Source organism: Mobula birostris, chromosome 10, assembly GCF_030028105.1.
Source record: "Mobula birostris isolate sMobBir1 chromosome 10, sMobBir1.hap1, whole genome shotgun sequence".
NCBI lineage: Eukaryota > Metazoa > Chordata > Chondrichthyes > Myliobatiformes > Myliobatidae > Mobula > Mobula birostris.
Window position 1 is genome coordinate 95,104,609 of NC_092379.1, and position 144,179 is coordinate 95,248,787.

The following is a 144,179-nucleotide window of genomic DNA, read 5'->3' on the forward strand; positions in this document are numbered from 1 at the left end:
TGGATAACATGATTAAGATTGTTAAAGGTTATTTCTTGTACTAGCAGGGATGGATTTCAAACAGTATTTATGGTGGAGCTTCCACTGTTAAGGAATTGCACTTGCTGCATGCAGAGTATTGTTTATTTTTGATACTAACTGAAGTTAGCAGCTGCCTTGTTATTTTAGTGACCTGTTTCAAATTCAATAAACTTTTTGTAAATTACTAATTTCATTTCTTTTACAAGTATTAACCTTTGGACCAAGAAGAATGAACCAGGAGCCATTTAAAATTCTGTAATATTAATAATTAATAAAGATACATTGGTGGTACAGCAGATAAGATTTCCGGCCTAGTGATCCAGAGACCTCAGTTCACATCCTACTGTGGCGGCAGTGGAATTTAAATTCAGTTAGTAATCTGGAGTTTAGAAAGAAAAGTAACAACCAGTCTGTGTAATAATAATCACTAAACTGTTGTAAAATCCCATCTTGTCCAATAATATCCTATAGGGGCTGAAACCTGTCATCTTTTCCCAATCTGGCCTCTATGTGACTTCAAAACCAGCCTGTACAGTTAACACTTACGTGCCCGATGAAATGGTCCAATAAACCACTCAGTTTTATCATTGCATCTCCACTGGAATAAAAAAAATAAAATCAGAAAAAACACCTAATGTGGATCCAGGCACCAATTCAGATGTCGTAAGGTTACTCTCAGCAGAATTGATCTTGCACAGCCTTCCTCGTAGCCATCTGGGGTCTTGAGCTTAGATTGGGAGAACTGTCCAATAGAATAATCAAACACAGTCTGACCTAATGCCACTCACAGAATGATACCTAACACACAGTATGTTAGATTCTTCTGTCATGATTTCTGGGTATATCTTGTCTCACCACAGATGGCAACACAGGGGTCTAGAGGCGGGGAAAGAATATTCTTGTGAATCCGCAATGCTGTCTCCAGACCACTTAAAATCTCAACGCATCAATTCAAACATGCGCTTCCTTCTGATTACCAGCTTACATCCCTCAACTGCTGATTCAGTATTTCTCCCGATGATATCTAGAAATGGCCAAGAGCATTGGATACAACGAAGACAATAGGACCAAACATCATCCTGCCTGGAATTTTGCAGATCTGTGCTCTAGAACTAGCTGCACCTCTAACTGAGATGTTCCAATACTGACAATCTGATCAGTCTGATCTCAATGATCAACAAAATGGGTCGAAGAATCAAATTGTAGAGGAGAGAAGAGAGTGATTGCCTTGACAACAAGGCCTCTAGTAAAACTGAACCTAATGGGCATGAAAGGGAAAATGATCCAATGTTTGGAGGCAGCCCACACAGAAAGAAAGATGATTGTCATGTGGAAGTCTCAGATCTTCACTGCAGGAGATCTTCAGGGCACTGACAGCATCAGTTGCTTCCACTATAAGTTTCTTCCTAATGAATTTCGATTGCTTCAAAGACTTTGGATGCCTTTTGACACTGGTTATATCAAGGTATGCCGAGTATGTTGGTCAGATAATGCTAATGCAGTTGATTAGGTTTTTTTGTGGTATATCTCGTGCCCTTGAGAATGTTGTGGATGATGTGATATGTTTCAACATCAGTCTCTGCTGATTGTTGTATATTGACTTTCTTCAATAAAGGATGCTTATTTGTAGAACTATTCTTTTTTAAACTGTGTTATTCAATGGATCATTCATTTCTTCTCTTTAGAGTCATAGAGTCTAAAGAGATTTCTTCTCATATACTCTTGTCTTTATTCGCTACATGGCACATGTTTATTTTCCAGACTAGATTGTTATTTTACGCTAGGGAGATGTGCACAAAATGGTTTCAAGAGTAGCTGGGGAAGGAGTGTGATTTTGGGTGACTGTTAATTGCACCTGGATTGGGGATTTAGTGCAGGTCCTAAGGGTCTTTCAGAAAGAAAAGCATCTTAATTAATTTGTTATGTCCCTAGCAACATGCCAGAAAAGCAACCATTCAGATCTAGCTAGTTCATTTGTTATTAACTTGTAACACACCCACAGTATGAATCCAACAGGTGTTTCCAATTCATAAACTGTGGGCTGGACTTTAACATTAAAATACAAGAAGCAGGAGGAGGCTGGGATTTAACCTATTGCTGTGATGGTAATCCAAATGTAATTAACCCCTGTACATTGAGCCACCAGGGAGCAGATTCTTCGAAGAGGCATGTTCCTAATTTCAAATACCAGTTGTTTAATTTGAATAATAGTAATGTGAGTTTGGTGCTGTTCCCTACGTGTTATGGGTTTCTTGAAACTTGCTAGTAAAAGTAATCCAAGAACAAATTGGCTTTGTGGTTGAAAATTGATTTTTAAAAATCCATCAGTGAGTACTCCAACTCACAGCTTCTTTCTTGAATGACTTTGAGAAAGGTTTTGTTTACAGAATTTGAGATGAGAGTCGGTTTTGTAAATGTTAGAGCTAAGCCGTGAACTTTGCATTTCAAGTTCCAAACTTTGGAGGAGACTTAAACTGCACTTTTCAGCTCCCAGAGCTCATGTCAGCACATGCAAAACCTACCCAGACTTAGTTTGGACATCCCTATCTGAACATTTAGGGTGGGATCCATACAGCAAGGAAGATAGCACCTTGCTGGCTGTAGTATCAGAGGATAAGATTCCTCAACCTGCACGAGTGGCCACGTACAGTAAGTTCGGCATCTCTCATCACCTGGCGGCAACTATTTACTGACTTCTGGATGAGGACAGTGGGACACAGCAGGCAAAAATGATCATTCATGCTGCCTTCAACTTCCTTGCTGGTGACATTTGCAGGATCTCAGCATCATGAATACATGGCATATATGATTTAGGCAGTGGACTGATGGCTTGCTTACCAGAGCTGTGAATTATATCAGGATTCCCTGTGCCATTCTTGGTGGGGATAGATGGACACCTGGGCCCAGAGCTCTAACAGGTGTCTGGAAAAATGGCAAACAAGGTGCCTGCCAGATCTCCCAGGAATGTCCACCAGCTGTGCGCAAATGCAAATAAAGGTCTTCAGGACAGTGTGTGCAATTTTCCAGGGATATACACCCAAATGACAGTAGATCACTCTTTCTGATCTCTCTGTACCTTTCAAAAGTCTTACTCAATGGTTGGCTGAAAGCAAGGAATATGTCTTTAATTGATTGAAAGAAATGTTTCACCAATGTCTCCTTGAAACTGGTCTTCACTGTGCTTGGTTCTCTTGTAGACTATGGGTTAATGACAGCTTGTGTGCTGTTATGCAGCAAAAATAGAACAGAAATGAATTTCTGTGGGCAGTCAAACTTGAGGAGGGAGTTGCACAGTCCCTCCTGATCAATGGAGTTAATGAAGTATGATCAGGAGAGTCCACGTAGTTGTGTGTGTGTGTGAAGGTAGCATTTGTTGTGGTTCTGGATTGATGGAATCCACATTGGGATTCAAAGACAGGAGGTAATTGGCAATGACTTTCTCTTTGGCAGACAACTGGGAAATCCCTCGATACTTACCACAATCAGACTTGTCTCCCTTCTGGAAGAAGGCCCTGATCTTTGATATTTGCCTCTTTCCAGTGAGGCTGTGGATTTTCCATTGAACTACTTCACTGGCAGATTTTAGGATTTCATTGGGAATAATCACTGCTCCAGGGACTTTGATGTTTCAAGATGACGTCAACTTCTCAGCATTTTGCCAGTCAAGAGTGGCAGCACATCTGGCATGAACAGGCTGGTGTGGGAAGTACTCAAAGGAATTGTTCCTTTCTAAAGGATGTAATCATGTTGAAGGTAGTACTCCTTCTAGTGTGCCTTTCTGTCACTGATGAGATCCCCCCCAATTTCTGGCTTTCATTCGGGAGGGGCCTTGTGTACTTGGGCTGTAAATGGGTTTAAGAACATAAGAAATAGGAGCAGGAGTAGGCCATCTGGCCCATTGAGCCTGCCCCGCCATTCAACACAATCATGGCTGATCTGTCCGTAAACTCAGCTCCATCCTCCTGCCTTTTCCCAAAGCCCTTAATTCCCCTACTACATAAAAATCTATCTGACTGTACCTTAAATATATTTAGTGAAGAAGCCTTAACTGCTTCCCTGGGCAGAGAATTCCACAGATTCACCAATCTCTGGGAAAAACAGTTTCTCCTCATCTCCATCCTAAATCTTCTCCCCTGAATCTTGAGGCAATGTCCCCTAGTTCTAGTCTCACCTACCAATGGAAACAACTTTCCTACTTCTACCTTATCTATCCCTTTCAAAATTTTGTATGTTTCTATAAGATCCCCTCTCATTCTTCTGAACTCCAGAGAGTATAGTCCCAGGCAACTCAATCTCTCCTCATAGGTTAACCCCTTTATCTCTGGAATCAACCTGGTGAACTTCTTCTGCACTGCCTCCAAAGCCAGTATATTCTTCCTCAAGTATGGAGACCAGAAATGCACACAGTACTCCAGGTGCGGCCTCACCAGTACCCTGTACAGTTGCAGCATAACCTCCCTGCTCTTGAATTCAATCCCTCTGGCAATGAAGGCCAACATTCCATTTGCCTTCTTAATAACCTGTCGTACCTGCAAGCCAACTTTTTGCGATTCATGCACAAGCACTCCCAAGTCCCTCTGCACAACAACATGCTGCAATCTTTCACCATTTAAATAATAACCTGCTCTTCTATTATTCCTTCCAAAGTGGATGATCTCACATTTACCAACATTGTATTCCATCTGCCAGACCTTGGCCCACTCACTTAACCTACCTATATCCCTCTGCAGACTCTCCACATCCTCTGTACAATTTGCTTTTCCACTCAGTTTAGTGTCATCAGCAAATTTTGCTGTGCTACACTCAGTCCCCTCTTCCAAATCATCGATGTAAATTGCAAACAGCTGCGGGCCCAGCACCGACCCCTGCGGCGCCCCACTCACCACAGACTGCCAACTGGAGGAACACCCATTTATACCAACTCTCTGCCTTCTATCGGTTAACCAATCCACTGTCCATGCCAATACACTTCCTCCGACTCCATGCATCTGTATCTTATTTATAAGTCTCTTGTGCGGCACCTTATCGAAAGCCTTCTGGAAATCCAAGTATACGACATCCACCTGTTCCCCTCTATCCACTGCACTCATTATGTCCTCAAAGAACTCCAGTAAGTTTGTCAAACAGGACCTGCCCTTTCTGAATCCATGCTGCGTCTGTCTAATGGAACCACTCCTTTCTGAATGTTTCTCTATTTCTTCCTCAATGACAACTTCAAGCTTTACAGTATGAGAACCTGCTTTAAGTAATGGCTGCCAGCAAATTGCTGAGGCTGCTTGCTTTGTAGTGTACTGATTCCTTAAAAAGAATGACAGGAAATGTTTCCGAGCAATAACTTTCTGGCAGCAAGTAATGCTAACATCACTTTTAGCCATGAAATGAGTTTCAGCCGATCCTGCCTAGTAGAAGAGACAGATTTTATTTAAGCTACTGACGTGGACAGTAATTAATTTTCCATTATGTTTAGAAGGGGGCTGGACTTCACCACTTGAATGGCTCCTCAAAGTCGTTGCAGAGAGAAATGTTTTGTCTATTTTATGTCAGCAGGACACCTTTCACGTTTAATCTGATATAATGGTGCTTTTAGTGCTATAACTGAAACACTAAGAAGTTAATGTGCACAAAGTCCACACCATAATCTTTACAACCTGGCTATTTGTTAGACATTCCTGCATCATGTAATTATGTGAAATCTGATGAAACTAAAGAGCACGTTACACTGGTAGTGTAGATTTATGAAACTTATTTCAAAATAGTGTGACTAAACATAATTTGAAGGCTGCGAAGGCGCTAGACTGAGTTGTGTGTATGAGGCAGGTTTGAATAACAAAAGAAATTCATTCCTTTGATTAGGTTCTTTATTTAAGCCCTAAGTTCTACATAGTTAAGGCTCTGCCTGTAAGGTACCAGCTAAGCCTTTACAATGAAATGATACAATAGCAATGCATTCTGGGTTTTTCTCTCTGAATGTGTGAAGGCGATATAGGTCGAAAGTAACATAAACACTTTGAGATACCTACAAACCTGACTAACTGGACTTTCTTATCTTGTACATGGTAGAGTTATTGAAAGAGAATAGGAAGTGGAGTACATGAATTACTTTTAGTTTATGCAGTTATGGAGCAAATGATAAATTGATAAATTGTTTTATTATTATCACATGTACTAAAGTACAGTGAACAACTTTGTTTTGCATGCTATCCGTACTATCATTTCATCACATCACTGATTTGAGGTTAATATAAGGGAAAAGAATAACAGAATACAGTATAAGGTTTTACTGTCACGGAGAAAGGGTAGGCAGATTGAGAGTCCATTTTAGCATACTGAGGGACAATTCAATAGTTTTACAACAGCGGGATAAAAGCTGTCCTTGAGCCTGAAGGTATGTGCTTTCAGGCTTTTGTATCTTCAAAGTTCAAAGTAAATTTATTATCAAAGTGCATATATGTCACCACATACTACCCCAGGATCCAATTTCTGTCCAGTGGGAAGGGGAAGAAGAGAAAATGTCCTGGGTGGGAGGTCTTGATTATGTTGTACGCTTTACCAGGGCAACAAGAAGTGTAGACAGAGTCAATGCAGGTGAGGCTGTTTTCTGTGACATACTGACCTGTGTCTACAACTTTCTGTACTTTCTTGCAGTGTCAGCCAGATGCTGCCATACCAAATCGTGATGCGAATGGATAGGATGTTCTCTGTGGGACATCAATAAAAATTGGTGAGGGCATCATTCTGTGCCAAGTCCTTCTGTGATTCTGTGATATTTCATCAGATTGCACCTCGCAGTTTCGGTTCTGTGTGGATGCAGCTTAAAAATTGTGCTCCAAGTTAACTGAATTATTTATTTATCCAGATGAAGATGATTCCCAACTTTAAATTAAATGAAGTGGTGCATTGCTTTTGAAAATTTAAACCAGCAGTTTATCTCACAGCATATATCTTGGTTTGCAAATTGTTGCAATTACTTACATCAAGAGGACTCCTGTTACTCAATATTAGAGTCATTGAGTCACTTAGGTTTTGGAACTGAGAAATAAGAATGTAGATTGGAGGGAACATGATTAATTATGGTTGGCAGAGGACCCTTGAGGAGCCATCTACTTTATTCCTGCTTACATTTCTTATTATTTTTCTAGGATGAATGATAATCATACTGAGTTTCTGGATGAGCTGAAATGAATGGACCAATCTAATTCCATGTAACCTTCCACAATGAAAACTATTAGCTTGACCTAGATTTGTCCTTATTTTCTCTCTGGAGCATTATTGACTTTCATGTCTCTTGGAAGTAATCTGATATCACCATGTGACACTTAAATGAAAAGTTTAGTTTGATAATCTTTGAAAATTGATGTAAAATTGTATTACTATACAACTAGTTTTGGAATACATTCCCAACTAAGGCTTTCCCTCTCCCCCCCTCTGCTTTCCGCAGGGATCGCTCCCTACGCGACTCTCTTGTCCATTCGTCCCCCCCATCCCTCCCCACTGATCTCCCTCCTGGCACTTATCCTTGTAAGCGGAACAAGTGCTACACATGCCCTTACACTTCCTCCCTTACCACCATTCAGGGCCCCAAACAGTCCTTCCAGGTGAGGCAACACTTCACCTGTGAGTCGACTGGGGTGATATACTGCGTCCGGTGCTCCCGATGTGGCCTTTTATATATTGGCGAGACCCGACGCAGACTGGGAGACCGCTTTGCTGAACACCTACGCTCTGTCCGCCAGAGAAAGCAGGATCTCCCAGTGGCCACACATTTTAATTCCACATCCCATTCCCATTCTGACATGTCTATCCACGGCCTCCTCTACTGTAAAGATGAAGCCACACTCAGGTTGGAGGAACAACACCTTATATTCCGTCTGGGTAGCCTCCAACCTGATGGCATGAACATCGACTTCTCTAACTTCCGCTAATGCCCCACCTCCCCCTCGTACCCTATCCATTATTTATTTTTATGCACACATTCTTTCTCTCTCTCTCCTTTTTCTCCCTCTGTCCCTCTGACTATACCCTTTGCCCATCCTCTGGGTCCCCCCCCCTTGTCTTTCTCCCCGGACCTCCTGTCCCATGATCCTCTCATGTCCCCTTTGCCAATCACCTGTCCAGCTCTTGGCTCCATCCCTCCCCCTCCTGTCTTCTCCTATCATTTTGGATCTCCCCCTCCCCCTCCCACTTCCAAATCTCTTACTAACTCTTCCTTCAGTTAGTCCTGACGAAGGGTCTCGGCCTGAAATGCGGACTATACCTCCTCCTAGAGATGCTGCCTGGCCTGCTGCGTTCACCAGCAACTTTGATGTATAAGGCTACAATGTATTTCATGTTCTGCCTACAGAGTTTGGAATCCTCTTTGCATTGGTATGATTATTTTACTTTTCACACTTTGTGAATTTGACGTATGGTCAGTGCTACTGGGAATACGTGACGTTGAGGGCACAGTGAAACTTCATGATCACTTCCTTGATGGAGAAAGAAATCTCCTTTCAGTAGTTATATTTGCTTCTGCCTAGAACTAAGATGTCTATTTATAAATTTGTTTGGGCATTTACAGAATGCTGACATTAATTATGATTTAGATAATTTAAATATTAGAAGACAAAAGTAACTTTTTTCATTTTGAAGTGGAAGTCTGTCACATGTATGTGCTACATTTTTCTACAACTTGGACTTAGTGATCATTTCCTCTTTGCAATTTTTTCCATCAGTGTACAGTATTTATATGGTGATTGATGAGGTTAATGCGCAAAAAGCTGTTCCAGTATTGTTAGGTTCATGTTAACTGCATTGCACATTAATTTCTTAGAAACTGAGTCAGCCAAGTAAGTGGAGTAGCAAGGGTTCTGTTTAATACTTGTAAAGCAAATACTATTCCTCCCACGCACACTTCTATCTTATCAGAATTTAGCCCTCAGGATATTGTGAAATTGCCTTGTAGAAACTAATTAAGCAAGGAAAAAGATCAATTTCAGGGACTTTACTCATAACTAACAAGTAAAATGTACAACTGAGAAGTGAAACTTCACATCAGAGAATGAGATGTTAATATGTTTATATCCCTGCTTGTTTTCAGTGCATTTTTTTCATCAGGTTCTGGAGATTGCAAGGTGGGGGGAGACCCAGGTAAGGCCTAGAAAAGTCTGTGATAGCTGTAAAGAGGGAGATAAGACAATGAAGGTAGCCATCTTGGGATAGGCTATGAGGTCACAGCGATGAAGCGAAATCAAAATGGGATTTTGGTGAGCATTAGGCTTCGATGAGTAATGATGAGGCAGTAACAGAAAGAAGTGACAGGACTGGAGAGAATGTAAAGGAGATTCATCAGAGTTTTAACTGGGATGGTGCATTTATGAGGGGAGACAGGAGAGACCATGTGTGTTTTCCTTGGAGTGGAGGAGGTTAAGAGTAGACATGAATGAGGTATATAAAATTAAGTAGAGTATGGCTAGGGTAGTCTGCAGGAATTAGACCACATAGATTGAGGGTAAAGGGCTGAGAGAACTAGACTGGGTATGAGGAGACTTTCTTCACTCAGAGAGTAGCGAGTACCTGGAATGCATAGCCTGAAAAGGTGGTGGAAACAGATCCACTGACAGCATTTATGAAGTGTGCAGATGAGGTCTTGAATTGCCTAGGCATAGAAGGTTATGGACCAAGTGCTAGGAGCTGGGGTTAATAACAGACAGGTTCTCACTGGCTGGTGTGGACATGGTGGAGCAAATGGCTTGTTTCCATGGTGTCTCACACTCTATGGCTCCAAAGAGAGGGATGCTTATAAAACCATAGAACCATAGAACCATAGAATGTTACAGCACAGAACAGGCCTTTTGGCCCTTCCTGGCTGTGCCGAACCATTTTTCTGCCTCGTCCCACTGACCTGCACCTGGACCATATCCTTCCATACACCTCCCATCCATGTACCTGTCCAAGTTTTTCTTAAATGTTAAAAGTGAGCCTGCATTTATGTTGGGATTTGAAGACATTTTATAGTTCGGAGCCTGATTAAAATTTAAAATTTGTCAATTATGATTTTCCAAAGGCAACAATAGACAAAAACTATAAGGGATATTTACTGGATAAGTGGAAGGTAGTTAGCTCACTACACCCACATACCTACTCTTTCAGTAAATTTTCATCCAATGTGCCCTTTCTTGCAACCTCTTCTCCAACCATGGGCATCAATTGGTAAACGCAAACACAAGGAATTCTGCCGATGCTGGAAATTCAAGCAACTTTGATGTGTGTGGCATCAATTGGTGTTGAGGTCTGTTCTGTGGGATCCTCAGGGAGGTCAGCCTCATATCTGAGGCTGGTTCCAGATGCATTGATTAGAATACACTGCAGATCTAATTAATTAATACATAAGTCTGACTATCAGCAGACCAGGTTTACATCGGGGCTTCTGTTTATGCTTCTGGGCATTAATTTATTGCTGTCTTGAAATTTAATAAATAAATTAATTAATTACTGTCTGTCAAAATTGATGTTGAATTCTTGAGAGTACAAAATAATGCTCTGGTACACCAGTGTGAAATGTAACCATGTGAAAAAGGGGTGAAATGGGAACGGAGAAAGGGAAGAGGTTTTTATTTATTGACCGCATCTTTTAAAACTACAGAACCTTATTAAGATAGTAACAGCTGATAAAGTATTTTAAAATAGAATAAAATATAGGAAACACAGCTGACAATTTGCCTTCAGCAAACTCCTATAAGTACCACTGTGGTAATGGCTAAGTAATATTGATATGAATGCATACTGAGGGAAAACCAGCAAATTACGAGAATATTCCTAGTAACTACAAACCAGTCCACTTTCTATTATTAGTAAGGAAAGTTTTAGAAATGATAAGATGTTAACAAGCATTTGGAGAGATCTGGATTAATCAAGAAGTGTCAGTACATCGTGTCTGACAGATTTAGTTGCCTTTCTGATGAAGTGACAGAATGGGAGCTGATGAAGGGAATGGAGTGGATGTTATCTAAATGAACTTTACAGAAGTGTATACCAAAGTACATAAAATACAAAGTAACAATAGTGAGACTTTTGGAGTAGAAAGATCAACATCAGCATGGATAAAAAACTGACTTAATGAAAGAAGACTGCAAATTCACGTTAAATAGTTGTTTATCCTAGCAGAGGATGGTGCTGTTCTAAGGGGTCTGTGCTAGGACCACTGCATATTTTGTGGTTACTCTGAATGAATTTCAGGGTAGAATATGGTGATATGCACGTACTTTGATAATGAATTTGAGCTTTGAACTTGAATCCATTTGTCAGGGACACATAAAAGGCTGCCATAAATGGTGAATGGAGTGCATCACCTACCAGACTTCTCACCTACCATCTCCATCAGCCCCCTTCTGCACTACTTGCGGCAGAGTCTCCTCGTCCCTCGTTGCCCTCATCAGCCACCTCAGTAGCCAGAGAAATAAGGTGGAAGCAGCTCATTCTGGAACCTGAGGGATGGTCTAAGAAGAGACCACAGTGACTCTGGGACAAGGGAAATGAGTGACCGCAAAATGAGCCATTCTCATGCCTAAAATGTTCGACTTATATGGCGGTGCTGAACATATTCCAGGCCCTACTGACTGCACTCAGTTTCTTTTTCAGGTTCTATATATTTAGTATACCACTGGTTACCGTGACCTCGGACGAGAGTAGGCACATAATGGGCACTGTGTCGTGTGCCCGGTACAATGAAAAATACTTTTTATAATGAATTATTGTTTGCTGCATACACGTACCACTACACAATGTTTTCCTGCACAACAGTCAGTTGTACATGATATTACTGACAGGCAGATTCAGTTTTAGTTGCAGTAACCAGTGTCTGGTTAACACCATCTGCTGAAATAAGCCAGCCATTTTATAGTAAGTGAGCTGGCTGTGTGATACTTCACAAAGTTTGCAACTTCAAGGCTGCTGAACTGGAATGAAGTTTCAGAGAATATAGTTATCATTTCGTTTATAGACAGTTGCAATGCATTGGTTTCAGTAAAATAGTGAATAGTGAAGTAAAATATGGCGGCGCGATGCAGCACGCGTGACCGTTCCGAATGAATATCGACATGTGTAACTAGGGGGCCATGCATCAATCCGGATTTGATGGGGACTGCCGTGAAAGCGCAGAGGAACATCTGGAGCAACTTCTGAAATGCCTGCTTCGCAGCCGCTGCTACTGTGCGATCGAGAATCTCCGGAGACGTAGGCCCCAAATCCTCGGCTTTGAGTATCGCCTGCTGCCGGGGCCGGGGTCGAAACGCTCGGCAGAGATGGTGCTCGGTGCTCGGTGTTGAATAGGTGGTCGGAGGCTCGGAGTTTTTCGGAAGGACTCGGAGTTGGACTGTGGTTGGATGCTTCCGGGATGCTGCATCGGCAAGTTGGCAGCGCTGGGGGTTTACCGTCTGCGTGAGATGATGGGACTTTGAGAGACTCTGAGACTTTTACTGTGCCATGGTCTCTTATCAAATTATGGTATTGCTTTGCACTGTTGTAACTATACGTTATAATTACGTGGTTTTTGTTAGTTTTTAAGATGGTTTGTCATGTGTTTTCGTGGTATCATTCTGGAAAAACATTTTTATCATTTCTTAATGCATGCATTACTAAATGACAATAAAAGGGGACTGCGTGTCCTCATCATCATCATCATCATAAGTGAATTACATTGCTCCTTCACGCTCAATGTGCCTAATGAATTTCCATCCTTTCACAAAAATTAATTTCTCCTGCTCACAGATAGCTGGGAAATGGTGTGGAGACTCTCATTCTAGTCACCCCACTCCACATGTACTAGGCTTTGTTATTATTTGCATAGTTTGTCTTCCTTTGCACACTGGCAGCTTGTCAGTCTTTGTTTATGTACAGTTTTTCATGAAGTTTTATTGTATTTCTTTACTTTCCTGTAAATGCATGATAGAAAATGAACCTCAAGGTAGCAGCTGGTGACATACTGTATACGTACTTTGCTAATAAATTGACTTTGACTTTGACATATAATCTCCAAGGGGTGTTAAATGCATGTGTATCACAATCCAGCAGAAGCCATTTGAGTGATTTATTTCTGTAATTAGTTCATTGATTTTACAGTGGCAAATTGGCAGTATTAACACTTGCTAAGTGTAAGATTTGATTGTCCTTTCCATCTAATGTGCTCTCCCCTTCCTAGGAAGGATAACAATAGAAACATTCTCACAACAGGTAGCATTTACCTTTCTATTTTATCTTTGACAGCGAAGGAGAGGGACCAAGTGGAAGGTTATCAAAGAGTTTCATTAACACAGAAGTATTTACTCACGTCCATTGTTTACAAACCAAAACCCAACTATTTGGATTCTTGGATAAGACCTTCCAAGGAAGACCACAATACCTGGATCTTTGCCACAGGGAGTCCACTAGCAAGCATGGTCACAGCTAGCTTCATCCTCTGCGCTTCTAGGTCATTCCAGACTACTTCAGACAATATGGGAAGCAGCAATAATCTAGAGGTGTGAAGTGCATCCAGTAGGTCTCAAATGTTTTGTTTGCTCATCAAATACCTTTTCACAGAACAGAGCAATGATGGAACGATAGGATACTGCAGCTTTGCACCTGTTCTTTCATAATATGGAAACGGGGTGGAGATTAGTCATGATCCCTTTGAATGCTGTGATGGTATAGCTGGATTGGTAGGGGGTGGGGAGGAGCAAGGAGGACTGGGAGAACGGAAGGGGTGAGGTTAGGGCATGTGGCTTGTAGCTTATATTATATTCTCATGTTAGATTCTAAGAGAAATACACTTAGTGGCCACTTTATTAGGTACACCTGTACACCTGTTCATTAATACAAATATCTCATCAGCCTAACATGTGTCTGCTGCTCAATGGATAAAAGCAAACAGACATGGTCAAGAAGTTCAGTTACAAACAAGGGGAAATCTACAGATGCTGGAAATCCAAGCAACACGCACAAAATGCTGGAAGAACTCAGCAGGCCAGGCAGGATCTATGAAGAGAGTACATTTGACAAAGACTCTTCGGCAGGCCAATCAACAGATCTCGGCCCGAAACGTCAACTGTATTCTTCTCCATAGATGCTGCCTGGCCTGCTGAGTTCCTCCAGCGTTTTGTGTGTGTTTCCGGAAGTTCAGTTGTTGTTCAAACCAAACATCAGAATGATGAAGAATTGTGATCGAAGTGACTTGAACTATGGAGTGATTGTTGGTGCCAGAAAGGGTGATCTGAGTATCTCAGAAACTGTTGATCTTCCGGGATTTTCATGCCTAACAGTCTCTAGAGCTTACAGAGAATGGTGCAAGAAACAAGACATATCCAGTGAGTGGGAGTTCTGTGGGTGTAACTATTTTGTTAATGAGGGAGGTCTGAAGAAAATGGCCAGACTGGTTCAAGCTGACAGGAAGGTGACAAAAACTCAAATACCATGCATTCGAACAGTGGAACGCAGAAGAACATTTCTAAATGCACAGCATGTTGAACATTGAAGTGGACGGGCTACAGCAGCAGAAGACCATGAACATACACTCAGTGGCCACTTTATTAGGTACAAGAGGTAGCTGATAAAGTATGCACTGAGTGTAGATCATAACCTTGAGGATGGCACAGCTGAAAGACCTGTGCAGTCCAGAGGAATGTAATAGTATGCTTTTGTACATCTAAGTGGGGATATATATCTCAGTAATTAGTTATATGCTTGAAAATAAAGTTTTTTTGTACAATTAACGTGAAATATTCCCAGAATAACTTGACTTCTGTCAAAAAAAGCCCTTGTAAACACTTTACTTCATAGTTCTGTAACAACCATTTTACTTGAAAAATAAAAGCAAGCTTATGCAGTGTTTGAATGGCTAAAGGTAATATTCTTCTTCCTTATTTGATTGCCAATCTAATGTGGCTTATTGTGGTCCTGCAATAAATTACAGGGAGATGACAAAACCTATTCAGTTTTGGCAATAGGTTGGTGAATGAGAAAAACACAGTCATCTTGGACGAATGGAAGTAAATATTATGTGTATAGTGGAGCCTATGTCACAGAATTAACCAACAGAAGGGTGGTATTCTCAGCATTTGTTTATATTTGTTCTGCTTGTGTGTATCCGCTCTTTTTTATTTATCAGTCTCTGGTTTATCGTAGACTTTGATTTGGAATTGCAGTGGACAAAATTCAGGTTAATGCCACTATTTAATAAAGAGGCTGACTGTAACTCCTACAACGTTCACCTTTTACCTCTTTAACAGCTGAGTCTGAGGATGAATGACACACCTGGGAGCATTTGCTGTTATCTAAAGCAGTCTATAGTACTCCAATGAGACACTGCCTCAGTGGCAGCACTTGTGACATCCACCATTTCAGGGTCAACTTTTCAGCCCATAATGACATAGTATTTGTTCTGAAGTTTCCATTGTCTTGAAGCTTTCATAAACTAATGGGGATTGCTGATTAAACCTTGGGTGTTGCAGGTACAATAGAAAATATGTGATATATTTGGGTCAAATCTCATGGAACATCACAGATGCAGGTGAAATTCCTGAAACTATTGACAACTTAAATATAGTTTACAGTTGAGCATAGTCCTAAGCATACTGAGTAACACACACAAAATGCTGGAGGATCTCAGTAGGGTCAGACACCATCTATAGAGAGGAATAAAGTAGAGAGCTGACATTTCAGACTGAGACCCTGCATCAGGACTGGAAATATACTACTTATGTCCAATGCTACTGTTTTAGTTTGAAGGATGTCAGATTGGATTTAAAGAGTATTCTGACTGGCTGCATCACTGTCTGGTATGGGGTGGGGGGATACTGCACAGGATCGAGGTAAACTGCAGAGAGTTAAAACATTTGTCTGCTCCATCATGGGACTAGCCTCAGTAGTATCCAAGACATCTTCAAGGAGTGGTGCCTCAGAAAAGTGGCTTTCATCATCAAGGACCCCCACCACCCAGGACATGCCGTCTTCTCAGTGTTACCATCAGGGAGAAGGTACAGAAGCCTGAAGGCACACACTCAGCGATTCAGGAAAGGCTCCTTCCCCTCTGCTGTTGGATTTCTAAATGGACATTGAACTAATGGACACTACATCATTACCTCTTTTAAAATTTCAGTTTTTGCGCCACACACACACACACACACACACACACACACACACACACACACACACACACACACACACAGTGATTGATAAGTTCGTGGCCTAAGGTAGAAGGAGATGAGTTATTAACTTCAAACTTTCTGCATTTTCAGTCAAAGAGTTGAACTGCACGTGCATGTAACAGGAGCTGTATAACATCTCCTTCTACCTAAGGCCACAAACTTATCAATCACCCCTGCTGTGGACCACCTAGAGGTCCAAGACACTCCCGTTACATGCACGTGCAGTTCAACTCTTTGAGTGATAATGTGGAAAATTTGAAGTTAATAACTCATCTCCTTCTACTTAGGCCACGAACTTATCAATCACCCCTGCAGCAGACCAATTCTACAAAGAAGGGATCTGTATGCTCCACGACTGCTGGACTAAGTGTGTAAATGTAGGAGGGGACTATGTTGAAAAATAAATACACTAGGTTTTCTAAAATTGACTCCTTCTACCTTAGGCCACGAGCTTATCAATCACCCCTCGTATTCATTGTAATTCAGATTTTTTAATATTTATCATGTATCGCATGATATTGCTGCTGCAAAGTTAACAAATTTTACGACATATGCCGATGATAGTAAACCTGATTCTGAAGGTAAGTATGGCTTTAGGATTGTACTCTGTACTGATTATACTGTAGATTTTCTGTTACCGATGGCTCCTAATGGTTTCACAAATGACCATGATTCTGTTCAACTTGATTTTCTGAACATAGTCACACTGTGTTAGTTACACAACCATAATCTAATAAGGCAGAATTTATTCAATTCATTGAAGTTAAATTCTTTACCTCAATTGCTAATCAGTAAGTTTATTTTTATCATATCCTAGTGTATTCACAGTTCCCAATTTTATCAGCAGCAGATGTGGAATATAAGGAAAAAAGAAACCATAAGCTCCCACAAAAAAAAATTAAATGACCAATTAAATTATTTACTATCTTACAATTTAAAAAGACAAGAGGGCAGGTACACGGTAAGAGGGATATAGGCCAAACACAAGCACATTGGAAAAGCTTAGAATGGCATCTTGTTTGACATGAACAAGCTGGGATGATGGGCATGCCCAGTGCTGTATTACTCTATGGTAATAGTTCCATGGAATAGTTTACATCCATCAGAAAAGGCCTCAGTTTAATCCCCACCTGAAAAATGACACTGACTGGGCACCCCTCCCTCATTGTTTCAGTAACTTGCTATATAAATTATATACTTAAATCCTGAAGTAAGACTTGGACCTTCAACTTTCTGACTTATATCCCTTTTTAGTCTTTAGCTATGGTTTCTATGATCCATAAAGCTGTTAATAGTAAGGCAAATTTATTGCAAATCATAGCAATTGATTGTCAAGTTTTTAGTTGTTCTTAATTTGCAGCATGTTTAATTATGTTAGAAAATATTGAAGTTGCATGAAGACTACAATTAGGAATCTGTATGTAGAAATGTGTTCTTGTAACCTAAACAATGGATTTTAAATATAACACTTAATGATAAAGCTAAATAAGTGCAGTCTTCTATGATGCCAACGTGTAACTTATTTGGATAATAGGGTAAATGACTCTTTGAGGGCGAACTATCTTCACAATTCTCCTCCAGGAGCAGAGGTTCAACCAGGTTGATACATATACCATCAAATGAAACAATATTTCTCCAGACAAAGGTGCACAACAGACAATCCATAGAATAATATTACACAAATGAATTAACAAATAATAAATAATAAAATATATTCCAGAAAATATATTCATGCATGATGCAGAAAACCCTGTTCAAAAATGAAGCTGATAGAGCCAAATGAAAGGAATAAACTTTAAGCAGATGAGAGACTTCTGTTCACAACAGAGTATCTGAATTATGTAACTGGACAAAAAAAAGTTTCTTTAAGGTAATGTTCCCATTCCCCTTTATTATTAGCTTGCTTTTGTGTTGGTACATTTTGTAAATATATACGTAGCTGCTGACCATCTTATATCCAGGTGAGGAATTCACTCCAAAGTTTCAACATTAGAATAACTTTCATTCAATAGTAGTAATTTAATAACCTCAACTTTGATCTTGTTTGATTTTAACTTCCACAGCTAGGCTAAGGGACACAAGTTCAGAAAGTCTCAACACCAGATGATGCAGCCAAATGGAAGAACAAGTGATGTCTCAAAGCAATCTCTTTTATAGGAAGCTACTTAATGAAAGGAGTTAGCAAAGGCAATGAGCCCATCCATAAGCACGTTTTCACAAGAACTCTATGTGACCTTGTCTGTGGCAATTTCTGCAAACTTTTTCTTTAAACCAACAGTCATTTGAATCATGGGAGGATTTGCCACATCGATAACTTTTTTGGATTTTTGCACCATTCAGGGACATTTTGTGCATTTCACATTCTAACCTTTTCTCCTGTAGTTCTGCTGAATCCTTTGCTGAATCTCTAATGATATTGCAATGGTCCATACCGTTTATAAGGTAAGGTCTCTTTCTTCCAGTAGCCTCATTTGAGTGCGTTGATTATGCATGCCACATACAAGCCTGTCTCTTAATGCATCAGAAGATCCATCTCTAAAGTTACAGTAATGGGAAAGTTTGTGCAGTTCTACAATGTATTCTGAAATGATTTCATCTTTTGGCTGGTTTCCTTTGTAAAATCTAAATCTCTCAGCTATTACCAGTGGTCTAGGGCTCAAGTGATTTTGTAAAATTGTAACGATTTTGTTGAACATCTTCCTTGCTGGCTTTTCAGGGGTTACTAGGTTGGATTAGAGCCTGTATGTTCTTGGGCCCATTAAGCTAAGAAGTGTAGGGGCTTTCATTTTCCCCTCCATGTTATTCACATTACAATGCAGTTCAACACTCTCAATATAGAACTCCAAGCCTTCACTAGCGCTATTAAATTTATAAACTTTGCTGACTGAAGCCATCGCCACTTCTGGTTTAAGATGGTGCTACCAAAGACATGTGACAGCTTACTGGTAATTCAAAAGCAAAGGAATTTGATTAAAAACATAACTAATAACACCTTTTTTAAAAATAAATTGTGGTAAAATATTATTGCAAACAATTAAGGATTCAGCGAAGACAAAGTGAAATTGTGAGATGTCCCTGCTGGTGTGCTGCAAGATTGACGTATTTGCAGTTGGAGTCATGCTGATTGGAGTGCACGATTCGGAGAGGAGAATATGAGACAAAGGAGTTCTGATGTCCGTCCAACTAAATCGGATGAGAGAGTGGATCGCTGTAAGCACCAAGCTGATTCGGAGAGGTTAAGAATGGCTTCTATGGCAACGAAAGCTAGGTCTGAAGTGAATCGTTGAGCAGCATGTTTTAGGCCCAGAGTGATTCACTGTGGCAGAGCCGAGGCCGCAATACGAGGTATAATCCCCTGTTTGACAATTTAAGCGCCAGCCCTGATAGACTGGAAAGACAGAGTGTCGAGAGTTGGGCGAGGTTGGATCACTCTGGGCGTAAAGCTGATTTGAAAAGGTTAAGAATGGCTTCTTCAGTAGTGAAATCTGGAATGATTCGCTGCGGTGGAGCCCTGGATCCTAATGTGGAGTACGATCTCTGTTTGGACAATTTAAACACTGACCTAGTCTGGGGCCTCCTCGCTCCACGACGCTAAGGCTGTGAGACTGCCCCTGTCTGCTCTGCTTTGTGTCTGCAAACTATGTGGCGATTTACCCCACTAATATGCTGAACAGAATACTGAGGATTTGGGCCTACTCCCGGCTGCTCCGGAGATTTGGATCTAAGGTCCTAGTTTGGTTCGGAACATCATCGTTGTTGCTTGTTTCTATTGTTTGCATGATTTTTTTCCCTCTTTTTTCTGTGCACATTTGGGGTTAGTCTTCTTTTTTACTTGGGTTCTTTTGGGTTTCTTGCTTTGTGACTGCCTGTAAGCCAATAAGTGTCAAGGTTGTATAATCTTTACATTCTTTGATAATAAATGTACATTGAATCTTTGAATTTTAGAGCTTCCAAATATTCCCGGAAGTATTGATTTTAGACTGTTTTGGAGTCAATAGCGTGCATTTGTAGTCATAAATAGGTCTGAAGGAAAATCTATTGTTTCATGGTCACTGTAACTGATACTAGTTTTTCATTTAACTTAGTACTTGTAGTTAAATTCCCCAGCTGCCATGTTGGGATTCATGCTGTCTTCTGGATTATAATCAAATAATTACACCAGTGCCCCATGTCAACAGTTTGGCTACCAAATCAATACAGGGATAGCTATGTTTGTTGATATTCTTAACCACTCTGTGCATATCAACTATCATAATTTAACAACTTAAATGTCACTTGCAAATTGTGATTTCATTCATCCAGGAAATACTCAGGAAAATGAAGGTCACCACAACAGAACAGACTGCAATTGCCATCTAAATCTGCACTTTCATCATTTACACAGGCCCAACCAGGAAGTGCAGGAGGATATTATGGTGTGCTATTATCCAGCATATGGTCACCTATTCTCAAGCACCAACCATTCAACCAGATCTCTGTGATAACTGTGATTTAGAAAGCCTTTCAGGTCTGACACTCTTCAAAGACTTTGAACAGAAAGCATAAAGAGTAAAACAGCTGATTTATCCCTCACACCTTTTCATCACTTAGTTCACTTCACAGAGTAGGGTGGAGAAATCTGAAAGTATTTAGTGAAGTTTCTGCGGCATTCCTAGTGGGGAATCGAAAACCTGTCTGATGAGTGCTGGTTTTCTCTTCACAGGTGGCACTTAGCCTGTGTGCTTTTTGGCTTTTTTTAGAATTAGTTTATGGAGCTGAGTAATACAATTAGTCACTTGATCATTAAGATATGGAGAATCAAGTAAACATAGCCTTTATTAGCATAGTTTGTCCAAACGAAACTCTAGGCATGGCACAAGACTATAATCTGTAACCACGTGACACAGTTTCTTAAGGTTGTAGTAATCCTATGAAAATGATGTGGACTGACTTGGTGAGCATTCTATGTGAACACATATAGCTCACTCAGCCCTTTGAACTTACTTCACTGCTTAATAAGATCATGGCTGATCTGATTGTAATATTATTATACATTCCTGACAAAATATCTTTCAAGTCCTTGCATATCAAGTGTCCATATACCTCTGGCTTAAAAATATTCAAAACCCTTCCACTGCCCTTTGAGGAAGAGAGCTTCAGAGTCATTACCCTCTGAGAGCAAATTTTCACCTCATTTCTGTGTTAAATAGGAAAACCCTTATTTTGTTTTTACAATTGGCCCCTGGTTCTAGATTCTTCCTCAGGAGGAAACATCTTCTCCATATTCACTTAGCACTGTGGCAAAGTAGTTTGCACTGTTGCCTCGGCGATGCAGTGATCTGGGTTTGATTCTGACTTTGGGTGTTATCTATGTGAAGTCTGCATGTTCTCCATATGAGTGTGAATGTGTGAGTGTGTGTGTGTGTTTACCCACAGTACTTCATTTTCCTCCTGGGTGCCAAAGGAACTGCTGATTGTAAGGTATTTGCTAGCTACAGTAAATTATCCTTGTGTAAGGAGCTGGAAAATTGGGTGGGAAATTATGATGTATTTGTTTGAGGTAAAACGGGATTAGTATGGATGTGTGCTTGATAGTTGACATGAGTGCAGTGCATCAAAGGGCTTATTTCATACTATTTGATCTAATTAAGAATGCTTCAGGACCTTAAATTTGTTTCCATCAAATTCATCATTCTAAACTCCAGCAGATACAACCCGAGGTTATCTAGTTTTCTCTTGGAAAACAACATGTCCATTTCAGATATAGATGTCACACCCAAGGATTCAGCTGTGGAATCTAGTTGTCCTTGCAGATGAGTATCAGAATGGGGTCGGTAATCACACTCATTAGTATGCATATTCCAGCCATTTAGAGTCAGAATCAGAATCAGAATCAGGTTTATTATCACCAGCATGTGTCGTGAAATTTGTTAACTTAGCAGCAGCCGTTCAATGCAATACATAATATTGAAGAAAAAATCAACCAATTGCAGTATACGTATATTGAATAGATTAAAAATCGTGCAAAAACAGAAATAATATATATTTAGAAAGTGAGGTAGTGTTCACAGGTTCAATGTCTATTTAAGAATCGGATGGCAGCGGGGAAGAAGCTGTTCCTGAATTGCTGAGTGTGTGCCTTCAGGCTTCTGTATCTCCTACCTGATGGTAACAGTGAGAAAAGGGCATGCCCTGGGTGCAGAGGGTCCTTAATTATGGACGCTGCCGTTCTAAGACACCATTCCTTGAATATGTCCTGGGTACTTTGTAGGTTCGTACTGTTTCATTGTGCTTGTATTTAACTCCCTTCCTTTCATTTCAGGATTGAAGCATAGTGATGGAAACACTCCCTGCTTTCTTAGTCCACGTTCTGGGAAAGAAGATGACTACTTAAATTGACGCTGCAAATAATTGGTATTAGTTTAGTATTAAGTTATTGTTTCTGAGCCTCAGTGACGCAGTTAACTTTTAATTTTAGCTAGTGGCCTTGCTGGCCTGGCGCTTATTATAATACCTTTTCTTCTGTACAGTTCTTACTGGAGGTCAGAGAACTGCTCACTCTGCCATTGTGTCTCTCTCTGCACTTGGGCCATCACAGAACACTGTATTGGCAAGACACGAACACTAACATGGACCCAGAGGAGAGAGAACAGCTGATTTCATTGGGCAGGTAGAAGAGAAGCTGAAGTCGGTCGAGGCTGGGTTGGCAGAAGTGGGTTGTGCAGTATGACAATTACTCTCAGAGGGGCAAGCCCACTCCAAGCCTAAGTTCCTTGGTTAGATGGAGGAAAAACTGGTCAGTAGAGTCTAGGTTGGCAAAAATAGCTCGCTCAGTGCACTAATCGCTATCAGAGAAGAATGTCCAGTCTGAACAGGAAGAACAGGGACAGTTCAGCCAGAATCAGGAGGCAGCCATTACCCCTCTCTCTGCCTCAATTCAGCAGCAGCAGCCTTCAGCCAGGACAGTCCCACTCCCAGCATCTCCCACATTTTCCTTTGCAACAGTCTCATCAGCCTCAGCTAATTCCTTGACTGCCTTAGCAGTTCCCAGGTCAGAACCAAGTACAAATGTACTTCTCCACTAGGCAGATACTCCGGTGATCTCAATTGCTGCAGGGGCTTTATTGCCCAGTGTGAGCTGACTTTCCAAGCCTGGGTAGGTCAGTAGAGTGAAGACGTGCATAAACTGGCTTACATGGTGAATCTCTTTGACAGAGCCCCATTCAGCCTGTTCAACACTCTGTGAGAACAAGGCTCCCCTGCAGCCCAGTCTTTCCAGCAGTTTGTAGTCGAATTCAAAAGAGTGATTGATCTTTCAGTACGGGGTCAGTAGGCTACCCACCGATTCCTCGACCTGCCAAGGGGAAGGGACAGTGAGGGACTATGGAGTAATGTTTTGGATACTTGTGATTGACGCGGGCTGGAACAAGAGATCCCTCGTGGGCTGAGCGCAGGGGTCCGGCATGAGATTGCAGTGTGTGATGAGCAGGGCAGCCTGGATGATCTAATAAAGCTGGCCATTTGAATAGACAATTGGGCAATGAATGGCGTAGAGGAAAAAAAGTCCTGAACTTCCATCAGACCTAGGAGCATGGGCCCAGCGAGTCTGTGCTGCCATTCCATAATGGCTGATTTATCATCCCTCTCAACCCTATTCTCTTGCCTTCTCCCCACAATCTTTGACATCCTGATTAATCAAGAACCTTAAATATATCCAATGACTCGGCCTGCACAGCCATCTGTGGCAAAGAATTCCACAGATTCACCACCCTCTGGCTAAAGAAATGTTTCCTTATCTCTGTTGAGGAAAAAATTTTTTAGTCAGAGGGTGGTGAATCTACGGAATAAATGGACATCCCTCAATATTGAGGCTTGCCCTCTGGTCCTAGACTCCCCCACTATAGGAAACATCCTCCTCACATCTACTCTGCACAGACCTTTCAATATTTGATAGGTTTCAATGAAATCCACCCCCGCCCCCACCCCCATTCTTCTAAACTCTAGTAAGTATAGGCCCAAAGCCATCAAACGCTTCTCATATCCTCTTTCAATTCTTGGGCTCATTCTCTCGAACCTCTTCTGGACTCTCTCCATTGCCAGCACATTCTTTCTTGGATAAGGGGCCCAAAACCACTCACAATACTCTAATTGTGGTCTGACCTATACCTTATAAAACTTTAGCATTACATCCTTGCTTTTGTACTCTAGTCCTCTCAAAATGAATGCTAACAGTACATTTGCCTTCCTTACCACTGACTCAAACTGTGTTAACCTGTAGAGAATCCTGCACAAGGCCTCCCAAGCCCTTCTGCACCTCTGATTTTTGAATTTTCTCCCCATTTACAAAATAGTCCTTGTCTTTATTCCTTCTGACTCGGTTGCAAAGATTCATGCCAAAACACATGACCATGCACTTGCCTGCATTATATTCCATCTGCCACTATGCAGACACCCTGCTTCCTCAATTCTATCTGCTCTTCCACTTATCTTCATATCATCAGTAAACCTGACCACAAATCTATCAATTCTTTCATCCCAAATCACTGACATACAACATGAAAAGAAGTGGTCTCAACATCGACCCTTGTGACACACCACTAGTCACTGGCAGCCAACCAAAAAGGACCCCTTTACTCCCTCTCTTAGCCTCCTGCCAGTCAGCCAATCTTCTATCCATTGTACTACCTTTCCCATAATACCATGGGCTCTTACCTTGTTAATCAGCCTTATGTGCAGCACCCTGTCAAAGGCCTTCTGAAAATTGAAGTGCACATGCACTGACTCTCCTTTGTCTATCCTGTCTGTTACTTCCTCAAATAATTCCCATAGCTTTGTCTGGCAAGACTTTCCCTTTAAGAAACCATGATGATTTTGGCAAATTTTATCATGTGCCTCCAAGTACCCTCAAACTGATTCTTAGTAATAGACTTCAGTATCCTCCCAACCACTGAAGTCAGGCGAACTGACCTATCACTTCCTTTCTTCTTAAAGAGTGGAGTGACATTTGCAATTTTTCACTGCTCAGGAACCATTCCAGAATTTAGTGATTCTTCGAAGATCATTAATAATTCCTCCACAATCTCTTCAGTTACAGTACATCCTTCAGAACCCTAGCATCTAGTTCATCTGGTCAAAATGACTTATCTACCTTCTGACTTTTCAGCTTTCCAAGCACCTTCTCTTTAGTAATACCAATGACACTCACTTCTGCCCCTTGATACTCTCTCATTTGGCATTTTGCAGTCACTCTTTCACAGTGAAGACTGACACACAACACTTGCTAAGTTTCTCCACTATTTCTTTGTTCCTCATTACTATCACTCCAGCATCATTTTCCAGCAGTCTGATATCCACTCTTGTCTCTCTTTTACTCCTTATATATCTGAAAAACTTGTATCCTCTTCTACATTATTGGCTATCTTACCAATGGCGATGGCCAGTGATGGCCCGTATTTCATCTTATCTCCCTTTAGGGCTTTTTTAATTGCCTTCTGTTGGTTTTTAAAAGCTTCCCAATCCTCTTCCTCCCCATTAATTTTTGCTATATTATATGCCCCCTCTTTTGCTTTTATGCTGCCTTTGACCTCTCTTGGCAGCAATGGTGGCCTCATCATCCCTTTAAAATACCTCCTTATCTTTCTTGTGCCTTCCAAATCTCCTCCAGAAACACCAGACATTGCCATTCTGCTGTCATCGCCATTGGTGTCCCCTTCCATCCAACTTTGGCCAGCTCCTCTATCGGGCCTCTATAACTTCTTTACTCCACTGTAATACTGATACATCCAATTTTAGCTTCTCCTTTTCAAACTGTATGGTGAATTCTATCATATTATGATCACTGTCTTCTAAGTGTTCATTACCATAAGCTTCCCAATCAAATCTGGTTCATTATATAACATCCAATCCAGAATTGCCATTCTCCAAGTGGGCTCAACCACAAACTGCTCTAAAAAGCCAAAAAAATTGTATCATTTCCTATTCTTTAGATCACTGTCTTCACCTTTTCCCTCATCACCCAGTTCACAATTCGTAGAGGAGCTTATGCAGGTGGGACATATGCACCTATCTAGATTGGCATAGGAGAACAGTTTCCTGCCTCTGCTGTTGTGATTGAAGACACTTCCTTTGTATCATACCCCAAGCATCCACTAAAGGAGGATATACACATCAGCAGGAAGGGAAATTCTGATGGGTTGATTCTTCCTGCTATATTCTTCCACCTCCCTGCCTCCTCACTGGCCATGAGAAGGCCATTGAACTCTTACCCAGTTTAAGTGCACCCCTGGGCTGGCTTTTTTCCCTCTCTCATCCTGAAATGGTGGCATGGAAAAATACATCAAAGAAGCATTGGCCTAGGATTTGTCAACCTTGCCAGCGGGGCGAGCTTCTTTTTTTTTGTGAACAATAATGATGGCAAGAACTGACCCTGCATTGATTATCAGCTGCTCAACAACATCACAGAAAGGAATTGCCACTCTCTTCCTCTGCTTGCCTCTGTGTTTGAACATCAAGGAGCAAACATATTCTTCAAGATAGAATATGGTTCATATCCGAGAAGGGGACAAGTGGAAGACAACATTCAACACCTCCGTGAGCCACTGTGAGTACCTCGTGATGCCATTTGGTTTGGCCAGTGCCCTGGCTGTTTTTCAGCCCCTGGTCAATGATGTGCTCTGGGACATACAGAAGTTGTTGTTTTTCTGTATTTGGATGACATTTTTATCTATTCCTGCTCTCGCCAGGAACATGTCCAGAACACCTGTAAGTTTTTCAGACTGCTCCAGAACAGCCTTTATGCCAAGCCAAAGAAGTGTGAGTTCCACAAAGGACTGGTGTTGATCTTGGGCTACATTTTCACTCCTTCTAGTGTTCAAATGAACCCATGTAAAGTTCAGGCAATCACAGACTGGCTCAAACCACCTACAGTCAAACAGATGAGCCGCTTCATAGAGATTGCAATCTTTTTTACGGTTTCATCGGAAACTTCAGTTCCATTGTGGTTCCCATAAATGAATGCACCAAGAAGACCTGTGCAGGATTGCAGTGGACAAGTGAAGCAGATGCAGCATTCCCAGAGCTAAAGCAACACCTCATCACTACCCCAATGCAGTAACATCCAGACCAATCCCATCCATTCGTCATCGAGTTTGATGCATCAGATGTTGGCATTGGAGTTGTATTCTGCCAGCACTCTTCAGTACATAATCAGCTGCACTGCTGTGCTTTTCTCTTCCATTGCTTGACTCCTGCACAGTGTAACTACTGTATATTGTTGGGAACCAAGACCATCCGGCTGTCAAGGAAGCCTTGAAGACATGGTGACACTGGCTGGAGGGGGTCACCCTTCCAATGGTGACGCGGCCTAGAAGATTAGCGTGCCTTCGGGGTTTGGGATTTTGTGGTTCTGGAGGTGGGCAGACTCCAGGTCGGTGCCTCTGCAGGATGTCAGTGTGTTGTGGGAGACAGAATATCGAAAGCAGCGAGCTGGCTGCTGGCAGTGTGCCCAGAGACCCGAGTTCTTTAGGCACAGAGCTTAGAAAAAGTGAGGCAACTGACTTTTAACATTGTAAGTCAGCGCGTTGTTTGTTATGTCTCCCCTCGCACTGTGAAATGGAGACACCCCTTTTCCCCTTATTCGGGACAGAAAGAGCTTGTGGTATGTCAAATACCGGGTCTTTGGGGTACTGCAGGTTTGTGTACTTATTGATGCTTTGCTGCTTGCTTTAGTGCTCGGTGGGGGGCACTGATGCTTTTTTTGCTGGTAGGGGAGGGGGGATCGTTGCTTTGCTGCTGCTTCCATGTGGGAGGGGGGAGCTGGGGAGGGGCTTTGGGGTTTTAACATTTAACTGTCATTCATTCTTTGGGGCACTCCTCTGTTTTTGTGGATGGTTGCGAAGAAAAAGAATTTCAGGACGTATATTGTATACATTTCTCTGACATTAACAGTACCTTTGAAAACTTTGAAACCATTTGGTTGGTCATCCAGGGATTCTATGGATCCTGGAATTTATAAAGAGACAGTTTTGGTGGCTGTCCATATCCCAAAATGCCAAAGACTTCACCTTTGCATGTCCCACTTGTGCCCAGAATAAGACATCATGTCAGTGCCGGGCTGGTCTGTTCTGCCTGCTGCAAAGGGCCTCACCACCCCTGGTCCCACATCTCAGAGGACTGCCTCCATCAGATGGAAAAACTACCAATCTGGTAGTTATGGACTGGTTCTCCAAAGCTGCCCTTCATTGCTCTCCTTATGCTCCTGTTGGCTTGTGAAGCTACTACCCTCATGGTTCAGCTTGCATGGCTTCCATTAGGACATAGTGTCTGATCAAGGACCACAGCCAATGTCCCATTTTTGGAAGGATTTCTCTTCTTTTCTGGGAGCCACAGCCAGCCTTTCATCAGGTCCCACCCCCAATCTAACAGCCAGACTGAGAGAGTGAATCAGCAGCTGGAGGTAGCCCTGTACTGCCTTGACTCATCCAACCCCACGAGCTGGAGCTCTCAGCTGGTGTGGGCAGAAATTGTTCACAATAACCTCTAGTCATTATCCACTGGCAGGTCCCCTTTGAATGCCAGGAGCGATTCCAGCCACCTCTCTCCCCTGATCAAGAGACTAAACACGGAAGATTCAGCTGCTCAACAGTTGGCCCAATGCTACAAGCACACATGGAGATGGGCCAGGGCTTCTCTGCTGTGTATGCAGAGGTGATGATTCCCAGGCCGATAGGCTCCACCGACAGATGAGGCCTCTCCAGCCAGGGGAGAAAGTCTGGTTGGCATATAGAGATCTTCCTTGAAAGTTGAGAGCTGCAAGGTGGCCCATGTTACGCAGGACAATTTGTAGTGGAGAAGGAGATCAACAGAGCCTCCTATACACTGAGCTTACCATCATGCATGAGGAGTCACCCACTATTCCTTGTTTCCTAGCTCAAGCCAGTAACTTCCTCCCCGCTTGCTCCATTCACCCCTCCCTCCCCCACCTTCCAGCTTGGTGGATGGGTCTCTGGACTATTCTATGCAGCGTCTTCTGGCATCTTGCCGAGTATGGGGCAGGTCCAGTATTCCATGGATTGGGAGGGGTGTGGCCCTTAGGAATGTTTTTGAGTTTTGGTTCAGTTCTGAAACCTGGATTGAGCTGGAATCCCAGACAAGTCTCTCATTCAGGACTTGCAGTAGGCACAGGTTTCTGGTGCCTTGGGACCTGTGCCAAGGGACAGGAGCCTGTCACAGCCATGGACTCTTCCACAGAGTCTAGGCATCCTCACAGTCGAACAGATGAAAGGAGTCAGCAAACACACTCGTGAGTGCACATTCCAGGCAACTAGTGATATTTAACTCCCTTCCTTTCATTTCAGTCTTGTCGATACTTCACCGAAGCACAGCGACAGCAACGCTCCCTGCTTTCTTAGTCCACGTTCCAGGAAAGTAGATTACAATTTAGATCGATGCTGGAAAGGAGCAGTATTAATTCAGTATTTAGTTACTGCTTCCGAGCTACAGTTACAGCATTAGATTTTAGTTTGAGAGTTTTAGTTAGTGGCCCTGTTGGCCTGGAATTTATTATATTTCATTTGGTTCTGCACAGTTCTAATTAAAACTCAATGAACTACTGTGTCTCTCACTCTATGCTGGGGTCATCACCAACACCATGTTAATAGCTCAATAAACATGCCCTGAACTGCTTCAAATGCATTAATGCCTTATGGTACATGGTATTCAAGATGTGGTTTCACTAATATCCTATAAAATGGAAGGATACCCACCCTATTTTTGCATTAAATTCCTTTAATAGTAAACAATTGCATTGAATTATCTTTTCAAATTCATCATGGAATTTGCAATTGTCCTATTGGATGATTCAAATAAAGCTTCTAAGAATGTTTTGCATCTCAGGCCTCTGCACTCTCTCACTATTTAGACAATATACCTCTCTTATCGTTTTGCAATAACCTTTGATTCAGCACATAAAATGCTTTCTGTAAAAAAATGTGCATCTACAACAAATGTTACTACTTCATAGAATGCCAGTAAATTGGTTAAGATTTCCCTTTTACTTTCACAAAGCCATGTTGATTTGTGAACTTGGAACCATCGCTCCAAGAGAAAAGCCCTAGATTGCTCAACCTATCCTCAAATGACATATTCTCTAATCCAAGCACTATCCTGGTAAATCTCTTCTGCATCCTCTCTAAAGCTTCAAAATCCTTCCTATAATGAAGCTACCAGAACTGAACATAATACTCCAAGTATGGTCCTACCAGACTTTTATAGAGCTGCAACAGTACCTTGTGGCTCCTGAACTCAATTCCCTGTCTAATGAAAGCCAACACATCCTATCAACATGCAATTTTGAGGGATCTATATATGTGGACTCCAATATCCCCCTGTTCCTCCAGACTGCTAAGAATCCTGCCACTAACCCTGTACTCTCTCTTCAAGTTTGACTTTCCAAGTACAGATTGAAATCCATTTGCCACTTCTTATCCCAGCTCTTCATCTTATCAGTGTCCCATTGTGATCCATAGCAAACTTCTATACTATCTACAACACCACCAAACTTTGTGCCATCTACAAACTTGTGAAACAACCCTTCCACTTTCTTATTCAAGTCATTGATAAAAATCACAAAGATCAGGGGTCCCAGAGCAGATCCCTGCCCAACACCACTTGGTCACTGATCAGAATATGTTCCATCTACTACCACCCTCTGCCTTTATTGGGCAAGCCAATTCTGAAGCCCCTCACAAAGCCATGCTGACCATCTCTTATCAGACTATACTTCTCCAAATGCATGTAAATTCCCTATCTTAAATCATTTGCCCAACACTGACATAAGACTTACTGAACTATAACTCCCAAGATTATCCCTATTACCTTTCTTGGACAAAGAGATAGTATTTACCACCGTCCAGTACTCTGGCCCTAGTCCCCTTGCCAGTGAGGATGCAAAGATCATTGCCAAAGGTGCATCATTCTCTTTCCTTCCTTCTTGTAGCTAACTGAGATGTTTCAAAACATTGTTTAATAAAATATTTTGATTAATATGTTGCTTTTGAGGTAGATAGTCTGAGGCAGAGACCTGGTGAAATGCAATTATGTGCTTTTTGTTCCCTATCAAACTGGATCTCTCTGAAACAATGCAACTGTGGGTCACTAAACTTTGTGTTCCGAACAAGAAAACCTTAAAATATTTATTAACATTTTAGGTGCCATGTTGTATGTCATTTTCCTTTAAAATTACTAATCAGCATACATGGAACGATGACTCAAAGACAATCAACAAATTAAGGTTTGAACTATAAACAGCTTTTATTTTGTTCCTTTTCTCTTATTATACAATATAGTTTTTAGAAAAATCCAAAATCACTATATCAGCAAATTTATTTCCAAACATTAATTATTTTTGATTTCTCTTCAAAATTGTGAAATGCTACATTATAAAAATAAGTGATAACAAAGTAAAACTACCACCATTTTCTTCCCCTTTGTTCTGAATATAAACATTACATTAACAACTTATAAAAATTATATACAAGGTGAGATATTCAAATATTTACATGCTTTTGTTTCTTTGGGTACTTGATTAAAAAAACATGCTGTTCCACAAGTGTTGTAAACTTTTCATCCACTAGTACACAACTTGACACAGTACTAATTATGCTGCATGCTCCTTGTGTAACATCAGAATGAATGTGGATTTAATTGGCTGATTGTATCCAATTAATTGTCCCCAAATTTCATCTTTTGCCATCTTTCAGGTGGGTTAGGAAATTGTTTGCTCTTTTCTTCCTCACAGATTAGTCTAGCTTCTTCAAGCTAATCACCTTAATAGACAGCTGTCCAACATGCTGACAATTAAATAAATGTTATCATTGTTATTACTAACATTGTGATCTGTTTCTCAACTGTGAGTTGATTCATCCAAGTTGGTAAAATTGTCTTTATAGAATTTGTAAACATCATTGTTGTTTGAAATTGACATTTGTTTCATCTCCTTAACTCTCTTATTTCTGTCTTGAAAATCTTATTATACGCTGGTATAGAGTCCCTAACCTGGCAGTAGCCCTTAGATACTTTGTCCACATGGTCATTTTTCATGTCCAAGCAAAAAGCAGATTAATTTGCTTATCCTGATTTCCTACATTATGAGTCCATTTGGGATTAGGAGGAGGGAAAATACTAGTGAAAACAGGTATTTTTGCTCTCACTTCCAAAGAAGTACAAAACACCTCTACTTTGTTTCTGATAAAGACTATCGTTTCAACTCAATACACTTTCAGAAAATTTGATTACTGCAATATGTTACACATTTACATTTACAAACATGATCTACAGCGTGGGTGCTTTAAAATACACACTAATAGAAACACATCACTATCTTCTTTTCAACTTACTTGTTGCATTAGATTTCAATTAGCATATAATTTCTAATATAATTTTGGTTCTGTAAATGAAGTGATGAAACGTATTAGATATATGATACAGACAGATTATTCGTACTTGCTTGAGTTTAGAAGAATGGGCAGGGGGAATCTCCTTGAAATGGATCGAATATTGAAAAGTCTGGATACTGTGGACGTGGAGAGGATGTTTCCTATAGTGAGGGAGTCTAAGACCAGAGGGCACAGCCTCAGAAATGAGGGATGTCTATTTAGACCAGGGATGAGGAAAAATTTCTTTAGCCAGAGGATGGTGAATCTGTGGAATTCTTTGCCGCAGATGGCAGTGCAAGCCAAGTCATTGGGTATATTTAAGGTGGAGGTTGATAGGCTCTTGATTAATCGTGGTGTTGAAGGTTAGGGGGAGAAGGCAGGTGAATGGGGTTGAGAGAGATAATAAATGAGCCATGATGGAATAGCAGAGAAGATTCGATGAGCCGAATGGCCCAATTCTGCTCCTAGTCTTCTGGTCTTATATATCTATGAGGACATTACTGATGTATGCATGAGTATCATTAAATCTGTCTAAAGTAATGCTGAGGTTACCTGAGGGGCATACGTATAATTTTGTTAGTGTTTAAGTTTATGAATCAAAATGATCATCAGTTCAGTCTCACGGCAAAACGTCAAGAGAATAATGTGGAAGCTGACTAACTGACATTTAAAACAGCAGCAAAATTTAAAAGGATCAAATTACCCTTAAAGTCATTAACAATATTAAAAAGTTGCTTTGTCAACAGTTAAATGCAAAGCCCACATGATGCTTCCGTTCATGAGGTTACAACAGCTTTATTAGCTAATGGCAATCAGTAGATACATAAAAAAAATTCTTCAATGCATTATATCCAATGCTTTCTAAAAATTGTCCACCCCACAGTGTTCAGTAGCTGACACATGTATTTAAGGCAAATTGTCTATATTCAAATACCCTCGTCAATGCAGTCAATATTCAGCAGTTCATATACACAAGCAAAATAATAGAGTAACACCGTACCTTAAGCCAGAGCTTGGCACAAAATATAGAGCTAATATTTAGTGTGAATTAATCCAGGAGTTGCATTGCAACCTGCAACATCTTTCTCAACTTTCACCATAATTGTTCACATAACCATTGCTGAAGAAACTCATTAACTTTCCGTCCTAAAATTAAGATACAAGTGTGCTGTAGAGCCTGTAATGTGCACTGCAGTTCGAGTACGCAGAGCTGAAAAGAGAACCTGCCCTGAATCAACCCGTTGTACAGTAGTTTCGGGCTACCATGTCTGCGTTTGTCAGTGTTGTCATCTAATGTTCTTTATTTTCATGTATTTTAGTGACATTTGATTCTATCTATCTTCCTACATGTCCTTAAAATACTCTTCTGCCAAAATAAGCAAAGAAATGTCTGTGAACGATGTCATTGCATCAAAGTCTATTGTATACATACTGAACTGATGAACTGTTAAAGGAAATTTCAGTAATTCTGAGCTCCCTCTGGTGACAATGTAAGCCATGGATGTGACTACAATTCCCTGGCACAGATCCTTTAAGCAGTACTCTCTTCAGTAAAGACCATTCACACAGGATGAGGCAAATATCTGTCCCGACTTCTTAAAATGAAATAAAAAGAGGCGAGCATTAGAGGATCAGAAACAGCTGCTGAAAGTTGCAAACTCAGCCAGCTCCACCATGGGCGCTAGCCTCTCCAGCAACGAGGACATCTTCAAAAAGTGATGTCTCAATAAATACAGCATTCGTCATTAAGAATCCTCATCAGCTAGGACATCCCTTCTTACAATTGCTACCATCAAGGAGAAGGTACAAGAGTCAGAATCCATGGTCTCAGTGTTTCAGGACCAGCTTTTTCCTTCCGCCAACAGATTTCTGAATGGATGATGCACCCCGAACACTACCTCAGTATTTTTTCCCTCTCTTTGCATTACTTAATTTCATTTTCTATTTTTATATACACTTCTATTGCAATTTATAGATTTTATTATTATGCATTGCAATCTACTGCTGCTGCAAAACAATGGATTTTACAATATATGTCAGTGACATTAAACCTGATTCTGAATCTCTCCCATTCCATAGGATTATAGCTGATCATCTAAAATCAGTACCCTATTCTATCTTCCTTCTCGTATCTCTTCCCCAAAGATCAATATCTAACTCCATGTTGAATATACCTGGTGTTTTGACATCAGTTGCTTTCTGTGACAGAGAATTTCACAGGGTCAGAATTCTCTGTGAGAAGAAATTCTTATCGCAGTCATAAAAGGCTTTCTTCTTACTCCAACTTACTTCAACCTCCCCCCCCCCCACTACAGGGAGCATCTAAATGCTAGAATTTTGAAGCTTTTTATAAGTTTCCCTAACACTCTTCTAAAATCTGTTAATTATAAGACTAATTAACCCAACCGCATCTGTCAGTCCTGCCATCCTAGGAATCATCTGGTATTTCTTTACTGATCCCCTTGCATGGCAAGAACATTCTTCCTCATATAAGGAAACCAGAAATGCACATGTCACTGCTTCTATGCTTGAATCCTCTTGCTGTGAAGGTCAGTGCACAAATTTTCTTCCTAATTGCCTGCTACATCATTATGCTTACTTCAAGAACTGGAGCACAAGGATAGTTCATCCACATTACTCTCCCACTTTCCCAGATTACAGTTATTCTGGTAACCTGCTTTTGTATTATTGCCTCCAAAGTGGAAGAGCTCACAGTTATCCACATTATATATATCTGCCCACTCCCTCAACCTGCCCAAATCAACCTGAAGCTTTCTGCATCATCCTCAAGAAATCCCTCTCTTTACTGGATGCCAGTTTGTTAAAGAAGAATACAAGTTATCTCTTCTGTTAATACAATGCGGAGGGAAGGCTAACATCAGATTGTGTTAGTTGTATGATAACACCACTTCCAGTCATTTCAAGATTATACTTACATTGGGTGCCTTTGCATCCATTTATTATCAGTCTATTTTAACTATGACTATCAGCAAATTAAGTTCCAAATTCACATTCCAAATTAATTCATATGTTGAATATAGAAATTTATTGCAGTTCCCCCAAAATTTCATGTTTTCTAAAACATTTCAGGTTTGCTTTCAGGAAATACAGAATAAATAATACATTTTTCTGTGAATTGAATGCATTGCATAATTGTTTTCCACTTAAACATCTTTCTACTACCAACAATATATTCTTTCATATATATGCAGCTATTTATCTCCTGTATATGTGTGTGGAAATGGCAGTATTTTGTTCATCTGTACATTTCAGATCAGTCAGTCACACTTGGTCTAATTCTGGTGTCTCTTCATGTGAAGAGCCAAGTGATCCGAACGTGAAAAGCAACGACCGCAGGCGATGCATTTGAAAGGTTTAGCTCCTGTGTGCTTTCTGTAGTGTCTGGTAAGTTCATCAGAACGGGCAAAACGCCAATCACAACCATCCCATGTACACTTGTATGGTTTTTCACCTGCAATTGAAACAGACAAACGTGAATATGTCACCTCCTTTAAAGGGCAGCATTATTTTTAAATGTTACTGATTACGATATTATCCGTGTCACATTCACACAAACCAGTGGCTGAGGACTACTTGTTAATAACTAACTGTGGACAAAAGGTGTAAATTCTGTCTGATCAGTATAAATATTATCATCATTCTGGCTCTTCAAGAAAAATCTATTCAGGTAGAAACCAATTTATAATTCTTTTTGGAACCCATTATGAACTATTTGAAGTGTTGAGCAATTTCTAATACCAACATTTATGGCTCAATGTCTCCAGGTCTTGAGTCCCAGGATGCTGATGATGATTGGAATCTAGGCATCTATATAACAAAAAAGCTGTTTGCCTGAGCCACCAATGAAATCAGCCATGGAAGAATGGCAAAGGACAGAAATGACAAATAATTATATTCCTGTTAAGTCCCGATGAAGGGTCTTGGCTCAAAATGTCAACTGTTTATTTCCCTCCATAGATTCTGCCTGACCTGCTGAGTTCCTCTAACATTTGTTTGTTTGTTACAAGTTATATTCTCTGCAGTTTTTGAGGGCTACCATCCTATTCTACTTGGTGAAGAGAATTAGAATTGTTGTTATACTGTAGTTACATTAGAATTACCATTCTTTTTCTATTTTAAGATAATGCACAAAGAAATTACAATTTGGGAAACTTTGGAACTTATTGATTGATACCGCTCCTTAAAGATCAATATTGCATCATGCTAATGGAGCTGTGATCAATAATTACTACTGATATTGGCTGTGCATTCTTTCTGCTCCAAAGGATTTCAGGTGTTAACTGGACGTCTTACTGCTGGCATTACTATGTCTTTACCGCTAATATTGTGAAGACATGGTAATTAAAACATTTCAATGACAGTATGAAAATGGAAAATGCTGCACTGGCAATCCATTATGTAGAACTCTGTGATTTTTACCAAGATTTAAAACGGACTGAACAAACAGAACAATTTTATTATTTCATTCCATAGTCTTGCCACAGTCCTTTTGAAAGAGGTGTGCCAGGAATAGAGATATGGTTGTTAGCAATGGATAATCACCTTGGCATGTTTCCTCTGATGCAATACCACTAAAAGCACAAGATATTGAGTTTGAAAATGTCCAATATTATGATTAATCAGATAGCAACTATTTCAGTGATCTATTCTTCCTGTTGCACTAGCTTCGTTTAGCAAAAGCACATAGTAGTCACCTGCTAACTTCTGGCTGTGGGTGTCGATGTGAAAATGTCGCATTTATAACAACTGTCATAAAGCTTGTTCTACCTCATATTTCTCTACTGATCTTCCTACTCTTCTCCATCAACCAAAGCAAAAAGAGTGTTCTGTGACACAGCCTATGGACTCACTTTCAAGGACTCTTCATCTCATGATGATATTTATTGCTCATTTATTATTTTTTTTTCTTTTTGTATTTGCACAGTTTGTTTTCTTTTGCGCAATGGTTCTTTGCCCGTCTTGTTGCATGCGATTTATCATTAATTCTATTGTGTTTTTTGTATGCCTGCAAGAAAATGAATCACAGGGTTGTATATGGTGACATTAATGAACTTTGATAATAAATTTACTTTGAACTCATCTTAGAACATGATAACTGGTCACTCATGGCTCTGAAATTTCAATTTTAACTGATTATAGTGGGAAATATACTACTTTAGTGTAGGAGTTTATCACAATTTGATTCAACAGGAGACACAAACCATTAACTATTAAAGCCTGAAAAAAAGAAAAATGTCCCTCTGTGTCTTTTGCCAGCAGGTGTTTACAAGTATCGAGATTGGATGAGTCTCATCCTCTCGTTCATCAAGATCTATGGGAAGGCAATTTTGGTTGGAGTTATGGTCCTATGATCAGACATCCTACCCAATATTTTGGTTCTAATAGTGTTAGGCTGAGATGAAAATCTAAGGTACAATGTCAGACATTCCTTCAAAACCACTGGAAATACATTAAAGAACTGACTTTTTAGATATAACATGGTGACAAGATTTAGAGTTCTGGTTGATTTATCCTATGCTATAAATAAGTTTGCCTAATCCAGAGGTGTATCTGGCACTTAGGTGAACATTTCAACCAATTTAACCCAGGCAAAGCCAACCAATGTGTGCTAGCCTAGTGCTAGTTCACTAAAGCCGTGAGACTGTATTTCATTGTATATGTTCAGAGTGATATTTCAGATAATACAACAATGCTTGCTCAATATTGTTAAGAACACTTCCTGACAGGAAAGTTATAATTGAATTATAATTCATTATGTAGATGGAAATAACATGTAGTGATAAGATAGGAATGCATACATAGCTGACAACAGCGTTGAAGCTAGCAATGGATTAACAAGTGAACTGCTGGTTGAATAATTTACACTCACTGGCCACTTTATTAGATTCACTTGTTCACCTGCATGTTAATGCAAACATCTAATCAGTTAATCAGGCAGCAACTCAATGCATAAAAGCATACAGACATGGTCAAGAAGTTCAATTGTTGCTCAGACCAAACATCATAGTGGGGAAGAAATGTAACCTAAGTGACTTTGACCAAGGAATGATTGTTGGTGTTAGGTGGAGTGGTTTGAGTACCTCAGAAACTGTTGATTTCCTGGGATTTTCATGCACAAGTCTCATGAATTTACAGAGGATATAAAAGCAACAAAAAAAAAATCCAGTGAGTGGCAGTTCCATGGGCAAAAATGCCTTGTTAATGAGAGTTATCATCATCATCATCATCATCAGGTGCCATGCCCAGTTTGAGCTTTGACTGCCATGGCCCACACAGTCCTGTTTTGGGTCAAGTGGATCAATTCACTGGTATTCATTTCCAGTTCTCTGGCTGCTGTTTCCATCATCATTTGTCTTTTTCTTCCTCTTGCTTTCTTCTCTTCAATCTTTCCCAGAATTACCGTGCATTCTAACTCCTCTTTCCTAATCACATGTCCAATGAAGTTACGTTGCCTTTTCATGATCTCATACATTATTTCTCTTTTTGTGTTTGCTCTGTTCACGACATCCTCATTAGATATTCGTTTCGTCCATGGTATTTTTTGCATCCTCCTCAAAAACCACATCTCTGCTGCTACAATTCGTTTCCTCATGTTACTAGATACTGTCCAACATTCTGAGCCATATAACATAACTAGATAAACATAACATTTCAGTACTCTGAGGCGGGTTGTAATGCCCAGTTTAGTATTGGTCAGTATACTCTTCGTAAAGGTGTCTTTTGCCATCCCTATTCTTCTTTTGTTGTCCAAGTCGCACCTGCCATCTGATGTCACCCAGCTTCCTAAATAGCAAAAGTTCTGTACTTGTTTTATGTCTTTCCCATTTATTCTCAGCCTGCAGATAGGATTCTCCTTCTTTTTGGATATCACTATACATTGTCTTTTTGTAATTGATAGATAGACCGATTTTTGCACTTTCTTCAACAATTATGTCAATTAAGTTTTGTAGTTCTTCCTCCGTACTTGCAACTAACACAGTGTCACATGCATATCTGAAATTATTGATGTTTTCACCGCCAACTTTGATTCCCAAGATGTCTCTTATTTTTTGTAACATTGTTTCACTGTGCACATTAAATAAATCAGGGGAGAAAACACACCCTTGTCTAACGCCTCTCTTGATTTTTGTAAACTGACTCACTTCTCCATCTATTCTTACAGTGGCAGTTTGTTCCCAGTACAGATTTCTGATTAGGCGGAGGTCTTTCGAATCTAGATCTAGAGTTTCCTGTAATATTTCAAATAACTTATTGTGCTTCACTTTATCAAATGCTTTTGTGTAGTCGATAAAACAAACAAATCTTTTTGCACTTGAATAGTTCATTCTGATAGTGTCCTTAACATCAATATTGCATTTCTTGTACCTTTGTCTTTCACAAGACCACACTGCTCTTTGCCTATTTCAGCTCATATCTTACTTTTAGCTCTTGTTATCAAAATTCTAAGAAGTATCTTGGTGATCTGACTCATTAAACTTATGGTCCTATGTAATTCACATTCTATTGCTCCAGCTTTCTTAGGAAGAGTGATAAATATTGATTTTTTCATCTCTTCTGGCATTATTCCAGTCTCATAAATGTCATTGATTAAATCAGTAAGTTTTTCAACTCCATAATCTTCAAGGGCGATAATTTGTTCTATTACTAATTAATGAGAGTAGTCAGAAGAAAGTGGCCAAACTGGTTCAAACTGATAGGAAGGAGACAGTCACTCAAATAGTCATGTATTACAACAGTGGTGTGCAGAAGAGCATCTCTGAACACACAACACGTCAAACTTTGAAGTGGATGGACTACAGCAGAAGATCACAAACGTACACTCAGTGGCCACTTTATTAGGTGCAGGGAGATACCTCGTAAAGTGGCCACTGAGTGTATTTCACTTACTGTGTTGAAGAATAAAATTCTACTGAAAATTATCAAATGAGAATACTAGAGGCTGTACACATCAGTGAAATAAAGGGAAATGCTGCTGTTATAAATCAGCAGCAACAGAGATGAATTTGAGTCGAGTTTTTATAAAATAAACAACGACATTTATTAACCTCTTCTCAAATAAACATGGAACAGTAAACGAACGATTAACTTAAACGGATGTTAACAGCAGTACGCTTCTATAGTTATCAAACAGTCGAACTTAAAGACAATCCTTAACAGATCTTATTTAAGCACAGTCTTAAGGTGGTAATTTAGTAAGTCCAAATGACTCCTGAAATATTCGAGAGCAGAGACTTCTCAAACCAGCTTTGGAACAGTCCCTGAAGTAAAGACGTCACTGCTGACGCAGCTCCCAGCCGAAATGCGTTGTCTGAAGTTATGACACAGAATATGATTTCTCAAAGTAAATGACCTTTCAACAAAGTGATCATCGCACAATCCAGAATGTGTCAGGGTTAACAAAACGTGTGTGCCACGTACGGACGGTTCGAAATGTCAGTCATACCCATAATGCACCGAATGCCATTGGTTAACCCCCAATCCCTTTGGGGTTCGTTCAGAGCTGGGGATTCTTCACTCTCACTCTTCCTTCTACTCCGATGGTGTAACTACCAATGGTGGACTCCCAACATAACGAACTACACTACAACTGCGGGTTGCCCTTATATACCAGTTGGAACATGCCATCACGTGACATCACATCACCCCACTATCACAAGACAATTATATTATTCCAATGGCACCAGACCATTACATCATTCTAGTAGCATAAGACAATTACATCATATTCACGAGATACTCACGTGACAGGTAACACTGCCATTGAGATTAGAATGCTTTTGGTTTAAATCTTAGTTTGTGTACAAGTTGATGAAACCAGTGCAACTATGTGGTACAATGTAGGCACTAATTTGGTGTCAGGTATGGCTCAGTAGTAACATGCAGAAGGTTGTAAATTCTTATCTCACTCCATCTGAAAAACCAGGTTAACCAGTGTATTGTTGAGTGACTGCTGCACTGTTAGGGGTGACATCTATTTGATTAAATATTAAACTGAAGCCACATCTGCATTCTGAGGCAGATGTGAAGAGCCCTATGGAAGAGAGCTGTGGGTATCCTCTCATTTTCTCGACTAATATATATATCTCTTTAACTATATTGTTGAACAAAGTTCTGATTATATTCTCATTGTTTTTCATGGAATTTTTGCTGAATTTACTTTTCTTTTTATGCTAGGCAATTGGAAACTTATGTTTTCTAGAGGTGATAATGACCATTTCTGTCACTTGAACCTCTGCTCTCCACATCAGTGATACATGGAAATGATACATATGCCATTCAATGCTTCTTCTGAATCAATGTGGGGAAACATATTCCTAAGTTGTCATTTTCACGACAACATTGAACTCTTCCAGGATGACTAGGTCTTCAAATGCAACACTGGACCAGAACTGTGGTTAGATAATTTGCATCCTTTTGAATCCTTCTGCCCAACTTTATTGCCATCACACTCAAACCCACATCATCACTGTACCTTTCAGAGTTAATGCTAATGGTCCTATCCCCCAACTCTCCAATCCTCACAAATATTTGCACTCCTGCCCAAAGGTCTAGGCCATCAATTCCTCTGATCCTTCAATGCTCCTAAGCCACCAAATGTTAGGCTCTAGCCACTGACCCACTGATTCTGGATTCTCTAAACTCATACTGCTCTGTCACAATCCCCTTCTGTTCTGATCATTCAATCCTTCCAAATCCCAAGGCCAAAGTTTAGCATGATTTCTATCTGACTTATGAATTCAGTCGTTATTCAACCCACCCCTATCCCACTAACTCTGAATTGGCTCAAGGCCAGCAGCCATCACAATACAATAATTATGGATTGTTCTTTAAACAGACAGTAATGATACTATTTCTTTAATAATATTCTTAACAAAGATTTGTTGGTAATGCTGTGAAAATGAACAGTACATTAATAAATAGTCCATCCTATGCACTGGATGGGAACAGATATAACCCCACTGTTCCAGGTAAGGAGGAAGAGATAAATCAGGGACTGTTGCTGGAATCTATAATGAAGGCTGTAACATTAGAACACTCCAAGGAATAATGAGAATGGAACAGAATCGGCATGATTTACAAAAGGAAAATCACGCTTGATTAATATTCTGAGGATATAACTTTGAAGGACTAATGAATGTGATAGTCTGAAAATCTAGATCCTTCTTTTGGTAAAGTCCCACACAGGATTTGGTCAGCAAGGCTACATGACACAGTACTGGGGAGAATGTACTGAAATCCTTAGCAGCCTGTGACTAATGAGATATTGATGAGCGAGGTGCTTGTGCCTCGACTATTCGCAATCTGCATTAACAGCTTGGCTGAGGGAAGTAGATGCCATATTTCCAAGTTTGCTGACAAAGCAAGATACTATGCAAGTAATTGGTGTGGTCCTTTTAGAAATACAAATTCTGTAAAAAATAAATGATTATTTCTGGGTTATATGGATCTGTTTTATATCAGTCACAAATTTATTAAGTGCACACAGATACGCACTTTTTCAGGCAAAACTTACATTTTTGTTTGAATGAAAGCAACAAGGAATTCTATTATTGCAAATTGTACCTTTGTATAACACTTGAAAGAAAAGGGAAAGAGAGTTAAGTTGATCCTTCTGTACACCCTAACTGGAGGACAATTCATCACCCTAATTTATTAAGGATATAATTTCTGTTGTAGGGATAAAGTCTTCAAACAAAGGATAACTATTTGTGTTACTAAATGAGATGACTTTATAATATACAGTGCAGATATTTATGCACTTACTGGAATTAATTATCAAATGCTACAAGGAGCAGGTTGTTGTTTTGATGTCACTCATCACTGCTCTGTATACATTTCTATGAATATACATAACAATATATTGCTTTTGTGGGCACGTGGCCAAGTGGTTAAGGCATTGGACTAGCGACCTGAAGGTCGTGAGTTCGAGCCCCAGCCGAGGCAATGTGTGTTGTGTCCTTGAGCAAGGCACTTAATCACACATTGCTCTGCAACGACACTAGTGCCCAGCTGCATGGGTCCTAATGCCCTTCCCTTGGACAACATTGGTATCGTGGAGGGGGGAGACTTGCAGCATGGGCAACTGCTAGTCTTCCACACAACCTTGCCCAGGCCTGCGCCCTGGAGAGTGAAGACTTTCCAGGCGCAGATCCATGGTCTCGCAAGACTAACAGATGCCTTAATTGTAATATTGCTTTCACTATCTATATTAAACAAAATGTCTGTATATATAAAAGAGGGGCATGGATATATTAAATCTACATTCTGCATTTTAAAATAGGTTAATTCTTAATTCATACACGGCCACTTTTCTCTCTCACTTTCTCAGATATCGCTTGTAGAAACCCTTGTGTTTGCATCTCGGACTGGCTATTAATCTCCTTTGACATAATTAAATTTTTCCCCATTCATCACATTTGTTTGTGCCACCTAGTAAGCACTGAGAGGTAAAAATTCCTGACAGCAGAACAATAGCAAGTAAAGCTATCTAGTTTCTCAGCCTCCTACTTAGAGGGGCCACTACACGAGAGGCAGATAATCAGTCTCTTTAGAATAGGTGCTGCACAAGTTAACAAATACTTTATCAATGGGAGAATTTGCTAGGCTGAATGGCTTTTTTGCACTAGGGTGCGGTCCAAATATTAGCACACTTTTTTCTGATAGCAGGAATAATAAAGCTGAATGAATGAAATTCAGAAACACTTTGACCTCAAATATTTGTTTTTTTCGTGCTGACTAATTTCAAATGCCTCTAGAATTATTACCTTTATTAAATGAATACTTTTTCCAATATGTACCATGGTTATTTTTGTTTGAAATTCCACTCAGTGAGTACCTATAGGGCAGGGTCTAAGCTCTGAGCTGAAACGCAGAAGCATGGCAGCAATCAGCAGTGCACTGACTTGGAATCACAGGACACTTCAACTCCCTCACGGGCTCACTCAATAAATGCACCCGGAGTACAAACATTAGATTCCCTGATGTTGCTTCCCATGATAAGGAAGGAAGGAAATACAGAGTGAGGGGAAAAGAGTGAGGAGTGGAGGAAAGTCATCAGAATCTTATCGTGATGCTGAGAAATCAGAATCAAATGTGCAGCCTGTTTTCTAAACAGGGTGAAAATCCAAAAATCTGGGATGCAAAGGGACCTGGAAGTCCTTGTGCAGAATACCTTAAAGGTTAACTTGCAGGTTGAGTCGGTGGTGAGGAAGGCAAATGCAATGTTCAGGAGGTCTAGAATACAACAGCAGGGATGTGATGCTGAGGCTTTATAAGGCACTGGTATTGTGAACAGTGTTGGGCTCCTCATCTTAGAAAAAGATGTAACTGACTTTGTAAGCAAATATCAACAATATCCCACTACAATCGGACCAGTCTAAACAAGGAAATCTGTAACTGACTTTGTAAGCAAATATTAACAATAACCCACTACTGTCGGACCGTTCCTATAGATGCTGCCTGGCCTGCTGCGTTCACCAGCATTTTTTGTGTGTGTTGCTTGAAATTCCAGCATCTGCAGATTTCCTCGTGTTTGCGTTAGAAAAGATGTGCTGGTATTGGAGAGGGTTCTGAGGAGGTTCACAAGGATAATTCTGGGAATGAAAGGGTTATCATATGAGGAACATTTGATAGCTCTACATCTGTACTCACTGGAATTTAGAAGGATCTCATTGAAACCTTTTGAATGTTGAAAGGCCTAGACAGAGTAGACGTGGAAAGGATGTTTCCCATGGCGGGGGAGTCCGGGACAAGAAGGCACAGCCTTAGGATAGAGGGGCATCCATTTAAAACAGAAATGTGGAGAAATTTCTTTATCCAGAGGCTGGCGAATTTGTGGAATTTATTAACAAAGGTAGCTGTGGAGGCCAGGTCATTGGGTGTATTTAAGGCAGAGCTTGATAGATTTTTGATCGGACATGGCATCAAAGGTTACATGAAGAAGATCGGGGAATGGGGCTGCGGAGGGGAAAAAAGGATCAGCCATGATTGAATGGTATAGCAGATTGAATAGGCCAAATGGTCTCCTATGTCTTAGAGTCTAAGTTTATTATTTAAATTAAATGGAAGGGTATCCATCACAGGTTAATAATTCAGATTCGTTTGTTTATCACATGTTGATCTAAGCAAACAATGTGTTGTTTGCATTAACAACCAACACAACCCATGGATGTGCTGGGGCCAGCCTGCAAATGTCACCACACGTTCCAGTGCCAACATAGCATGCCCTCAATGTTTTGTAGAACATCACAAAACACAACAAAACAGAACTCAGTAAGCAACAAGACAACAACAGCAAAACAAGCCCTGTTTCTCTCATCTACCCACGCAGTCTTCCAACCCCAGTACAGGCCGGGTCCGGTCCCCAACCTTCAGTGGACTCGTAGACTCAGGGCTCCGGCCTTCGGGCCTCAGGCTTTGATCTTTGGTATCGACCCCAGGACTTGTTGATTGTGATGAATAAGGCCAGTGGATGAGGACCCCAAAGAGTAGGTCTCGAATACTGGTTTCACTGACTCAAAACCCTAGAGGGTCACCAGCACGCGTATCTCCTGCCTGCAAGGAACTTCGATCCTGGCTGATGGCCCACTGAGGTGGGGGAGGGGGGTACCAGCCTTCGCTCTCGCTGGCATGCCAGCTCAACTTCTAACCACGGATGTCCTTTGTCCCACGTCCACATCACAGGCCTTTGAGCTTGGAGCAGAGGCATAGACTCTGGCCTGACCTCTAAGTCCATCACATCCTTGTGCCTAAACCTAAACCTGACCCCAAACTCCCCTCTTTATTCCCAGAACCATCCCTATGATCTAGAAAACCACGACACCTGAGCCTCTGCCTTGACCGAAACTGAAACACAGCTCCGTGCCATCTTGACTGGAAGCATTGGAATCAAATCCAGCAAATTTAAAGCCTAACCATAACTAAATAGTTAAAACAATAAAGTGTTAATTTTGTTAGACACAGTGTAAAACAGAATTTAATTCAACATGAATATGCTCATAATGCCATTTAAGATAAAGCTCCATCAATAACTATATTTTATTTCTCCATACAGAGATGACCCATACTTTTATTCTTTATTATCCTCTATTAATTCCTATTCCCCTGATATTTCATATTCAACTGTCAATACCCACTCATTTTTAAAAAATAACTTGACTAAGAACCTTAGAAGCTAGAAGTGTTGATTTTCAAAATCTCCAGAAGCTAGATGTATGAAAAATTATTCAATCATCTCATGAAAAATTTACAATAGCAATGAAATTATTTCTTAATCCTGTTCCTTATTTGAGGATTTATTTTTCTTTCCACTCTCTAAATTCTTTCATAACTTTAATTACTTCAATTAGATCGCCTCGGGCCCTCCGAATACTGTACAAGTAATATGTGCTTTAGTAACGCATACAAAATGCTGCAGGTACTTGACAGTTCAGGCTGTATCTATGGAAAGGAATAAAGAGTTCTTTCTGGATGCTGACTTGCTGAGTTCCTCCAGCATTGTGTATGAGTTACTCTGTATTTCTGAAGAATCACTTTTGTTTGTAATACATGTTTTATTGAACATCAGAATTTACCTCCTGAAATTGCTGACAAAAATGTCAAGCAAATTAATTTTATCTTGTCTGTGTCCTTCCCCTGGCAGAACACTTGGTTTACTTTCATATCTGAATTACTACAGGCACCAGATACTTCTGAGCCTGAGCCATAAAATTTGACAATGAATTGTTTATGTGCTAGAAGTCTTTTAGGGACGACTCGCATGTTACTAAGGCTGACATCCAGAGAACTCCAGAAGTGGTAGATGAAACAGTCAGGCATTGCTGATATCAATGTAATAGAAAGGTAGAACTCAGTACTTGAGTATGTACAGTATATATTCTATCTATTCATGAGTAGCAATGAAATAATAAAACTTTCCAAGTGACAAATGCAATCAGTTATAAGAGACCAAACAAGAATGACTTGCCCTTTTGTACTATCTTCGACATCTCTTTCAGAATGTGCCAAATCATTTCATGTTCCATAAATTACTCCTGAAAAATCATTACTGATGTAATATAGGAGTGGAGTTGCAAATTTGTGCACAACTCTTTACACATACAGTACAGCAATTTTTAATGAGCAGCTAAGTTGTTTCAAGGGCATTGAGTGAGATTAGATATTTTAATATTTCACCCATAGGAACTTCTCCAAAAGTGCTTTGCTTCCTGCAATGAGGCATCAGCCTAGATTTTGTGATCAAGCCACTGAAGTAGGAGATTTGCTGCAACCAATTTACTAGGAAAGTGAGAGCATTCAACTAAGACTGATCAAATACCTATACTATTTATAAACTAAGATATCATTTTTTACTTCTCATATAACCAAATATCACGCAATCAAAAACATACTATACTGATCTACAATTGAGAAGTTTATCAATTATCAGGGTACCATAATCAATAATGGAGCAGGTATTCTCAAAATGTAATGCTGAAGCAGTTTCCAATTCAAGTTTTTACTCCTCAATCCTGAAATGAAAATACGGATCTATGATCTAAGGCAGAAATTCTAAAGTTCAATCAAAAAGCTAACTTAAGAAAAAAGAGAATAGTGTTTCTGCACTCTGGGTTTTTGCCAGAAGAAGTTAATTAGTTAATGACCTTCTCCCTGAAGAATCCTGGACCCTGAATCCCTTTATTCGCTCCTCCGATGTAGTTCTTAAACATAACAATGTCCTGGCGCTGTGTTGTGTTCTTCACAGTTACTCAATAAATCAAAATAAAAGACCCAATGCTGCTGAATTATCTCATCAAGTTATCAATGAGATAAAAAATTAAACCAAATATTGAGTTAAGTTAAATTCAAAATGAGAAGGAAGCAAAACAGAGTTTGTTAAAAATACAGGATCAATAAGAACTCCAAATGGCTGATATACAACATGGTATATATTTACATATGTTTGATTTGCAAGTGTTTGAATAGCTCAAGGTCATTCACAGAACTAACCTAAAGGAATACCTTTATACAGAAATATCATTTATCACTTTGCCTTTAAAGCCAGTTTCATTCAGCAATCATTTGCTCAGTGATGTTATAAATAACTGATTCCTTTAGAATCTTAAAACATGGATAAGCATTTATTTCCATTTGTATTGGACACATATTGTGTATTTATGCATTTTTTAAGTCAGATTGAAAACTTTACAGGCCTTTCACATGAAACAAATTATTTGTGCAATGGTTACTGAGACACTTAGCTGTATTGTTCAAAACAGTATCCTATAAATGTCTTGTTCTTTTATGAATGAATCTTTACTAACATCTGGATGACAAAGACCCAGAATTATAATGGTTCAACAGAAGATGTAAATTCACCATATTTTTAACACTAATAATGACTGATGAATGCCTTTGCATGATTGAATTTTGATTGACTTATGATGTGAGTATAACTTAAGATAGAGCCCCAAGGCTTACCTATCAGTGTTTACCTATCTATCTTTATGATGAGGTATTCAACTTTGTCTAAGTTTAATACCTAATGTAATCTGTTTCACATTTTTCCTGATTCCTCTGAAATCACTGGGGTAAATCCACTGTGATAGAGTCATAGAACACTATAGCATAGAAACAGTAGCTTCAGCCCATTTAGTCCAGGCTGAACCATTAATCTGCTTAGTCTCATTGAGCTCCAGCTGGACTGTAGCACTCCATATTCCTCCCACCCAGGTACCTATCCAAATTCCTCTTCTATGTTTTATTTGAGCCTGAATCTTCCACTTGCACTGGCAGCTTGTTCCACTCTCTCACCACCTTCTGAGTGAATTTTCCAACGATGTTCCCTTTAAACGTTTCACTTTTCACCCTTAACTCAGTAGCCTCACACAACCTCAGTGGAAAAAGCCTGCTTATATTTACTCTATCTATACTCCTCATAATTTTTTATACTGTACCTCTATTAAATCTCACCTCAGTCTTCCGGAGAATAAAGTCCTAATCTATTTAACCTTTCCCTATAACTCAGGTCCTCAAGTCCTGGCCACAACCTTGGAAATTTTCTCTGTACTCTTTCAAGCTTGTTTACATCTTTCCTGTAGGTAGGTGAGGAAAATTGCAAACAATACTCCAAATTAGGCCTCGCCAACATCTTAATCAACTTCAACATAACATCCCTCCTCTGTTCAATGCATTAATTTATAAAGGCCAATGTACTTTGCGACAATTTCTGCATTTGCCTTCCACAGGGTCCGAGGGAACACCTTGTCAAGCCCTTGGAATTTATCCACCCTGATTTGCCTCAAGACAACAAACACCTCCTCTGTTATCTGTACAGAGTGCATAACCTAACTGCTGCATTCTCTCACAAATATAGACTCTGTGCCCATCTCCTGAGTAAATACAGATTCAAAAAATCTATTTAAGGTCTTCCCTATCCCTTTTCACTCCATGCATAGATTACCACTCTGATGTTTTGTAGGATCAATTTTGTCCCTTACTATCCTTTTGCTCCGTAGAGGCCCTTCACTCTGCCTGATAGAGAAACCTCATGCCTTCTTTTAACTTCATGATTTCCTCCTTAAGTGTTCTCTTGCTTTTCTTACTCTCCTCAAGTACTTCATTTGTCCATCCCTGCCAGCCTGTACCTGCTATGCACCTGCCTTTTTCTTAATCAGGGCCTCAATATCTCTTGAAAACCAAGTTCCCTAAAACAGTTATCCTTGCCTTTCATACTGACAGGAACAAAAATTCATATGTTAACCATACAGAACAGAAAGCCAAGTACCAGCCATAGAACATGACTTCCACGAACTGGTGGTGGGAACTGTATACAAATATTCTCAGACAAGGATTAATCGCACAGATATTTATCCTGTGTCTTGAGTATTAAAGAAAATCTAGAATCATATCAGTGGATTTAAATAGGTTCTACTTATAGAGTTAATAATCAAGGAAACAGTCCCCTTAGCTTATCAAATCCATGATTTAATCCATTAATCCTATTTTATTTTCTTCACCTTCCCCCAAATTTGACCACTGATCAACACAAGACGTGTAATTGACAGTGGTCAATTAACCTGCCATCCACCTCTCTGTTGAAGTGGGAGCAAGCTAAAGCACCTGTAGAAACTCAAGTGGTTCCAGTGAGAACCTCCAGTCAGTTAGCATCAGAGGTCAGGGGCGGACCCAGGTCACCGGGCTGTGAGGCAGTGGCTCTACTAACTAACGGGATTAATTTTGGAGGCAGAGTTGAATGGACAAATGTGACTATGCTTGCAACTGAGAAGGAGCCTTTAGCTACTTGTTCTTTTTTAATTTTAATCAAGTGATGCTGTGTTGGAAAATGATGGCTATGGACAAGTGGATCTTGAGATGTCATATCCTTAATTTCAACTTCCACTAGTCATGATGACACATGACTGTTTATAAAACTTAGAAGGGTTACTGATACTTAAGACAATGTTGTTCAGCGTGAGTATGAGAGGACAATAATTAAAGACTAATTGATTCTTGAGTTTAGCAGCAGGTGTGGCATAAAGTGTAGCCTTCGAAGTTAGCAAAGGCTGCCCTCCAAATTGAATTTTTTTTTGGCAATCAGAATGTGTTGTTGAGGTATAAATAAGTCTTTAATACTTCAACAACATGTTATCAAAGCGTGACTAAACCAGCCATTAAACCGTCAGAGATAAGCCCTTCACAAAACTCAAGTGCTACACACTGACCTGTATGGATCAGCATTGCCCAACACTTAAAGCTTATCAGCAATTAAAGCAAACAAAACTGAATAAGTAAGTATGGAATGAGGGAAAAATAAACTTGTTTTTTCTTTCCATTTGTTGGGCTTGCAAGTAATTTCGATAGCTTGTCGAACTAGCATGAGTGCTTGATATGGGCACTTCAGAGTAGAACTTAGTTCCTGTGAGATGTCATTTCGCAATGCATATGCTGATTTATCTAACATTAACAGTCCAGAATATTTACGGAAGAATCCCAGAAAAAGATGCTGTAAGAAAAATAAAATTGTTAAAATAAGCTAATTATTAGAAAACTCACTGATAGGTAATCTTTGAATTCTGAATTCTCTTACAATTTGGTGCCGTGAAGTCCAGATTGTTAGAGTGAACTCTGCAATTTAATTGAAAGCTGTTCATAGACTCTCACTTTCTGACTTCCCCAGCTGTGAATGTAATAGTTCTAGATTGTATGGGACACAACAAATGTGGTTTGCCAAAGCAGATTTAATATCTGTCATATGAAGTGCCAGCAATACCTGAGATGCAAAAAAACAATGCACTGGTTGAGGTGGCCCACCTTCACAAACACTGAGACAAACAAAGCTGCTGAGGCCAGTGGATCTGAATGGAACCACTAATGTTCAGCTGCTTCCCAATAAGTAACTGCTGGATTATATGGGGCCCAATGTGTGTCTGAATAGTGCTGAGTGGCATATTTATCACCAACCCGTTGCTGGGCTCCATATAGAATCCAAAGGGGAAGCCTGATCCTTCTGAGATTCCGAGCATCATGCTGGAGAACCTGCCTCTCCAAGCCTATACAATCCAGACCTAGCAGAGGATCAAAATCTCCATTCATTTGAAAGGGTACTCACCAAATGGAGATGAGGAAAAAATAGTTATTTATTTATATTCTTGTGTTTAAATGTTTTAAATAATTTCTTAGTGTTTGAACACATTTTTATTCATTTTATTTTTGCATAATTAATTTTAAAATAGTTTATTGTAATCTGATTGTTTTAAATACCTTTCAGTATAAACGACGCTTCAAAACTTTGAACTAAACATCTTCCCAGTTTTGAGAAGAGGCTGTTAAAGGCTGAGAGGGTTTTCTGGCACATTATGGCTGGAGCCTATCGACCGTCTAGTCCCTGCTAAATCTCAACCCTCCCATTTTGGCAATGGGGATTGAGCTTGATTCAGCTCCTCCACGTTCCTTCATTTATTTCACAATGCTGCCATTAATGTCAAATCTATTAGCTGTTATTTCCTTATCAATTAATCAACTATTTCATAACTTGCTTTAAAACTTTTTGATTCGTCCAACTTTCCAACTTGAGTTACATGGCTACCAGTGTAAAGTGTGTTGCTATTTTGGAACTGTAGCAGCACTCCTACAATTTAAATATAAATGTAAAATGTTCTCTAAATATATATCTGTACTAATGAAAGTCCTACTCAAATCCTGATAAATTGCACCCTCCTAGTGATAGTAATTATGCAAACAATTCAGATTATAGACTGTAGTATCAAGATGTTTATGGTTGCTGAAATATTTAAGTGGGATCCAATGGTTAAGTAACTCCAAACATTTCTCTTCCTGGATAGATAGATCTGTGCCTCAAGAACTATTTTTTTTCGTCTAATAAATTGTGCATAATTTGTAAACAAAAACATATCTGATTGCCAAATGCAAACAACAGGAATTCTGCAGATGCTGGAAATTCAAGCAACACACATCAAAGTTGCTGGTGAACGCAGCAGGCCAGGCAGCATCTCTAGGAAGAGGTACAGTCGACGTTTCAGGCTGAGACCCTTCATCAGGACTAAGTGAAGGAAGAGTTAGTAAGAGATTTGAAAGTGGGAGTGGGAGGGGGAGATCCAAAATGATAGGAGAAGACAGGAGGGGGAGGGATGGAGCCAAGAGCTGGACAGGTGATTGGCCAAAGGGGATATGAGAGGATCATGGGACAGGAGGTCCGGGAAGAAAGACAGGGGGGGGGGGAACCAGAGGATGGGCAAGGGGTATAGTCAGAGGGAGAGAGAGAGAACGAATGTGTGTATATAAATAAATAACAGATAGGGTACAAGGGGGAGGTGGGGCATTAGCGGAAGTTAGAGAAGTCAATGTTCATGCCATTAGGTTGGAGGCTACCCAGATGGAATATAAGGTGTTGTTCCTCCAACCTGAGTGCGGCTTCATCTTTACAGTAGAGGAGGCCGTGGATAGACATGTCAGAATGGGAATGGGATGTGGAATTAAAATGTGTGGCCACTGGGAGATCCTGCTTTCTCTGGTGGACAGAGTGTAGGTGTTCAGCAAAGCGGTCTCCCAGTCTGCGTCGGGTCTCGCTAATATATAGAAGGCCACATTGGGAGCAACATGTCAGAATGGGAATGGGATGTAGAATTAAAATGTGTGGCCAGCTCTTGGCTCTATCCCTCCCCCTCCTGTCTTCTCCTATCATTTTGGATCTCCCCCTCCTCCTCCCACTTTCAAATCTCTTACTAACTCTTCCTTCAGTTAGTCCTGACGAAGGGTCTTGGCCTGAAACGTCCACTGTACCTCTTCCTAGAGATGCTGCCTGGCCTGCTGCATTCACCAGCAACTTTGATGTGTGTTGTCTGATTGCCAAAGCTTGGGGCCATAGGTTTGTCATTCCTCTTAAAAAGTCATAGACATCCTTTAATTTCTAACCAGTGACTTTGCTGCATTAGCAGGAGGGGCAGCTCCTATTAAATTCAATGAGGATTTACTGGCTATAAAATTTCTGCTGTGGAGATGTGACTGTTTAATTATAGGGAGTAGAAAGGTTGATTTCATGGTATTAAACTGAACAAGAATGCTCTTGTTCTGATAGCATTGCTATTGAATTAACCCATTTATTTCCAGGAGGTAACTTACAAGGCACATAAGTGAATATAACACAAAGCATGACTGCCAGTGCCTTGCTCCCAATCCTGCCAAACACCAAGTTTTGACTCTGGCTCGTTCCTTCCCAGTATTAGGGTGTCTTATCCTGCTGAATGACTTCTTGAACCAGGCCTCGGCAAAAGGGTTGCTGCAGCATATTTTTCATTCTCTTTTGGGCAAATGATGCTTTCACTGAAGGACCAAACGGCCATTGCCACCATGCAGTCTCTTTTAGTCTTTGATAACATTTGAAGTAACTCTAAAAGCTGTGCAGGACAAAATAATTTTGTAATTGTAGTTGAAACACTTTGAAATCAGTATTGTTGCACAAGTAGATTTTATTGGATTGAACTACAGGATAATTATGCAGTACAATCTAAGGGGAAAAGGTATTGCAAAAAGAGAGATTCCTTTATTGTCCCTTAGGATCATGCTCCATCAAAGTGATTAAGAATTGCTCGCTTACTTCAGGAGGCTTCATTAAAGCTTCATTAGGTGCTTACAAAACCATTACCAACCTCCATTCATCTGGGATTTCTTTGGACTAATTAGATATTGTTTCTTTTGATAGCTCTGTTGATAATAACTCATCATAGTTAACTCTAGCAGTGCACCCTCCAAGCAAAGTCATAAACAAAAACCTTTGGAATTTTGATTGTTATCTGCACAATTCATGGTTCTTCTGATATTGAATTAATTCACTATTCATATATACAATAATTCCTGAGCCCAGAATTCTGTTATTCCCTTACATCTGTATTTCAAATACTACATGTGTATTGATAATCATTAGACAAACAAAACGTGGCAATATCCTTTCACCAGGAATTCAAATTCCAAACAACAGGGAAAATTTCCAAGTTCATTCATGCATTTCTTGTTAAGCTTGTGGCATGCATATACTTGGAAAATTTCTCCAATTCTCCTATATAGTTTAACGTTGCAGGACATGGACCAATTATAACGACAGTCAAAATTCCAACAAAGGTGTTGTCAAGTTTCAGACACCAACATAATACTTAGAGCTATAATATATAACTTTTATTTGCAGGCATTCTGACCTCTGCAAAAGACTGGCAGCTGTTGGTGGACCTCGAAGGGCAGCTGAAGTTCCCCAACCATATCGCAACCACCACCCTGCGACCAGACATTGTCCTAGTGTCTGAGTCTAATAAGCAAGTGGTGCTGCTGGAGCTGACAGTCCCATGGGAAGATAGCCTGGAGGAGGCCTTTGAAAGGAAGCTCTCCAAGTACGCAGGACTGGTCAGCAACTGTCAGCAGGCTGGACGGAGAGCGAGGTGTCTCCCAGTGGAGGTTGGTTGTAGGGGATTCGTAGCCCGTTCTTTAGTTAGAGCCTTCAGCATTTTGGGCATCAAGGGAGAGAGGAAGAGGAGAGCCATCCGCAGTACCACCGATGCAGCAGAGAGGGCCTCAAGATGGCTGTGGCTCAAAAGAGGGGAGCCATGGAGTCATAAGTAGCTAACATAAGCTGGGGTCTGATCAGCCCCGGCTGGGTCACCTGGAGGAGGTTGTATGATGTTGAAAGACCCGAAACACCCGATGATTCCAGGAACATCACTGAAGATGTGTCCAGAAGCATCAATAGATGTATGTACACAGCTCACTAAGTGTGAAGGGTTAGAAACTAAATACATTTTGACTTGAAGTGATATTTTCAATTTATCCCATGTAATACATTTTCTTCAGCATTTGTATCAAGCCATGTGCCATCTTGCACATATTTGTGTAATAATACATTGAGTAATTGGGTAACCGGAGAATATCCAAGTCAATATTTATTGTGGAACATATACTCAGTGGCCACTTTATTAGGTACAGGAAGTACCTAACAAAATGGAGACTGAGTGTATGTTTGTGGTATTCTTCTGCTGTAAGCCCATCCACTACAGGATGCGACATGTTGTGTATTCAGCAGTGCTCTTTTGCACACAACTGTTGTAACGCATGGTTATTTGAGTTACTGTCATCTTCCTGTCAGCTTGAAACCAGTCTGGCCATTCTCCTCTGAGTTCTCTCATTAGCAATGCATTTTTGGTCACAGAACTCCCACCACTCACTGGATTTTTTTTCCTCGCACCATTCTCTGAACACTCTAGAGACCGCTGGGTGTTAAAAATCCCAGGAGATCAGCAAACCAAACCACCCTGTCTGGCGCCAACAATCATTCCACAGTCAAAGTCACAAAGCCAGTGAGGGAAGCATCTCGTTACGGGAGAAGGCAAGAACTTTTCAACCACATATATAGCCTGTAAGAAAACCCATTCTTTCTCCTCTGGACCTTCCCTGCCAGGATTCTCATGACTGTATCTCAGAACCTGTGCTTCATCTCCCTCAGCTGCTGAAAAATCTTGCAACGTTATGTCCTTACATGTCAGCTAGTGCTCTGTAGACTTTCAGCAAGAATAGTATGCAGAGAAAATATGTTCCACAATGCACATCACTTTGAAAATCAAACCTACTAGGTTCCTTTCGGCATCCAAAGGATCAATGAGGATAGGACTTACACAGTGAATGCAGGGCACTGAGGAGTGCAGTAGAACAAAGAGATTTGGGGGTATAGATCCATAATTCCTTAAAAGTAGCTTCACAGGTAGATGGGATCATAAAGAGTGCATTTGGCACATAGTCCCTCTTGTATTGAGTTCTGGAGTTGGAACGTTATATTGAAGCTGCATAAGACATTGGTGAGGCCTTCTTTGGAGTATTGTGTGCTGTTCTGGCCTCCTACCTATGGTAAAGTTATTGTGGGCACGTGGCCAAGTGGTTAAGGCATTCGTCTAGTGATCTCAAGGTCGCTAGTTTGAGCCTCAGCTGTGGCAGTGTGTTTGTGTTCTTGAGCAAGGCACTTAACCACATATTGCTCTAGTGTCTGTGCAAGGAGTGGCGCCCCACACAGACTTCCAATCTGCACCTTGTAAGGCATGAAAATGCCCGACAGGCCTCTCGTGGTCTGAGTCGACGTTCCCTCCCTTCTTGTATTGAGTTCTGGAGTTGGAACGTTATACTGAAGCTGCATAGGACATTGCTGAGGCCTTCTTTGGAGTACTGTGTGCAGTTCTGGCCTCCTACCAATGGTAAAGTTATTGTGGGCACGTTATCAAGAAGATTGAAAGAATACAGTGAAAATTCATAAGGAAGTTGCCAGGACTTGGGGACCTGAGTTAAAGGGAAAGGCTGAGTAGATTAAGACCTCATTTTCTGGAGTATAGGAGAATGAAGGGAGATCCTTAGCGGTTTGTGAAGATTTGGCATGACTTCTATAGGTGAATGGTGGAGAGTATATTGACTGGTTGCATCACAGTCTTCTATGGAAACACCAATGTCCTTTGAATGGAAATTCCTACAAAAAGTAGTGGATATGGCCCAGTCCATGATGGGTAAAGCCCTCCCCACCAATGAGCACATCTGTACAGAGCACCATCCCAGGAAAGCAGCATCCATCATCAGAGACCAACACTACCCAGATCATACTCCCTTCTCACTACTGCTATCAGGAAGAAGGTATAGGAGCCTCAGGACTCACACCATCAAGTTCAGGAACAGTTATTGCCCCTCAACCATCAGGGTCTTGAATCAGTGGGGATAATTTCACTTGTCCCATTACTGAACTGCTCCCACAACCTGTGGACTTACTTACAAGGTCTCTTCATCTCACGTTCTCGATATTTATTGCTTATTTATTTATTATTATTTTTTCTCTATTTTTGTTTTTATTTGCACAGTTTGTTGCCTTTTGCATTATTGGTTGATTATCCTTTTGGGGGTGATCTTTCATTGATTCTATTATGGTTCTTGGATTTCTTGAGTCTGCTCACAAGGAAACAAATCTCAGGGTTGTATATGGTGACCTATAGATATACTTTGAACTTTGATAGAGGTATACAATATTATAAGTGGTATAGATAGGGTAAATACAAACAGGCTTTTTTCACAAAGGTAGGGCAAGACTAAAACTAGAGGTTATAAGTTAAGGATGAAAGATGAAATGTTTAAGGGAACGTTTGGGAACTTCTTCACTCACAGGTTAGTGTGAGTGTGGAACGAGCTACCAGTCCACATAGTGGATGCTGGTTTGACTGTGAAATTTAAGAGAAATTTGGATAAGTACATGGATGGGAGGAGCTCTGAATGGTCCAGGTACAGACCTGGTCCAGTTACGGGTCAATGGGACTAGGCAGAATAAGAGTTTGGTAAGACTAGACAGGCCAAAAAGCTTTTCTCTGTGTTGTAGTGCTCTATGATAACTTCAAACAAATTTATTCTTTGTAATCTCAATTAGTCTCAAAGTTTACAGGTTAAAACAAGTCTTATGTTAACATAGATACTCTCATGATATCATCAAAATAATCTTCAATCAATTTAAAACTGAAATCACCAAAAGAGGAAAGGAAGGATGAGCATAATGATTTTCCTTTAAATGTCTAACTAATATCTTTACTCCTGGTCATTGCCAATGTAAGTATTTTTTTTGTAGTCCTAATCAACAATTATTTGTGAATCAGATGCTGATGAAGTTTATGCATTTCTTTTCTCTTCAATGCAAAGCAAACTGGGCAGGATGAGTAAAGTTCTCATTGTATAAAATTTGGCAAGAGTTGAAGGCTTCTTCAACTAAGTCTTCCTTTTTTTTGTTCTTTAGTCTTTACTGTTTCTGTTTCAAGACAAGAAATTACACTCTTCTCTTTAGACTCTTCTTTTCAGTTTACATGTTGTCTCCTAACTTGCTCTGTTTTATTTTTCATTTCTGTCAAAAGGAAATAAAAGTGCATCTGTTTTCACCACAGATGCTGACTGAACTTTTGCATGCTTTCAATACACTCTTTCTGTTTGATCTTCATTTATCTGTGGGCTATTATGTGAGGTGACTTCACAGTTTCAAAAGGTATAAACTCATGTTTGCAAGTTTTGTTCTCAAAGTTCATATTGAGGGTTAACCGTGTGAAATTCTTCCCATTAAAATCTCTCATTTCACTGTGTTTTACAACAAACAGAACACTGTGTGATCAATGGAAATTGTGCACATCTAAAATTTCCAGAGGGATTTGCTTTTTCTTGAAATCCCACTCCAAAGACAAAGAAAAGGCATTTTTCCATGTTTGCTGTAATGCCATTTTCTTAAAGTTTGTAACTTATTTATGAGAAGTTGTCAGACTGGAATATAATTATAGTGAAAATAAATTTTACCCAATGTATCGTTTATTAGATTGTCTACTGCTCGTGATGAATTTTTCAACAAACGTTTCTGTTTTGACTATGTCTGTTCAAGAAGAATGTAGCACACTGAGACACGTAAAAACACAATAAAATGTGAGGTAATCAGTGCCTCTGCTCCCAGGTGAGTTGGGGTTTCCACAAAGCACAACCATTTCTGTACCTTAGTGTCAACAGTTCACTGACAATGCAGCATTGCCTGAAATAACATGAATGAGGCAAACTGAAATCTGGTTTAGCAGGTTTCTGAAACAAATTTCAACAGCACTCTGAAGAAGTGAGTTCTGGTCTGATTGTCAGGTGGTATTTTCTGTTTTAATTAAACTAAACCTGCTGGTCCTTTTGCAGTGAAGCCTTCCAGCTTATTTTCTGCGGCATGAGATATTGGCATCAGACCTGATTATTACTCCAAGATTGAAAATGAAACCGGACACTGGTCATTCTCTTAAATCAGATGCAGAAAATAGAATGCAGTTTTATGTGTATGCCACGAATGCATCCTGGCTTTTATCAGTACTGCAAAGCCAAGGCAGTTTTCTGTTGGCATAAGCAGAGCCAAGACAGTTTCTCTTTTCATCCTACACTTCAGTTATTTGAACTGACGGACAGCGGTGAAAGAATAAATACGTCAACCTGATTGAAATACTGCATTTGTCTAAATTTCAATGCTAATGTTTAGAGTGCAATCTTCATTATTTGTCAAAAATCTTGGAACAGGAATAGCTTCAGTAAATGGACAGATAGGATTCAAAAAATCTCACCATCTCCAACATACCATTTCAAATTGGAGTGTCTGGGAAGGAGGAATAAGCTTTGCTTTGCAGACAACGTTTATACCCTGAGACCTTAAAAAAAAAGTGTCTGAAATGATTGCAGTGCATTTATGATCAAGATACAAGGAAAGCAAATTGACCAGGTGGGTGAGCTTATTCATTATACCTGCCAGTTTAATGCTACATGTTTGGCCGACTAGAGAGATGTGATAGCTGGCAGGAAAATATGGTTAGTCTGGTTTTGCTTTGATTTCTAATTTGATAGTTGCTTCTAGTCAGCATTTAGTGTAACACACAGCAAGCAGTCTGAAGAGAGAGGGTTCGTGACACTATCCTGTAAGACCACTGTTTCATTAGAGATATTAGATGATATTTTGCTTGGAATTTCACTTGTAATTCACAAATACACACTTTTAATATGATGTGTTATCTGACAAACCGAATGGACTGCTGCTAAATCTATTGTACACATGCATCCTGAACATCAATGAAGATGTCATCCAGGAAAAAGTATCTCCTTTACTGGCATCCTCATTAAGCACATTCATTCTACCCAGCACAGGTAATAGACAGCAAGCTCTTTCTGGCTACTGAAAATCCATGGTTTGCACCAATAGGAAAAGGGCAAGAACTACAAGGGCACACCATCATCTGTGCCAGCTTTATCTCTAGTACATCTCTTCCTGACTTAAAGTATCTGCATTTTTATTCCTTGTTACCTGGTGAGTATCCACAAAATATTGTACATTTCACCACAGGACCTACAGCACAACAAGGTAGCTCGTCACACCCTTCTCAATGACAACTAGTGAGCGTCATAAAATACTGACTCACAAAATACATCAGCAAAAACAAATAATGAACCTAGTGAATTTTCCTGTTTTTATGTTCCTGCGCAGTACTTCCCCAATGGCTGCAGCCAAGCTGATGAAATGCTGCCTGCATTGCACTGAAAGAGACTACAGACATCAGTCCTAAGCAGCTCTTGGTAATCAGGTTCAGACTGCACCATCGTGTCGCGGATCATTCAATCAATTGGAAGGACATTAGTTAGGTGGCAGTGTGGGATGTTAATGGTGATGACTCCTCTGGCAGTAAATCCCAATGTTGTGAATCTGTTGGAAATCACATTGCCAGATTGCAGAAACATTGTCAAAACCCTTTTCAACATTGAAGTTGGATAGTAGAAAGCTAAGATTCTGTGCTAAATATCAGAGTCTATCACCAGAACATGCACACTCCCACATATATTTTGTAGTTTATTGGAGCTGCGGCTTCCACCACCAGGTGTGGTGTGTGGGTAGATATAGCTCCCATATTTATGTTAAGAGGGTGGGATTTGAGTTTCATGTAATACTCTGTACAAGGTTGGGAAAGATGTTTTTCTATCTTTTACATGGAGGTTTAGGCAGACATACCAATACCCTAAGGATTAGTTAAAGATTGAAGGTGCTGAGTCCTCAGAATCTGATGATCTTAATCCTAGGCTTTGAGTAGCAATAGTGAAAGCTTCATTTTAGAATGATCCCACAGATTGTAAAGCAAGCATTTAACTTCAACATTTATAAAACAAAGGAAGAAAGGAAGAAACTTGTGTGACAAGTATGGAAAATGCTGGAGACTATTATTAAAGAATTTGTAAAGTGGCACTTAGAAAATAATAATAGGGCTTAACAGCACAGATTTATGTAAGAGAAATCACGTTTGATAAAGCTGTTTATTAAAAGGCAAATTACAAAATAGATAAAAGCTGACCAGTGGATATGATGTATCTGTACTGTAAGAACTTCATTATAATGCCACAGAAGATTATTGAACCAAATTGAAGTTAACATAATTGTGGAGATTGGTGAGACGCGAGGATTGCTTAATATTCAGGAAACTATAAATTGGAATAAGGAGGGCATTTAAGTGGGAGACTGACCAATGGATACCAGTTCAAAATTTCCAGCTGTCCAGAATCTACATCAATGATTTTGATAAGTGCAACAAAACCTTCTGTGAGCAAAAAATTCTTCACCTTGAGAACAGTGAATCTTGGAACTTCTCTAGCTAAGAGAACTCTGGAGATTCAGTTTCTGAGTGTATGGTCAAAAGAGAGAGCATTTATATTTAGACATTAAGGGGATCAAGTGATATGGAAAATGACCAGCCATGATCTTACTGAATGAGGAAACATGCATGAGAAGCAGAATGACCTACCGCTACTTGCATTGTCCTTGCATTAATCATGAGCATGATCTTCAGCCTTTACTATAGGCTGGCCTGTTGAATGCTTCTTCGGAGTCCTTTGGAAAGTACAATGCTTTAAGAGTACAGTCTGTCTGTATTAACCTACAGCAAGCTTCAGCAGGTACCAGTGATTAGAATGACATCACTGAGCAAAGTGATAAACAGAGCAATCATTGCTGAATGAATGTTCCATTTATGACCTTGGAGCTAGATTCCAAAACTGTGTTTAGCTTCTGTCAGGACAATCTGGCATAAATTACTCACGTATCACAATTAGACTGCAGCCCTATCATATTTCTTTACCATGAATTCCACAGATCTATTAAAAATACCAAGTTACATAAATGTTTTGATTTTTAAATTTGCTCAGCTGACATCATTAAATATGAATAATAATTTGATTTCAACTGTAACTGCAATTTCTACCGACGTACCGTGGAGAGCATCGTCGCTGGGTGGATCATTGGATGGAAGCTCAAACGCACAGGATCGAAAGAGGCTGCAGAAGATTGTGGATTTAGCCAGTTCCATTATGGACATAACCCTCCCCATCATCAGGGCATCTTCAAAAGGTAGTGGCTCAAGAAGGATCCTCACCATCCAGAACTTACCCTCCTCTCAATACTACCACCAGGGAGATGATCCAGGATCCTGAGGACCCACAATCATCACTTTAGGACCAGCTGCTTCTCTTCTGTCATCAGATTTATGAACAATTCATGAACACATGAACACTACCTTACTACTCATCTTTTGCACTATTTACCTATTTAGTGCAACTTATAGAATTTTTTTTGAGTCTTGCACTGCACTGCCGCCACAAAGCAACAAATTCCATGAGATAGGCCAATGATAATAAACCAGATTCTGATCATTCCTGCAACTGGTTACAACAATGTTGCAATTGCAGCAAAGTGAATTGGCTAGCAATATCACATGAAAGGACAGAAATTCCAATTGGCAAAGTCCATGATTCTAGAAATTCTTTTGCTCCAGGAAAGATACATTAATTGTATGGAGCCTGATGACCAATGTATGTTACATGTGAGGGTCTGTTGCTATAATATATCCACCTGCTCCTGAGGCCCAAAGGTATCAAAGGAATAGAACATGCTTTCTTGCTTACTATGTGCATAGACCGTTCCTCGAGTGTACCATCACTGTGGACCACAAACGAAAACAGCTAGGTGCAAGGGGGTTGGGAGTTTGTTCATGGCACAGGGGTTCCAATGGGAAAAGTTTATGGTTTCAGTGAAAAGTGGTTGAGGAGTGAAACGTAGGAGAGTAAGGGTTGGAATTTGAGAGTAAGGGTTAGTTTGAGGCATGGGAAATGAAGGGGTAATGTGAGAAGTATATGAGTGAATCAAAAGGATACTTCTCCAAATGTAGTTTCAAATTCTGGTCTCTCTGAACAGAGATATATTCAGCCATATTCTGTTTAATCATCATAATAGCAGTTATCGTGAAAGCATGCTTCTGTATGAGTGCCCATGTCATTCATAATAGTAACAGAATTTTGTAAAGTGGCACTGAGGCATGTACTGAATAGTGCTGCAAATATTCCACTCTTCCAAACATTAGTACATTACATGTGTAGAACCACAATAAATTCAGATTGAGAACGGCAAGTATAACAAAACTGGTTTCCCAGTAAGCTTACATCCCATGCCCTTAGCATTTTTGCAGCAAGTGTGAGGACATACATTGTACTGTATAAAAGAATTATCAGGTCCATAAACATTTAGAATGTTCTTTCTGCACATCTCTACAGAACTTTTCACCATGTCACCCATTTTTCCATTTAGCTAGCCATTGAAATTTTTAATTATCCAATGTTCAGTAGTCTCCATTATGCACTCATTTCTTAAGAAAGCCTTTAATACTTTGATGTTTTATGCATCTTTTGTTTCCAACTAAATACCTATATTTGCATTGAAGTTATTTTGAAGCCCGATTGTAATTACAGATTATGATTTTATTTTTTGACAATGAAATTGAGTTGAACATGTTTTTTTTCCCTCTGGGATCTACTTGTGTCTGTCATGCTTGTTAGAATTTGAATGGCGTGTGTGTGGGTGGCCTCGTTTATCTAGCAGAGAAAAGCAGGCTAGGACATGTGAAGACTTTGAGGGTGGATGCAGTCAAAGGATTGTGTGTCATGCTTTAATGCTAATGAAAACACTTCTGTACAATACTGTGAAGTTACAAATATGCTTTATGAATAACCTTTTGACACAGCCGGAACTAGCTTTTGGCTTGTATAACAATGAGAAGAATGCCTTCTTCCCTTGACCATTGAAAGTCTATTGACCCTGTTTTAAATAAGGACAGTAAAACAAATTCTAATTTGTAGTACTGGACATCCTTATGCTTACTGTAATATTGATAGGGGTATAAACAGTAAGTTTATTTTCTGACACCTATTTCCTTGGCATTTCATTATTTACTCTCTCAGCTTTCAGTTCGAAAACGCAGGTAAAGGGGCAAGTCAAATAATTTTGAACATCAGCAAAACTGGACAGAAAAGACAAAAAAGAATCTTAGATAAATCTGATGAGTTAGTCTTAAACCTTTCAAGAGGAAAAGAAGCTGAGTGAAACTAAGAATTAAACCCAGGAAAATAATTCAAAAAAAAAAAGAGGAAAAAAAACATGCAAAAGACAAATAACTTAGAGATTAGAAGGAACAAGAGAACTTTTCCAGAATTAGAATTACATAGCTAAGTCGTTCACTCAATCTGTTAAAAGCAATATGATAGCCGGATCCACCAGCCAAATGCCATTTGTTTAGCAAATCTGCTGAGCCACTGGCAGAGTTCTCCTTGGTTTCTACAAAGATGTAACACTGAAGGATTGTTACGATATAGTTCTAAAAGGTTTGTAGTGGGAAACAAAGGCAAGATTAAAATAAATGGGTTAATGCTTTTATTAAAATAACAGAGTGAATATTTCAAATAAATAAGTGCTTGCAACTTGGCAGGTAATTTCCTACCGGTGAGTGTTAATATCCATTAGGTAAAGAATTTATACAGTTTCAATGAAAATCAAAGCTATATTTCAATAAAACTAATGCAATGGAATATTAAGTGCTAATGTATTTTGCTTCAGATTCCAACTCTGAGAATTAATAAAGTAGTATTAGTTGTTTTGACGTTCTAAACTGGAAACACAAAATCATTTAGGGCAATTCCCTAAGTATTCTGCAGTCTTCAAAAACATGCTAATTTTCTAAATGAACAACTTACATGAAACAAACAATAAGTTGGCCATTTTATTTCTTGCTTAATAATCAAGGTGGAATTATAAACAAAAATATAAAAAATAGAATTCAAGTACACTATGGATGGAGTTCCTTTGTCAAGAATGTGAATTGTATTTCCAAACAACCTAATTGTGTTTGGTGATGAATCTCAGTTCCTGGCTGATAGTAAAAACAGTTTTGGAATTTTTCAGCAGGTAATATTTAATACCATGTTTACAACAAGCACGTATTTGACAGGATTCAGAACTAGTTCCAAAATCAGTTATAAAATCTGTTCTTATAGAATATTTATTTTATTTTTTCATATGATGACTTTTTTGTGTTGTTGAATCGATGCTGTAACAGGAGACACACTTTTTTATTATGGTCAGCAAGCAGCAGCTGAGTGCAAAATAATCATAACTGACTATATTTTCTTAGCAGTCTAACAAAATGACCAAGAGCCATTGTGCAGAATTATACCATGACGAAAAAGGGCAGAAAATTATGTACATCCAAATACAGCTAAATTTGATATCCAGTGTTTGTTTGCGGTTTTAAAGAGAAATTGGAATTGAATATTTGTACTCTTATTCTTTTATCATGCAATAAACAATCAGCCAAAAAAAAGTTGAAAGATATACACTGGGTTAAAGAATTAAAGTTAATAGCAGACAAGGCCCTCAAATTTATGACAAAATGTGCTACAGCATGCCATAACATTTTATTTTGCTTCACAGAAAATGTTTCTTATATGCATATATTCACATGAAAGTACTAAATAACAATGCTGGATGCTGAAGTGCCTAACAATTAAAATGGCGATTTTCACTTCTCAGAAATAGCAAGGAGGAATCTTGTTAAGTGCTGAGAGTTGATCTAACTTAGTTATCATATTCTTAAAAATTGAGTGGCTCAATGTAATTCATTGCATCAACTGTACATTAATTTCACTGGAATAAATACATTAATTGTGGATACTGTGATACGATAGCTAAGCAAAACAGAATACCTGTGTGGGTTCTTTGGTGGGCTTTCAAATGAGAACTCTTGGTGTAAACTTTAGTGCAGCCTGCAAAAAAAAACATAAATAGAACACTTTATTTTGAAAAGGATTTTGACCATTTTAGATTCCCTTCTGGATGCTGAGAATAATCCGCTAAATTTACTGATGTCTGAGTTGGATAAGTAACCTCACAACACAGAGGTGCTGAGAATGAAGATTTTGAGATTTTTAACATAGTCTCTAAAAAGACCTGAGGTAGTGTCATTCCATATTATATATATATATATATATATATATAGAAGTAACATTTTGCAGTCATATTTTGTTTTTAAATGTGGTGAGTCATAGAATAACACCATAAAATTTATAAGTAATTCTAGGTACTTTCTGATAAATGCTGTTTACAAATTACTACAGATACCTGGAGTTACCATGTGGATCAATAGGCTTAAGGTAAATTAGGTTGGCAGTTGATTATCACAAGCTACTCCAAACAATGATACACATGTGACAATATGCTGCAACAACTATTATACCTGCTTTTAACAAACTGTTTCTGACCTAAAACTTTTCTAACCTATCCAACTTCTTTGATCAAACACTGCATATGTTTATAGCAAAAATACAGAAGGCGAATCTGCCAGGACTTTAGCATGTGCTTGCCAGAGACTTCAATACAAGAACTGTGAAAGCATCGAAACTAGCATGGTGCCAATTTTTTTTTTTTTTTTTTTTTTGGGAGTTTCTGCAGCTCTTCTACCAAAGTCCCAACAGGCAAGTACATAAAACCCCATTTAAAAACTCACCTCAGATTGTTACAGTATATACTTTTTCCCTATAAACAATAGTTCACCTGCAAGGAACCCGACACTCCAAACACAGTGAGGGAATTGGTGACTGATATAATTGGCTTTTTATGACAAACAACATTATTGCAATATGCCAACACTTGTTACTGTTGCAGAATGACATAGCAATATAACTGCCCACAAAAATAGGTGGAAGGACAATTAGTGATGAGGACATTCTGACTCAGCAGTGGGATGTAGATAGATTGAGTGGGGGAGTGAAGATTTGCTAAATTAAGTTTACAGTGGGAAAATATGAAGTTACTCACTTCCGCAAGAGGAATCAAAAGGCTTATTATTATCTAATAGAAAAGACCACAAGTGAATGAAATATAGAGGGATCTGGGTATTCTTGAGCATGAATCACAAAAAGTTATCAGGTTGGTGCAGCAAGTAGTTAAGAGGGCAAATGATAGATTGGCCTATATTGCAAAAGGGTTAGAGTTTAGAAAAAAGCAAGTTCTGGTACAACGGTGTGGAGAAGCCACACAAAAGTAACATGTACAGTTTTGACCCCCTTACCAAAGAAAGGATATAGTAGCAATGAAGATAGTCAAGAGATTCATCTGCTAATTCTGGGAAGAGAGGCTTGTCCTATCCAAGAAAGCTTAAACAGGTTATGTCTGTATTCTTTGAAGTAGAAAGAGTATTGAAACACATATCATCCTGGGGGGGACAGGACAGAATGGATGTTGAAATGTCTTTGCTAGTGGTAAAATTTCAAATGAGGGGACATTGTTTCAATGTAAAACAGTGATCATTCGAAACAAAGGTATATAGAAATTTCTCCTCAGAGGATTTCTGGAATTCTCTGCCCAGAGCGTTGTAAAGGCTAGATCATTATAAATATTGAAAGTGGGGGCAGGTACTTTGGGGTATTGAGGGCAATGGGGATCTGGCGGGGGAAGAGTTGAAGGCTGGGGTCACTTTGAATGGGGAGGCAGGCTTAATCAGCTAAGTAGCCTACTTTGGTTCCTATTTTCTGGTGTTCTTACGTAGCCAAGACTTACGAACAAAAAAAACTGGATTAACTCGATTCTTCCGAATGGTTCATCAAATTGTTTCAAAAGCGAATTCCAGACTATGTGCATTGATAAGCAGATAAGCTCTCATCACTTACACAGTCACAACTATCACCGTAAAACTTGTCATAAGATGGTTCATGATTAAAGCCCCTGACAATGTAAACACAGCAAGAAGATTCAGCTACATGACGCAAGCATTATGGCTACTGAAATTGACCTCTATGTAGACAGGATCCTGGAAAAGGAATAAGAATATCATATCATGTTCCTAACCTACTCTCCACTCCTGATGAGTGTAATGACAACAGGTCTAGCGTGCATTGTATTCTTTTCTACAATAGAACGCTGACCAATTTACAAAGGGAAAGAATGAATCTGGTGGAAACAGTGTGTGTAGACTGTGAATAGGTGTGAGAAAATTGAACAAAGGAAGTCAGTGAGAGCAGAGAGAAGTGAGTAGTAACTAGAGGGGAAATCTCAAAATGTGGCACTGTGTCACTGTAATATTGATGGTGACTTTGTAATGACTCAGTTTATTGATTGGTATCTTGAGTGGTTAGAAAAAGGTTGTATGCTGGTTAGTGTTTTAAGAGTTAATTTTGTTTAATGCAATGGATTGCATTTTGTTGTTACAGGTCACATTCCTTTATCCGAAATTCTGAAATCAAAAAGCTCCGAAAACCGAAGTTTTTTTCCCCGCCAATAGCTGACGTCACTCAGGTGTGACGTGGCAGCACTAGCAGAGGCTGCCAGACATCAGTTGTGGCTCAGCATTTGTCCTGGTTACACTTGTACTGTTTAATTTCGCTGTGAAAATGTCAAAAAAAGCTGCAGATACCGCTGTGGGTAACAATGAGAAAAAGAGAAAGAATCTTCTCTATCAATAACGCAGAAAGTGGAGTTATTGCAGAAGCTTGATCGAGGTGTGTCTGTGTGGCGTCTTACTGAAGAAAATAGTGTCAGAACTACCACGGTTTATGATTTAAATAAACAGAAAGACAAGTTACTGAAGTTTTATAATGACAGTGACATTCTACATTTATTCCAATAAGTCATTTACCATGTGTTTGATTCGGTTCGTTTGAAGCTGTACATTTTTATGTTTTATTGAATGTTTTTGTTGGAAATAAAATTTCTTCTTGTCATTATTCCCTAAACAATACAGTATAACAATTATTTACATAGCAGTTACATTGTATTAGGTATAAGTAATTCTGAGATGATTTAAAGTACATAGGAGGACGTGCATAGGTTTGGCGTGCTGCTGGGTCTTAAAGTCCACCGCACTCAGACAGTTTAAATAAGGGACTTGAGCATATGTGTTTTTTGGTATTTGGAGGAGGGACAGGGGGTCTGAAATCTGAAAAATTCTGAATTCCGAAATGCAACTGGCCCCAAGGATTTTGGATAAGGGTTTGTGGACCTGTACTTCCATGGTTAAATAGCCCAAAAACTAAAATGAATCTCTCAATATATTTTATATTTGCAAAATGGATGGGAATATAGCAGAGCAGGCTACATAGCTGGATTCCAGTATTAAGAAAGCTTTGGACAATACAAGTCCTTTTAAGCTACAAAATGTTTATATCTAAGGGGAACGATCTTTGGCTGCCTAAGCTAGTCATCATAGCTAAGTTAGGGGAACTGTAAACCAAGTAGAAAAATGCAAAAATTAGTACGGGACCTGGCAACTCAGACTAATACATAATAGCAAGGTGGCAAAACAGATCATGAAAGATACAAAATTAAGCTTGAAAAGGAACTCATAAGGGATATCAAAAGAAACACTATTACTTCACGATTATAATAGGAAAAAGAGGTTAACAGGAATGTAAGCTCCTTGAAAGCTGGTTCAACGAATTCCTAATTCAAATTAGGAAGTCGTCAGTATCCTTGAAAGATGACAAAAACATGCTATGAGGTTTATTTTACGTGAAAACAACTTTTACATGTTCTTAATGTTAACTAAATTTGAAACTCATAGAATTGAAAGAACGGTAGATTATTAATATAATGAAGAAATTGAAAGGCATGGGAAAAGAGAATGAGAGCAGATTGTCTAATTGGCAGAATGTGATTGATGATATCCAACAAGGATTTGTACTGGGGCCTTGGCTACATACTATTTTTATTAATAATTTATGGATATTATACTGAATGACCAATTTTTCTGTAGAAACAGTTAACCTGGGAGCACAAGATTTAAAAAAAATATTAATAGAAGAAGCAAAGTAATGGAAACTGAAATATAATATCTGAAAATCTGATGTTATGCCAAAATTGTATAAAATCCTGGTCAGGTTATATCTGGAATCCAATATACCATTTCTGAGCATCACAATTTAGGAAGGATATATCAAACTTGGAATGAACACAAAATGGATATACTGGAAGGACACAGATTCCAAAGCTTAAAGTATGAGGAGATATTAGAGAAACTAGAGTTGTTTTGGAATTTAGAAGTTTGAAGGATGATATGAGTGATGTTTTTGAACTATAAATACAAATTAATAAGACAACTGGAAAAAGATTATTTCTTATGCTTGAGGAATCCATGATCAAGGTGCAAAGTCTAAAAATTATGGCCAAGGCATTCAAGAGTGATGCTAGGAAAAAGCTTGTATGTAAAAAGGATGTTGGGGATATATGGCAAAGGTGTTAGATGGAGATAGGTGACATATCAGCTAGAACCTTGTTAAATGGCAGAATAGATTTAAGGGGTGGAATAGTCTATAGCAAACTGTATTGATACACTTACATATGAATGGCCACTTGGGCAAGACACAAAATATACCTTAGCTTGAATTAGTGCCTTTAGTCAAGGAGGAAAAAGAGAAAATAAATTAAATTGCAATATACTTAAATCATAATACCCATTCTCCTATACATCATACCAAAAGAAACTCTAACATTGACAAGCACCTGGGAAATCACAGTGATGAATGCGTCGCTTCTCCAACTCAGGGTTGTTACGTCGACTATATTTCGTTGGCTGGAAGCTAGGTTGACATGTCTGCAAAGTGGGTGGAAGATTGTGGATCTGCGAATGATGAACTATCTTTGATGCCACTGATGCAGCATATGATGGAGGTGGCGAGAGTGTATTGATCAGATCAGGCTGGTTCTCTGGGCTACCAGGCTGGGAGTTAGGTGGTGAGGGTGGCAAGTATGAATTCTGCTGCTGATAAAATTGGGCTGGCACAACATAGCCGTTTGGTGTGGATACAACAGTTTGAAAATGTTTAACTGAAGATTGGGAACATGGATTGTTTGGTCTACCCATGCCTGTTGACATGGTAACATTGTTACGACTGTGAATAACTGTAGTGTTGCCAAGTGACTGTGTAGAGCTCATAGGCATATTGACAACATCTGTGTTCATTGGCATTTGGTACATCTGGGGTTGATGTGAACTGACAGGGATCTGTAGTTCCGGGGAAGGGGCCTCTTGCTTGATGAAGATATTATTCACAGGAACTGAGTGTGGCACACTGAACACACTGGTGAACTCAGGCAGGGCATTTGTCGTGCTGGATGTGCACGACTGGGTAAAATTAGTGTCTTGCTCCGTCTTTACTTGTGGGAGGGCTGGCTTTGTAGATCTGTAAAGACCTGTTCTCAGGTGTGTGATATCAGGCAGAATTAGGTTGATATTCAAGCTGTATGGTGATGTAATTTGCTCCTCAAAAAACTCATCTACTACTGAGGCACTCTCCCTTCGGTATTTCTTCTGGTCCAGAATTGTTGGAGCTGGTGGAATTAGCGGGGCCAGATACTTGTCCATTTCTGATTTTACCTTTAAAAAAATGAATACAGGTATTTGTTTTGAGTACATTGACAAACAAGCATGGATGCCTATTGTGATAAACTTCTTTTTAATTCTGTGGTGGCAGAGCTCAAAAGTTTTAAGCTGTAATTTTACTTTAATATTAAACAGCTCTCAATGCTGAAAATCTTTAAAGATTTTAAATTTTTTCAAAGAAGAAATGATAAATTATCACCTTTTAATGGCATTTTAAAGCTCTAGACAAGCCACATAACAAGTGAACAATATACCTCAGGTTTTCCAGTAAGAGGAGTTGATCAGTACTTATGAACTTACAGAATACATTATTCAACACAGTGAGCAGGCAGAGAAGGTAAAACAGGAACTTTCCTAATATTAAAGTTTCAACCATTAAAATGATCTCTCAACGACGTTCTTTATTTTTAAATTGCTCTTCTAGATGCTTGAGACGATTTTCTTTTCTCCTTAAACAGCGTGAAGTGCTCTGTGGAATGTATTAACCAAAATTGAAGAAAAGTAACTTGCCACTAAGCTTCTAGCAGCATTACGACAGGTAGTTTGACAAAATTGTAATTTTATTCTGATAACAATCAGTGCTGCGATGTCAGAAGATCAGTAAGAGGAGCACTAAGGGCACAAACGGTAAGATCCAGGCTGAAAATACAGGCAGTAAATTGGTAGCAAAATTACCACCATTGAATTTCTCAATACAAGCATCCTCAGACACTTCTACATTAATCCTTATGTTCAGCTTTCTCAAATTGAGACTGACAATATAAATAAAGTAATACAAGAGATACTGTTGTTTAGCATACTGCTGCACGATACCATGAAAAGAAATTGCCTATTGGATACATGCATTTTCATAGTTAAATGGCAGTATATATACTGCATATATAATTCTACTTATAGAATTAGGATTGTGTTTTAACTTCCGCAGCCAAAGCCTGCTGCTGGAATTCTTACTTCGTGCATTGCTCAACTAATTCAGGATTGTGGTTTCAGTAAGGGAAATATTAGATATTTTTCTAATCAGTGCTACTTCATATTTCAAAAGCATAGACAGTCTTGGTTTGACAGCTACGCTTTATTTTAATAGCTTCTGTACATTGGGAGTAATTCAAGGATTTCACTGTTATACTTCTTGGATCTCATTCAGTTTTGCCATTCTTAACTAACAACTCAATGGAAGGGAGTTTAAGGTCAACTGGTGGTCGTACCAGGAGCCCATAGTTACTGTGCCATACCACGAATACCTCTATAAATAATAAGCTTGCTCTATTGAATAAAAGCAATTGAGCAAGTTGAATGCTCTCCAACAAGCTACAAAATGTGTCCTAACACCTCGGACTGTTTTTAAGCATAGAAAGGAAATGGTTACTTTTTAAGTAATATATATTCTGCCTCATGCTTAAATCCAGATTTACTTGCACACTGACATTGCTAAAGAAATCAAATTAAGTGCAGTTTACAATCATTTTTGAACTTTTGCTGCGTGATATTCATTACTAATTTCTTGAAGCAAACTTGATGGCAGTTTTACTTAGCCTTTCTGCCTGAGCCTAATCTGAGTGACAAGTGAGGCTTCTGCAATAAACATACACTGACAAACAACTCTGCACCCAGAGAGAACTGCACTGCAGAGGCAATATAAAGATTGGGACAGTGACATTTCTATCTTAAGTTTAAAGTGAGCTTTAACATAAAAATTAAAACAATTTTCTAATACTTAAAAATCTAACAATGTTTTATTGTATCATATCAATCCAATCAATCATATCAATATTGTGTTTTTTAATGACTGGAGTGGCTATTCGGTGAACGTAATGACTTAAAATATTAAAACATCCAGTTAAACTTTATTCACTATCTTAAAATTTTAAAGTAGTGAATAAGTTTTAACCAAGCTTTTAATATTTTAAGTATCACTTAAAATATTCAATGTCACCAAATATTACAGGCCAATACCTACCCTGGGAATGAACTGGAACATATTATTGACCAGCTTACAGCCCCTATAATTTTCTTTATTATGAACTGGATTATTTAGCAAAACTGTATCTGCTCCATTTGTTGGACATACAACTTGTAAACATAGAAAAATAGAGATGAAATGCATAAATATTATACTGCATTAAGTAAAAGGCTGCACTGGCAACATGGAATGAGAATTGATTTTCCACTCAACTATTGTAGTAGTCCATTATATTGTGAAAGCATCACAAAATGTATTTCATAATTATTGGAGTCAACAGTTTGTACAAGATTTAAACAATTGAAAAGTCAATTTGATACCGGGTGGATTTTCAGAAAACTAAAGATGGGGAGAAATCTGATCAAATAATTTAAATAATCTCTAATCTGCTGAGGAAATAATAAATGGAAGACCTATAAACTGAATAAGAGTCTGATGTTGCCCTCCCAGATCAAGAACAATGGACAGTTGCACTTTGCTGCAATCAACAACCACTAACTGTACTTAACACATCACAAAAACCATTAAGTACAAAGTACGACATAACAGCCAGACATCTGTTCATGAACATGGCTCCTATTGGTATGTAATGGAAAATAACACAGGAACTGCAGAGATATGCACACAGTCAACAAACCTTTATCACCATTGACAAATACTTTTCTCATCTCAGAATATTTATAACACCATTTGCTGTTAAGCAAAGTAAGCTACAACAATAACTTGTGTTGTCCAATCCTGGAGTTGGAGTTAAATTAATCATTATTTTTGAAGAAAGATTAAAGTATTCAAAAAGTCCAATTGATATTTGCTAGAATAAATTTTATGACAACAATTAACCCTGTGATACACACAAAATGCTGAGTTCCTCCAGCATTTTGTGTGTATTGCTTGGATTTCCAATATCTGCAGATTTTCTCTTGTGATAGGTTTTATCACTTCTGATTCCACTTGCTTATATGTATGCTATTTCATCTTGGACCCAAGCACTGAATAAGTTGTTGAAGGACCATTAGGTCATAGCAGGAGGAATTCCATGTCATATCAATTTGAAAAATTGAGTCAGATCTTTGCAACGTAAGTATTTACTAAATGTGTCTAATTATAACTTAAATAAAACAAAAGGTTTGAACTTACTTGACTTGGAGATGATGCATTTGTTTGCAGCAGTTGCAATAAATGTGATTTCAGTAAACCTGATGATTTAATAGTATCTTCTCCTAGAAATATATTCGTCTAGGGAGGAAAAAAAACAGAAGGGAAATTTAAAAATGTTCTACTTACTGAGTGAAAGATTTTTTTGAAGATTTTATTTTCTGAGAAAAGATACAGTCAAAGTTATTCCCCTGTACTTATTCACCTCTCAGTACCCCATGACAGATACACGTAGCTCCAAGTTCACAGACTGTCCTCCCTCTATCCAAGAAGCACGGTAGCAGCCTGAATGAAGACATTTTGTACTTCATTTTAACATGACTGCCCCCTACCTCTGACCACTTTCACTGCTATACTATGTACTTTAGTCTAGAAGTTAATGTTTCCAAATTCCTGCTTTCAAACTCAGATGATTCTACCATGGAACCATACAACACAGAGGGAGACAATTCAGCAAGCTATGCCACTGTTTGCTTTTGATTAAACAATGCAAAATTAATCTCACAGTTTTCCTAATCATAACTCTCAATTTCATCCAATATTTTTCCCAACTTTTCCTTGAAAGATGAAATAGTTTCTGCATTATCTATGCACAATTTGATTCAATTTTTCCCCCCAATTTATTCAATCCAAATCCTTTCTGATTTAAAAACATAATAAGGTCACCTATTTAATCTGTCCCACTGATATTGGTCCTTATTGGATTTCAAAACTTAGGCCTGTGTTCCCTATGATGTATGCCTTTGGAATATGATTAATGCAGAAGGGATTTCTTTATGTATCAAGAGTTTCAAATACAGTTTGCAGGCAGGTTGAAAGATAAAAGAACACATATGTTGAAATATGATGACACGATTGAAACTGTTATCTGGAACAATGGATGATTGTTGTTGCAATCTTTTTAGTAACAATAATTTTTCAAACAATTTGAATTAATCAAGGATGGTGTACCAAAGGGGACAATCTGGGTGTCCCCAAACTGTAAAACATGGATAAACCAGTAGATACACTCCCTACTGAAGTCTAGGTCTTAGTGTTCAGGTGACCCTAACCTTTACAAGAAATTGAGATATGATGCCCATAAAGCTATCAGAGATGCCATAAATAATACCAGCAGCCATCAGTTGTGACAATGAGCTACAAAATGAAGTCAGCAGCATCACTGACAACAGCACATTCCTCTCCAATGACGCATTCTGCACATTTTGAACAGAAGGGGATTGGAATGTCACTGCCCACTCTGACAATGGCCAACTCAGCTGAACCCACAGTCACCAGAGAGTGAGCCCGTGGAAAGCAACTGGTCCAGATAGTTTCCCTGACTGTGTCCTTAGATTCTGTACAGAACAGCTGGGGCCAGGGGTGGGGGGAATACTTGTGGACATTTTCAACCTCCTATCTGCTTTAAGATGACTGTTATCACCCCAGTATCTAAGAAAAATAAGGTAACGTGACTTAGTGGCTACTGCTCAGTGGTTCTGACAACCGCCGTCATGACGTGCTTGAGTGGCTGGTCATAGCAAGCATTAACAGACGATCTCAACTCACTGCCATTCACCTACCACTGAAACGGATCAATGGCAGATGCTAGCTCCCTGATCCCACACTCATCTCTGGAGCATCTGGGCAGTAAAGGCAGACCTACGTCAAACTATTGTTCATTGACTACAGCTTTGCCTTCAATATTGTAATCCCAAGCAAACTCAACTCAAACACCAAATCTGCGACTCCACACATCCCTTTGTAATTAGATCCTGGACTTCCTGACCACCAGACCACAATCAGTAAGGACAGCAGCAAGGCCACAATGATCTTCAATGCTGATGTGGCACAGGGCTGACTTCTCAAATCCCTACTGCCTATAAATGCATAACTGCATGGCCAGATTCTGCTCCAATTCCATCTGCACACCTACCAATGATACCACCACAGTGGGCCCCATCTCAAATAGTGATAAGTTGGAGTATAGATTGAGAGCCTTGCGATATGGTGTCATGACAACAATCTTTCCCAATGGCAACAAAACAAAAGAATAGGTCATTGACATTAGGAAGGGGTGCAGTGCACACGCTCCTGTTTACATCAATGCTGCTAAGGTTGAGAGGGCTGTGAGTTTCAAGTTCCTCAGAGTCACCAACAGCCTATCCAGGTCTAACCACATTGATGATATGGCTAAGAAAGCTTTCCAGTACCTCTGTTTCATCAGAAGGCTAAGGAAATTTGGCACGTACCTTTGATCCTCAATGATTTTTAATCAATCCACTACTGAAAGCATCCTATCTGGATACATTACTGTTAGGTGTAGCAACTGCTCTGCCTGTGACCACAAGAGCTGTGGACACAGCTGAGTACATCACATCACAAAAATCAGCCTCCTCTCCACGGACTCAGTCTATACTTCTCACTGCCTTGGCAAACAAATCAGCAAAGTCAAAGGTCCACTCACCCCAGACGTTCTCCCTTCTCCGCCCTCCCATTGGGCAGTAGATAGAAAAGCGTGAAAGCACATACCACCAGGTTCAAAGATTGCTTCTTTCACATGGTTATAAGACTATTGAAAGCTTCCTTAGTATGATAAAATGGACTCTTAATCTCAATCTACATCGATTAAGCCTATTATCTACCTGCACTGCACTTTCTCTAAACTGTAACACTTTATTCTTTACCTTGTACTACTGCAATGCGCTATTATAATTAATTGATCTGTATGTATGGTATGCAGATGCGCTTTTCACTGTACCTAGGTTTGTGTGACAATAATAAGTCAGTTTACCAAGAAGGTTGCAGTTGTCGACATGAGGAAAAGGAGGGGCATGATTCATTGGCAATTTGGCTTGCTGCCATCCTTCTGTACAGGAAGTGGTAATTAATATAGATGGCTAATGAGCATGTCGATTGCCAATATACGAGCGGTGCTTAATACATTTGTGGCCTAAGGGAGAAGGAGTCAATTTTAAAAAACCTAGCACATTTATTTTTCAACATAGTCCCCTCCTACATGTACACACTTAGTCCAGTGTTCGTGGAGCATACAGATCCCTTCTTTGTAAAAGTCAGCGTCTTGGACCTCCAGAAAGTGGTCCACAGCAGGGGTGATTGATAAGTTCATGGCCTAAGGTAGAAGGAGATGAGTTATTAACTTCAAACTTTCTGCATAGTCATACAAAGAGTTGAACTGCACGTACATGTAATGAGAGCTGTATAAGTCACCTCCTTCTACCCAAGGCCACAAACTTATCAATCATCCCTGCTGTGGACCACTTTCTGGAGGTCCAAGACGCCGACCGCTGGACTAAATGTGTAAATGTAGGAGGGAGCTATGTTGAAAAATAAACGTGCTAGGTTTTCTAAAATTGACTCCTTCTACCTTAGGCCACGAACTTGTCAATCACCCCTGCTGTGGACCACTTTCTGGAGGTCCGAGATGCCGATATCTACAAAGGAGGGATCCGTATGCTCCACGACCACTGGACTAAGTGTGTAAATGTAGGAGGGGACTATAATGCGTCATGAATGAACAGTCAAAGCTTCTTTCATTTAGACACCATGCAAGAGAAAGACAACAGGTTGGTATGCAGAAATCATAAGCTCTATAGAAGTTAGTTGCTTCCAGGAGTGACCAATATCATAAGCGCAGGGCAGTATGTACAACAGATCCAATGTTTATAGGAAAAACATAACCCATTTTCCTTGACTTAAGTCCAAATTTCTTGTCCTCATCATTTGTATATCTTGTCAAAACAAATATGAATGACCAGAAATTTCCTCCAATAAAATTTGGAATGACCAAACTCTGCTCCCTACCCATGATTTCTATGCTCTGTAGAAGTTGGTGCTGCTTCCTGCATTTCTTCTAGAGCACTCATGGTCTCCATCTTGACTGCATCCACTTTGCAGTCTCCTGACAGGTTCACCTCTTCTCAGAGTGGAAGCTATATATTCTTGTCTGAAGTTCCTCTCTACCAAATGTTAAAGCCTCAGCAGGGATACTGTCTCCTCTCAAGGGTTTAATATTTTTCAGCTGACACAAGCCTTTTTTAACTTCCTGTCACTGAGGGCAAGAGCAGGCAGTTTGTCTTGGGATATAGGCAAGAACATTCTTGCTGAGGAAGAGTCAGGTAATTATAGGGTCTTTGAATTATTCCATCTAAGGAACATGGACTGTGGGAAATCCACAAATTTTGCTGCCTTCATAAAATTGTCTTCACTGTATGGATAATACATGATGGCATGCAAGCGGTAATCATAACCAAAGGGCCAATAAACGATCTAATCGTCGTGCAACACATACAAAATGCTCAAGGAATTAAACAAGTCAGGTAGCATCTATGATGGGGAAGAAACAGTCAACGTTTTGGGCTGAGACTCTTTCTCAGGAGTTGAAAGGAAAGGGGGCAGAAGCAAGAATAAGAAGGTGGGGGGAGAGGGAGGAGTAAAAGTTGGCAAGTGATAGGCAAGATCAAGTGAAGAGGAAAGTAGGTGTGTAGGGATGGAGGGGAATGAGGTTAGAAGCTGGGAGGTGATAGATGGAAGAGGGAAGAGGCTGAAGAAGAAGAAAGCTGATTGGAGGGGAAGTACACCATGGAAGAAAGGGAAAGGGAGGGTAAGCAGAGGGAGGTGATATGTAGATCAGGATAAGATAACCAGAATAGGGAATGGGAAAAGAAACAGATGGAGGGGAGCAATTACCAGAAGTTAGAGAAATCAATGTTCAGATTGGAGACGACCCAGATGGAATATGAAGCTTTACTCTTCCACCCTGAGTTTGGCCTCATTGTGACTATAGAGAAGGCAATGGACAGGCATATTGGCAAGGGAATGTGAAGTTGGACTGAAATGAGTAGCCACTGGGAGATCCTGCCTTTTGCAACAGATGGAGCGAAGGTACCTGACATGTAGATAGATCTCCGTGCTGGGCAAACTGTTGTTAAGCAAGGCTGCATCATCATCCCAATATTTACTTAATTTTAATCAGTTATACTGAAGCTCATCTCCAATAAATTTCTTATTGGCGTGGTGCAAATGGGATAATGATAGACCTATGATACCTCCATTCCTAAACTAAGAAGAGTTCCATAATTGTAGTTGAACTGCAATACAGACAAAGCTCACATATGCACTTGTTTACAGGCCCAGTTCTAAGTTATTCTTGTTTGATTACGAAGCATAGACCTTTTATTAAGCACTCCAAAAACAAAGACCTTCCACTAACTTCTGAAAGCAACACCAACCTCCAACAAGATGCCACCCTGGAAAATGTTTCCCATTTCGCCTATTTCAAAAGCCACCCATCAGTGGAGACAGACAATGAATGTCATCATTACTTTGTGTTTCAAGGTAGCCTTTGGACCTCTGAGAAATACATTTGAAGGTCAAGACCTCAAATGCAGCAGAAAATTCATGGTCTACAAGGCAGCAGTGTTCCTTATATTCCTGTTTTTTTCCCCCCCCCGAACCACAGACCATCTATTACAGAAACCTCAAAGGATTGGAAAATGCACTAGCAAAATTGTCTCAGCAAAAACATCCACTGGCAGAATGAGTAAACAAACATTAATGTCACCAACATCCCCAATGTCAAAATGTTACATATATTCAGTGAATAATGGGCAGGCCATGTTATATGCATGCCTAACAATAGACTCTCAGAGTGTCTCCTTCTACTCCTAATGAGGTCAAGGTAAGAGGTTGCCAGGTGGATAGAAGTGATTGTAGCAGATGGAGATAATCCAGGCAAGTGTAATGTATTGCATTTTTGGAGGTCAAATGAAGGGAGAGCATATACAGTTAATGGTAATCCCCTTAATAGCATTGAGGTACACTGGGATCTTGGGGTCTATAGTTCACTGAGTGGCTACACAAGTGGAAAAGATTGTAGGGACTGCCTGCCTTCATTGGTAGGAGTGTTGAGTATAAGAGGAAATCATGTTGCAGCTACACAAAACTTCAGTGCAATTCTAGTAGTTTGACTATAGGAAGGATATGGTGCATTAGTTTAAGACTATAAAAGATTCAAAGTTCAAGTAAGTGCATGATCAAAGTACATATATGTCACCAAATGCAACCCTGATGTTTGTTTCCTTGAGGGAATACTTAGTAAATTCAACAGCCATAATAGAATCAGTGGGAGACTGCACCCTACAGGGCAGATAACCAGTGTGCAAACACAGCAAACTGGGCACAGACAAAAGAAAAACAAAGAAATAATAATAATAACAATAAATAGAGAACACGAGATGACGAATCCTTGAAAGCGAGTCCATAGGTTGTGGGAACCCCAGTGATGGGGTAAGTGAAGTTGAGTAAAGTTATCCTCCTGGTTCAAGAGATGGATGATTGAGGGGTAATAACTGTTCCTGAAGCTGGTGGAACAGAATTAGGAGGATAGGAGCAAAATTAGGCCATTCAGCCCATTAAGTCTGCTTTGCCATTCCACCATAGTCGATTTATTATCCCTCTCAACTCCATTCTCCTTCCTCCTCCTTGTAACTGTTGATAGCCATTGATGTTTTGACTAACCAAGAAACAATTAACCTCTGCTTTAAATATGCTCAATGACCTGGCAGCCAGAACTGACCATGGCAATGAATTCCACAGATTCACTACTCTCTGGCTGAAGAAATTCCCTCTCATCTCTGTTCTAAATGGATGCCCCTCTACTTAGAGGTTGTGCCCTGTGGTCCTAGACTTACCCACTATAGGAAACATCCTCTCCAATTCCACTTTAACTAGACCATTCTATATTTGATAGGTTTCAACGAGATCCTCCCTCATACTTCTAAACTTCAGCGAGAACAGGCCCAGTCATCAAACTCTCCTCATCTATGAAAACTTACATTTCTAGAATCAGATGTGTGAACCTCTACTGAACCTTCTTTAGTGTCAGCACATCCTTTCATAGATAAGGGCCCAAAACTGCTCAAAATTCTCAGAGTGAGGCCTCACCAACACCTTATAAAACCTCAGCATTACATCATTGCTTTTATGTTCTAGTCCTTACAAAATGAATGCTAACATTACATTTGCCTTCCTCACCACTGACTCAACCTGCAAGTTAAACTTCAAGGAATTTTTCCCTGAGGATTCCCAAGTCCCTCTGCACCTCTGATTTTCGAATTTTCTGCCCATTTAGAAAATAGTCTACGCTTTTGTTCCTTATACCGAAGTGCATGAACATACACTTTCCAATGCTGTATTCCATCTGTCATTACTTAATACATTCTCCTAATCTGCCCAAGCCCCTCTGCAGCCTCCCTGATTCCTCAAAACTTCCTGCTCCTCCACCTATCTTTGTATCATCTGCAAACCTGGCTATAAAACCATCATCAAAATCATTGAAATATAATGTAAAAGAGGCAGTCTCAAAAAACTGACCCCTGCAGAACACCAATAGTCACTGGAAGCCAAGTAGAAAAGGCTCTCTTTATTCCCACTCTTTGCTTCCTATCAATCTTGCAATCATCTATCCATGCTAGTATCTTTCCTGTAATATCATGGGCTCTTATCTTAATTTCAGCCTCATGTTTGGCACCTTGTCAAAGACCTTGTAAATATCCAGAGATACAACATCCACTGACTTCCTTGTCTATCCTAGCTGTAATTTCCTCAAAGAATTCCAGCAGACTTGTCAGGCAAGATCTCCCCTGAAGGAAACCATACTCTACCATGCACCTCCAAATATCCTGAAACCTTATTCTTAATAATGGATTCCAACATCTTCCCATTGACTAAAGTCAGGCTAACTGGCCTATAGTTTCCTTTCTTCTGCCTCCTTTCCTTCTTAAAGAGTGGTGTGATATTTGCAATTTAACAGCCTGCGGAACCATTCCATAATCTCATGAATTTATGTCATTGGTGCCAATGACATTCCGTTCTTACGCATCTGGAGAAGAAGGATGCTTATGTGAGAATGCTGTTCTTGACTACAGTTCAGCATTCAACACCATAGTTCCATTCAGGCTCGACAAGAAGCTCAGAGACCTTGTCCTTGACCTTGCCTTGTGCAGCTGGATCCTGGACTTCCTGTCAGATCGCAAGTAGGTTGTAAGAGTGGGCTCCCTCACCTCCAACCCTCTGACTCTCAATACAGGAGCCCTTTAGGGCTGCGTACTGAGTCCCCTCCTCTACTCCCTGTATATCCATGACTGTATTGCCACCTACAGCTTCAATCTGCTAATTAAATTTGCCAACACCACTACATTGATTGGCCTTATCTCAGATAATAATGAGGTGGCCCACAGGGAAGAAGACATCCCTCTGACACAGTGGTGTCAAGAAAACAACCTCTCCCTCAATGTCGCAAAAACAAAGGAGCTGGTTGTGGATTACAGGAGGAATGGAGACCGGATAACCCCGATTGACATCAATGGATCTGGAGCTGAGAGGGTAAACAGCTTCAAGTTCCTTGGCATCCACATCACCGAGGACCTCACATGGTCTGTGCACACCAGCTGTGTGGTGAAAAAGGCACAACAGCACCTCTTTCACCTCAGGTGGCTGAGGAAGTTTGGTATGGGCCCCCAAACCCTAAGAACTTTTTACAGGGGCACAACTGAGAGCATCATGACTAGCTGCATCACTGCCTGGTATGGGGACTGTACCTCCCTTAATCGCAGGACTCTGCAGAGTGTGGTGCGGACAGCCCAGCACATCTGTAGTTGTGAACTTCCCATGATTCAGGACATTTACAAGGACAGGTGTGTAAGAAGGACCTGTAGGATCACTGGGGACCCAAGTCATCCCAACCACAATCTATTCCAGCTGCCACCATCCAGGAAGCAGTACCACAGCATAAATGCCAGGACCAATAGGCTCCAGGACAGCTTCTTCCACCAGGCCATCAGCCTGATTTATTCACACTGATATGAGTGTACTCTATATTACATTGACTGTTCTATTTATTATAAATTACTATGATTGCACGTGGCACATTTAGATGGAGGCATAACATCAAGAGTTTTGCTCCTCATGTATGTGAAGGATATAAGAAATAAAGTCAATTCAATTCAATGTGCACCATGACCTGTTGCTGCTCACCCTTCCTTTTGAGAATCTTTTGCAGCTGCTCTAAGACATCCTGGACTCTAGCACCTGGGAGGACACACACCATTCTGGCTTCTATTTCATGGCTGCTGACTCTGTTGTCCACCTCAGTAAAGGATTCATCTATAAAGTTCTCAGTCTTTCAGATAGCTCTGAGTACGCTTAGCTCTAGCTCCACTTCCTTGACCTTGTCAGTCAGGAACTGAAGTTGGGTGCACTTCCCGCAGATGTAGTCATCAGGGAGACTGTTAGGTACCCTGAAATCCCACATCTCACAGGAGGAGCATTCCACTGCCTGAAATACCAACCAGCTCACACTTGTTATGCTTCCAACTCGTCAAACTTAAATTCTTTCCTGTGACCATGCTTTCCCAAGCCCATTGAGCCAAAGCCTGACCACCCTAACACTCCCACAATTGCAGCTCCCCTCAAATCCTGCTTCTTTTAATTAGCCCTTGGTAATTAATCCTAGTTGCTATTAACCCAAGGTTAATAGTATCTCCTGTTCCACAGACAGTTCCCGACAGACCCTGCATGCTTTCTAAAACGAGTGCATAAAGTCCACGATGAACTACTACAGCTTGGGGCATTGGAGTTCAATTTGGCGCCCTCTGTTTGTACGTACTTCCTGTGAGTCCATGGGATCCCTCCGCCACAGTCCAAAGACGTACTGATTAGTAGGTTAATTGGTCATAGTCCTGTGATTAGGCTAGGGTTCAATAGGTGGGTTTCTGGGCGGCGCAGCTCGAAGGGCAGGAAGGGCCTGTACATGCTGTAACGCTCAGTAAGTAGGCGTCATGATCTGTAAAACATCGTGGGTCAAACGGCCTACCAGAATAGTACCGTACTACGTTCCATGATTCAAGGATGTCCTCAGGGCCTGTTTAAAAAATTGAAACATCAACTTGCAGGAATCTGAGCCCCCGCTCCCCACCTCCCCTCACCCCCAAGTTCTCAAAGTGGAGTAAAAGCATTCAGGATGCCATTAAGAGCCTCAAGTCCTGTTGTCAGAAGCAGATTAAAGTCTGTTATAAACATCAGACAGCGTGGATCTCCACCGTAACTACCCAGCTGCCTGGGCTGTAAGCTTCCTACTTTAAAGAAAGGTGAAAGGGAGGTAAAGGAAAAGAGATGGCTCATTTAAAATTATACTCATTAATCTACTTCCAGAATATCTGATCCAGTGTAACAGAGATGTTCATAATGTTCACCACTAGAAGCTCATGTCTTCTTCCTCCTACACAAATATTCTACGGTCTATATGGAAGCTGAACTAGGCAAATCTTAACCCTTGCTTCTTTCTTCTCTCTAGGGTTCTACATATTAGTGTGCAAAGCTGGCTTTTTTGAGGATTTAGGGTAGTATATTATCCTCAGTGGCTTACCACAAAGTTAATTTTTAATCTTTCATGTTGAAATTTATTTCTGAAGGATAGACATATGAATTTCTCTCATCCACCCTTGCTCTTTTTATTAGTCAGAGGTATGAGTCCAGTCAGTTCAATTACATCAGAATGGAATTATAAAGAAAGATTGACTTTATTTTTCATCAGTTCATTGAAACATTCAAACATACAGTGAAATGCCTCATTTGCATTAATGACCTGCACTGTTTGAGGATGTGCTAGGGACATCCCACAAGTGTCACCGCGACTCGGGCACTGATGTAGCATGCCCACTAATCCCAACTCTTTGGGAGGACCTGGAGCAAAGCCATGCAGACACATGAATAACGTACAGAGTTCTTACAGACTTTGGCAGAATTGAACCCAGATTGCCGACACTGTAAACCCGTACATTACTGTGCTGCCCATCTAGAAACTGTATCAGTGATCCTTGCGCTCCTTATATATTCAGAATAGACCTTTGAGTGAAGATACCTTATTCAGCTCATCCTTCCAGAAGTTTCTGACTTCTTACTGCCACATTTGCGATTAGCAATCTCTTAAAAAGGTGGACAGAATTTTCGATGTTTAGAAATGCACCTCCTCCTCCATTGTCAAGGCAAATCATGCTATAATCTACCATTGACATAGTGCCGTCTATTATTTAAACGATGACAACAGCTCTCACACCCAGTCATGATTCTAAAGGATCAAAGGTTCATTTTATTGTCGAAGTGTGCATCTACAGTACAACTCTGATATTTGTCTACTCCAGATAGCCACTAAATACAGAAAGACCATGGGTGTTGATGAAATAAAGAACATCAACTCTCTCCCCTCAACCGGCATGAAAAAGAAAAGAAACAAAACCTACTGACCCCAAAATCACCCCTCCCCCCACAGCAAAAAAAAACAGTCGCAATAACAATCCCCGACCCCCTCACTCACAGGAAGAACAGCAACAGTAGCACCAAATCACAAACACCCCCCACACACAACAATTAACAGGTCACCCACCCGCCAATCGTCCACAAGAAAGCCAGCACCAAAAAACTGAAGGAAACCAACATAAACTACAGTCCAGTAATCATATAAATCTGAGAATATGGGTAATGCCTTTCCGTCTGCATACGAGGACAGCAGTCACACTAACTCAGTCCTTCCGTAAAGAGTGACTAGCAGCCGAGGTCCTAATGCTCAAGTATAATATTGAAGTGGCACAGTGAGGCAGCTACTAGGGTCTCTGCCTCAAAGTACCAGAAACCTGGGTTTAATCCTGACCTCGGCTCCAATCGGTATGGAGTTTGTGCAGTCACCCTGGGATCATGTGGGTTGTCATGCCTGAAATTTGAATATTATTGTCACATCTATGGAGATACAGTGCAAAAGATTTTTTGCACATCATCCAAACAGTTCATTCTAAACAGAACTACAATGAGGCAATGAAAAGGAAACAGAATGCAGAATTTCCTTCCAGAAAGTTTTTCTTCCCTTTTCCAAAGGCATGCAGGTTGGTAGGTAATTGCCTGTTGGAAATTTCCCTTTGATGTGTAGGGGAGTGGAAGAATGTGTGGGGAGTAGGAGGGATAAAACTGGAATTAATGTTAGGTTAGTACGAGTGGGTGATTAATGGTTGGCACAGACTTGGTTGGCAAAACAGCCCTTTTCTGTGCTGTATCTCTGTCTCTAATGCAACTCACAAAATGCTGCAGGCAATACCTATGAAGGAGAATAAACAGTCTATATTCTAGGCCGATACCCTTCACCAGGACTGGAAAGAAAGGGGGTAGAAGCTAGAATAAAAAGGAAGGGGAGGGGAAATAGTACAAACTAGTAGGTGTGGGGGAAGATGGATGGGTGGGGGAGTGAGGATGAAGTGATAAATGGATGAGGTAAACAGCTGAAGAAAGAGAAATCTGATAGGAAAGAAGAGTAGACTGTGGAAGAAAGGGAAGAAGGAGAGGAACCAGAAGAGGCCATGGACTGTCAGAATGGGAGAGAGAAATTGAATTGAAATAGGTGGCCACCGGGAAATTCTTCCTTTTGTAGCTGACAGAGTGGAAGCGCTTGACAAAGTGGTTCTCCCTCTACATTGGGTTTCAGCAATATCGGAGAGGCTGCACTGGGAGCACTTGACACAGTAGATGACCCCAAAAGATTCACCTGGAAAGTCTGTGTGGGCCCTGAATTGTGGTGAGGGAGAGGTGTAGGACTTATCCCACTTCCAGATCAATGGGGAGGGATAAGGCGGCAAACCAGTTGCATAGAGAGTGGGGTCATAGGAAATGGAAAGATGTGCTTAATGGTACTGTTCCATTATAGATGGAAGAAGTTACAGAAAATGTTGTGCTGGGGGTAATATGTAAGGACTCTTGGGGTAGTATGTAAGGACAAGGGCGACTCTATCCCTGTAGTGGGAGGACTGGGTGAAGGCAAATGTGGCAAAGTATACCCCTTTGACTACTGCTGGGGATATGAAGCCACACTCTGGTTGGAGAAGCAACACTTCATTTTCAATCTGGATAGAATCCAACCTGATGCTATGAACATTGATTTCTCTAACTTCTGGTAATTTCACCCCTCCCATTCTCTCTCTTTCCATTCCCCATTCTGGTTCTCCCCTTGCCACTTCTCTTTTCAGCTGTTGATCACCTCCCTCTGGTGCCTTTCCTCCTTCCTTTTCTTCCATGGTCCACTGTTCTCCTCTATCAGATTCCTTCTTTTTCAGCTCTTTACCTCTTCCACCCATCACCTCCTAGCTTCTCAGTTCATCTCACCACCCTCACCCACCCAACTTCACCCTCACCTGGTTTCACCTGTCACCTGCCAGCTTGTACTCGTCCCTCCCTCAGCTTCTCATTCTGGCTTATGCCTCCTTCCTTTCCGATCCCGATGAAGGGTCTCAGTCTGAAACATGGGCTGTTCATTTCCCTCCATAGGTGCTGCCTGACTTGGTGAGTTCCTTGTGTGTCTGTTGCAGAGTCTCTTGTTTTTACACATGTCAATGTCACCTCTCATCTTTTGCTACTAGCACACAAAGGAAGTTAAACTGGGCACAAAATATTGTCATCCTCTACCACATTGGCCGGTTAAGTATATTTCACAATCACATTTCTTTTTCTGATTTCTGATGAGGACAGCGTAGACAACATGCAGTTTGCAATGACTTGTGTGCAGATTTTAGAACAGACTTATATATACTGTTTTTATTGAAGAAATTATTCAGTGCGCACATGTTGTTCTCACTGGGCAATAAAATTGCACAGCACATTAGAGGGAACATTGACATATGCCATACTGTTAGGTGATCCATTTTCATCTACTATTTACAACTGATGAAGCAGGACTGATCAGAACTTTATTCTGATCTTAAAGTTGTGGAACCACTCTCCTCTGCCAACTGAATACTGAATTTTAACTATTCTTGGCGCTGCATCAAGCATTTTCTCGACATCCCATTGAACCACATTTGGTCCTTTGGCTTGATCCTGAGTATTAAGTGAGATATTTCCTGGTCATGCACTACAATACAGTTCTGTTACTGTAGATGGCTCAGTGCCCCTTGTGTATACCTTATTTTAGATGCCCTGGAGCATCCATTGGTTGAGAAATCTGGTGCTTTGGTGCATTCAGTAGTGTTCTAATTGTTTCTTGCAATATTTTACCTAACATTTTGTGACTATGTTTCAACTACAGGTCAGATAAAGGAAAGTAAATCCCTTTTATCGATGTGCATTAATGAACCAACCATATAGGTTCATGACCACCATATCTGAGATAAACTTCTTTCTTTAAATTCTAGATTGCTTAGTTAATCAAGTATAAATTCTCCATCTGCTTTGGTGGGATTTGAACTCTTTGTGCATTCTTAATTGGGGACTTTGGATTATGAGTAAAATACATTAACCAGTATTCTGCTCTTTATAATGGGGAGTATTTTAATAGAACACTAGTAACTTACTCTGTAATATGCCCTTTGGATGTTGTCAAGCATACAGAGCAAATTGATTTGAATTACTTGTTTCATTTGTAAACACTGGCACCAAGAAGTCTAGAAAATGACCGATATCAATGATAAAATCGGAAAATATACAAATATGGAATAATCAAATGAATATTTTATGCTATCTAACAAGGTGGCTAGGGAAAAATCTGTCAATAACAAATTTGCCACTGCTCAAAGCACATAGAATACAATCATGAGAACCTCTGGATGACTACAGTTGTCTTCAGTTCACTCCAGTTTTCATTTTATTTATCCATTAAGTAGACACAGCTGTTCACAACATTTGTACCAGCAGCTCTACTTTCTTCGTCTAAGTTACTTCTTTTTGCTAACCTGGGGAATACTGCACAAAATGAGGAATGACTCCACCAAATCACTAAAGAATGACTGTTAACTAAATGGAATTTACAATTTAGCCTTTAAACTTTTAACAGCATTACAATACTTTCATAATTACAAAACACAATATAATTGATCCAAGTGTATGTGCACAAAAAGAGTCACTTTGAGAAAAAAAGCTGACTTGAGAAGTTTGCTCAAGCTTGCAATGAAAACTGACATTCTTGTTCATTGGTATTGAAACAGTAAGAGATTGCTGTGGGAAAATAGTAATTGGGTATTAATAATCAGACAGGCATCTATTTCCTAAATCTACACCTGGTCAACCATCAAAAATTTGATGATTAGGTGCAAAGTTGGAGAAGAATCAATTAGAGATGCATTCAGAAGGAGAACAAATATACATGTCACTATACACATAAAATGCTGGAGGAACTCAGCAGGTCAGGCAGCATCTATGGAAAAGAGTAAACAGTTGATGTTTCGGGCCAGGACTCTTCATCAAGATTAGAAAGGAAGGGGGAAGAAGGCAGAATATGAAGGTGGGGGTGGGAGGGGAGGAAGAAGTACAAGGTGGCAGGTGACAGGTCAAACCGGGAGAGGGGAAGCAGGTGAGGTAAAGAGCTGGGACGTTGATTGGTGGAACAGATAAGGGCTGGAGAAGGGGGAGTCTGACAGGAGAGGTCAAAGACCATGGAAGAAAGGGAAAGGGAAGAAGTACCAGAGGGAGGTGATGGGCAGGTAAGAAGGTGTGAGAAGGAAACACAAATGGGGAACGGTGAAGTGATTGGAGGATGAGGTGACTCTGCCATCAGGTTGGAGGCAGATGGTTATCTGCATTTCTAATTTGATTACATTCCTTCTTTGATTTAATAACCATTCTATCAATTGGTGCTTTTACCCTAATCTTTACATTCTATGTAAATTTAGTGGATGCACTAGACTGTATTACTAATAGCAATCCACATTTAAAAAAAAAATGCAAGTTCACAAATAAAGAACCAGTAAGTTAAAAAGTTAATATTTCAAACTTCTGTTGCATTGTTTCTATTTTATCATTTTGTGTGGGTATCTGGAAGTTGTTAATAAGCAGGTCTATTATATTTTCCAAGAGCAAATATGACTTTCCAAAAGGAAAAGCAAATGGTCTCATCAATCCTAGGATATAGCGGAATACAGTTAAGCAAGTTATGCCTCAATGTCATCAGGCACCCACAACAAAACACGTTGCCTATGAAAGGAAGAATCACCACTTGGGTGAGTTACAAAGGTGAACAGGCATCGATAACAAAATAGCCAAGCCAAAAAAAAAAATCTTGGCTGGCCTGATTTTGCCAGCAAGGAAACATGAACATCTACCCTCAAGTCTGCAAGTTTTAAGACTTTCATACAAATGAATAAGTCATGAACTTTTCAGCTAACTTCTGTTTACTGTGCTCCAGATGTGAGTCATATTTTTTATTTTATTGCATTTTATTTAGAGATGCAGTGCAGAAAAGGTCCTTCCAGCCCAGTAACCCACTGATTTAACCCCAGCCAAATCATTGGGCAATTTACAATGAGCAACTAACCTACTAACCAGTGTGACTTTGGACACCTGGAGGAAATCCACACGCACACAGGAAGGAACATAAAAACTTGCTTATAGAGGATGCCAGAATTGAACTCTGAACTATGACACCCTGAGCTCTAATAGTGTTGTGCTAACCGCTATGCCACCATGCTGCCCCAGAATTGTGGAGAAACAATTTATACTAAATGTCCCTGGCTCCATATATACAGTAGGTGAGTCTTCTGGTGGAATAGGAGCTTGCTGGAATCTCCCAGTGTTTGAGTTTGGAACTCTGATTCCAGAACCTTTGTGCTGTAGTCCTGAGCCAGTAAAAGAATGTCAATAATACGGTTGTGATAAAGAAAGAAAGGGGAGTGAAAGCACAGTTTCTTTTTAAAGTATTTGCACTTGGATTTTGCCAGCATGTTACAAAATACATTGCTTGCGGACCTCAACACTTAGACCTAGGTTGATTAAGCCTACAAGTTAGAACATACAAATTCAGACCAGGCAGTGAGGGATCCAAGTGACAAGTGTGGGTAGCTGACTCCATCAGTAAAATGCAAGCCAATAGCTTTACAAGCTTGTGATCAGATTACAATATATTCAGCATTTTCAGCCTGAAGCCTCCAAGAGGACCACAACCTTGTTGTATTTTGGAGGTTTGCATGCCTCAGTGACCTGGATAGCTATGTTGACTGGAGTCAGGGCTTTGTGCTTTGGCTCTTTGTTGAGTCACCTGTGCCAAAGAGGTCAAAGGGTAGAGAGCAGATCAAGAATGGTGCATCGATCCTCCAAGTTCAGGTTCAGCTCAGGGCTATCAACCCTGACTGGTGAAACAAAATTGTTACAGAAACAGCAATGACGGATCCTTCTATATCTTTGTGCAACGGTATGGACAGAAAGAGTTAGGGGACCTTCATTGCTGTCCTAAACGTCAGGGGCACAACGGGCAGTGGTTTCAACCTGAAAATTTTGCTATAATTTCTTTCCAAGCCCGGCTGCTTAATGACATTTCCTCTCTTCTGTGAATTTTCAGTATTATTTTAGTAATGACTGTTAGAATTCAAGAAATTGCAAAGCAACAAGGAATTTAATCAAAGATAAATTTTCAGACAGTGTCAGAGATTAATGTCAAATGTATATTCCAGCTTTCATTTGTTAAAAGATTATTGTATAATGATAATAGACTTCACATAATTAACATAGAAATTAAGAAACCTTGAGTTTCAGGTGAAGCATCATCATGTAATTCAAACTAAATGTAATTACGATTTAATAAAAAAAAAGGCCATTAAGTACAGGTGACCTTTTCAGTTAGTAAGTATTGAGATACACTCCCCTTCCATCAGTTACACCTGTAATCATTGGAACGTAGAAGCCAAATTGAAAATAGCTTCCTGCAACAGTCAACAATAAATCACTAAGTTTTATATCTTAAAGTTCCTCACTAAATTGCTTCAAAAGGAGAAAATTAAATACAGACAAAGTGGTGTAATGGGTTTCCAGTGCCATAAGTTTGTTGGGCTGTTTTGTTCTAGTGCAGGTTGTTTACAGTTCACAAATGTTCTGTCAGACTTGAGCACTTACTGCCAATCTTTGTGTGCCAATGGTTTGCCACTTTATTTCAAATGTTTTCAGTACATTTTAATAAACATTAGACTATAAATTCAACAAGAAAGATAGTCTCAGAAAAAAATTTTAAAGCCTTCCTGACTTTTAGATTTTCATGTCCACTTGGAAAAATAGATTAGGATTTGAAAGGAAAATAATCAAGTTTAAAATGCACTTACAATGGTAGTAAGACACATACAGCCAAAAATAGAAGTGACTGCTGTCACCTTTCTAATTCAACCCAAATTCAAATCAAAATCAATTGAACCACTAATTATTTCCAGAAACGCTGCCTTATATTACTTACAAATTAAGTACTTACAATAAAAACAATGTAACTGGGTTGCTTCTGAAATGTCAAGTGAAAAATACTGCTCCAGAATTTAGGACCAAGATAAAGTGACGATATTTCCGGTCTATCTTGCTAAATAATCCCTATAAAGGCCTATCAATCTCTGGCACTAACTTCCCTTATACGGCTCTTAAACTTCAGTTCAAGGACATCCCTTCCCTGAATTATTTTGATACCATCAAGGTAGCAGACCAGACAATCATGTTAAAGATTTCAATCTGATAGGAAACCACAGGGATAATTTTAAAATAAATGTTTCATATATCAAACAATGCAGGAGATCCTGAAATACGTTGGAAGTAGAAATGATTTTAGGTTTTTTTATTTTAACAAATCCTATCAGTTTGAAACTTTCATTTAGGGAAGTTACAATAAACATACAATGAGAAAAATAGTTTGCTGAGCAGCAATAATAGCTTAATTTTCAATTAAAAGCTCAAATCTCATGCAAGTGTAAGGTTTGCAGTGGATTTTACAGTGCGTCCAGTACATAAAAACAAAATCATGTTAGTTCATGATTTTCAGCCTCATTTTGCATTGAAAAGGAGTGCAAATAGCACAGCCTATGAGAACAGTTAGAACATTGACTGCAATTCCTGGATTTCAGCATGGACCACTTTTTCATTTAAATCCCAAAGTTATGCTGTTTTCATAGAGTAAAGTTTATGACCTCTTATTTTGCAATCATTTCTGCCCCAAAATCTAAACTTGTGGTTGGTTGGTTCATTAGCCATAAATTTTCTATCCCACTGACAAATATCCAAGGTGATATTAAATAACATAGAATTCAAATTTTGAGCTGTGTATGAATATTTTAATCATTCTAAACGTAAATATCAAAACTGAAGATATTCAGTGGTGTTTTCAATACTGCAACATAAAATCTCAATTTTGTTAGTTATCCAATCATAACTGGAAAAAAGGTCTGCAATTCACCTTAATAACTAAACATTCATGTGGAATAAACTTGCTTTTCCTTATCACAATTTATTGCCAATTAGAGATTGGTGTATAGTTAGTGGATGAAGCTTTAGGATCAGCTCATCTCAGCCCAGCTATGGTAGTCCTTGAATAAAATATTCATACTCATTGTTTATATTATTCAACAATGCAGCAATGTACATTACCCATTTTACACAATCTAGCATTAGGAAAAGATAAGTTAAACTAAATAGTAAAAATAATTTAGTAGGGAAATATTTGACACCAATTAAATGATCATTACAGGAAAAATAGCCATTTTACAAAGGAAATCCAGTAAAGTTAAAAATAATATTTACTATTTTAACATATGGAATGGATCTGTCTGTGGAATAATCCAGAAGGATTCTCACTAAACCCTGACAGAGAAATACTATTATTAACAAGTCCTAACAATATAATCAGTTCTAACCAAGTTCACTGCCATTCAGTGCCATTAAAAAAACTGTGCTTGGCTCAATTACAGAGGAATTCTGTTAGAAATGGCTAGAATTTAGCACATTCAAAATAAGTTAAGTTGTGCTTCAGCCTCATAAATTTATGGTCTATCATAAAAATGAGTAAAGCGGCAAAGCAGTTACATGTGAACTCGGACAGCACATGACATCAAATGATAAATTCAATGTAAATTAACTTTTCTTTTGAACAGAAACACCACTTGTTACCAACAAAGTCTATTTATAATCCCATGAAAGCAATGGAATTAGCTCAGAACAGAAATAGCTTAAGCATGTAGAGCAAAACATCTCTTTTTTTAAAAATCAAACCTAGCTAATGAAGCATGTTTTACTTTGAAGAATGATGCATCATGCTAATTATTCTCCTTTACAGAGTTATCAATCTATTTTCAATTATTTTAAATGATTTGAATGCTCAAACTTTTGGCAAAAATTTGTTGCTGTGAAGAGAAAATAATTAATAATCAAACAGAAAACATTAAATTAAGGAATATCAGGGTGGTTATGGAAAGACCAATCAATACAACTGATCATTAAATAACAAATGTGAAAACACTGATCTTTTTGAAAACACTATTTTATGCATTGTGAAAATTTGTTGGAAATTAATATAAGTTAAAAGAAATTGACACAAAATTTTTTATTTTCAATTTGCATCACCTTACCAGTTATTAGTAACTAGCTTAAAAGATTCATCAAGTACGTTATTTTTTTAAAACTATTTGCTAGTTATTAAAGAGAACAGAAAAGGTGCTCAATAGCAGTCTAGCAGTGAGACAACTAAAATATTGTTACCTATCTATGGACCCAGGAATAATGATGGGGAGTGGGGAAGCATTATTACTCATTTTCAAAGCCTACAAACAATTATTTAGTTCATTAAATAAAAGGAATCACATTATGACTAAAACTAATGACAGTCTATTTTTGCTTTCATCATTTAAAAGCATTCAGGACATGAAAGCATAAAATATTGCAGAAAGTGTGGAATTTTTTTATTTTGCAGTTCTTTTAAGAAATTAAACTTCAATTAGAATAAAAGTTCTAATAATAAAATATAAAGTATAAAATTAATGGTCAAAATATTCACACTTATGTTAGTTAGAAATATATTTTGAGTCATATTATTTATATTTTAAAACCTAAGAAACAATAAAGGCAAAAAAGAATGAAAATAGTCCTGTGTTTTGCTATCTTAATACAGAAATTATTTGGCAGCAGGAGTGTACTTCCTACTAATAGAAATGCAAGCACTGGAAAATAGTGCTTTTTATTCTAAGTTTCCAGTGTCTACAAATGTAAACATTCAATCAAGGATTAATGAAAGAAGTTTTGAGAAGAACATTACATTTGGCATGGAATGATAATATTTACATTGATAAATATACTCAAAAAGGATGCTACGAAACAAAATTAAGAAAAATGTCCTAACCTCATTGTCTAAGGACATTCTAATCAGTTTGCATGTAAGGTAACTGCTGCATCATATGCTGATAGTACAAAACTCCCAAATTACCCCCATTAAAATCAATAAGATAAATACTTATGGTATGTTCTATTTTACGATTAATTTTACACCTCTATTTCAATAGAATATTCAGTCCAAGTATTATTTGTAATGCATTTATGTAATGTAAAAACAAATAAAAGGCGATGTTCAGCAAAGAAATAAATTGATATTGATCCCTAAAATGTGTTTTTATACCTCAAAATTTCAAAACAAGTAAGCAAAACTTTTAGCTGGTGTCAATGCTTATCTGGGTGCAATATTACTTGAATTTAATACATTTTGTATTTCATAGGTTTAAAACCTCATTTTTAAGAAATTATTAAATTAACTGAATCTTATTCCCACATTATTACTTTTCGTACTTTTATAATTACAACTGATTAACATTAGGCACCTGACCAGAAAAGTGCTAAATAACAAATCTTTAAAAGTTTCACTCCCATTTATTGTTCAATCTTTTACCTAAAATACTGCTTAATTTGTTTGAATATCTTCAAGGTGACTTCTCTATCATCATTACTTTACAGAGGTGTTTATGTATAAAATGAATGTGTATATATGACACACTTAACAGGTGCACGTACACACAGGTATAAAAATATAAAAATGAAAAAAGTGGTATACACAAATATATACCATAAATTATTAGATATTCTTAATAATGCAATTGAAAGAAACTTCCTTTTCAAAATAAGATTGTGTCAGGGAAATTATTTCAAAATGAAACACTTGTCAAGTAAAGGCACACAATTTAAAATACTTGCATTCACATTTCACTTTTAACCAAACATTAACAGAAATGCATTCTGAACAAATGCACAAATCTTCCTGTAAATTATTTTTATCCCCTGATACAATGAAGAAAAATAAGCACATATTGTAATCCTTAGGAAATTATAGGAGGTAATAGAAATCTAAAATGTATTCTTCGTAAACAAAGATCACTAAAGATAGATTTTTTTTGGTGTTAGTCTTCTTGTTTAAAACCGATTTAAATTTGTGTTCTTCCATGAAGGACAAAGGATAAACTGGAAGATCAAAAAAAAAATTGTCCCTTTCTGGTCACTGCCAATGAATGTTCTTCAAATAATGCACCATAACAGGTTCTCAGACTCCACAGGAATTTGAGTAATGGAGTATTATATTTTAAACCCCAAGTTGGATAAGATATTCATTTATGTGCATGAAAATTTACAATTCTAAAATTTGGAAAAGCAAGTTACATTGCAGCAAGGTGACGCTGATTAGAACATGCAAAAGCAATGTTAACTGGATACGTAAGATTTTGATTGCTTGCGAATTTCTCGTCAGTACCGGAACAAATTTCAGGAGCTATATACAGGGAATGTAAAACGAGCAGACAGTAAATTATAGAACAAACCACTAGATCCAACTCAATACCCACATTAGTTAACAAGTTATGCAGTACATTAAAAGAAAAACATCCTGCTCAATAGTTGTAACTTCCTTCCCAACCTGTCCAAAATCTGAAAGAGTTGGCGAACAATTTTTTCAAATTTATTATTATTCTGAATAGCATAAGGGTGGAGGATAAGGATCGTTTTTTAAAATTAAAATTAAAAAGGCTTTCGTAGTCTGAAACCTCCCAGATCTTATGCTAATTATGAGTTGACACAAACTTTTGAAGTCATTAATGCTTCCCACCTGAATGCCTGCAGCATAGAGATAAGAAGTCTAGACACCGAGACAAGAGACTTCAACTTTCTATAAGTGTACATTCCTCAAAACTTTTCTTTGTTTCGTTTTTCTTTTATTGACCAAATTTCAATTCATGTTCTACTATTTCGTAGTATTTTAGTAAGACTCCATACGAAGTTTCGAACGGAAATATATTAACAATTCGCGACTGATCGTCTTAAACAACGCTAATGGTGTGAAAATAACCTAATATGGATAACGCAGTACATACAAAAATTTGTTTTATTAATATCTGGCTGACCTACTTTCTATTACTTCCTCTTTTGACAGAACATAATCTAAGTATCAAATCTCACTCCACGTAAGAGCAAGAAAATTTAAAATAATTCCGATTGAATTAGCTCGAATACAAGTTACCACGAGGTTTGCAACAATAACACGGAACAGAGACAATTGAAGAACTTTATGAACGAAAAACGAAACCCAAGAATTGTAAACCACTTTGCACGACCCATTTGATGTTTTTTTTTGTAACCAACCTACGTTGGTTTTGCTTGGCAGCACACTTGGAGCCAGAACGCTGTCACTGTCTCAAACGCTCTGGCACCAGCCTACGGCAAAAAGGCCCCTTTCTGTCCTGGCCTGATTTTAAGAAGTTTGAAAGCCTCCCGAAGCTGGCCCAGTGAAAGTGCACTGGGAGAGAAAACGAGCCCCTCGTGATCTCATCCACCTCCCACCTCCCACCCGCACCCCCCCCACCACCCCACCACCCCGACCGTGCTAAACATACTGTCCCGACAATTGATGAGAAGTACACTGACCTTTAATTTAAATAGTAATCATAATATATGTGTTTTAGTTTGTGGCGTGGTCAGCCGTACTCCTCTGCACCTGGGCATATTTTTCAGCAGCAGTTAACAAGAAGTGAACAGATTGCTCTGAGCTTACCTGCGACAATTCGTTTTGCGTCTCCAGCATCCTAACTGGCGGTTTGATGTCTTCAAACACCGGCTGCTCCTCTGAGACGCCGTCGGCCATGGCCACAGGTTTCAGTTGAGCAAAAACAGTGCTTTCTTCAGTGTTGGGGACGCTGATAGCCAGCCCGCTACTCGACATCACTTTCTTTCAATGGTCTTCTGTACCTTTACTTTCTTTCTATATGTATGTATATAATGTATATTAAAAGTATGAATAAAGAGCAACTAAAATCAAGTGGAATCCAAATTTCCCCGCAGCAATCCCACTCCGCGCGCTACTCGCCTGGTTCCGATCTGATCTCATCTGTCACTCACCTGAACTATACCTGCGTACCAATCTTGTGATTGACAGCACACTGACCAATAGCGGTTCGGGTCGAACTGTCAATCAAACGGACCGTGGAGAAAGGCGGAATCGGCTCAGGTGGGCGGAGTAACGGTAAATTGCTTCCACTGCGCGTTGAGCAATTCCGGTCATTGCGAAATTTGAGCATTTTAGTTCTGGTTACGATATCTTTTTTTTTCTGCAATTTATAAGCCATACGTTCTCTTCTTTTCTGGACATGGTCAAACAATGAAAGCAGATTAGACTAAACATAAATATAACAGGCACATCATAAATACTGTACTTTGAAACCTCTAACAATTTGTCACTATAACCACCAAGGTTTGTTTGAAATGCAGTAACTGTTCAGAAATTATCTGACTGAAAGAACTAGTGTGGGATGGGCTCTTCAACTTGACTAGACAGAGCTCATGAAAAGGAGATTAAATTGAGTTCTACTGGATATTAATAGCTTTTGTCATTTATTTATTGACAGTTTTAACAAACAAAAACACTGACCCATTAAAGGGTACTTAAGATTATAAGTGTACTGGAATTGTCTGAAGATTGTATCTTATGCACTTCATACAATAGTGATGTCCTTGATGAGATACACTTCATTAAGTACACTAGTTAGTAACTATAATGATATAAACTTTTTAAAAACATTAAGAACTATAGGAAAGATTGAGTAGGTTAGGACTTTATTCCTTGGAAGGTAGAGGTTTGAGAGTGATTTGATAAGGGTATGCAAAGTTATGAGGGGTATAGATAGGGTAAATGCAAGCAGGCTTTTGCCACTGAGGGGTAGGTGGGAACACAACTAGAGGTAATGGGATAAGGTTGAAAGGTGAAAAGTTTAAGGGGAAAATAAGGTTATACTTTTTCACTCAGAGGGTGGTGGGAGTGTGGAATGAGCAGCCAGTGCGTGTGGTGCAGGCGAGCTTGATTTCAATGTTAAAGAGAGATTTGGGCAGTAGGGGGATGGAGGGTCATGCTTGCCATGCAGATCGCTGGGAGTGGGCAGCTTCAATGGTTCCGCATGGAATAGATTGGCCAATGTCCTGTAGTTTTCTATGACCCCATGGCTCGAAGAATATAAAGATACCCCAAAAATGTTTGCACATTCTCCTTGTCTCCACAGAGGCTTCTTCCAGCTGCTCTGGTTTCATTTTACATCCTAAAGTTATGTGTGTTGGTAGATTCACTGATGAATGGAAGTTGCTTCTATTGTGTAGGTGAGTAGCTGAATCTCAGGAGAGTTGATGAGAATATATGTAAAAGTAGATTAATGTGGAATTAGTGTGAGCACGTGTGACTGACACAGGTGACCTCTTTGGGTTGAAGGGTCTCTGTGCTCTATGGCTCTAAAAATCAGGGAATCTGACAGATGCTGTGAAGTGTGATGTTTCAGCTCTTTTGGTGGATTTGTGATAAAACTGCTGCAGACATTAGGAGCAAGGTGAGGGTTTGAAGGAAGAAATCATACTGTTAAGGAATTAGCACTTTAAGAAGTTTTTGTCGAGACTTTCCCTGCACTTTACTACTAGAGCTTATTGAGTCATCAGATCACATAGCACAGAAATGGGTCTTTCAGCCCAGTGGGGGGGGGGGTGCAGCATGGTAGCATAGTGGTTAACACAAGGCTTTACAGTACCAGTGACCCAGGTTCGATTCCCACCTCTGCCTATAAGGAGTTTGTGCATTCTCCATGCAACCGTGTGGGTTTTCTCTGGGTGCTCTGGTTTCCTCCCACAGTCCAAAGATGCACCGGTTGGTAGGTTAATTGATCATTGTAAAAGTGTCCCATGATTATTCCAGGATTAAATTGGGATTTGCTGGGCAGTGCGGCTCAAAGGGCTGGAAGGTCCTATTCTGTGCTGTGTGTCAATAAATATAATAAAAGTAAATGTCCATGCCAAACTTTTTAGCTACCTATACCAATCTCATTTACCCGCATTCTTCCATGTCTTGTCATTTCCAGTGCCTGCCTAAATATCTTTAAAACCTAGTGATTGTATCTGATTTCACCATTCCTCTGACAGCACGTTTCAGATATCACCACTGCCTGTGTAAAAAAACTTAGCCCTCAAATTCTCTTTAAAACTTCTTCCTCTCACCTTAATCTTATGCAATCTTGCTTCAGACAGCATGGAAAATAGATTCTGCCTAACCTATCTATGCCTCTCTCAATTCAATTTACACTATCAGATCACCTTTCAACCCAGAAAAAAACAAGCTCGTTCTATCCAATCCCTCTTCATAATCAAAGTCCTCCAATTCCGGTAATACCCTCGTGAACCTCCTCTGCAGTCTCTCCAGTGCAACCACAGCCTTCCTCTGGTGTAGCGACCATAATTGCACACAAAACTGTAATTGTGGTCTAACCAGATGATGCTGCAATATAATCCGATAAAAATAATTGGCAACAAAAGAAAGGAAAATTAAGACAAGTGACTAGGAGGAAAGTTCAGAAGTGTTTTTAGAAGACGTAGAAGGTGAAGAGGAAGAAAAACGTTGGGGGATGCAATTCCTCAAATTAGGGGCAAGATTGTTGAAGCTGATAATCATAGACAAAGAAAGTGGGGGCACACAAGAAAGCAATATAATGTTTTTCATAGGTAAAGATGAAATATATAGTACTTGTGAATCTAGTTTCCGAATGTTATAGTTAGGGAGTTGCTGCTTTGGGAAACCCTGTAGCTCAGTAAACATAATGTTGGTTGGTACATTGAGATGGCATAGATAGAATATGAGTAGCAGAGATTTTGTTAAGGTTTTGTTTGTGGAGGGAGATGACACGAGACCAGAAGTAGAAATTGAATTTTTAAAATACGTATTATCAAGTTGCGTGTGATTCTGAGGTCAACATTTGGCAAATTTTTGTTGCTGAAGGCCCCTAGTGCATTGAATTTATAATATCCACTTTTGTAGGCACAGGTAGTGAAATGGTGCACTTTAGAGTGTGAACATGTATGTCCTAGGTTGCATACAAGGCAACTTCAGAATAGTCAATCGTACAATTACAGTATCTGCAGACATTCAGGTCTTTCAATTAATTGTTTCAAATTCCAAACCTAGAGCTGAGTTAGCTGTTAAGTCCCAAATCATAAGTGTCTGGTCCATGGTGTTTTCAAGCTTCTCCTCAGAGTCAGCTCTCTGTGCATTCTGGGCAGAACTCTCATCATAAATAAAATGAAGTAACAGAAGGTAGTATTTTTCATTGTTAATGTTCTTGGAATCTGTATTTCTGTTCTGGCAGGACAGCACTCTGTTGACATGCAACATCTCTTCTTCTTTGAGAAAACATTAACTGATGTTGTGAAGCATCTTCCTGTAGGACAAGTTGCTCATGGCTGACTCATCCATAAACAGCAGCAATCTGCTCATTAAAGGCATCAGTGAGAACATCACACTGCTCCTTGGTTTTATCTCACTGTACCTTCAGAGCTTCCTGAGAGACCAGAGGCCAGACATCAAACTGGATCAGGTTGGGAATAGTGGACAAGCAGGAACACCATATGACTTTAGTCTGTCCTTCTGCCGCAGCTGAAGCAGAAGCAGAAGGATCTGTATGATGAGATTGTTGCTAAGCCCTTGCAAAGAAGGGCACATGACTCTCAGAGTGGTTTCCTGAGCTTCAAGGTGGACTCCTCAATGCATTTTGTCATCTTTTGTATTCAGCATGGCAAACTGCAGAGTATTGGTACTGCCATGTCAATGTGCCTCAAAGGGCCAATGACTTTTGTGAGTACAGTGTCGGTCAGTGTTGGACCATGTCCCACCCAGAACTGCACCGTTTCTGTTGTAGTACTGCACTCAACATGTAAATGACTCTAATGCGATTTCAAATGCTTTTAAAAACTATTTTATTGGTATTTTTAATGGGGAATATTCTGATATGTTAAATGTTTCTCTCTCTACAGATGCTCCTTGGCCTGCAGAGCATTTTTAGCATTTTCTGATTTTCAATCTTACAATCTGCAGAATTTTGCTTCTGGACATTAGGGCAATTTTTTGCTTTCCTTCTGTTAATGCAGTGGAATATTTCTCTTCCAGCTGACTGGAAGATGGAACTTAAGCTTAAAATATGAGTAATGACATCTTTAGCAATAGAAATCATAGAAACCATAGAAAAACTACAGCACAGAAACAGGCCTTTTGGCCCTTCTTGGCTGTGCCAAACCATTTTCTGCCTAGTCCCACTGACCTGCACACATAGAAACCATAGAAAAACTACAGCACAGAAGCAGGCCTTTTGGCCCTGTGAATTCACAAATGCTGTGAATTGCCAATGACAATCATCTGCTCAATTCCTAGAATGTGCTTGAGCCCATTAACTTCTTACTTAGGAGATAAGAATATTAATTTTATGGACTTGCAGTAACAAAGAAAATTTTAGAATTTAAGCTAAGCCAACCCCTCTTCTGCCTCTCACTGAATCTTGCCAATGGCCATTTTGGCAAACCTCCATTTAAAATAATGAGCAGGAGAACTTTATCCATTCAAGCTGACTATGATAGTATTAATTTCAAGTTCACTGCCATTTCAACAGAGACAACAGAAAAAAAAATGAATGGTTGTTTAAAAAGTGATATGTTAGGCTCAAAACAAATAATCATCAGCTTTGAAGTGCAAACCAGCAGACAGTAAATCAATTACTACATTTGTCAGTAGGGTACAGGTGAAGAAATAGCAGGTCTTTGGAATAAGGCAGTCGGAATAGGTGGTTCTAAAGTGGACAAAAAAATTACTTACATCTTTGTTGTTTTTTTTAGAAGTGTTATCACTTACAAAACAGGTTTGACTGGTATGTTCAACTATCAGGAACTTCATCTGGATTGAAGAGGAATCTCTGCTCTGGTAGCTTACAACATAAAAAACATACACATGGTTAACTCTTGCTATAGGAGTTCAATTGCTTATGAAAGGAATTCCATCTTTCTATTTTATAGAACAAACACTGTATGAATTTTAGAATGACTTGCTTATCAACAATTTAATTTGTCTGAGTTTCAACATCTTGCAGTAACTTTTTATTTCTTACTCAATTTAAAGGAAACAGTTTGAGTTAAAATTTTTAAAAAAGTCTTCCTCATCAAAAATGTAAATTCCCATTGGAGAGAACTGCATTGGTGGATGTCAGAAAGTAGTACATTTCTGAATTCACTGGTCATTATTAACTGAAGCACTTTATTAAAAAAAAGCAAAATGATACAATCCTTAAATATGCAGGTTGCTTGTTTCTGTGGAAAGAAAGCTATTCATTTTATTAATTAGTCATTTCATTACAAGATCAGTATAAATGCACCTTGACAGAATTTTACACTAGGCAATATGGTACTGTTATGGATGAATCATTATTCAGAATCAGAATTAAGTTTAATATCGTTGAAAAATTTGAAAACTATAAATGACAATAGGAACAATATAGTTACATACTATATACATATAGTACATACATATATAAACCTTAAATTAATTAAAATTATATATATATATAAAAGTAAAGTAAAGGCATCCGTTAATCTTGCGAGACCCTGGATCTGTGCCTGGAAAGTCTTCACTCTCCAGGGCTCAGGCCTGGGCAAGGTTGTATGGAAGACCAGCAGTTGCCCACGCTGCAAGTCTCCCCTCTCCACAACACCAATGTTGTGCAAGGGAAGGGCATTAGGACCCATACAGCATGGCATCAGCGTCATCACAGAGCAATGTGTGATTAAGTGCCTTGCTCAAGGACACAACACATGTTGCCTTGACTGGAGCTCGAACTCACGACCTTCAGGTTGCTAGTCCAATGCTGAGAAAATACTGAGGTAGTGTTGATGGGTCTATTATCCATTCAGAAATGGAGGGAAGAAGCTGTTCCTGAAATATCGAGTGTGTGACTTCAGTCTCCTTTACCTCCTTCTGGATGTAACAATGAGAAGACGACATGTCATGGGTAATGGAGGTCCTTAATGATGAAAGCCACCTTTTTGTGGCATTGTCTTTTGAGGGTGTCCTAGATGCTCGGAGACTAGTGGCCATGATGGAGCTGGCTGAATTTTGAAATTTCTATAACTTTTTACTATCCTGTGCAGTGGACCCTCCATACTAGATAGTGATGCAATCAGTTAGAATGCTCTCTATGGTATATCTAGAACAATTTGCAAGTGTCTTTGGTGACATACCAATTCTTCTCAAACTCACAATGAAATATAGCCACTGTTGTGCCTTCTTTGTAATTGCATCAATATATTGGGTCCAGGATAGATCCTCAGACGTCCAGGAATTTGAAACTACTCATCCTTTCCACTTCTGATCCCTCAGTGAGGACAGTTGTGTGTTTCCTCGACTTCCTCTTCCTGAAGTCCATAATTAATTCTTTGGTTTTACTGACATTGGCTGCAAGATTGTTGCTGCAAAATCGCTCAACCAAAATTCTGCCAATGATGTTTGTGTCTTCAGCAAACTTATACATGTTGTTTGAGCCATGCCTAGCCACACAAATGTGTGCGTGCAGTTAGTAGAGCAGAGGGCTAAGCATACATACTCTATTCCAAAAATACTTAATAATACCCAATCTACGTATTTACCTGTGGTGGAAAGAACTGCCTCATGGTCTTTTGATCAGCAGGGAAGCAGCTGCAATCTCCTGCCTTGAGTTTTGCAGCTGGCCTGTTCTATGGAGAATACATATTATTGGTCATAATTAAAGCAATCTCTTCCCTCAAACTTAATTTCTCCAAATCATTTTGGGTTAGAATACATTTGTTGCATCTGTCTGTGAATCTATTAATCAAATCACTGAGACATTATTTTGCAAGGTCAGTTGTTCATTCTCAGCTTCCTTTCAAACAAATTGCAATGGGAAACATTAACCAACTTTGCAGTTTGATCAAGTAGCTGGCTATTGAAAGTTATAGGATGTAATTGATTATATCAATGTGGCAATCTCAGTAGTAATTTTGTGCTTTTTCTACAGCATGATTTCTTTTTTATTCATTCACATGCCCTGTGACTTGTCTCTTAAACCCCAATACCTCAAACTTCTAGTAGTCTGTAGATGTTCTTGTACTGCGATATGTTGTTGAACGTGGGTCTGTGTTCTGTGAGTTGCTGGTATTCCCGTGTTACCAGCAATGCTCCTGTTCAATCTCTTGATGTACCTCTTAGAGGTTCTCTCAAAATGGAGCTACCTTCATTAATACCATATATACTGCATGTGACAGAATCACAAAATAATAGATACATAGAGCTTTGCAGCACAGACAGAGGCTACTCTATCCCTCAAGTTATTAGTGTGAAAACTTAGAGGAAAGATCAATTCATAGTAATTTTGTATACATATACACACACAATATAGATATCCTCCAGTGTGATTGTCTTCCCTGATTATTAAAATCATAGTTAATCTTTTATATCAGTGGCATTTTCCTACACTTGCCCACACCCTCTCATTCCCTTAATAACGAATATTCCATTAATCTCTACATTGAATATACCCAGCAACTGAACCTTTACAACTCTTTTAGTTAGAGGCTTCCACTAGAATCCCTGTATCCGGATAAAGAAGCTTATGCTTATTTTAGCCTGAATAGCCACTCTTTTACACAGTACTGTGTGTTCTCTTTCTAAGAAGGATAAATGCAGGGAAAAATCAACCCTGCATGTATCTTGTCAAACCTGTAAGAATTTTGTATCTTTCCATGAGAACTTATAGAACATAGAACATAGAATAGTACAGCACAGTACAGGCCCTTCAGCCCACAATGTTGTGCCGACCCTCAAACCCTGCCTCCCATATAAGGCCCCAACTTAAATTCCTCCATATACCTGTCTAGTAGTCCCTTAAACTTCACTAGTGTATCTGCCTCCACCACTGACTCAGGCAGTGCATTCCACACACCAACCACTCTCTGAGTAAAAAAACCTTCCTCTAATATCCCCCTTGAACTTCCCACCCCTTACCTTAAAGCCATGTCCTCTTGTATTGAGCAGTGGTGCCCTGGGGAAGAGGCGCTGGCTATCCACTCTATCTATTCCTCTTATTATCTTGTACACCTCTATCATGTCTCCTCTCATCCTCCTTCTCTCCAAAGAGTAAACCTCTAGCTCCCTTAATCTCTGATCATAATGCATACTTTCTAAACCAGACAGCATCCTGGTAAATCTCCTCTGTACCCTTTCCAATGCTTCCACATCCTTCCTATAGTGAGGTGACCAGAACTGGACACAGTACTCCAAGTGTGGCCTAACCAGAGTTTTATAGAGCTGCATCATTACATCACGACTCTTAAACTCTATCCCTCGACTTATGAAAGCTAACACCCCATAAGCTTTCTTAACTACCCTATCCACCTGTGAGGCAACTTTCAGGGATCTGTGGACATGTACCTCTAGATCCCTCTGCTCCTCCACACTACCAAGTATCCTGCCATTTACTTTGTACTCTGCCTTGGAGTTTGTCCTTCCAAAGTGAACCACCTCACACTTCTCCAGGTTGAACTCCATCTGCCACTTCTCAGACCACTTCTGCATCCTATCAATGTCTCTCTGCAATCTTTGACAATCCTCTACACTATCTACAACACCACCAACCTTTGTGTCATCTGCAAACTTGCCAACCCACCCTTCTACCCCCACATCCAGGTCGTTAATAAAAATCACAAAAAGTAGAGGTCCCAGAACAGATCCTTGTGGGACACCACTAGTCACAATCCTCCAATCTGAATGTACTCCCTCCACCACCATACTCTGCCATCTGCAGGCAAGCCAATTCTGAATCCACCTGGCCAAACTTCCCTGGATCCCATGCCTTCTAACCTTCCGAATAAGCCTACCGTGTGGAACCTTGTCAAATGCCTTACTAAAATCCATATAGATCACATCCACTGCACTACCCTCATCTATATGCCTGGTCACCTCCTCAAAGAATTCTATCATGCTTGTTAGACACCATCTGCCCTTCACAAAGCCATGCTGACTGTCCCTGATCAGACCATGATTATCTAAATGCCTATAGATCCTATATCTAAGAATCTTTTCCAACAGCTTTCCCACCACAGACGTAAGGCTCACTGGTCTATAATTACCCAGACTATCCCTACTACCTTTTTTGAACAATGGGACAACATTCGCCTCCCTCCAATCCTCCGGTACTATTCCAGTGGACAACGAGGACATAAAGATCCTAGCCAGAGGCTCAGCAATCTCTTCTCTCGCCTCGTGGAGCAGCCTGGGGAATATTCTGTCAGGCCCCGGGGACTTATCTGTCCTAATGTATTTTAACAACTCCAACACCTCCTCTCCCTTAATATCAACATGCTCCAGAACATCAACCTCACTCATATTGCCCTCACCATCATCAAGTTCCCTCTCATTGGTGAATACCAAAGAGAAGTATTCATTGAGGACCTCACTCACTTCTACAACCTCCAGGCACATCTTCCCACATTTATCTCTGATCGGTCCTACCTTCATTCCTGTCATCCTTTTCTTCTTCACATAATTGAAGAATGTCTTGGGGTTTTCCTTCACCCTACTCGCCAAGACCTTCTCATGCCCCCTTCTTGCTCTTCTCAGCCCCTTCTTAAGCTCCTTTCTTGCTTCCCTATATTCCTCAATAGACCCACCTGATCCTTGCTTCCAAAAGCTCATGTATGCTGCCTTCTTCCACCTGACTAGGTTTTCCACCCCACTTGTCACCCATGGTTCCTTCACCCTACCATTCTTTATCTTCCTCACTGGGACAAATTTATCCCTAACATCCCGCAAGAGATCTCTAAACATCGACCACATGTCCATAGCACATTTCCCTGCAAAAACATCATCCCAATTCACACCGGCAAGTTCTAGCCTTATAGCCTCATAATTTGCCTTTCCCCAATTAAAAGTTTTCCTGTCCTCTCTGATTCTATCCTTTTCCATGATAATGCTAAAGGCCAGGGAGCGGTGGTCACTGTCCCCCAGATGCTCACCCTCTGAGAGATCTGTGACCTGACCCAGTTCATTACCTAGTACTAGATCTAGTGTGGCATTCCCCCTGGTCGGCCTGTCCACATACTGTGACAGGAATCCGTCCTGGACACACTTAACAAACTCTGCCCCATCTAAACCCTTGGAACTAATCAGGTGGCAATCAATATTAAGGAAGTTAAAGTCACCCATGATAACAACCCTGTTATTTTTGCACCTTTCCAAAATCTGCATCCCAATCTGTTCCTTTGTATCTCTGCTGCTACCAGGGGGCCTATAGAATACCCCCAATAGAGTAACTGCTCCCTTCCTGTTCCTGACTTCCACTCATATTGACTCAAAAGAGGATCCTGCTATATTACCCACCCTTTCTGTAGCTGCAATAGTATCCCTGACCAGTAATGCCACCCCTTCTCCCCTTTTTCCGCCCTCTCTATCCCTCTTAAAGCACTGAAATCCAGGAATATTGAGAATCCATTCCTGCCCTGGTGCTAGCCAAGTCTCTGTAATGGCCACTACATCATAATTCCATGTATATATCCAAGCTCTCAGTTCATCACCTTTGTTCCTGATGCTTCTTGCATTGAGGTACACACATTTCAGCCCTTCTACCTTACTGTCTTTACACCGTTTATTTTGCTTCTCTTTCCTCAAAGCCTCTCTGTATGTTAGATCTGGCTTTACTCCATGCACTTCTTTCACTGCTCTATCGCTCTGGGTCCCATCCCCATCGCAAATTAGTTGAAACTCTCCCGAACCATGCTAGCAAACCTACCTGCAAGGATATTGTTCCCCCTCGAGTTCAGGTGCAACTCATCCAATCTGTACAGGTCCCACCTTCCTCAGAGGAGATCCCAATGATCTAAAAATCTAAAACCCTGCCCCCTGCACCAACTCCTCAGCCACGCATTCAACTGCCATCTCCTCCAATTCTTACCATCACTGTCACGTAGCACTGGGTGCAATCCTGAGAACGCCACCCTTGAGGTCCTGTTCTTCAGCCTTCTGCCTAGTTCCCAAAACTCACACTTCAGGACCTCATCCCTCTTCCTGCCTAGGTCGTTGGTCCCAACATGTATCACGACTTCTGGTTGCTTTCCCTCTCGTACCAGGATGTCGTGCACCCGGTCAGAGACATCCCGGACCCGGGCACCCGGGAGGCAACAAACCATGTGGGTGTCCTTCTCACGTCCACCAAATCTCCTGTCTGCTCCCCTGACTCTAGAGTCTCCAATGATGACAGCTCTCCTCTTCTCCGTCCCACGCTTCTGCACCAGAGGGTCAGACTCAGTGCCGGAGGCCCTGCCACCGTGGCTCACACCTGGTCGGTTGTCCCCACCAACAGTATCCAGGACGGTAAACTTATTATTCAGGGAAATGGCTACAGGGGTGCTCTGCACTACCTGTCTGCTCACCTTCGCTTTCCCCCCTCTGACTGTCACCCAACGACCTGCTTCCGATAGCCTAGGTGTGACTACCTCCCTGTAGCTCTCATCTATGACTGCTTCATTCTCCCTTATGAGTCGAAGGTCATCCAGCTGCTGCTCCAGATTCCTTACACGGTTTTCCAGATCGCCCAGCCGTATGCACTTCTGGCAGATGTGACTCTGCGGGAGAGGGGAGCTCCCCCAAGACTGCCACATCTCACATGAGAGGCATATCACCGTCTCAGGAGACATTGTAAAAACAAACTGCGAGCTAGCTTGTCCTCCACCTCTTCTTGTTGAAGCCTCTTGAGTCAAATTATCTCATTCTTTGAAATTCTAAAACATATAAACCTAATCTACTTAACTTCTTGATTACTGAGAAAGGATGTGGTGCTTTCCCAGTGTATAATATCAGGCATCATCCCTGATAAAGATGGCAGAGCTTGTCACCGAAAGATTGGTTATATTTAATATCTACCCCCGGCTGGTAGCCCGAGAAGAGTTCATTCGTTCTTGATTGCTGTTTAATTTATTGCAACATATATTGTACTGGAAGTATCATAATTCCTACACCTTGGAATATTTTGAGTTATCACTTACGTACAAATACTGTATATTCATTAATATTCCTGGCTAAGATGTAATTTGATAGAAACAATTAAAAACATGGATTTAACCTTATAGACCAGGTATATTACACATTTTATCTATATGCAAAATGTTTCAGTTTTGTGTCAGAATAAATTTTGCAGTGAATTTTGACAACTGTCATTTTTATACAATAGGAATTCTGTTAGTAGTGGAAGACCAGCATTTGTATACGTACACATACATCTTCCTTATCTTGGTGATATCACAGACCCACTAAAGTGTGGGCACATGAAGGTGCTATTCATTAAGCATAAACGATAATGGAACTACATTTAACAATGCGGTTAGTTAATAGATGTACAAGAGCAAAGGCGCCTCTCATTCTGGTCAAGAGCAATGAAACAGACTTGTAGATAAGCTAAATGTGATGAACACCTTTGGAACCGAGACTGCAATATGGACTTAATAGTTCAACAAGAAGGTAAAAAAAAGTTAATAGAAAAACTGCAAGACTAGACTGGATAAGAGCAGCTATTATATAGATGAAGAGTGAGATAACTAAAATTGACACAGTAAACTGCAAATAATTTTTAAAGTTGTTAATATTAAGAAAAAGCACACAAAGATGAGAGCAAGAAAATGAAGAAGGGTAAGATATGGATGTCAAATGTATCAGGAATTAAAGCAAAAATCAATCAATAAAAATAGTAAGTTATTTTTACAAAACATCATGAGAAAACTAGTTAAAGATAAAGAGCAACTCCTGAATGTTTTTGTTGTATTTAATTGAAAATGGAAGAAGCATTCAGTAAGTTCTTTGCATTGATTTATGCAGCCCTCTCTCACCCAGACCTACCTTTTAGCTTTTTTCCTAAGGTATTCAGCTTTTATTCTTGAGAAAATTACATTGCTTTACTTTCATATTAATCTTCTCATTAATAAAGAAACTGAAAGAAGGCATGGTGTAATGGTATGTGTCATCAAATCTTGAAGAAGATGAAGGAGGAAACTTCATAGGTGCAAGAAGTTATATTTCAAAGTTCTGTTGCATGGTGGTATATACCCATTGAATCAATTGTTTGAAAAAAAAGGTCTGAACATTTGGATTTGCATGCCATTTTGTAAAATGTATGTGGCAGGAAATTATTCATTTGTTTGATAAAGGAAAATCCCACAGCGTATCTGTGTTATTCAGCATGATGCACGCAGTTTTTTAACTTCCTATTTATCTCTATTTATTTATTTATTTCTAGCACTCTACTTCCCTTTTAAAAACAGACCAACTGTAGGTTTCTGTTTTGATGTGAAATACTCAGATACAATAGACCAGATGTGATGATAGTGCTATGTGGTGTTGCAATTGTTCACCTGATATCGCTGGAGCATTTGATTGGTCTAAAACTCACCAACAACAGATTACCATTGGTAATCAAAGTGAGGTTTGACCTACCAGCAACCACTGAATTGTGGTCAGCTATTTTTTTTTCACTGGAAGTGTAAGTTCATGGAGCAATTGCAGTTAGTGGCTAATGCCTTGATACCATTTTATATATATAATAACTACACCTATCCCATAGCTGGAGCTTTTTCACATTGTGAAAGACATAAGAAGAATGACTGCATGATGTCTATTGTTCTTTACCTCAGTTCTGGGAATCCTACTTATGCTGACATTTCTAAAGAAGATTTAACTTTGTGGTCATATGTGACAGAAACTTCAAGTACTGAAGAATCTTTTGGAAGGAGTGAAACATTCTCTTGTTCCATTCTCTTGAATCCAATTCAGTCACCGTCTTTTCTTATATCTGCCATTAAACATTCTTATCAAATCTGAAGTCTACTTGACCAAATTGAATCTATTTAATAACTCACTTGTTCCATTTCAGGTGAACATTGTTTATTCCAACCTGCCAAGAACTTGATCTGCTTTCAAATATTCTCATTCACTTTCTGTAACAATAAATACAGTATGTTATAAGTAGACACTTCCAGATCTCTTGTACTTTGTCATTTTGCAACTGGAATATCATAAGGGCTGATGCTTTATGGTAGTGTTGTGTAAGAATTGATATATTAATCACGAAATAGCTCTGATTTATGAGCTCTACAAGCAAGAGTTAGTCAAACTTGCAAATGTATCACAAGTCTGACAGTTCTGTAAATGCATCTTTTAAGATGGGCAGTGGATACATTTCTCATTGTAAATATTCTAATGTTGGTGTGTTCTATGCACATCTGCTTCAGGTACCACAGCTTATAGAGTTATGTCGAATCAGTATCCACAATTAATTTTGTCCCATTTTTGGAGTTCTTCCACCAGCTCTTAGTAGGAGGAGGCATAATGTGTTACACTTGGCTCTCTGGTGAATATGAATATGGGTTCCATACCCAACTATGTCCCTGCAGGAACTGGTGAAGAAATGAGTGTACTGTACAATGAACATCTGTAGGGTTTGGGATGCCATGGCAACATTGTGGATCACCAGGAAATCAAAATGCAGGGCCCATGATCATTCCTTCCCCTCCAGATTGTCCATGTACTTGATTTGAGTGACAGACAACTTTTTCAATGCTCCTTTACTAGGATGTGGACACTATCACCCATCAGCCCACAAGGCATCCATGACAAGAGCTGTGAGCTGGTATTATAGTTGATCAATAAGGTTTCCTTAAAACATGGCTGTTTTAACCCAGTAATGAGCAAAAAGCACTTAGGTTAATATCCACTTGTAGCTGAAATCCGTAGCCTTTTAATTGCCATAGTGTTGCAGGCTGAAATCCCTATATGGTAAATATTTCAATAATATTTTGGATTGCACAGTATTTACATCTTTCCTTGTTCCCCTAAGAGTTTTTCACCAAAGCCACTTTCTGCTGCCATGTGACCTATGCTGTGCATAAAGAAGGAGACGCCAACATTACTGTCCCCTCAGTTTGCTTGGCACTTTCATCTCTAAACCATATCCTGAGAAAACTGGCTCACACGCTTAAGTGCCATTTCCACATGAGAAGCAATTCTCATTCTGAGCTTTAGCAATCTACGCAATCATCTATCTTGTATGGGCCAATGTTGAGAAGTTTGAAAGCTGCCCTCCTCTGCCAGATTTCTTAATCAGAGTACATCTTCACCAGTTGTAGACCCCAACGACATGTTTTTCTAATTTCAAATTTAACAATTTTTTTTCTAATTTCTGATGATGCTAGAATAAAATGTCCTTTCAAAGTCTAAATGTTAACTTTCATAGATACTCTTGCAATATGAAATGAAGCCAGTAAACTCAAGTATTTCCTAGAATCCATTGGTTGTGGTAATATCACTTCCTCCTGTTCACCCATTCTCATATTTATCAGATCAATATCCTTCTAACAACTTTGACATTACCAGATTAAACATGCCAACATATCAACAGGCCAACACACAGAGTATGCCTATTCCCATTAACCTATACCCAGACTGTAGCCCTCCAAACCCCCATCATCCATGTACCTACTTGTCTTAAACCTTGAAATCAAGCTTGCATGCACCACTTGTGCTACAGCTCATCCCACACTCTCACTACCTTCCAAGTGAAGAGGTTTTCCCTCATGTTCCCCTTAAAATTTTCACCTTTCATCCTTAAACCATGTTGTAGTCCCACCCAGCCTCATGGAAAAAGCCTGCTTGCAATCACCTGTCTGTACCCTTCATATTTTTGTATACCTCTATCAAATCTTCTCTCTGTCTTCCACGTTCCAAGAAATGAAGTCCTAACCTATTCAATCTTTTCATATAACTCAGGTTCTCCAGACTTGGCAACAGCCTTGTAAATTTTCCCTGTACTTTTTCAATCTTATTTACATCCTTTCCGTAGGTAGGGGACCACAACTGCAGACAATATTACAAATTAGGTCTCACGAATGTCTTATACAACTTCAACATAACATCACATCTCCTGTACTCAGTACTTTTATTTATGAAGACCAATGTGCCAAAAGCTTTCTTTACGACCCTATCAACTTGTGGTACCACTTTCAATAAATTATGGACCTCTATTCCCAGATCCCTTTGTCCTACCAAACTCAGTGCCATACCGTTCACTGTCTAAGCCTTGCTCTGACTGGTCTTACCAAAGTGTAACACTTTGCACTTGTCTCCATTAAATTCCATCTGCCATTTTTCAACCCATTTTCCCTGCTGGTTGGTCCAGATCACACTGCAAGCTTTGGTAGTCTACCTCACTTCCTCCAAGTGATAGTGCATGGATTGCTTGGACCTGCCAGAAAAAAAATTAATCCTTGTTCTATGTTTATTGATATCAGATCTGCCAAGTAGTTCAGCAGTAATCCAGCTAATAGAATATACTAAGCACACATATGAAAATTGGCACTTAGCATCAGAAAATTCTCTCTTCACAGCATCTGCCTTGCATTTGGGTGTGTGTGTCCCAAAAAAACAAAGAATTTGTAAATAAAAGTAGGGATGTTCAAAAATAAGTTTATCTGTATTTAATATTATTAAAGAGATTATCATTGATTTAAGCAGGATCTCAGTTAGTTTAACAGAACTAAGCTGAAGAAATCATTGAAGAAAATGACATGCTCAGAAAGTGAACCATAATGAATGTAAGGAATTATAGTTGGTTCACTGATCAAGAAGAGGTAGGAAGAGGATAGAGCTCTGACCAGAATATTAGGAGAGCACAGTTGCATTTAACATATTGTGCTAATCAGATGGGCTGCTTTTCCTATATCATCAAAGGTTCATTTATTATCAAAGTATGTATGTAATATACAGCTCTGAGATTCTCCTTCTCCAGATAGCCACGAAACAAAGAAAAATCATGGAAGTTAGTTCAGAAGTTCAGAGAGAAACAGCAAACCCATCCCCCTCACACAAAAGAATATGATTGACATGATCATCAACCCCTTCCCCCGTAAGAGATGTGACAAGAACATTGGCCCCCAAATCCCTCTCCCCACACAAAATGCTGTTGGCCCCCAAATCCCCCTCTCCCCGCACAAAAAAAACCAAACAAAATGCAACAAGAACATCAAACTCCCACACTCTCCTCCACCCACACAAAACACAACAGGAATCATCTCCAAATCCATCTCCACTGCACAAAAAAGCATCAAAGAACGGGTGACAACACAGAATATAAAAAACATAAGACTGAAAAAGTCCATAGTCCGCAGTCCCAACCAATAAACGCAGAACATCAGTAACATCATCAAAAGAGAGAGATACTCCGAGGCCTTTCCTCCGGGTACAGTGATAGGCCATACAGGCTCCTTCTCTGGATCAATGATGTTACGTACCCCGTAACGGGGTTGCCAAACCAGCAGAAATGGATCACTCAGTTGGAGTCTGGATTACTAGAACTAAGAAAGTTTTATTAAAGAAACAAGCAACACAGTACTCTAATCAAAAGGATAATGAATGCAACAGTTCAGCAATGATAAACACACATGTGCACAGAATTAAGATAACAGGATTAATCAAGCTCTATCGTTGTCTAGGGGTAAATGACCAGTTTCAAAGTGACGCAAAGTTCAGTTCAATTTAGTTCAGTTCAGTTCACAGTAATCGCTGCCATGGTGATGGACAGTGGGGGGAAGGAGAGAGAGAGCAAAACGAATGAATATTCAAAACGGCTTCCACACAGACCTTCGCAGTCAGCTTTCGGGCAAGTCCTTTGTGATGTCATCTGAGGTCACCGACCGTGACCCCTCCACTTCCCGATACGATCGTTTCTCTGCGGTGAACCTGGCACCCAGGCAAGGGTGGACACACACCAGGTTCCCGCCGATCGTGCCTTTCCACCCTGAGCGTCTATGGCCTGGTCCCGCAACCGGCCTTCCAAAACTTCCCACCAACTTGTGAGAGACGCACCGCTTCCAGGGTCTCGTTACTTCGGGTGTCGTGTGTGTCTTGCCTTAGTGAACCTGTCCCTTTTTATCCCCCTGCTGGGGTATCGCCTGTCCATCACTTCAAACAGTTCAGGGTTCAAAGGGGGAGCCGCTCTTGACAGCTCTCCTTCCGTTACTCTCTCCCATCCCTTCATTAACATCTCCAAATGCTGCTCGATTGTTTTCCTTATCTCTCTCTCTCCTGAAGACAGGTGGCAGACCAACTGCTGATCCCACTGGTGCCAGCACAGGACAGCTACATTTTAATCTATGTGTATTCTTGTCACAATGAACAGAAGGCAGGTAGTCACATTTGCCTCAATGAGGCATTAGAGGCTTATGAGTTTTTAGAACTACATTTAAACTTAAGCTTAAGTAAATTAATTTAAAATATAAACATTAATTAAAACACCATTTAATTTTTAGTGATGTCAGCAATCTCATTTGAGTCAATGGGGATATACCGGCGTGCCAGCCAATACCACTGAGGGCCCAGATATGAAGTATATCTGGCTTCAGATGTTATGGAATCACTGCTTGGCTAAATCACACAGACATAGAAGTCTGGTATACACTGACAAATGCACTGGAGTTGGCAGCTATTCCCTATCATTTTACTAAGGTTCCTTGTGTTTCATGCTTGAATGCTGTCTGGATGTCAAGAACATTATTTGCATCTGATTTCATCATCCAATGCGTTAGTTACAATGGAAAAAATACAAGTTTCGGTACCTACATCAATAACCAAGGGGGTCCTTAGGATTTGTAACATTTTATCATATTAACCAGAAGGGATTTTCTAGGTAACACGATGACATGTTCCACATTCAAACAAAATCCTTGTTGTCTTTCTGCAGCTGTTTCAGTACCTGTATTGTACTATTCAGTGGTGCCCTTGACTTCCTCTTACTGACATACTTAGATTATATTACTATCAAAATATATTTTGCATTTGTTGGCACTGTGTCAGAGACGTCAACAATTCAATCATCCCCAAGAATATGATGGGTACTTTTATATCCATTGTAGCCTAAGCTTATTTTAAAGATAGCCAATATTTGAAAAGCTTCTTCATTATCAGCATGATATTTTTGTGGAGTTCTTCACTTGGGCCCTCACAGAGCTCTGTTCAAGTGCTGACATATTCCAGCTGATGTGGTTCCTGGGAACACTGAGGGCCACAATGCTATAAGTGGAGCAGAAAGAGACTTATTTCAATTGCTAACCCAGAATAGATAGTTAAGAAAAACATCATAAATTCATCATAAGAAAAGCATGGATGATAATTGAAATGGGGTACAGTGATTACCTCAAATTCATTCATTGTAAGGTGAACTGTGTGTTAAATTCATGTTGCTGTTATTTTAAATGCTGACTGCATACATTTAGTGCTATCTGCACTGTCTATCAACAGCATATTACAGTTGACTGGTATTACTCAAAGGTAGATTTCAAAGGGAAAACAGATGATGTGTCTAGGATTGGCAGCAGTCATTTATGAACTGAAATTGTACATCGGAGGTGATCATAGTAGAGAGATTTCACAGTGGATTTCAGATCCTATACTGCCAAACTTTGTTCAGAAGGAAGAATGGAGAAGAGGTAAAGATGATATAAAGGCATTACAGTTAGTAGTGCTATCACCGAAGACAAGGAATGTAGGTTCATTCTTGACCTTGGATGCTCACTGTGACCCTGTGGGGCTTCTTCCATGTGTTTTATTTGCCCCAGATGCCAAAGATTTGCTAGTGGGTTAATTGACTACAATTTATTGCCACCTATAATAATCAAAGGTGAACTGATGGACATGCATGAGGAATAATGAAGAATAGAAGGAGGATGAAGAAATATGGAGAAAGATAATGGGACTTATGGGATTTTTAATCATGGATCCAATAGGTTTTGTGTGACAGTATACATTTTTCTTCATGTATCAGTGAGCAAAAGATCCCCCAAATATGAGTTGAATAGCTAGTGAGAAGAAATAGCAGTTGATGGGAGTGGCAGGAGTGTGGTTCATGGAAGATAAATGCAGTGTAGGCAGAAGCTTATAATTTTAGATCATTTGTCAAATTCACTGACTTTTGATGCAAATGGCACATCCTACCAAGTGCTCCTTTAGACTCAGTCATTGGTTAATTTCTACATTCCTATCATTCATCTATCAGCCATCTCTATTAATCAAGATTCATTTCTGATATTGATATCTTTCACTTAGCAATATTGCTGCACTCAACTCCACAAGGCAGTGCTTGCATACATGAGTAGCAATTTAATCCTAACAATCACATCCTATGAACACAAGGCAGGGCGTTAACTGACTCCCTCTCTCCGGTTGGACAAGGTGATGTATTACAGTGCAACACCAATAAACCAAAATCTCAATCTCAGCTGCATGCTCTAAGGTCAATGGGAAGCTTAAAGGCTAGGAGAAGCACCATTGAGGTTGTGGCCTCTTGGACTTTGAGGTGATGATGAAGAGGGTATTACTCACACGAATACTCACATTTTCCAATTTCTCTCTAATCCTTCAATCCTCAAGATTGCAGATGATGTAACTTATCCTCTCCACAACACAATTGTTGTCCCTTTTCCATTTCAAATCTCCAAGAATTGGAAACAGTCTAGACAATGGAGTTGTGATATTATGTAATACAGACTGGGATGTGAATGTAGGAGACAAGTTTGGCGACCATGCTGCAGACACAGAAAATTGGTGGTACTGTGGGTAGTATAGAAGGTTGTCTAAGGCTAAAGAAGAATATGGATCAGGTGCAAAGTTGGGCAGAATATTGGCAGATGGAATTTAATTTTGACAAGTGTGAGGTAATACATTTTGGGAAGTTAAATAAGGGTAAGATATCTACAGTAAATGCTGAGGTACTAAGAAATATTGATAGGCTGGAAGACCTAAGAGTCCAAGCCCATAGCTCCCTTGAAGAGCAACACAGGTCAATGACATAGTGAAGAAGGCATATGACATGCATGTCTTCATAGGTCAAAGCATGGAATATAAGAGCTGGAAAATCATGTTACAACTTCATAAAACATTGGTTAGATCATACTTTGAGTATTGTGTGCAGTTCTGATCGCTGCACTACAGGAGACAATACAAAAGAGGTTCATCACAATATTGTCTTGGCTGGAAGACTTTAGATATAAGGAGAAACAGCTTTATTTCTATCTTTGATATCTTTTTTCTTTCCCTTTTCAGGGCTTTTTTGAAGACCCTGACCTGAAGTTACACGTGACTTTGGTACTTTGCGGACATGGGATCCGCTGTTGGGCTTCACGACCGGCTGCTTTTTGATATGTCAAGGATGCGGCCTGGAAGACTAGTGCACCTTCAGCGGCTGGATTTTCGTGGCTCTGGAGGCGGACGGATTCAAGGCTGGTGCTGCTGCCGGATGCATCACAGGAGATGGAAGATCGTAAGCAGCAAGCTGGCTGCTGGCTGTGTGCCCAGAGACCCGAGATCTTTGGGCACAGAGCTCAGAAGAAGCGAAGCAATGGACTTTTAACACCATAAATCAACGAGTTGCTTTGTTATGTCTCCCCTCTCACTGTGAAACGAGGACAACTCTTTTTCCCTTGTTAGAGAGAGAGAGAGCTTGTGGTATGTCGAATTACCGGGTGAACATGGAGTCTTTGGGGTAATGCACGTCGTGTGTCTTTACTGATGTTTTGCTCATGCTTGAGTGCTCAGTGGGGGTACTGATGCTTTTTTGCTGGTGGGGGAGGGGGAGTCATTACTTTGCTGCTGCTTATGCGTGGGAGGGGGAGTTGGGGAGGCTTTAGGGTTCTAACATTTAACTGTCATTCATTCTTTGGGGCACTCCAAATGGCATCTGTTTTCACGGATGTTTGCAAAGAAAAAGAATTGTACATTGTATACATTTCTCTGACATTAAATGTACTTATTGAAACTATTGAAATTGGATAAGTAGAAGGCAGAGGAGGCTGAGAGGTACCATGATAGAAGAATGTAAGATTATGAAAGCTGTAGAAGGGTAGATAGTCAAAATCTTTTTTCCCATGGTAGGAGAAATCATAAAATGAGAGGACATGAGTTAAGGTGAAATTTTAGTGGGTATTTGATAACTAAGATTTTTTTGACAGAGAGAGGTTGATATTTGAAACATGCTGCCAGAGGACATGGTGAAATCAAATACACTTGCTAGGTTTAAGATGTATTTTGACAGACACTTAAATTGGCATGGTATAGAAGTATATGGTCCTAATGTAGGCATTAGTACATTTGGAGAAAAATGTCAGCATGGATGTAGAAGAATGAAAGGCCCATTTCTGCCTTGTACAACTTCTGGCTCTAATGGAGGCAGAAAACACAATTGTGAGGAGGGAGTGAATGGGGAGTCAAGATTTTAGTTACTAGATTTGTACATTAATTTTTTTACACCAGAAGAAGATTGACAATGTTGTATCCTATCTTCCACACTCTGTTCTTGCTACCCTCTCCTCCTCCTGCTCATATCCCTACACCTCAGCATCTGGAAAATGCGGCATAATTGTATACAATGCTATACTCTGCAATATATTTGCTGATGCCAAAACTGTTGCTGGCAGAATTTCAGATGGTGATGAGGGGGCATACAGGAGTGAGATAGATTGGCTGGTTGAGTTGTGTCATAACAATATCCTTGCACTCAATGTCAGTAACACCAAGGAATTGATTGCAAACCAGGAAGGGGAAGTCAAGGGAACACAGACCAATCCCCTTATTAAGGGGTCAGTAGTGGAAAAGGTGAGCAGTTTTAAGTTCCTGGGTGTCAGCATCTCTGAAGATTTATCTTGCCCCCAACATATTGATGCAATTACGAAGAAGGCATGTCAGAGTTGTCTTTCATTAGTTTGAGGAGATTTGGTATGGCAGCAGGAAATGTCTACAGGTGTACTGTGGAAGACATTCTAACTGGTTGCAGTACTGCCTGCAATGGAGGGACAACTGAAACGGATTATTAAAAAAGGTTTACAAACTCAGCCAGCTCAATCATGGTGCAACTTTCATGACATGTGCCAGTGATGTTATACCTGATTCTGAGATCTAGATTCCTGGTCACTGAATGCATAATGTGACCTTCAGAGCAATCCTGGTGGTAGATGTTCCATTTGAGGGTATCTGTCATTGGTCCATAATTTTCCCTTTGTGTAGGTGCATCACTTTCATACTGGATTTAAATTCTAGGTCATAATTGTGTAACTCTTAATGCTGTTAATGAGCCCAAATTGACCTGATGAACTCACGTCTCAGAGTCAGAATCAGGTTTAACATCACTGGCATACTGCGGGTCATGAAATATGTTGTTTTGCGGCAGCAGTGCAATGAAATATGTTTTAAAAAAAACTATAAATTACAAAAATATATTAAATTAAATAAGTACTTTAAAAAGAGAACAAAAAAGGAGAAAAAAACCAGTGCAGTATGCATGGGTTTATTGTCCATTTAGATAACTGATGGTGGTGGGGGAGAAGCTGTTCCTAAACGATTGAGTGTGTATCTCCAGGCTCCTGTACCTCCTCCTTGATGGTAGAAATGAGAAGAGAGCATGTCCTGGGTGATGGGGTCCTTAATAACAGGTGCTGCCTTTTTGAGACATCTGTTTTTGAAGATGTCCTCAATGCTGGAGTGGCTGGTGCCCATGATAGAGCTGGCTGAGTTTGCAACTTTCTGCAGCGTTTTTCCAATCCCGTGCAGTGGCCCCTCCATACCAGATGGTGATGCAACCAGTTAGAACGTTTTCAACGAGAGAGTGCTTACCCTTTCCACTGTTGATCCCTTGATGAGAACTGGTGTATTTTCCCTTGACTTCCCCTACCTGAAGTACACAATCAATTCCTTGGTCTTACTGGCATTGAGTGTAAATTTCCACCTGCTTCAAAAGAGTGACAATGATGCCAGTCCCCAAGAAGAGCAGAGTGTCTGTTGCCCAGTTGCACTCACATGCACTGTGATGAAGTCCATTCAGAGGTTGGTCAAGGCCAGAATCAATCCTGCCTAAGCAAGGATTTGGACCCACTGCGATTTGCCTATTGCCACAACAGTTAAACAGCAGATGCAACATCATTGGATCTCTAATCTGCCTTGGATTATCTGGACAATAGCAATACCTATGTTAGGCTGCTGTTTGTTGATTTCCACTCTGTATTCAAGACCACCGTACCCTCAGTACTCATGGACAAGCTGTACCTCCCTCTGCTACTGGATCCTTGACTTCCTTATTGGGAGACTCCAGTCAGTGCAGATCAGAAACAACATCTCCTCCTCATTTACAGAACCAAGGAAATACCCATTTGGAGTCAAGCAACGTATTTTCAAACTGCATCAAACAGATGAGTATATGTAAAGCCATACACTCAGGTTAGCCATATTTAATTTAGACGCATTGCAGATGTTCTCATTGATACTATGGAGACGTTTTTGCTGATGGAACAGATCCCAGAATAACACAGAATTTTTCAGGGCAATTATTCTTCATCTATTCTGGTTGCAACCAGAAATAATAGGGAAAATATAGGCAATGAAATCTTTGTTGGTGAGTTCTATTATGGGACTAAATGTTCTGTTCCAAGTTCAAATGTTCAGACATAAATGTATTCCTTCAACATGCAGCAAGATGATCCCATGTTTTATGTCCATGTTGTACTTTACATTCTTATCATTGTGCTTTCTGTTACATATGACGTAAGTAATTTGCTAATATGAAGTAAGGGATATGATCTAGAGCAGGGGTTCTTAAACTTTTTTTTATGCCATATACCCATTTGGCTGTCTGGTGAAGCCTATGGACCCCTTCTCAGAATAATGTGTTTAAATATATGAAATAAAATACATGGGATTATAAAAGAAACCAATTCAATTGAAATACTGTTATTAAAATATTAGAAAAATGTTTGTGATATAGTAATATTTGTTCTTTATTAACACATTAAATAAAAAGTCAGCTAGTTAAAATAAAATATTATTTTTAAAAATATCAGTGTGAACAAAGGCTGTTGTTGCTAAGCTTGAATAAAAACATTAAACTATGGGGTGGTCTTTGACAAATCAACATCATTTCCCATTGGACACGCACACACAAGTCATGTTGGACATCAAATCAATTTTGATTTTCTGTTTTAGTGGTCGCAAGTGTTGAAAATCCTGATTCACAAAGAGATGTTGTTGGAAATGGAATTAAAGTTTCCATAGCTCACTTTAAAGCTGAGGACAGGCTTCTCTCAAGGAACACTAGAACTATCCAAGGCTTTTTGAATTAAACTCCAAATGAAGTGACTTTTTTTGATTTAAGATCAATGAGTTAATCTTTGACTAGAACAACATCTTTGATACAGGTTATATCAGAAAGAAGAGGATTGCAGATCCAACTTTAATGCCATCAAGTTGAAAATAACTTTTGAAGGAGTTCAAAGTGTTTCCAGGTGTTTGTGGATGTCTCTCTTCAAAGCAATTGACAGAGATTGTTTGTATATCAACTCCATCTTGGTAAAGGACTTCCTCCAGCATTTGAAAGTTTGCAAAGATGTTGGCCTCTACTCTCTTCTTCCATATCTGCAGCTTCACCGAGAAAGCTTGTACTTTTTCAGTAGCATCCATAGTGATGACTTCAGAACCTTGAATTGAAAGATTTATTTCATTCATATGGTTAAAAATATCTGCTAGGTAACCCAACCCATGGATACAATGCTTTTTTCAAACTGTTCCAAGAGTAGGTTTCCTTTTATTTTCAGATACAGTATAGTGAAAATTCTATCCTTAGTTCAAACAAGTGCTTCATCACTTGTCCTCTTGAAAGCTAGTGAACTTCTGTGAGGTAGAGAAGCACTTCATATTCTGCACTAATTTTTTGACAAAGTTTTAACATACCATTAGTCAGAAACCAGCCTCTAATAAAGTTGATTACTTTTGTTGGAAGAGTCTTTGGTGCGAGTGTATATCTATGTAAAAACAAAAAATGACAATGACGTGAGGAGATTGCTTTTCAGTAAAGTAGAAAACCCGCTGTGTCACCAGGCATCACAGGAGCTCCATCTGTTCAAAGAGTATGAAGTTTTTCTTTCCAGTCAAAGTATAGTTTAGCAAAAAATATTTTTACCATTTCTAAAAAGTGTCAATGGCCTTTGTAGATTCCAAAAGGGACTCACAAAATAACAATTCTTCTTTGATGGCATCAGCATACGCATTACAAACAAAAACAAGGAGTTGACTATATAGAGATGTCTGTAGTTTCAGCAAGTTGCATACTCAATGGGAATTGCCAGGCTTCCAATTCCTCAATGAACTGTTTCAAAATGTTAAAAGAAATACCAACTTGTCGAGAGTGTATCACATTATTTGATAAGGGAACCACTTCCAGTTTTTTCCTCTGTCCCAGTCCAGAAACCAGCTCGACCATTTCCAGTGCACATGGCTTTGCTAAAGCCTTTGTAATAGTTTGGGGCTTACAGTAGAAGTGTAGGTATCATGTCTTTCCTGGAATTTGGCTATTGTTGTGTATTGAGTCGTGTGGCCTTTGTGCCTCTCTAGAAATAATGATTCTCTATTCTCATATTGTTTGCAGTATTCTCACAAAGTTATTTTTATGATGTGTGGTATTTTTATGGAATAATAAGACATGGACACCACTTGTAAAACATACTGCATGTGCATGTTTTTACTTTGTAACACAGACAGTGCACTAAAAGGAAGTGTGACGAGAAATCTTTGATATTTCCTTTATTCCCTTTCAAGGTTCTTTTAAAGATCCTGACCTGGAGTTCCATGCTGACTTCGGTTCTTTGTGGAAATGGGACCCTCTCTCAGGGCCTCACGACTGGCTGCTTTTCGATACACCAAGGATGCAGCCTGAAAGACTAGTATGCCTTCAGGGTGCTGCATTTTCGTGTCACTGGAGGTGGAGGATTCAAGGCTGGTGCCCGGAGACCCGGGTTCTTTGGGCACAGCGTTCAGAAAAAGCAATGCAACAGACTTTTAACACCATAAATCAGCGAGTTGTTTTGTTATGTCTCCACCCCCTTGCTGTGAAATGGGGACATCTCTTTTTCCCTTATTAGAGAGAGAGAGAGACAGAGCCTGTGGTATGTTGAATACTAGGTGAATGAGTAGTCTTTGGGTCTGTGTCTTTATTGATGCTTTGTTGAGTGCTCAGTGGAGGGGGGTTGCTGATTCTTTCTTGCTGGTGGGGGGAGGGGGTTTTGTTGCTTGCTGCTGCTTATGTGTGGGAGGAGGGAGATGGGAACTTTGGGGTTCTAACGTTTAACTGCCATTCATTCTTTGGGGCACTCCTCTGTTTTCATGGATGTTTGTGAAGAAAAAGAATTTCAGGATGTATATTGTATATATTTCTCTGACATTAAACGTACCTATTAAAACCTACTGAAAAACAAATAAAAAGAAAGAACCTCTGCTGCTCACAGAACTTACAACAATGTGCATGACCTGTATCTCTTTGCAATCTGTTACCAATAATAAGATGTTACTTTAAATAACATACTTCAACTGTTAACCCAACTGTCAGACCTGTCTGAACTTGCCTGGTCTGCATTTGTAGCCTACGCGCCTATAAGGCCGCATGGCTTTATGGAGAGTTAAAATTCTCACTTGAACTGTCTAGTTTTGCAAAACTTTAAAAAAATAATAAAAATGACTCATCTCCTTCTACGCATTGATCAACAAGCAATTGTGGATAGGGAATAATGGAGGGCAATGTAGATGTCTGGGTCATAAATGTGGGAACATGTGAGTTCTCCATTAGGTGGCTGAACGACTACTAGGTGCAGGGCTGCCTGATAGTTAGCCGGCTACGTCGCACGAGTGTCTGCAATCATGTTCAATCTAGTGGTGGGTCTACTAACTACCATAATTTCAAAGTAGTGATGAGCATGGCGAAAAGTTTATTTGGAGATATTTGTAATATGATATGAAAATATCTGTGGTTTCTATGTCACAGATACTGCTAATACCACTGTGGTTTGTTCTGTACATTCATAATTGGAGGAAATGCTAAATTTCAATTAGAGGTTAATGAAAATAGATGTGTAAATTTTTTCCCATCCAAGTTCATGGACCCCTGAGGGGTCTGTGGATCCCAGGTTAAGAACCTATGAATTAGACTATCACCCTAGTCCTACTCCAGTACACTGGGTTAGAATTTATCAAATGTGTAAAGTTTATTTCAATTCATTTCCTTTTGCTTCAGTTGATTTGAGCTTGAGTCATATTCAGTTTGAAACAAGTTATGTCAACCACCTGAAGTTACTTACATAAATACCATAAGTCAGCAAAACCAAGAATCTCCACTGAAAAAGAGAACTCTAAAATAATAATTGGCTAATGACTTACTTCTAATCTAAGCTTTGTGTAAAAGCTCTTTCTCATTTCATGATAGAAACCCACAATGAACTTGACATTCTGTTTGTTATGTTTTATGGTGTCATAATTATTTATGTATAAATATTTGAACAGATGGCAGATGGTAGGAAAGCATTTACTCAATTATATTGAAGTTTAGATGTACAAGGATCTGTGACATTCTATCTGTTATCTGTTTTAGAATCTATTTCATCCCTTAATTGAAGCAGTTTGAAGCATTTCAAAATGGACGGATTTCTGGATGCATTTCAAGCCAGTCTATGACTCTGTTGCATATAGTTTGTTAAGTTTTGACATTCATACCCTTTCACATTGGAACAACCCAGGGAATAATGGATTGGCAGTCAAGATTATTTTGCATCATGCAACATATTGTACGCTGGATGAAGGAATTTAGTCTTAAATGTGATTTGCTAGTATGTGCCAACATCGTGCAGTTTGTTTTGAGTCCTCTATGCATTTGATGGAGTATCACTAATCCCCCAGTCTTGACCCTCAGTGGCTTGATCCAGGACCACCTGACTTCAAATTTCCTAAAGTTTGCTATCCTGATTCCTGGTATTCCGACTTCTGTTCCCATTGCTGATTATAGTCATGCTACACCTATTTTCCCAGCCCCAATCTGTATGTAAATGCCCTATATGATACTTTTCCTCTGCCATTCTGTTTAAGGGCTAATTATCATGGATGGTACACTAATCTTCCTTGAAATGTTTATAGTTACTTTTGCAGTCAAACTTTCCACACTCTCCCCAATCTCTGCTTTCAAAGCTCAGCTTCTTTTTCCTTCCTTCTATTACTGCTTTTCTGTTTCTTTATCCTGCATAAAGTATCTTAGAATGAGAGCAATATATTGATAACATGATGCAAATTGTTCAATAGGAATAACAAATCAGAATTATATTTATTATCACTTACTTATATGCCATGAAATTTGTTTTGTGACAACAATACAACACAAAGACAAAAAATTAGTCATAGAGTCATATAATACTATAGAACAGACAGGCCCTTTGGCCTACCTAGTCCGTGCTGAACCATAAATCTGCCTCGTCCCTTCGGCCTGACCCCAGATCAGAGACCTGTCCTTCTCATCCATGTACCTATCAAAATTTCTCTTAACTGTTGAAATCAAACCCGCATACAACACTTGTGTTGTAGCTCATTCCTCACCCTCATCACCTTCTGAGTGAAGATCCTCTCATTTTCCCCTTAAACATTTCACCTTTCACCCTCGACCATGACCTACAGTCGTAGTCTCAACCAATCTCAGTGAAAGCTTGCATTTACCCAATCGGTATCCCTCACAATTTTGTATACCTTTATCAAATCTCCCCTCAATCTTCTAAGTTCTAGGGAATGAAGTCTAAACCTAATCAATCTTTCCCTGTGACTCAGGCCCTGAATTATCGGCAACATCCTTGTAAATTTTCTCTGCACTCCTTCAAACTTTTCTACAGATAGGTGACCAAACTGCATACAATATTTCAAATTAGGCCTTACCAACGTCTTACACCATTTCAACATAACATCCCAATGTAAATAATTTGATCTATGAAAGCCAATGTGCAAAAGCTATCTTTATGACCCTACTTACCTGTAATGCCATTTTCAAGGAATGATAGATCTGTATTCCCAGATTCCTCTGATCTACCACACTCCTCAGTATCCTACCACTTACGATGTAAGACCTACTCTGGTTGGTGCTTCCAAAGTGCAACACCTCACACTTATCTGCATTAAATTCCATCTGCTATTTTTCAGCCTGTGTTTCCAGATGGTCCAGATCCTGCTGCAAGCTTTGATAATCTCCCTCACTGTCCGCTATAGCCCCAATCATGGAGTCATCCACAAATTTGCTGATCCAGTTTACCACATTATCATCCAGATTGTTGATATAGATGACAAACAACAAAAAACACAGCAACAATCCCTGTTGTACACCATTAATCACAGGCCACCAGTCAGAGAGGCAACTATCTACTACAACTCTCTGGCTTCTCCCACAAAGACAATTTCTAATCCAGTTTACTACCTCATATTGAATGCCAAGTGACTTAAACTTCATGACCAACCTCTCATATGGGATATTGTCATAGCCTTGCTAAGGTCCATTTAGACAACATCCACTGTCTTGCCTTCATCAACTTCCCTGATATCTTCCTCAAAAACTCTCTAAGATTTTTTAGACATGACCTACCACACCCAAAGCCATGTTGACTATACCTAATCAGTCCTTATCTCTCCACTATCCAAATACATATATATCTGGTTGTTTAGAATGCCTTCTAATTACTTTCCCACTACTGACGTCAGGCTCACTGGCCTATAATTTCCTGGCTTATTCTTAGAGGCTTTCTTTAAAAAATGGAACTGTCACCTGACCTGTCTCTTTCCTAATAGGAGATCTAGTATCACACTCTGTCCAGCGGGAACTTCTATTTACTGATTAAGAAATCTTTCCTGAACACACTTGACAAACTCTTTTCCATCCAGCCTTTTTACAGTATGGGAGTCCCAGTCAACATATGGAAAGTTAAGATCACCTACTATCACAACCTTATGTTTCTTGCAACAGTCTGCGATCTGTCTACAAATTTCCTTCTCTAAATCCTATTGACCGTTGGGAGATGAATAATATAAACCCATCAATGTGGTCATAACTTTCTTATTCCTCATTTGTTCCCATAAAACCTCACCAGATGAGCTCTCCTGCCTGCTCTCTCTGAGCACTGCTGTGACATTTTCCTTCACTAGTAAAGCCACCCATTTTCCTGAATCTCTCTCGTTCTGTCACGTCTAAAAGAATGGAGCCTGGAACAATGAGCTGCCAGTCCTGTCCCTCTGCAACCTAGCCTCACTTATGGCTACAATGCCATAATTCTATGTGCTGATCTATGCCCTAAGCTCATCCACTTTTTCTGCAATACTCCTTCCTGTATACTCTTATAAGCAGCTCAGAACATTAGTCCCGCCGTGCTCAATCTTTTGATTTGCGACTTTGTATGCAGGCTTCACAACACCCTTCTCCACAATCACTCTACCTCTGCACAGGTCCCTCCTTCCCCGGAAGAGAGCTCAAATGATTCAAGAATCTGAAGTTCTCCCTCCTATACCATCTCAACGCACGTTGCTATGTGTTAAACTGTATGTTCTTCCTATTTCTAGGCTCACTAGTACATGGTATCAATCCTGAGATCTCAGTGCTGGAGGTCCTGTCCTTAACTCAGCACCTAACTCCCTGAAATCACTTTGCAGTACCTCGTCACCCCATGTACCCATGTCATTAGTATTGATGTGGACCATGACTCCTGGATACTCACCCTCCCACTTGAGAATGCTGTGGTCTCGATCTGAGATGCCACTGTCCCTGGCACCCAGGAAGCAACATACCATTCAGAAACATTATTCTCATCCACAGAACCTCCTGTCTGTTCCCCTAACCAATGAATCCCCTATCACTACAGCTTGCCTCTCTCCCCTACTTTCCTTCTGAGCCACAGAACCAGACTAAGTGCCAGAGACCTGATCCGTAAAAGGCTTTTATCTGCTAGTTTGTCCCTCCCAATGGTAGTCAAAGCCGTATCCTGTTGTTGGGGGGAAAGGGCACAGGGGTACTTTGCACTGGCTGCCTATTCTCTTTCCCCCTCCAGATGGTCATCCAGTTAACTGTTTTCTGCATCTTTGGTGTAGCTACCTTACTGTATGTCCTGTCAATCAATGCCTCAGCCTCCCAAATGATAAATTACTATATCACAAAAATAAACAAATAGTACAAGAGAGGGAAATAATGAGGGATTGTTCATGGGTTGACGGATCACTCAGAAATCTCTTGGTGGAAGGGAAAAAGCTGTTTCTGAATCATTGAGTGTGAGTCTTCTGCACCTCCTCCCCAATGGTCACAATGAGAAATTGGCATCTCCTAGATGGTGAGGATCCTTTGTGTTCAATGCCACCTTCTTGAGGAACCACCTCTTGACGATATTCTCAAATGTGGGGAGTGTTGTGCCCATGATGAAACTGATTGAATTTACAACCCTCTGCAGCTCTTGTGAATCTGTGCATTGGAATCTCCATACCAGGCTGTGTTGCAACCAATCTGACTGGTCCCCAGCAAATATATATAGAAATTTGTAAGTCTTTGGTGACATGCTGAATCTCCTCAAACTCCTAATGAAGTAGAGCCACTGGCTAGCATTCTTCATGTTTGCATCAATGTGAGAACAAGAAGAGTACTGTGAATCACAACATATTAAGGTTGAATCAAAGAGGTTATATGTTTCTTGAAATCTTAAAACAACTGAAGTAACTGGTGGAGGTAAAGGAAACATCAATTCTAAAATCACGCAAAATTTAACACTAGGCTGTGCTCAACCTAATGCTCAAATATAGAAGCTTTGATGGAGATTGATGTCCCAGCAAAATTCAGCACTTTCAGAAGGAAGATAAAAAGAATATAATTGTATATAAATGAGATAACAAAGCAATTGGTCTTTAAACAGAAAAAAATGGGTAAGTTTCCACTGCATTAAATAATTGACAGCAATAGAAATAATTATTAGTAGCTTTAGATGGTTACATTGCAACTTAACATCAAAGATCAAAGACATCATATAGCAAGCTAGAAATGATTGCAAAACGTCATTAATTGGAATAATTACCGCTGATAGTTGTAAATTGCCTGGTCTATGAGGCACAGGTGCTAAACAAAGGAAATGCAGCGAACAACCACCAAATGAAGAAAGTTCTCCTGATCTCTTTGTGCAAGGCTATGCTTTCTCCCCATATCCCTTCATGCTCTGACCAATCAAGAATCTATCAACCTCTGCCTTAAATATACATAAAGACCTGACTTCCACAGCTGCCCATGACAAAGAATTCCAAGATTCACCACTCTCTGGCTAAAGAAATAACTCTTCATCTCCATTCTAAAAGGACACCCGTCTATTCTGCAGCTGTGTCCCCTGGACTCTCCCACCATCTCTACCACATCTCCACATCCACCCTATCAAGGCCTTTCACCATTCAATAGGTTTCAATGAGGTCACCCCTCATTCTTCTGAATTCCAGTGAATACAGGCAGAGAGCCATCAAATACTTTCATATGACTAGCCATTCAATCCTGCAATCATTTTCGTGAACCTCCTTTGAACCTGCTTCAGTTTCATCACATCCTTTCTAAGATAAGGGGCCTAAGCCTGCTCACAATACTCCAAGTGAGGCCTTACCAGTGCTTTATAAGGTTTCAACACTACATCCTTGTCTCAACTGCTGTCTCAAGACCTGGAAAATACCTACTTAAAGATTGTTTTCTTATTAACCTCATTAAGGACACTTATGTCAATTTGGATATTGTACAGCCTGTTTTACATCAGACATAGCAAGGAAAGGTTGTTTTACATCACATACCATGAATAGTTTTTGTGCAATTATCCTACAAACTGGATTGTTTGCCTTCCTTTGACAATCCCAGGATAATTTTGCACAGTCCCTCCTTCTCATGCATTAGAACTTAATCAAAAATGTTTCAGAAATCTACGAATATGGTCTTTCCATTCCTACACCATTTTCCTGGGGTTCCCACGGTTACTCAGTCAGAATTAAAAGATCTAAGTGACAGCACCTCAACTGGTCATCAGTACTAGCCACCTGATTCATGTCTAAGGACTGAAGAAGTCCAGACACCTTTTCCTGGTTATTTGATATTTGAGTGGTTATCGAAGTGACAAAGATAAAGTTGGAAAATTCCTGCAAAATAAAAATCAGATTCAGAATCAGACTCAGATTTAATATCACTAACATATGTCATGAACATTGTTGTTCTGTAGCAGCAGTACAATGTAATACATAAAATACCATAAACTGTAATGTAATATAACAAATAAATTAAACAAGCAGTGCAAAAAGAGAGCAAAACAATGAGGTAGTGTCCATTGTTCATTCAGAAATCTGATGTTTGTGAAGAAAAATAACTTCAGGATGTATATTGTATACATTTCTCTGACATTAAACGTACCTATTGAAAATATTGATGGCAGAGGGCAGGAAGCTGTTCCTAAAGCATTGAATGTGTGACTTCAGTCTTCTGTACCTCCTCTCTGAATTCAGTAATAATAAGAGAGTACATGCTGGGTGATGGGGGTCTTTAATGATGGATCCCGCCTTTTTTCGAGGCGTTGCCTTTTGAAGACACCATCGATTCTGGGGACACTTGTGCCTATGAGGGAGCTGGCTGAGTTTGCAACCCTCTGCAGCTTTTTCCGATCCTGCGCAGTGGTCCCACCATACCAGATGGTGATGCAACCAGTTAGAATGCTCTCCATGTGACTTCTGTAGCAATTTTCACGAGTCTTTGGTGCCATACCAAATCTCCTCAAACTCAAAATGAAACATAGCTGCTGGTTATATTTCTAGTAACAGAACATGGTAACTTTATGAACATTCAAACATTCTTCACGTAGTGACCAATGCATTAAATAGATTTCTACTTAGAAGAGAGGTGAGAAAAAATTAGAAATCATTTTACCAAATTAGTTAAATGTCGCAATAGGAAACTTATGTTTTTTTACTGAATGAACATGGGTTAATGGCTTTTGTATCCATAATTTACTAGTGGTCTCTGCTACAGATATTCATCAGGACCAGTTATCTTCATATGCTCAGAAGATTTATGCCATAAACAGTATCTTTGGCTTATAATGTATGAATATGAAATTAAATTTTGCTTAGGAGTTCAATTCTATCCAGAGGAGTTTGTGTACCTATATACAGTATATGCACAGACATGTTGTGTAATGTTCTATAATACATACTTGGGCAGCTTCGTACAACATGAGGTCATGTATTGCAGAATGCTGACACAATGCAGAAACTATCCTATTGTATGGCATCTTTCAGAAAGGAGCAGGAACACATTTTTCATTGGGTTTGGGAGTGTCTCTTCTCAGCCACTTTTTTCCCTCTTTTTATCTTCTAAACTCATTGAAACTTGGATTTCTTTAGTGATCTTTTCTCAGAGTTAAACTTTATCTGCTAACTGTGGCGATCAGAATTTAATATTCTTACATCAGTGTTGTTTTCCTGTTCAGCTTTTTTCCCCGTATCTTACAGTCATAAATTTTAGGTTTTGATGCTCATGCGCAGGGATTGCAACATAACAGGAGATAATTAAACCTGTGGTGGTTTTCTTTGTAGCTTAGGACATTAAGGCTTATGGCGGTGTGCAAAGTACTAATTAGCTGACATTATCCAATAATACAAATGAAACAATGTATCCAGGAGCTTTCTGGTTTGTGTGAATTAGTTGCTCACAGGACAAATTCATTGAGAGGCAGGTCTTCTGCCCCAGGTGACTTATAACTTATCGGTGATGGGTGCAGAATCTATCCACAACAACATAAGTTGTAAATAGCTGGGTATGGTTCATCTGGAATAATATTTCTATACTCAGAGCCAATTTGCCAATAGAAGCCCTGAAGAACTCTTCCTCTTTGCATCTTTCAGGACACTTAGTATATGAACAGGAAATGAGGGCAGGTTTAGTAACTTAAATGGTAGAAGGTGGTCAAAAGCATTAGAATTCCATAATGTATATTAGAACTTGACCAATTTAACTTCTCTATACAAATAAAGGCTTTCGAAAAAATGTTAAAGAATTTAACTCACGAATGATTACGTTGAAATAGGGTGACTTTTCTAGTAAGGATAATGAATAACGCCTTTCAAATGTGATTGATTTTGATACTGAAATGTCAAAGCACGCAACCAATGAAATAATTGCTACTAGCTGATAGAGAAGGCAGAATGTTTGCAGAGTGATTATGCTGTATTGTATATCACTGATGGTTGGTGTTTGCGTAAGTTATAGCAGTCTATTTTGCAATGGTAAACATAAAAGTCATATGATTTCATCTGTGTTACTAAAGAATGCCATGGTACCTTAAACTTTTAACTATTTTAACTTCAATAATAATCTGACGATATAATGGCATCTAAAAGAAAAATATCAGATTATAAGTTTTATTTTGGTTCAATATTGGTTGAATTTGAGTTGTGTTCACCTTTATGTCAATGCTTTGTATAGAGGATGTTTTAAGTACACACAAAGGATCAGACTATTCATGCGTGGCATCTTGTTAATGAAAAAGCATGGGAGACTATGTAGAATTTATCCTTTGGACTAGATGGCAATAATGAAACCTCATCTGTGATACATTGACTGTGACTCCATTTGTGTTATCATGACATAGTGACAATAGTATTGAGAAGTGCTCAAAAAAATAAAGAACATCAAGGTTGTTTTGATTTTAGATGATATTGAATTTAAAGGAAAAAATTACCCCAGTGATTCATAGTCCTTATGTCACAAATTATGAGATATATAAAGATATATATTTAAACACTGGATGAAAGATGATGGAGAATGAACCAGTGTTTTCAATGCCAAGAAAGACACTGTACATCTGATGAGAACATTTGACCAAGAAAGCAAAACTATACTAAAATTACAGAAACCCCCATTAATGATAGGAATAGTGATAGCAGAGAGGGGACTTTCAGCTATCTGAGAACTAGATGCACTGGTTTAAACTAATTGTAATACTTAAATTCTTAAATCTAAACATGATTAAAATCTAAACTGACTATCTTGTTTCTTTCATTCTAATGCTGGACTACTATCAGATATAATTACCAACAGTCAATCTAGAATGGCCCAAGATCAAATAATAACAAGTAGTAACATGATGGGAGGGTTAAAATAATATAGTATTTCTGGACAATAAGCAGACAAGGGTGTAGTCTTTTCTTCATTCCAGAATGTATAAGCTGTAGTTGTATGAGAGTAATCATTCAATGCCACTAGTAAACCTTTGCATCTAGTTATCAGAATATACAGGGGATCTATCAAATTTTTGAGACCCAAGCCATGAAACTGTAATTGTAAAGCATTATGTAAATTCAGTTACATCTTCTAGAATTCTAAATGTAACACCTGGAAATACAGTATTAGGCAAGCTTTCATTTACAATTTTTCTTGCTAAGCCATTTCTGCCAACAATGGGTTTTGTGAGCTAAGGATATGAAAAAAGACATGTCTCTGTCTACCACATTTATTGCATATTGTTAATTGTTCTTGAGAAGATGGGTAGTCAACCATCATCATGAACCACAACAGTTCTTGCGATGAAAATATTTCTTCCACTCTGTCAGGTAGGGAGTTTTTCTTCCTTGAGCTTGCCTCAAATCCCGATATCCTAATTGATTTCAATTTTACTCAACACTTGATTAAACGCTGGCTTCATAACATGCACAGGGACTTTCACCACTTCTTTAGAATTCTTTGTGCACTTGAACGAAGACTACAATGCATTCTGGAACTTTGATCATTGACCACTCTGGCTCAATGACTATTGATCCCTATTGATTGCTGATCCATCTGCCATAGCGACAGATGACCCCTCACCAATGATTTACCTCTTCCTCAATGCAGAGGCCACTGAGATTTCTTTCTCATTGCCATTGGTCTCTCTCCATCACTGACCTCAGCTCTCTCTATTTCCATCGAATAGTGGCACCACTCCTTATTCTCAGCATTGTTTTCAGAGAGCGCTATATGGATGGAATTAAGTTGCTGCCAACAATGAATGTGTATCTTTAATGTATTAATTTTGGTAAATGGTTTTTGGCAACATCTTGAAAGTACCGAGTACAGGAAATCCGAATAGCAATACAATGTAACACAAGAGCAGTAAAATCTGCTGCAATGTAAGCTATCAAAATACAAACAGAACGCAGACATTGCTGTTCACTAGACACTTTGAAAGAGTCAGGTGTTTGTCCTTCTTTAAGCTCTTTATCTAGTGCCTCAGTATGAATACTGTTTTAAGTCTAGGTTATCGCAAAAATCCCTGCTTATCTCTCCCCATAAAACTTTGCTTCTATGTTCCTTAACCTTAGGTTAAATGTTGCAATATGACATATTCTGTGACTTGAAGAAAGTTAATGTTTACCATACTATTGGAAGATCTAAGATTTTTGATTCAGAAGAAGATTAGGTTCACAATGCTGCTTTAGCTGAGAAATCATAAATGAACAATAAAACCTAGGAGTATAATTTGGTTTCCCGGATAAGACAATTCTTGGCAGATATTTTAAACATAAAAACTGGACACGTCACAGCATGCTGAAGACAAGCAAGATGCCTCTAAAGCACCCTTTGTTTTCTTCTATATCTACATTTTATAATCTTTACTGAGGGAGTTTTCCAGTATGATCCCAACTCTTTTTCTAGCCATCATGTTGAAAGCTGTGTCAGGGACCTGGGTAGGGTTTTATCTAGTTCTCATATACTATACACATGAGCATTCAGTATTTTATTTTGGATTGGAACAAAAGAATGTTTGAGGCCCAAATTGCATTAATAAATTCCTATAGAAATTGCTTAGAATAGCACCATCAGTATGATAGCTGTGGTGATAAAATGTTCAAATAGAAATAATTTATGATGCTACTAAATATTAATGACAATTGCATTTGATTGTGTTTTATCTTTGTTGTTGCTGTTTTACAAACTTCACTGAAGCTGTTACATAAATATCAGAGACATATGAATGAATTTTATAAAGCTACTGAATGATTTGAAAAGCAATGCATTTCTTTTATAAGACCATTGTATCCTTAAATATGCAATTGTGTATAATCTATGATTGCATTGTGACACATAGTTTCTGAACTGGCTACAAGTACTAACTACGCAATTCTCGTGGGTGGAATTATTGGCACTTCCGCCCATTTGCACTGGAGAGTCAAGACAGCTTGTTTAGGCCTGGGATTTGTGGTTTTGTTCAAAGTGGACTTGTTCTTTGGGTTTGGTGCTATTCATAACCAATTGCAAGGGTACTGCAAGGAGCAATATCTTGTGTAAAGAGTAAACTCCTTTTCAAAACCAGGCCTGAGAACAATACCTATCATTGGTTGATAGACCAAATAACATCACCTATATAGTAGTCCACTGTCCATAATGGAGAACGTATGCATCTGGTTGAACAGGGTTGTGTCATCTAGCAACTGTTAACTTTATCTTCTCAGTCAGTAAACATATTTTTCAGAAGGTGCTAAGAGAGGTCCTCTGGAATCAGAGAATGAACCATGTTCCTCTGTACATTTCAAGCCATTAGCCAGAATTGTTCAATGCCATATGGAAGTTTTCCATGTTACTACAAACTCTCAGCAGCCATAGATTCATATAAAACTATAGCACGGAAATAGGCCCTTTGCCTCATCTAGTACATGCCCAACTATTTAAACTGCTTAGTCCCATTGACATGCACCTAATCCATAGCCCCCCATACACCTCCCATCCATGTACCTATCTAAAATTCTCAAAATTGCATCCACCACTTGTGCTGGCAGTTCATCTCACACTCTCATGTTCCCCATAAATATTTCACTTTTCACTCTTAGCCATGACCTCTGGTCGTAGTCTCACTCAACCTCAGCGGAAACAGCCTGTTTGCATTTACCTTATCCATACCCCTCCAAATTTTGTATACCCCTGTCAAGTCTCCCCTCAATCTTCTACCTCCTATTGAATAAAGTTCTACCCTATTCAACCATCTCTTAATACTCAGGTCCTTCAGTCCTCGCAAGATCCTTGTATATTTCCTCTTATTGACATCTTTCCTATAGGTAGGTGACCAAAATTGCAAACAATACTCCAAATTAGACCTCACCAATGTGTTATACATCTTCACCATAACATCCCAACTCCTGTACTCAGTACTTTGATCTATGAAAGCCAATGTTCCAAAAGCTTTCTTTACAACCCTCTCTACCTGTGACACTACTTTCAATGAATCGTGGACCTGTATTCCCAGATCCCTTTGTTCTATCACACTCCTCACTGACTGACCTCTAACTGTGGTTGGTCCTCCCAAATTGTAACACCTCACACTTGTCTGCATTAAATTCCATTGCCATTTTTCAGCCCATTTTTCCTGCTGGTCCAGATCCCGCTGCAAGCTCTGATAGTTTTCCTTGCTACCCATTACACAACCAGTCTTGGTATCATCCTCAAATTTGCTGATCCTGTTAACCACATCATCATCCAGGTTATTGATATAGATGACAAACAACAATGGACCCAGCACCAGTCCCTGTAGCAATCCACTAGTCACAGGCCTCCAGTCAGAGAGGCAACCATCTACTACCACTCCCTGGCTTCTCCCACAAAGCTAATGTCTAATCCAATTTACAACCTCATCTTGAATGCTGTTTGACTGAACATTCTTGACCAACCTCCCATGTGGGACTTTGTCAAATGCCTTGATAAAGTCCATGTAGACAGTATCTACTGGCTTGGCTTCAACAACTTTCATGGTAACATCATCAAAAAACTCTATAAGATTGGTTAGACACGATCTACCATGCACCACACCATGCTGACTATCCCTAAACAATTCTTGTCTATCAAATACTCATTCTGATTACTTAAATATCTCTGCTAGGACCACTGCAATTTCTACACTTGCCTCCCACAGGGTCTGAGGGAATGCCATGTTAGGCCCTGGGGATTTGTCCACCCTGAATTGCCTCAAGACATCAAACACCTCCTCCTCTGTAATCTGTATGGGGTCCATGACCTTGTTGCTGCTTTGCCTCACTTCTATAGACTCTGTGTTTGTCTCCCAAGTAAATACAGATGCAAAAAATCAATTTAAGATCTTCCCCATCTCTTTTGGCTCCATGCTTAGATTACCATCCTGATCTTCCAGAGGACTAATTTTGTCCCTTGCAATACTTTTTCTCTAAACATACTATATCTGTAGAAGCCCTTAGGATTCTCCTTCACTTTGTCTGCTAGGGCAACCTCATGCCTTCTTTTAGCCCTCCTGATTTACTTCTTAAATGTTCTCTTGCATTTCTTATATTTCATAAGTACCTCACTTTTTCTTAGCTGCCTGTTACTGCTATGAACCTCCTTTTTTTTTTTAACCAGGGTCTTAACATCTCTCAAAAACTAAGGTTCTCTCAACCAGTTATCCTTGTCTTTAATCTGACAGGCACATACAAGCTTTGTACTCTCAAAATGTCACCTTTGAAGGCCTCCCACTTACCATGTACACCTTTGCCAGAAAACAGCTAGTCCCAGTCCATACTTGCCAAATCCTTTCTGATACCATCCAAACTGGCCTTTCTCCAATTTAGAATCTCAACATGAGAACCAGACATCCTTTTGTGATGAGAGTCCTTGATGAGAATGGCTTGGACCCAAATGCTGGAGAATCCAAGGCTAGAATCGAGACACGGTTTTAATCTGGATCGAGAATCTGAGCACAAAATAAACACTAGACGAGATCATGAGTGGGCTTACGATTGAGCACCGAACCTCAGTTCCGGTGTTCCTTAAATGCTGAATCCTTGGCGCCCAAAACACGATTACCAATTAGCTGGTCTGTACTGAATCTTTAAAAGGGCCACGCCACCTATCCATACCCCGGGGAGATGGAGCGTCTAAACTTCAGAAGTTGGTATGGATGGGTGCGTGTCATAACAGGCCTCCCCTCCCGATAGCTGACTTCTGATATCCCTGGCTGCCCGGAGAGATGATAACTGTTGTAATGGATGAGAGCTGGATCCAAGGTGTCTCTTTCAGGCACCCAGCACCTTTCCTCCGATCCGAATCCTTCCCAGTCCACGAGGTATTGCTGAACACCTCAATCAGTTCTTGCATCCAAAATTCTTCTCATGATGAAAACGTGTTTCCCATCAGCAAACCAGGGTGGCAGTGCCATTGATGGTGGTGGCGCTAACGGCTGGTGTCCACAGGCTTTAACTTGGAAACATGGAAAGTGAGATTAATCTTGAGGGTCTTGGGGAGTTGCAAGGTGTAGGCCATGGGGTTTACTTTCCAGAGAATATTGGAAGGTCCAATGAACTTGGGCACCAATTTTCTGGATTCCACTCGGAGAGGCAAATCCTGAGTCTACAGCCAGACCTGTTGCCCAGGCTGAAAAACTGGTCCCTGTCTTCTCTTGTGGTTAGCCTTTACTTCAGCCTTCCGGGTGGAAGCTAACTAAATCTCTCTTGCCCTTGTCCATCTTTCCTTGCAGTGTTGGATGAGGTCTTTGGCCACAGGAACCCCCAGCCTCAGCCTCCTGCTCAGGGAAGAGTGGCAGAGAATATCCAAATTAGCATTCCAAAGGAGATATCCCATGTGCCAAATGCCAAATAGTGTTGTGGGCAACTTCTGCCCACATCAAATGGTCATTCCACTCATTCAGTCTCTCAGAGGCCAGGCATCTGAGAGTACATTCCATATCTTGGTTCACCCGCTATGTCTGGCTGTTGGACTGTGGGTGAAACCCAGAGGAAAGACTCACTGTTGACTCACTGTTACTCAGTTTGCAAACTACCCTCCAGAAATGAGACGGGAATTACATACTGCAATCTGACACAATGTCCACAGAAAAACCATGGATCCTGAAGACCTGCTGCAGGACAATCTCAGCTGTCTTCGCTGCAGATGGAAGTCGGTCCAAGGTGATGAATTTGCAGGCCTTCAAAAAACAATCCGCAATTACCATGGTAACGGTCTTGCCCTTGGAAGGAGGAATGCCTGTGACAAATTCCATGGAGACATGAAACCATAGTCTTTTCAGACCAGGCAGAGAATGAAGGAGCCCTTGAGGCCGGGTGCAGGGCGCCTTGTTCCTGGCACCCATCTCTCATGCCTGCACATATTGACGGTTCTCCCTCGCCATTCCAGGCCACCAAGATCTTCCCGTAAAGAATTTAAGGATCCTGGCAATCCCTGGGTGAGATGTCAATCTTGATGCATGTCCCACTGAAGAACAAAAGACAGGACGGGACTAGGAATGAGCACGGAGGACACGTACTTGGCAGTAGATTTAGTCATAGGGATGGTGCAATGGAAGTCGAGGCCTTTCCCTTACTGAAGACCTCTTCGAAATCCTTGTAGACAGAAGGGATTTCTACTGGCTTGGGTGCAGCAATTACTGCTGAACCTTTGCTTGATTTTTGGGACTCCACTGGAAGTGGGGGTGCAGGGGGTTGGCTTTGGCTGACCCCAGAGTCTCCCCCATGGTCCACAAGAGTCTTTAGTGAAAACAGAAGCCAAATCACATTCTGAATCCTCGTCCGTCTCCTCAGACACTGGCATTGAGGTGCGACCAATGGTCCTTGTGCTCGTGGGACTAGGTTCCAAGGATCTCTGTCTTGGAGCCTTCCCCTTAGATGGGACCTGGACACTGGAGCCCTTTGGCGTAGCTGCTAGAGTTCCATATTGCTTGGGCACCTCCTTGGTTTATTCCTGAACTAGAGATCTCATTCCAGAACACCCTTGACTGGACTGGGTCAGGACTCGCATGGGCCTATTAGCTGGAGCTGGCTTGTCTTCCCATGAAGGTAGGACTGGGTCTCCTGAAGGCTCTAGGTTACCCTGAGCAGAAGTTTGTCCCGTTGTTGGCTGTTAGTCTCAGAGCATCTGGGGGCTGGAACATCAAGCCGAAAACAAACCCTGGACCAAACAAACATTCGCCCACCCTCCAGTCCACGGGCAGGTTATGCTGACATAACCAAGGGTACCCGAGGATCAGGGGTATGAATGGAGAGTCAATAATGGAGAAAGCAATGTCTTCCACGTGATCATCTGCAAAACCAGTCTGTTGGTGAATCTGCCCGGTACCTAGTGGGCAGCCGTCCTAGTCAGCTGCAGGCATGGACTAGCTCAACTCTCACAGTGGTGTGTTGAACCAACGGGCGGCTCCTCTATCCAGGAAATTATCTGCTGCCCCAATGTCCACAAAATCCTTCATCTGCCTTACCCCAGGTAAACTCTGCCTTCAGAATGAAACCAGAATTGGTGGGGTTGAACATAGTGGCAGGTACCATCCCAGTCCTGACACTGGAAGGTCTTAGCAGTTCCCCAGGTGGCTGCAGCTTCGGACAGACATTCGGCCTGCAGGCGACCTACTTCCCCATAGTAAAAGCAGTAACCTTGACTCTGGTGCTGGGAGCTTTCATCGGTGGAGAGTCTAGTGCAACCAACCTGCACGGGTTCAACTGGATCGTGAGCGGGCAATGGGTTGGTCATGGTTGAGGTTGGGCAGTGGAACAATGATGCAGTGAGTCTGGGCTCGGGCTAGCCCTCTTCGACCTCATACACTGGACTCTTGCTCTGGGATTCATTCAGCC

The 144,179-nt window shown here is 39.7% G+C and overlaps 1 protein-coding gene across 1 annotated transcript; it reads right to left on the bottom strand.

Moving 5' to 3' along the window:
* Nucleotides 1–31,548: 31,548 nt before the first annotated feature.
* On the bottom strand, nt 31,549–99,663 carry klf5l (Kruppel like factor 5 like). Its single transcript, XM_072270638.1, has 5 exons — nt 99,357–99,663; nt 75,494–75,592; nt 71,517–72,390; nt 66,728–66,787; nt 31,549–36,062 (listed from the first exon to the last, which is right to left on the bottom strand). Exons 1-5 carry the CDS (start codon nt 99,522–99,524, stop codon nt 35,884–35,886), a joined length of 1,380 nt encoding a protein of 459 aa, XP_072126739.1. The 5' UTR covers nt 99,525–99,663; the 3' UTR covers nt 31,549–35,883.
* Nucleotides 99,664–144,179: the final 44,516 nt, after the last annotated feature.

What these genes read in the sequence shown, in the direction of transcription:
- klf5l (XM_072270638.1), bottom strand. Translation starts at nt 99,524, where the DNA reads ATGTCGAGTAGCGGGCTGGCTATCAGCGTCCCCAACACTGAAGAAAGC. An exon ending in CGCAAAACGAATTGTCGCAG is followed by an intron (nt 75,593 to 99,356) that starts GTAAGCTCAGAG and finishes TTTCCTCCCTAG; the next exon opens with ACGAATATATTTCTAGGAGA. An exon ending in CCACCAAAGAACCCACACAG is followed by an intron (nt 36,063 to 66,727) that starts GTATTCTGTTTT and finishes TTTCAATTGCAG; the next exon opens with GTGAAAAACCATACAAGTGT.